This window comes from Vigna umbellata, chromosome 4, assembly GCF_029865625.1.
Source record: "Vigna umbellata cultivar VRB3 chromosome 4, Vumbellata_1.0, whole genome shotgun sequence".
NCBI classification, from domain to species: Eukaryota; Viridiplantae; Streptophyta; class Magnoliopsida; order Fabales; family Fabaceae; genus Vigna; species Vigna umbellata.
The window spans coordinates 48,802,983-48,947,161 of NC_142168.1; the positions used below are offsets into that span (position 1 = coordinate 48,802,983).

The 144,179-nt window shown below is 37.9% G+C and overlaps 7 protein-coding genes, 3 long non-coding RNA genes and 1 pseudogene across 11 annotated transcripts in view; 7 read left to right on the forward strand and 4 right to left on the reverse strand.

The window, feature by feature from the left end:
• LOC124841637 (uncharacterized) overlaps positions 1 to 762 on the reverse strand; it is a 9,935-nt gene extending 9,173 nt beyond the window's left edge. Inside the window, exons 1-2 of the mRNA XM_047317943.2 lie at positions 495 to 762; positions 311 to 392 (exon numbers count right to left, since the gene is read on the reverse strand). Of these exons, the coding sequence (XP_047173899.1) occupies positions 311 to 392; positions 495 to 694 (282 nt within the window). The 5' untranslated portion in view covers positions 695 to 762. The remainder of the gene's footprint in view (positions 1 to 310; positions 393 to 494) is intronic.
• A 20,959-nt stretch (positions 763 to 21,721) lies between these two features.
• Positions 21,722 to 45,975, forward strand: LOC148200454 (uncharacterized; annotated as a pseudogene). The gene is made up of 5 exons (XR_015785922.1): positions 21,722 to 22,166; positions 25,575 to 26,109; positions 37,551 to 37,989; positions 39,690 to 45,266; positions 45,479 to 45,975. The product of XR_015785922.1 is annotated as an uncharacterized LOC148200454 (transcript).
• A 10,130-nt stretch (positions 45,976 to 56,105) lies between these two features.
• Positions 56,106 to 57,715, forward strand: LOC148200455 (aquaporin SIP1-1-like). Its single transcript, XM_088111256.1, has 2 exons — positions 56,106 to 56,564; positions 57,412 to 57,715. The coding sequence occupies exons 1-2, from the start codon at positions 56,250 to 56,252 to the stop codon at positions 57,700 to 57,702; spliced, it is 606 nt and encodes a 201-aa protein (XP_087967382.1). The 5' UTR covers positions 56,106 to 56,249; the 3' UTR covers positions 57,703 to 57,715.
• A 71-nt stretch (positions 57,716 to 57,786) lies between these two features.
• Positions 57,787 to 59,167, reverse strand: SYP111 (syntaxin of plants 111). The gene is made up of 2 exons (XM_047319325.2): positions 58,490 to 59,167; positions 57,787 to 58,406 (listed from the first exon to the last, which is right to left on the reverse strand). Exons 1-2 carry the CDS (start codon positions 59,014 to 59,016, stop codon positions 57,980 to 57,982), a joined length of 954 nt encoding a protein of 317 aa, XP_047175281.1. The 5' UTR covers positions 59,017 to 59,167; the 3' UTR covers positions 57,787 to 57,979.
• A 956-nt stretch (positions 59,168 to 60,123) lies between these two features.
• Positions 60,124 to 61,884, forward strand: LOC148200456 (uncharacterized). The gene is made up of 3 exons (XR_015785591.1): positions 60,124 to 60,385; positions 61,340 to 61,374; positions 61,465 to 61,884. It is a non-coding gene; the product is annotated as an uncharacterized LOC148200456 (long non-coding RNA).
• A 1,668-nt stretch (positions 61,885 to 63,552) lies between these two features.
• Positions 63,553 to 65,617, reverse strand: LOC148200457 (uncharacterized). Its single transcript, XR_015785754.1, has 2 exons — positions 65,200 to 65,617; positions 63,553 to 63,912 (listed from the first exon to the last, which is right to left on the reverse strand). It is a non-coding gene; the product is annotated as an uncharacterized LOC148200457 (long non-coding RNA).
• A 154-nt stretch (positions 65,618 to 65,771) lies between these two features.
• Positions 65,772 to 68,080, forward strand: LOC124833108 (uncharacterized). The gene is made up of 4 exons (XM_088113996.1): positions 65,772 to 65,882; positions 66,111 to 67,324; positions 67,419 to 67,537; positions 67,670 to 68,080. Exons 1-4 carry the CDS (start codon positions 65,827 to 65,829, stop codon positions 67,898 to 67,900), a joined length of 1,620 nt encoding a protein of 539 aa, XP_087970122.1. The 5' UTR covers positions 65,772 to 65,826; the 3' UTR covers positions 67,901 to 68,080.
• A 1,992-nt stretch (positions 68,081 to 70,072) lies between these two features.
• LOC124833109 (protein PELOTA 1-like) lies at positions 70,073 to 75,381 on the forward strand. The gene is made up of 16 exons (XM_088113920.1): positions 70,073 to 70,220; positions 70,301 to 70,383; positions 70,481 to 70,559; positions 70,631 to 70,705; positions 70,790 to 70,846; positions 71,096 to 71,141; positions 71,517 to 71,592; positions 71,839 to 71,914; positions 72,003 to 72,035; positions 72,586 to 72,654; positions 72,810 to 72,916; positions 73,223 to 73,295; positions 73,413 to 73,451; positions 74,053 to 74,147; positions 74,531 to 74,637; positions 74,911 to 75,381. The coding sequence occupies exons 1-16, from the start codon at positions 70,170 to 70,172 to the stop codon at positions 74,982 to 74,984; spliced, it is 1,140 nt and encodes a 379-aa protein (XP_087970046.1). The 5' UTR covers positions 70,073 to 70,169; the 3' UTR covers positions 74,985 to 75,381.
• Positions 75,382 to 83,190: 7,809 nt separating this feature from the next.
• Positions 83,191 to 85,232, reverse strand: LOC148200458 (uncharacterized). Its single transcript, XR_015785763.1, has 2 exons — positions 84,838 to 85,232; positions 83,191 to 83,550 (listed from the first exon to the last, which is right to left on the reverse strand). It is a non-coding gene; the product is annotated as an uncharacterized LOC148200458 (long non-coding RNA).
• A 15,241-nt stretch (positions 85,233 to 100,473) lies between these two features.
• LOC124824692 (aquaporin SIP1-1-like) lies at positions 100,474 to 105,231 on the forward strand. Its single transcript, XM_047297169.2, has 3 exons — positions 100,474 to 101,065; positions 101,913 to 102,185; positions 104,837 to 105,231. Exons 1-3 carry the CDS (start codon positions 100,751 to 100,753, stop codon positions 104,990 to 104,992), a joined length of 744 nt encoding a protein of 247 aa, XP_047153125.2. The 5' UTR covers positions 100,474 to 100,750; the 3' UTR covers positions 104,993 to 105,231.
• A 13,861-nt stretch (positions 105,232 to 119,092) lies between these two features.
• On the forward strand, positions 119,093 to 134,042 carry LOC124824691 (apyrase 2-like). Its single transcript, XM_047297168.2, has 9 exons — positions 119,093 to 119,854; positions 130,363 to 130,491; positions 130,571 to 130,627; positions 130,733 to 130,825; positions 132,429 to 132,634; positions 132,796 to 132,887; positions 132,966 to 133,183; positions 133,279 to 133,468; positions 133,613 to 134,042. Exons 1-9 carry the CDS (start codon positions 119,540 to 119,542, stop codon positions 133,723 to 133,725), a joined length of 1,413 nt encoding a protein of 470 aa, XP_047153124.1. The 5' UTR covers positions 119,093 to 119,539; the 3' UTR covers positions 133,726 to 134,042.
• The last annotated feature ends 10,137 nt before the right edge of the window (positions 134,043 to 144,179 follow it).

Below are 144,179 nucleotides of genomic sequence, written 5' to 3' on the forward strand. Positions count from 1 at the left end.
CTTGTCCTCAAGGTTAAAGTCTAGGAATCGCTGAAGTGATTACCCATGCTGTTGAATACTCCTCTCTAAAACAAATTAGAAGTGATAATCAGCAATAGTATAGTAGGAAAGTGATGCTTACCGTTTTTCTAAAAGTAGAATATAAATATTTTTCCTATAAACTATTATTATAATGATATATTTATAACCTGGTTGAACATGAGCTCCCACATAAGTTCAATTCCTCCTGATAGAAAAAACTAATAAAAAAGGGAGAGAGATTCTGTTTCAGTTTCCATGCACCCCTTTTGTCATAGAACCATACAATTACCTCTCCAATTGCAGCAGATGGTGTAGAACCAAAATACTCTCTCAACGTTTTGAACCAACTGGGACTCCGTTCGTTCACATACCTGTAACCGCATAACATTAGACCTAAAACCCATAAACAGAATCCTAATTGAACTAGCCCAGAAACAGAAACAAAAACAAAAACAGAAGCAATTGGACTTCACCATGGATGGAGTCCAAAGCAAGGTATGACGCAAGGGAATGTTTCGGCCATGTGCTTCACAGAGTGCCAATCCTGTTCACAGACCCCATTAACGACAAAGTACACAACGCCTGTGTCTTGTGTGGTTTTTATGATCTGCTGTGCCTTGCTGAAAATTCTGGGGTCCTGCAGGTGACAGTGGGCATCGAGCAATCTCATCATCTATTTCGCAATCTGAAAACCCTGTGTGAGTTAGGTTCACGGATCAGAATAAGGACAGACGAGTCATGTGCTTGCAACGGTAACGTGAAACTTTATATATATTATTAATGTACTTTTTTATTTATAATTTTTTATCTTTTGAAATAAAATTTAAATACGATTTTAGTATAATATAAATGATCAATACCATTTTAGTCTCCAATTTTCGTTTATTTTGTTTGTTATGAAATTTTTTTTTAATGTTTAATATGCTTTAACTTTTATAATTTATATTTAATTTGATTTTTTATGACGTCATTTAAATTATTAATTACATATGAATCATGTAAGACACATGTTTATTTATGGTTTTTTAAAATTTAAGATTTATTTAAAAAAAATTATTACTTTATTTTAGATTTATTTTAATTTTAAAGAAGTTGTTTATATATCAAGTTAATATTATAGCAGGTACTAATGTTAGTGTCATTTGTCACGTCAGTATCAATATCACTGTTAATATCAATTTTACCCACGGGCACGGGTATCCGCGGGTAAAATCCGCGGCGGGTAATAACTATCGGCGAATATTTACTACCCGCGGGTAACGGGTAGCGGGTATTTTAGTATCGCTTCTAAACAGGTCGGATACGGGTAGTATACTATCCGCCCCGCGGGTACCCATTACCCGCAAAAATTAAAAAATAAATAATTTATATATTTTTTAATTAAATTTAATTAAAAATAAAATAAACTTATATTTTATTAGTTTAAATTTTATTAAAATTAAATTTTAATTTACATTTAATTTAATTTATATTATATATATATATATATATATATATATATATATATTTTTATTTTTATTTAAATTTTATTTTTAAAATGTATTAAATATTTTTTTTGCGGGTATCCGCAGATACCCACGGGTTTTAAAATATCCGCGAGTATTTTTTAAACGAGTAACCTACGGGTAGCGGGTCGGGTAACAGGTACGATTTTATCCGGCGGGTCGGGTTGCGGGTAGGCACCACCCGTACCCGACCTGACCCGTTGTCATCCCTACTAGTCAGTGTCATGTATTCAATTCAGTCCCAATTTTTATTATTTTAGTCCAAATTAGTCCTAAATTTTGTTAATTTTGTTCACGTTCATTCTTAATTGTCATTTTTCACAAAATTGTTGTGATAATCAATTATCACTTATGATAATCGATTATCTTAGTAAAATTTACCCAAAAATATCACACAGAAAGGGATAATTGATTATCATCTCATATAACTTATTATTCTTACAACCATACTCACATCGACGCACAGATAATTGATTATAACTAATGATAATCAATTATTGTCGAATCGAAACACATCATGAACATGACTCAAGCATTCAAATACACACACATCACGTGGAAACATACTTAACACATCATAATATACTCAAACATCACTTATAATATACTCATGTAAATATACTCAAACACATATAATACATCACTTGAATCATCCAAATTCAATCATTGACATGTTATACCCCCAATAAACCTAATTGTACTGCATATGATTATTACCACAACCCTAAAACAAATATTTGCATGAAAACCTCCAAGCATAATAACTTTATTCTCTCTTCTGGGATAACCCAACAAAACATACATAATACATTCATAGGAAAAACTCATCACAAATATTACTAAAAACATATTCTCATGCACACACAAATCATTGCCCAACTATAACAACAGATAATCATAAACATAATATAAACATATATCGCGCCTAGATTTCCTTGCGTATTCGCACCACTCTTAATACTAGACTACTGCACCTAGATTTCCTTGAGTATTCGCACCACTCCTGGTACTAGACTATCGTGCCTAGATTTCCTTGAGTATTCGCACCACTCTTGGTATCCCTAGGCATTCTGGTTCCACGATACTGCCTAGTTGAGTTTCACCCACTCCTAGTTGTGTAGTATTATTCATAACTCATGGTATCCCTGATCAACGAATAACCTTCAGTTACCCTAGATTAGTTGAGTATTTGAACCACTCCTAGTATTAGGCAATCTTTCCTAGATTTCCTCAGCGTAGAAAGAGTTCAGAGTTAAATGTTTTTATTCTCTCTAGAATTGCAATCAACGATTGCTTACAAGTTGTTCTGACTATAACTCTCACAAAACGGATATGATTACAATACAAAACAATCTAAACATTCGCAAGTGTTTCTCTCATCACTCATTTTCTCTCATCTTACACATGTAAGCAAATGATACAGTAAAGCATTAGAGCGATGTTTTTCTTTATCTTTTTCTCTCTTCTCTCTAAATATAAGTAGATATTGCAATGAGGCTTGAGAGATCTTTTCCTTTGTTTAACTCTTTCACTCTCTCTTCTATCTTTAAGTGGATGTTCTCATGAAGCTTGAGAGTATCTTTCTTTTCTTGAGTTCTTATCTTTATTTGAGGGATTTTGATTTAATAGCTCAAAACGATTTCCTTGCTGAGATATCTTTATATCTTCATATTTTATCTCTTCATCATTATCATCTTTTATTTATACACCTTGATGATATAACCATTATGACAACGTTTGCCTTAAGTTTTGATAATATGAATGTTTGACGAAGCTTGTCTTGATATCTGGTCTTTTCTGATTATTAGTGTAGATGTCTATCATAGGATGAAGTCTTTTGTCAAAGTAGACGTGCTTTTCAGAGCTCTTATCCACAACAGATTTAAGTATCTTTTGGCATGACTTTTGATAGTTTAATCACTCCTTCTTTTGTCTTTTTCTTTCAACGTTCCTTTTAACACATATAAGACAAGATAAATGAACGTTTGTAGCAATTATCTTACACAAGATAGAAACATATATAACAAGTATGTCCTACTTTATTTTCTTTAATGTTTTAAATGTTTTCATCATTAGTTTTGGTTTATGTGTTTTCTAATGTTTTTGTGTTTATGAGATTAATTAGTATGGTTTGGTTTGTAAGAGACTTCTTGGTTGGTGTTTTACTTATTGATTTCATGGTTTGTTTTTGACTTTAAGTATTAGGTCATTGTCTTATTGAAGAAGGTCATTTTGTGAATGTCTTTCATGATACCTATTATTGATTGGATTGGATTTTGATGTACAATCAGTTCATCAGATAACATATTTGTTGTCTTTGAGCATTGAGCATTTAATGACATTAAATGTTTGTTCAAAACAGTAAAGTATTTTTTGATTTTCTATCGTTAGGTAGTTTTTAACTATTAAGCTCTTTTATAAAGGTAACAAGGGTTGTATAAAGACTTTATCATTGGACAGAGTATTGTTTGAGCTCCTAGTATCGTTTAGCCAAGTAAACGCTTATTTCGTATTTGTCTCTTCTAAAGAGATAGTGTTTAGCTTGTTTAAAGCTTTCTTTTATATTTTAATCTTTTAATCTTTTAGTTTGTTTTGTCAGAGACATCATCTTGACTTTGTTTTGATTTCGAGAGCTAAGCGGAATACCTTTTTTAGGTATGGTGAGCATCAACCGTTTAACTTCAACTCTCTTAGATGCTTTATGCATGATAGCGTTTAGCCCTACATTTGGGTGTTTTGACCTAGTTGTTTTCCTATTTTTTAAGAGCCTAATTGTTTTCCTAAGCTTTTCTATGTTTAGGATTCAGGTTCTAAGTTTTGTGTAGGTTTTCTATGTTGGGGATTCAGGTTCTAAGTCTTGTGTTTTCACCCTAACTTGTTTAGTCTAGTTTTAGCGTTGACTTTTCTTAGACAGTTATCTTCGTCTTTTCTTCTTGGTGAGTTTGGAAATGTTTCTTCCAACTTAGGGTTTTGCTTTAGTATTTTAATATGTTTATTTTTATTATTTTTTGTGAGGTTGTGATTTTCATTAGACCTTCTTGGCTTATGGTTTTCTTAGCCTAGTGTTTTTCTATTCTAAAATGGGGTTTTCTGACCTGGTATTTTTCTTTGGTGTTTTACTAGTTCAAGGTTGATTTTCTACCATAATGCTCTACCTTAGTGTTTAATGTTTATTTGCTATCTTAAGGTTTGTCTTTTAACTTTAGAGTTTTCTATCCTAGTGTTTGATGTTCATTCTCTTACTTTTCTATCTTAGCAGTTATGCTTGGTGTTTTTCTAGTTTAGAGTTAGTTCTCTACTGATAGGTTGTCGTTGAAGCTATCAAATTAATACTACTTTTCAAGGCAACTTCAGTATTGCCAAGCAGTATTCAATAAAGTAGATAGGGTTAAAGTAACCCTGAGTCATCTCCCAACGAACACGGAATTGCTTTTGAATATCTGACTCTTATGCTATGCAATGCTTATGAATAAAAATGATGTTTGGAGAATGTTTAAAGAACAAATAATAAACTTAAAAACAGTTATGATTAAATAGGCTAATTCCACTGCTTTTCCAAGATAGATTCGTCATCGATTATTCACGGATAATTGTTCAATTGATTATTGTTTAAGTTTCAAATTAATTAAAGTACATTCTCAATTAATTTGAGGGCGATCATGCATTTAACCAAAGTAAATTCTCAATCAAATGCAAAACCTTTCTAGATTATTCACAATAAATTCAACCAAAGTACATTCTCAATCAAATTTTATTGTGTTTAATCATGTCTACTCTTAAATCTCTTAACCAAATTAAAAGCTAATCAATCAAAGTAAATTCTCAATTGATTATAGTTGAACTTATTACTACCAACCAAAGTACATTCTCAATTGATAATAAAAATCATTTAATCATATGAAAGTTCCTAAATTTAATCAAAGTAAATTTTCAATTAAACCTAGAAACCCTAGAACTCATATAATCAATATGCATGTAGATTCAAACACATTATGATGAAAAAATCTTTACTTTTAACAAGATAGAGAGATGAAAGACATAGAGAGAACAACTTAAATCAATAATCAAAGTAAACAATTGCATTAACTGAACATAACCTCATAATTCGTCTTGGATTTACAGCAGAATAGCCCTAGATGCTTAGCTCTCCATGAATGGAGTTGAATACAAGATGAAAGAAAAGTGAGAGGAGTATGAGAGAATGAATGAATTGAAGTGCAGTCCCTGGGTCTCTTTATATAAGGCTTGATTGGGCTTGGACTCTGAGTATTCAGTTGATAGAATCTTTTATCTTATATCTTCCAAATAACTAAAAGATTTAGATAATTATAACATTATTTGGAAGATATTTTCGGTTGATATTCCCAAATTAAATTAATTCAACAACTGAATTTTATCTTTTAGCTTTTCTGAATTTCCAAAATTGCACAAATGCCCTGAAATTGTCCCTATCTGCACTTTAGCCCCTTCTGAATTTCTGAAATTGCAAGAAAGCCCCTCAATTGACCAGACTTTGACTAGAGAAGGCATATTGACCAACTTTGACCAGAGGAGGACGCGTCCAATGGGAGCTCGACACGTGTCAGGCTCCTTCCTACCCAAAATTAGGGTTCAGAATTGGGGAAAGGGCTTCCCCCTCCGCCTCTGCCTGCGCCGCGATTTGGAGATGGCGCACAGATTAACTCGCGCAACGGCCTTCCCGGTGGTGATGATACTTCTGTCTTTGGTTTTTTTTTAATGCAAGTCTGGCTCTGATGCAGGTTCCCATGATGTTACGGTGATGGTGGATAGAGGTTGGCGTTGATGGAGACGCGATTGGGTTCCGAGAATGGAGAAGATGAAGATGGTTCATGATGGTGACGGCAAGAAGCATGGTCTGATGATGGTGATGTGCGTTGAAGGTTGCGATCTGTGGCGCGGCTTGGAGATGGAGGTTTCAAAAGCGGCGACCCTTTCGCGAATGGAGGAGGAGCTCGCTGGTTTAATGGCGGCAGCCTTGGTGGTTGCGCAGTTCCTGTGGCTATTGGCCGTGGAAGAAGGTGGTTGATGGTGGTGGAGAAGAGGACGGCGGTGAGATGTTGGTGATGCGAAGACGAACTAGTGGATGGCGGTCGTGGTGGCTTCGAACCCTTGCGCGAAGGAGAAGGAAGGTGGCGGCGGTCTTGGTTGAGGCACCATGGTGGTCCGTTGATGCGCCGACAAGAAAGGAAGGAAATGATGTTATGGCCGTGGCGGCGACTTGCGGCATTGGCGGGAGCGGCGGAAGCGAAACGGCAGTGGCGGCTAGGGTTAGGGTTTTAGTGGGTGGAAGATGATGCTCATGTGTTAGGCTAACATGGCATGTTCTTAGTGGTTCACTAGTGAGTGCAAGGATCAGTGATGTGGCATCATCTGAGTGGTTCAATATGTTAGTGGTGGACTGCCACGTGGCATGATCTGGTGAAGTTTGGCTTAGAAGGGGTATGGGTAGGAAATTTTAGGAGGTGTATTCAGAATAAGGTTACTGTTGGGCTTAGTATTTGGGCCTGGTTAAGAGAAGAGGGGTGTATGGAGGGATTTTAGGGGGTGCAAGGGTAAAGTCTGCCTGTTTGGCCCATCTGTACATTATTTTCCAAATAAAACCTGATTTTGGGCCTTGAATTGCCATTTGAACCAATAGAACTTATAATTTCATCTGCACAAATAAACGTAAGAATTTCCAAGAATATTTTATGCGCTAAAACTCACATTTTACGTCTCTTTAATTCTCAAACCCAACAATTCCAATCATCACAAATTCACTTAAAATTAATCATTTAAGCACAATTATTCTATCAAAAATTTAAATTTTAAAGCATAAATGTGGGCATAAATATGCACTCATCATCTATACACAAAGACTTCTTCATTTCATATTATTTAGGTAAACTTCAAAACCAAGGTCCCTATTGACGAGCTTGTGTTGTAACAATCTTATCGTATCCTAACATTCCTCCCACTTATTCTCCCTTCTCAATCTCTCTTCAACCTCTTCTGTGTCGGGCTGTGATGTCCTTTCTCTGCTTCCCTTTTGATGTTTATCAAATGAGGGGGAGAAAGAGAGATTAAACATGTTAACATCTAGGAGCATGTATTCAGGAGAATACACCAGTAAATAAGATAGTCTAGGATAGCATAGAATCAGGGGGAGTCTCCAGATTCCTAGAAGTTCATGGTAGAAGTCCATTTTTAAATTTATGTAATATGTTTGTGTTTAAATATCAATCGTTTATCATTATTGTTTTAGTCATTTCTATATTTTATCCTCTAATGTTTTACCATGCTTTAGTTAATTGTTCCTATATACAACCAAGAATTATAAACTCAAAAATCTAAAACACTACGTTAAACTAAGAAAGATCATATTGTTTAGATGTGTATTTGTTAAACATAAAAAAATGGCAGATTGTTAAGACAAAATTCGTCTAGATGTCTAAATGCTCTCATGTTTTGAAGTTTTGAAAACACCTAAACTTGTAGAATAGGATAGGTAGAAACACAAATGCTAGAAACAAGATTCCCAAATCAACCATCAACATAGAAAGGCCTCAGGAAAACACTTAGGAAAACAACTAGGTTAAAAGCTCACAGACGCAACACTAAATGACTTACAAGTCAAAGCGTTGAAAGAGAGTTGTACTAAACTCATAATATTCAATTGAACTCTCAAGAAGCAAAAAGGTGTCGAGACAATGTCTTTCTTCAAACCCTCTAAAAGCCTTAAACAAATATTGAAAACATATAAAGAAGAAACATGTTAAACGCTTAAGTTCTAAATGGAAATATTCCAAAAAGCATTTACATTAGCCTAGACAATACCATGAGCTAAAACCCTTAATTTCTCCAATGATGAAGATCCAACTCAACGCTTGGTATCTTAGAAGAAAAAAAGCTTAATTGATAAACACTACCTTAACAGTAGAAATTGTAAAAAACACTTTGTTGTTCTAAACAAGCATTAAATGTCATTAAATGTTTAACATTTAAAAACAACAAAAGTGATAAGAGATAAGACATATTGGTTGCATGCAATCTACTCTATTATATGCAAATAACCTACTATACACATACACTGCTTTCTTTGAAATATATCAGAAGTGGAGGTTGGAGACAAAGACATTCATAGAATGTTCTCCTCTTAAGAAATGGTGTCTGAAAGAAAGTACAACCTCTTTCGCTATTTAATATTTAAACTCCTCGTGTAGCCTTAGATATAACTTTTGATTTTTACTCTAATTTGGATTGGCGCTTAGATGCTTCTAATCTTTAAACTTTTTTCTCTTTGAGTCCTTTTTCTAGTTGAGCGGGCATATACATGGTTCATTTGATGAATGCTTAGATGATTCTATGTTGTTTGTTTTCTAGTGTTCAAACTCTCTCTCTTATGACCCCTTCTAGAATGAGATTTTATTCTTTTATTCTTTGCGTGATATATCTATGTTCTTTCCTTTTTCTTAGACATTCGATTGGTCAAGATTATTTCATTTAATGTTGTTTATTAAACTTCAAGACCAAAGATGCTCTAGACGATCCAGTTTCTTTCTAGATAATCTTGTCTCAACAAGTGCAAGTCTGAGTTTTTTAAAGTAGATACAATTGATACGATATATATAAATCATTTACGACTTTTTTCTCTAGACGCGCTTTTGACAAATGTTTAATGTTTTACACGTGACATGTGATCGTATGTCTTGCAAACGTTTAATAAAATGTTTTGATGTGCACACTATTCCAACGATATACTTCTTTAAACGATATTTCGTTAATTGTTATTTGTTAAACTTCCAAATTCGAGCTGTTAAACAATCTATTCTCTTTAAATAAAGTAAATTCTCAATCAAATTAATTAAAGTAAATTTTCAATCAAATGCAAAACCTTTCTAGATTATTCACAAAAAATTCAACCAAAGTACATTCTCAATCAAATTCTGTTGTGTTTAATCATGTCTATTTGTAAATCTCCTAACCAAATTAAAAGTTAATCAATCAAAGTAAATTCTCAATTGATTATAGTTGAAATTATTACTAATCAATCAAAGTACATTCTCAATTGATAGTAAAAACCATTTAATCATATGAAAGTTCCTAAATTAAATCAAAGTAGATTTTCAATTAAACCTAGAAACCCTAGAACTCATATAATCAATATGCATGTAGATTCAAACACATTATGATGCAAAAATCTTTGCTTTTAATTTGATAGAGAGATGAACGACATAGAGATAGAACAACTTAAATCAATAATCAAAATAAATAATTGCATTAACTCAATCTAACCTCAAAATCCATAATGGAATTACAATAGCCCTAGATGCTTAGCTCTCCATGAATGAAGTTGAAAGAAAAGTGAGAGGAGTATGAGAGAATGAATGAAGTGAAGTCCCCTTTTTCTGCCTCCCTTGGGTCTCTTTATATAGGCTTGATTGGGCTTGGACTCTGAATAGTTTGTTGATAAGATATTTTCTGTTGATATATTATATCTTTCAAATATTCATTAGATTAAATCAATTTTAAAGAATATTTGATAGATATTAACTCAATTATCTTATATCCTATATCTTCCAAATAACTAAAAGATTTAGATAATGATAAAATTATTTGGAAGATATTTTTTGCTGATATTCCCAAATTAAATTCAACAATTGAATTTTATCTTTTAGATTTTTTGACTTTCCAAAATTGCACAAGTACCCTGAATTTTCCTCTATTTACACTTTAGCCCCTTCTGAATTTTCCAAATAAAATTTGATTTTGGGCCTTGAATTGCCATTTGGACCAATAAAACTTATATTCTTAGCTGCACAAATAAACATTAGAACATCCAAGAATAATTTATGCGCTAAAACTCACTTTTTACGTCTCTTTATTTCCCAAACCCAACAATTCCAATCATCACAAATTCACTTAAAATAAACCATTTAAGCACAATTATCCCATCAAAAATTTGAATTTTAAAGCATAAATGTGGGCATAAATATGCACTCATCAGCAGCATAATTATCAATCACAAATAGTTCTCACAATAGTTCTTAATAGCTGTCTCCACTCATGACCGTCGTAGGGGGTGAAAGCCACGTCCTTGTAGCCTTATAGAAAGATTCCCGCAGTGGTGGTTTTTGGCTGGTTAATGAAAACGAGGTCGTAGGTTTTGAATATTTCTCCGGCCACATCAGCAGATGAAACGATGAGGGTGGGGACCTACCCCAACTGTAGCAAGATGAGAGGGCCATGCTTGTGAGAGAGGGCTTGCAAGGAACTGTGCGACAACAGGCCAAGCTGATGAAGATTTCTGATGGGTATTTAATTTCCCCAATTTAAAAACACGTAATGTATTCTTTTGGCTGTCACGTCAACTAATGTAGTCTAACAACCACGATGACATCTCTTGCACACTTCACATCCACAATTAGTTCAACATTTTCAATTTTAACATCGTTAAAGGAATATGACTGAAGTCATACAATTTTCATAACATAGAGACCCAATGTCTTTAATTTTAAAATTGAGTACTAAACATAAATTCCCCTCTTAACATGAGACCAAGTAAGGGTTTAAACCATAATCTTATTTTAACAATATATATATATATATATATATATATATATATATATATATATATATATATATATATAAAGTAATATTAAGTATTAATTGAATACTCCTTTTAAAATACTATATTTATAACTTGCTAAATCATGTTTAAACATATATATTTAAACATATTATGAATCAAGTATTATATCTTACAATGTTAAATAATTAATTAATATATAATAATATCTTATATTAAACATCAAATTATTATATCATAATATCTTTAAAATATAATAAAATATAATAATAAATTATTTTATCATAAAACTTTAAATATCTAACAACGAATGTTTAAATCATATCAACATTTTTTTTTTTCAAAAAGAATTAACTTTTGCTTAAGTATATCATCGATCACAAATCAATTTATTTATGGTCTTGACCAAGTCAAGTTGTTTTTGTTTTTCTAATCCAGTTTCCTATTCAATTCATTGAAAGCAAAAATCTTATTTCTCTGTCTAAATAGAATAGATATTTTCTATACTTTGCTAACAGTACAACAATATTTCACTAACAAGAAAATTAATATAGTTAGTAAACTAAAACTCTTTAATTCAATAAATAATACATTCTCTTTTAGTAAATATTAGAATATCTATTAATATATTTATTAAGTTCAAACTAATAAATTAATATGCTGACGAGTGTCTAACAAAACTCTTTAACATTCTGCATAACTTTTAAAAGAATTGCATAATATTTGATTTCATCACTATAACTTCAAATTAACTTTAGTATTTAGCATAATTGTCAAATTTTATTGAATGATGAAAAATCAAGAAATCTTTTTTTTTTTATTCTTTACTCTTTCTAAATTAATTAAGCCTAATGAAATTATTATTACATGTTTTTTACCTGGCTTTTTTCTATTGATAACTTTTAAGGTTACTTAACCATTGATACTTTCGCCATTTAGTTAATTCGTCATTTATATATCTAATTATTTAATAAATTATATTTGTTAATCTTTATCAAATAAATACCATAATCACTATAATTCAAATTAATGATGTCATCAATAATCCTATAAATATTATCGATCTAAATAGAATTATGAAAAACATATTTTTCATTATTTTCTGAACAAGTCTCAAATTTTACAATTAGGATATTATACTAATTATTTATTAGAATAAAATAAAAGACTTTTAATGTTGTGGAAGCACTTCATTTTCTTATCTTTGTTGTTCATTTCAAAAAGTTTAGAAATGTGTTAAGATTTGGACACACTGTTAAGAGTTTAATACGAGTTTGGACACACTACTGTTAAGATTTGGACCACTCTTTTGAAGATTTTTCACATACATGTTTCTTGAATTCTGTTAATAAACCACTGTATTGGTTATGTACAAATTCTCTGAAATAAGACCCCATATACACACACAAATATATATATATATATATATATATATATATATATATATATATATATATATATATATATATATATATATATATATATGCTCTTTTGTAAATTTTGTTTTCCTTAGTACTCTATGTATGATTCATCTTGTATTTTTGGCAGAAGTTAAGGTTACTATTTATACAATTTAATAGTAAACTGCATCTTTAATTATTCAAAATTCTTTAAAGAATGTTGGATAGAATGTTGGATAATTAAAGATGCAGTTTACTATTAAATTGTATAAATAGTAACGTTCGGCGAGGAGAATAGGACGCTCGTCAGCGAGATGCTCAGCGGACGTTCGGCGAGGAGAATAGGACGCTCGTCCAATTTAGAAGCGTTTTCTCTCAATTGGAGCTCTTGGAGGCGAGCTAGGAGCTGTGGGAACAGTCCTTCTTCATCCTTGGGTCTTCTTCCTTCTTCCATTTCCACCATTGTTGTAAGCTTGAGCTCTCTATTCATGGAGAGTTAGTTTCATTATTGTTGGGGGATTGATGTAGCCATTGAAATCTTATGTAAACTACTATGTTTTGAATGAATTTATGCCTCTTTCATTGATTGTTAGTGTTTAATTCCTTTTCTTAATGCTTGTTGTGAAGTTGCTACCCATTACATGATTTTAGGGTTTGCTTGATATTGGGAAATGTTGTGTAAATCTGGACTTGGATTAAACACCTAAAGGAAATAGTATCTAGGGATAGAATTATGACCTTTGGTTGTCTTAGATCTCAATTCTTAATGCGGAAATAATTGTTAGGTCTTCCAAGGGATTGGAGCCTAATAAGGAAGTCTAGGCTCTCTCTACCAAGGGATTGGGTTTGAGTAATTTAGTAGATTGACATTGGCATATTAATGAAGAGGAAGTGATTTTCTATACATAAGAATGAAGTAGGTGAAATCATACCCCAACAATACCATTCCATATTGTCAACACCCAATTTCGTCCGGATTGACTAATAAATTTCTTTTCATCAAGAATAAAATATAAATAAAAATAAAAAACAAATAAAAAAAAATAAAAAAAAAATAATAAATAATAAATAAATAATAATAATAATAAAAATAAAAATAAAAAAGAAAAGAGCAAAAAGAGCGTTCGGCCTCTTGCTGTAGCTTTACGACCGTTCGTCCTCTCCTGTGCGTCGTTCGTCCTCCACCATGCTCTTCTCATCTCCATATCTCGTGACGTTCGGCATTTCTTTAGCTTCAGGCGTTCCTGCGTTTTGCCGCTCGTTCTCAACCGTTCGACCGTTCGTTTTCGTTGACGTTCGTCAATTCTCAACTCCAACAACATCCATCATCTTTATCCTGACCACAGCCTAACCTCAAACTGCCATTCTTCATCACCTAATCTTTCAATCTTCATCCATTCCCAACAACCTAAATACACCCACGGCTACTGGAAGATCATCATTGTTTCGACTGGATCCGAGCGGACCTTGTTAAAACATAAACTTTCTTGTCGAAGATCCGTAGACCGGGCGGACAATGCTGAAGACGGGCGGATGAGCGATAGCGAACGCAAGAGACGGGCGGACGAATCGATCACGAAAGCTGGAGACGGGCGGACACTCTCTCTCCAGGTGATGCAAACCGGGCGGACGGTACCGTGAGGGACGAACGCTGCGGACGGTACCGTGAGGGACGAACGCTGTTCCTCACTTCCACAGATCGGGCGGACGCCCTCCTACGCTGCTCCCTGCTTCCAAGCCGGGCGGACGTCCTCCCTCTTCCGGCGCTGTCCCACACTTCGAGTTGGGCGGACGGCCTCCTACACCGAGTGCTCCTCCACACTCCCAGTTGGGGAGGGGCCGGGTACCTGCTAAAGGCACTCCGACGCTCAAGTCAGCAATATGACAGAGCGTTATATAATGCATGCATGTGTTGCGTTCTAAGCAATCTGTCTAGAAATCATACCTGAGACTTTTATTTATACTGATTGTAAATGGGCTTTTACCTTTTGGGGGCCTGGAAACGGCCCAATAATACCTTAATCTTCATTAAGGACTTTAATGTGTCATTAGCATTTAACTGTGTAGTCAACGAAGTGAGGGATCATTTGGGAAGGCGTCCAGTCTAGGGATGATTGGACGCTCGGTCCTAATTGGCGGGCGGACGTTCAATCTTGGGTGGACGTCCGGCTCCCGAATGGGTGGGCGCTCGTTAGACGCCTTGGGCGGACGTCCTTGGACGGATGCCCGGTTCCTGAGGACGCTCGGTCCCGATTGTTTGGCGGACGTCCGGACTATTGGGCGGACACACCAACCTTTGGCGGACGTCCACTTCTTTCATGGTTGGCCGCTCGTTCGGTCCAGATTCCTGGACGAACATGCAACCTTTTGGCGGTTGTCCGGTTTTGAGCGGGCGGCATTATATCAAACGTTCGCTCGGTCTATGCTGGGAGGGCCTATCAGTACAATCATCATTCACACACCCAACATGATCATCATCATCTAGAATACACTTGCAGCACCTTATACTCGGCCACTACCAACACCTCACGGCCACCACCTATCCTCACCCAGTCATCATCTTCATCCATATTCACCCACTGCCACAACCATGTTAATAATGAACACAACACAACCAAACACCAGTTCTACCATCCTCATCCTCCTCTTCGAACCTCCATAGCAACCACATACTTCATTCATTACCAACACCTGATACCACGGCCAACATCCAACATCAATCATCATTCATTCTCCTCCACCCCTCGGTTTCATCACCGTCCACAGACAAAATTGATACCTTTTCATTCTCAGAACATTCATTCCTTACTCATCATCGATTCATCCTTCATAGGATCAGAGGGAGAAGAGGAAAAGAGCGAGAAAGGAGACCTGACGCCAAGACCGGGGACGACCCCGGCGGAGAGCGGCATCACTGGCGCGACCTTCGTTCGCGGTTTGCGGAGGTTGGCCCTACCGAGAAGCAGCGTCGGCGTGGCACAGAGACAGGAGAGCGAAGGGGAGAAGCCAGGGCTCGATTCCGACGGTGGAGGCAACTCGCGGCGGACTGCGCGGAGGAGGTGGCGACGCGTGTGCAGGGCCAACCCCTCCCTGGGTTACCATTTTCAAAGGAGAACGAGCGCGAGAGAAAAGGAGACTCTACGGTGTCCGGCGGTGCTTCCACCATAAGTGACGTCGCCGGCGACTTTCTCGGTCAGCTACGGGGATGTGCGGCGGGATGGTCTCGTCGGGGGGGCAGATGGCTGCCGCAGATGATGAAGAAGGGGCCCCAAGTTTCCTCTGCTGCTGGATGGGAAGGAGACCCTAGTGGTTTCTGATGTGGAAACGAAAAGAGGCTTTGGGCCTAGCGTGGGATGCCTCCTTGGCGCAACTCATATTCACACCCCCTTTCCATTTGGGGCTTAACCCCACTGTGCAAACAATTAAATAAAAAACACAAGAAAGAAAAAAGGAATTGGACCTAACACATCTCGGGATGCACCTCCAAATTTCATCATTACACCCCTGACAGGTACAAAGACAAAAAAGAGAGGTTTTAAGCCCAAACCAAAGAGCTTCAATTCTTTCCACACCTCTGGTTTTTTATCTCTACACTTTTATGCTTATTGGTTGTTTTTTTTATGCTCTTTAATACTTTTTTCTGGATTTTATTTTCAGTGGCTATGTATGATAACTCTCGTATATTGTATCTTATGTTTTGTCAGATTTGTTCATAAAAAAATAAAAAGAAACAAAAATAAAATAAAAGACAAAAAGAAAAATACAAAATTAAAAGTTAAATTAAAAAATTACAAAAAATATGTTTTAAAGGTTTAGGCACATGTGTGATCGCACGCATCGTCCTTGTGCTAAAAACCTTTTCTCTTTCTTAAATAAAATTACTAAAAAATATGTTTAGGCACATGTGTGATCGCACGCATCGTCCTTGTGCTAAAAACCTTTTATGCTTGTTTTATAAAAATACCAAAAAATATAAAATCTTCAAAAACCAAAAACATCATATTTTCAAACAGTCTTGCTAGCCAGAACTACGTGATCCTTGATTCTCCATCAAAAGTGGAGATACGTAGGAGCAAGGCCAGTCCTTGTCAGGTTCACTTTCCCAAAAATCCAAATTTATCCATAATCATTTTCCAAACAAATTTTAAAGCAGTTTTCTAAAAGAACTACGGAACCCTGATTTCTCATTCTTAATGAGAATACGTAGGAGCAAGGTCAATCCTTGTCGGACCCAAAAAACTAAAAAATACATTTTGTTTTCTTTGGAGTTTTATTTTAGGGGATAGTTAAACATTTTGAAAACCACATCATATTCGCATATTTAGTTAAAGGTACTGCCCCAGGGCAGGCGTTGTAGGGTGCTAATACCTTCCCTACACGTAACCGACTCCCGAATTTAGAATCTCATTTTCGCAGACCATGCCTTATCATTTTATGGTTTTTCCGTAGTTTTCCAGAATAAACTATGGTGGCGACTCCAAATCTCTTTTTTCAAAACCGTTTTCTTTTTCGGATCGTCGTCCCGTCGCGATCCCGGTTGCGACAGATGGCGACTCCACTGGGGACGTCAGAGAGTCAGACCATTTAATTAGATAAGCGAATTCGATGTGGTTTTTACTTTATGTTTTTATTCTCTTTTTCCTTATCTAGGTATGATATTTGGAATAATTGCATGTGAGTTTCTTTTACTTTTTCTTTATGTTTGAAATAATTGTTCCTTATCTATGTTTGATATGTCTACTTATCTGTGTTTATTTTTGCAATTGTTGTTTTACATTATAATTTCCCTCTACACATTATGCATATCATGAGTGGGGCCCTATACCCGGGTCTGAGCGCAACTTAGAATTAGAGGGGTTGTGTAGCGGTGTCACTCTGGGATGTACTTCCTGTTTGGCTATCGTGAGAACCCCAGCTAGAGTCTGTTCTCTTCATTTGTGTCTCCGCATCTAGTTGATTACTCTGACTGTTGTGGAGAAACAATGAAAAGAGCCATAGCTCTGGTGGCCTTGATTTAAGCATTAGGGAACCATCCTTGTGAGTGCATATCTTTGGCCTTAGAACTTTAAGTTATTCAACCTCTGATACGGCACAAAAGGGAGACTATTTTGTTTCAGTTTGTCTGTCATTTCCTATTTTACAAAAAATTTGTCATGTTTCTTTTAAAAAAAAAAAGAGAAAAATATGAAAATAAAAGATAAAATTAATGTTCTCGGAATCATTCAAAAAAAAAAGAAAAAATTAGAATTTCTTAAAATACTTTTAGGGCATGAAAAATCTTAAAAAAAAAAAATTAATTAATAAAGTGTACATATTTTGGGGCAATATACGTTTCGAATTTCTGCACATCATTTTTCATACAAATAAAATGTGAAATATTGTTATCTTTCAAAAAAAATTTTGCTTTGAACGTGCAATATTTTCCTCTTCGAAGTAGTTAATTTTTCGCACAGGTATATATATTTACTTTTCTTAATTTAAAAAAAAATTTAAAAATTTAACTCATTAAAAATAAAAATTCTTTAAAAAAAAAAGAACTGAAAACATTTTGGTTTAATCCTTTACTACATCCCTATTTATGTACGAATGTCTCAATTGGGTCCTCGTTTTTTAAAGTGTATCAAAATGGTCCTTAATTTTGAAAATTGATATCAATTGAGTCCTTTCCGTTAAGTTGGCTGGACGGCGTTAAAAAAATTGATGAATGGGATGCTGAGATGACGAACGAACGTTCGTCCACCAGTGAACGAACGCTCGTCCACCAGCGAACGAATGCTCGGCGACCACTGAACGAACGGTCGTCCAGTGTGGAACGAACGGTCGTCCAGCGGTAAGAGGTCGACGAGCGTTCGTTCAGTGGTGGACGAGTGTTCGTTCACTGGTGGACGAGCGTTCGTTCGTCATCTTAGCATCTCACTCATCAATTTTTTTAACGCCGTCCAGCCAACTTAACGGAAAGGACTCAATTGATATGAATTTTCAAAATTAAGGACCATTTTGATACACTTTAAAAAACGAGGACCCAATTGAGACATTCGTACATAAATAGGGATGTAGTAAAGGATTAAACCAAACATTTTATTTAGCTTTGAGAACAGTTCTTGGGCTCGTTAGACCCAATTGACGTTTATGTTTTTCTTGAGTCTGATTTCACTAAAAAAAACGAAAAATTATATTTTTGGGGCATGAAAAATCATAAAAGGATTTTTTAAATTGTACATATTTTGGGGATCATTGTTGCGAATATTGTGAGACCCTAAATAATTAAACTCTGAAATACATGTCAAATCAGAATTTAATTCCTTTTTATCCACTCTGTCGTGCCTTGAAAGACACGCCCATCATTTTCCCAGGGCATTAAAAACGCACCAATCACCACATGCACACACGCCACCTGTCGCGGGAGAAGTTTCTAGTTCAGAGTTTGGTGTACAGGTGTCAGTTTGGGAGACGTTCGTTCAAATGAACGTGAGTTTAAACAAAACTGGATTTTGGAAAACTCTCTCTCCTGCATCACTCACCTTCTTCCTCACGAAACTCAACCTTTCATCTCCTCCAACTTCTCTCTAAAAACCCTTAACTTCTCTCTACTGTAAATCTCACACCTCTTCTCCGATCACGTTTGCAGCACCATAGGAGTGTTCGTCCAGCTGTGATCTTCCTTTTGAACCGAACAGTATTGGAATACAAGCTGGTAAGTTTCCTTCGCTAGTAGTTGTCCATTAGGGTTTCATGCGAAACCATACTCTCGGTTCATGCATGGACTATATCTGAGCCATCTCTGATTTTGATGTTTAGATCAAGTGAAAGTGTTAGTGAAACTGAGGGTAGAACACTGTAAGAGACAAACCCAACTTTTGCATTAGGGCGTACACTGCTATCCAGGTAAGGGAAGCTTATATGTTTAATTTATACCTGCCTGTTGTATGATCTGAGTTGCATGTATGAAAAGTATGATGTTTGAGCTGTTATGAACGTTCACTGATATCGGATATGACTTCTGGTTTGTTTTGCATGTTAGTTTGATACGTATAAATGATGGATGAATATTGTAATGTATGAGTTATTAATGTGATGATTGTTGAATGTGAATTAATTTGGAAGTGAAAGTTATAAAGTTCATAAATTTGAGAATCATATGAAGTATAAAGTATAAGTTAAAATGTTGAAATCTGGAAATTTGTTAAGGTTGAGAAATCTGAAACTTAAATCATTCCCTTTGATAAATGACGCTCGTCACCGTACGGTCTTAGACCGTTCGGTTTTCCTTAAAATAACTTAGAATGGAATTCTTTCATTTGGAAAGAACTCTGCTCGAGAACGAGCGTCCCCATTTGAATGTCTGAGCGTTCGGTTCAGCTCAGCGGTATATAATACTTTAAACTTTAAAAATACGTAACGTTCGGTCTTATACCGAAACGTTCATTCTAAATGGCGCTCGGTCTCATACCGAAGCGTTCGTCCTAAATAGCGCTCGGTCTCATACCGAAGCGTTCGTCCTAAGGAGCGCTCGGTCTTGTATCGAACGTTCGTCACGATTTACTTTCGGTCATCTACTTAGCGTTCGCTTTAATGTAGTGTTCGGTCTTAAACCGAACGCTCGTCCTTATCTTTGAATCCTTAACGAACGTAAATAGCGTTCGTCCAAATAATTAGTAAATGTATATTGGCGCGTTCGGTCATTTACTGGCAGTCGATCCCTTTTAAATAAAAGGTTCCCAATGTAGCTAAGTATTCATATTGATGTCTCTTAGCCAAGTTGAGTCAACCTGACCTCTTGGTACTTAAAAATATTCTGAAAATGATTTCATTATTTTGGAGTCTTCCTGATTGTTAAATGGATTCTTCTAAATCTGGCTCTTAACGTTCGTCCTCTTCCTTCAGAAAGTTGAACGTTCGTCTTTTTAAGAGAGTGGAACATAGAATGAAAATGTTACAAATATGAAATGGTAAGACGTTTGAACACTATATTAAATGGTTATACGATTATGGAATTTGAACGAGCGTTCCAAGGAGGAACGTCTCAGATGTGTTAAATATTAAATTTGGTAAAGTATGAACATGGATAAGTTAAGACTCGCTGTCCATCCTGATATTCCGTGATACTCATCTTCACATAGAAGGGGGTAGTCATGTGTGGGAATGGCAGGAGGTCCTTAGTCCATAAGTTAACATGGGCGACGTAAGAACGGACTAACCTCGAGTGGCAGCTGATTAGGTATATCCCGGCTACTACACCACTCGTGTGCAAGGACGCTTGTAACTACATGGTTCATACAGTCCGGACGGTCTGTCATATATATATATATATATATATATATATATATATATATATATATATACATTTTTCTGTTATTCTATGTTAAGTTACCGGTTGTATGTGTGAATTGAAACGTTAAATGTATGTGTTAATTGTATGAATTAAATAATATAAGCTTACCCTTGCATTTCCATTGTGTTGTCTCCTGTCTATGTACGTTCGTCTTGTCTTGCAATGATCATCCGTGTGGATGTGAGCAGATGGTGGTGCATCTCTTGAAGAAATGCTGGAAGAAGAAAATCTGGAAGATGCAAATCTGATTGAAGTGGAAGTAAAGGCCGAGCCTTAGAGCGCTCGTTAGATTAGGAATGTGAATGTTAGATTAGTTTGGACGTTCGGTTAAATATTTTGTAAAGCCGTTCGTCCTAATTATCCCTGATTCTGTTTTGACGCGTACGTTATTTTATATCTAAGAACGTTCGTTCTAGGCTTCCTTTGTATGCGTTTTATGCGCGTTTCTTTTGTACTGAAGCCGTTCGGCTCTGGAACTTCTTTTCAGTATATAAAGACTGCTTGGTTTTACTGTTAATTGTAATTAATTCTGTAATATAGTAATTACTGTATTTTGGGATGTTACATTAGTGGTATCAGAGCAGTTTTGTTCTTTTAAGGACACTGTAGGTTATGAGTGCACTATGTTTTTGCTGAGTGCTTATTGCGTGTTTAACGAGTTATTGTTTTTTTTAACTCTTGAACATTATTAACGATCGTTTTTCTCTGATCCAGAGAACTAATGGCGCCTAGACTTCCTCCTCCTCCTCAACCGAACGAGTCTGATACGTCTAGCAACACTAGGTTGTTGGAAACCGTGGTTGAAAGGCTGCATCAACAAAACACAACGTTACTGGAGCAGAACGCCACACTGATGCAGCAAAACCAGGCCGCTATGCAGAGTTTGGAGGCCTCTCGGGCCAACTCTGAAACAACCCAAAGGCAGCTAATGGAAATCCTAGCGGCAACAAGAGGTGCGCCTGGAGCATCCTCTTCCAACGCTGCCCAACCTACTGGTGATTGGAGTTTGGAGAGCTTCTTACAACACCATCCAGCCAAGTTCAGTGGGAAATGTCTCCCTGACGAGGCAGATCAATGGTTACGGGATATGGAGAGGATCTTCAATGCTAAGAGGTGTCCGAACGAGAACCGCTTGGCATATACTGAATACTTGCTGACTGGAGAAGCGAGCCACTGGTGGGCGAGCGCGAGGGCCATTCTGACAGACGTTGAACAACCAATCACTTGGGAATTGTTCAGAAACAAATTTTATGAAGAGTACTTTCCTGACAGCGTTCGTTTTGCAAAGGAGGTTGAGTTTTTGCAGCTGGTTCAGGGGGGTATGTCTGTTTCCGAATACACCAACAAATTCAAACACCTTGTCAGATTCAATACAATGGCCACCAGTGAAGAGTGGCAATGTCGGAAGTTTGAGAACGGCCTAAGGAGTGATTTGAAAGTTCTGATTTCAAGCTTGTGCATACGAACGTTTCCTGCCATGGTTGAGAGGGCCAAGGTGTTGGAGAAGAACATGGCGGAAGCTGAACGACACAAGAAGCAACAAACAGTAAGGGGACCGATCGTCTCAAGGAGTAATGTCAATCAGAGGGGGTCTCCTTACGTTCGTCCGTCAACCAACGCGAGTGGGTCTCAAGCCTTGGTCCCTGCCGGACAGTCTGGGCAGCAAGGTAGCGTTACATGTTTTAAGTGTGGAGGGCCGCATTATCGTTCGTTCTGCCCTCAACTAGTGGGAGGAAAGCACTGTAACCGGTGTGGACGAAATGGACACTTGGAGAACGAGTGCAACATGGGTGGACGAGCAGTGATGAGGCCACCAAATGCTGGAAGAAACCAACCAAGGGGTGGTCGAGCCCAAGCGGTGGGACGTGTATATGCAATAACGAGCGCTGAGGCAGTGAGCTCAGGTACACTCATCACCAGTACCTGCTTAGTTTATGGAACGCCTTGCTGTGTGTTGTTTGACTCTGGGGCGACGCACTCCTTCATCTCGAAGGCGTGTGTTGAAAAACTGGGAATAGTGGAGAGAGAGATGCAGTTCGACTTGGTGGTATCAACCCCAGCGGCTGGAGAGCTTAGGACATCTACCGTATGCATTAGATGTCCTATTGTGGTTGAAGGGCATAATTATAAGGTGAACTTGATTTGTTTACCTTTGAAGGACTTGGAAGTAATTCTAGGAATGGATTGGTTGGCCACCAACCATATTATTATAGATTGTGGCAAGAAAGAGTTAGTATTTCCTGAAGAAGATGAAGAATGCTTGGGTGTGACGCTCGGTCAATTGAAAGAAGACATTATGGAGGGCGCGGCTTGTTTCTTGATCATGACGCATGAAGACAGAGAAGTTGCGGATAAGAATTTTGGACGTTCGTCCAATAAGTACACTGAAGGACGAACGGTCGTGGACGAATTCTCGGACGTCTTTCCGGATGAAGTGCCTGGACTGCCTCCTGTTCGTGAAATTGAATTTACTATAGATTTGGTAACTACGGCAGCACCTATCTCGGTTCAACCATATCGGATGGCGCCTGCAGAGTTGGTTGAACTCAAAAAGCAGATTGAAGAGTTGATGGAGAAGCAATTTATAAGGCCGAGCGTATCACCATGGGGAGCGCCTGTGCTCTTGGTGAAAAAGAAGGATGACAGCTCTCAGTTATGTATAGACTACAGGCAATTGAACAAGCTGACCATCAAGAACAAATACCCGTTGCCTAGGATTGATGACTTGTTGGATCAACTGCATGGGGCAACGGTGTTCTCTAAGATTGATTTGCGTTCGGGATATCACCAAATCAGGGTGAAGGAGGACGACATCCAGAAGACAGCGTTCAGGTCTCGTTATGGACACTACGAGTACGTGGTGATGCCATTTGGAGTGACGAACGCTCCTGCAGTGTTCATGGATTATATGAACCGCATCTTCCGGCCGTACCTGGACAAGTTCGTGGTCGTTTTTATAGATGATATTCTCATCTACTCTAAGACCAAGGACGAACATGAAGAACACTTGAGGGCAGTACTAACCGTGTTGAGGGAAAAAGAGTTATATGCAAAACTGTCCAAGTGTGAATTCTGGATGAAAGAGGTGCAATTCTTGGGACATATTGTGTCCGCTGGAGGGATCTCGGTAGATCCAGCGAAGGTACGCGCGGTCATGGAATGGGAACGTCCGCGTTCGGTCACTGAAGTAAGGAGTTTCGTTGGTCTCGCGGGCTACTATAGGCGTTTCATTGAAGGGTTTTCTAAAATAGTAGCACCGCTGACGCATCTTACCAGGAAAGACCAACCGTTCGCGTGGACTGATTTGTGTGAGGAGCGCTTCCAAGAGTTGAAGAATAAGTTGACGAGCGCTCCAGTATTGATCATCCCGGACACGTCCAAGCCCTTTGAAGTGTACTGCGACGCGTCTCATCAAGGGTTGGGCTGTGTGCTCATGCAAGAGAAGCGAGCGGTAGCCTATGCGTCTCGACAATTGAAAATACATGAAAAGAATTATCCAACACACGACCTGGAGTTGGCAGCGGTCGTTTTTGCGCTGAAGATTTGGAGGCATTTCTTGTACGGATCCACGTTCCAAGTCTTCAGTGATCACAAGAGCCTCAAATATTTATTTGATCAGAAGGAGTTGAACATGAGGCAGAGGCGTTGGTTGGAGTTCTTAAAAGATTATGACTTTGAATTACTTTATCATCCGGGAAAGGCTAACGTAGTGGCGGACGCCCTAAGTAGAAAGGCAGTTCACGTCTCGGTGATGATGGTTAAAGAGCTAAGTTTGGTGGAGAGTTTCCGAGACCTAAGATTACAGTTCGACCTAGGAGCGAACGTTATTAGATGTTGTAATCTTAGAATTTCCAGTGACGTCTTTGACCGTATCAAGATAAAGCAACGAGAGGATGAAGAATTAGTGAAGATATTAGACGCGCTCGGTACTGATCAGGCCAAACATTTCAACACTGGAACGGACGGCTTATTGCGTTACATGGGTCGGACGTGCGTCCCTAATGATGGCGAGCTGAAGAGAATTATTCTGGAGGAAGGTCATCATAGTCGTCTTAGCATACATCCAGGTATGACTAAGATGTACCAAGACCTTCGGTGTTCGTTCTGGTGGCCTGGAATGAAGAGCGATGTCGCTCGTTTTGTAGCGTCATGTCTAACCTGTCAACGAGCGAAGGCGGAACACCAAAGACCTGGCGGCCTATTGCAGCAATTGGAGATTCCAGAATGGAAGTGGGATAGCATATCCATGGATTTCGTGACCCATCTACCACGTACGGTCAGAAATCACGACTCGATTTGGGTGATTGTGGACAGACTAACGAAGAGTGCCCACTTCCTGGCCGTGAACTTGAAGATGTCGATGACCAATCTGGCCAAATTATATATCAAAGAGATCGTTCGCTTACACGGAGTCCCTTCGAGTATAATTTCTGACCGAGACACGAGATTCACATCTCGGTTTTGGCAATCTTTACAAGGCGAATTGGGAAGCAAGCTGCAGATGAGTTCAACCTATCATCCTCAGACGGACGGCCAATCTGAGCGGACCATCCAGACGTTGGAAGATTTGCTAAGGACGTGCGTCCTAGATCACTTGGGTGCCTGGGATGAAGTACTGCCGCTAGTGGAATTCACGTACAACAACAGTTTTCAAACTAGCATTGGAATGGCGCCGTTTGAAGCTCTCTATGGTAGGAAGTGCCGAACGCCACTTTGCTGGTTCCAAGATGGAGAGAACGTGCTGACTGGACCTGAGCTCATCCAGCAAACGACCGAGAAAGTCAAGCAAATTCAGGAGAGGTTGAAGACGTCTTTGAGCAGGCAGAAATCTTATGCTGATAAGAGGAGAAGACCGTTGGAGTTCGCTGCTGGAGATCATGTGTTTCTTCGACTCAACCCAATCACTGGTGTAGGCCGAGCCGTTCGTCCAAAGAAGCTGTCTCCCAAATTCATTGGACCATACCAGATTCTGAGGAAGATCGGACCAGTAGCGTACGAGCTTGCATTACCGCCTCAACTATCAAACCTTCACCCAGTTTTCCACGTTTCTCAACTTCGGAAGTATATAGCGAATCCATCACATGTACTGGAGTTGGAGAACGTTCAGCTTCGTCCAGACCGAACGCTGGAGTTACAACCAGTACGTGCAGAAGACAGCCGCACCAAGCTACACAAAGGGAAGAACGTTCGTTTAGTGAAGGTGGTGTGGGACGCTAAAACTGGAGATTCAACGTGGGAAGTGGAGGATGCTATGAGGGACTTGTATCCTCACTTATTTACGGGTAAGTTCTAAATTTTCGAGGACGAAAATTTTTGTAGTTAGGGACATTGTGAGACCCTAAATAATTAAACTCTGAAATACATGTCAAATCAGAATTTAATTCCTTTTTATCCACTCTGCCGTGCCTTGAAAGACACGCCCATCATTTTCCCAGGGCATTAAAAACGCACCAATCACCACATGCACACACGCCACCTGTCGCGGGAGAAGTTTCTAGTTCAGAGTTTGGTGTACAGGTGTCAGTTTGGGAGACGTTCGTTCAAATGAACGTGAGTTTAAACAAAACTGGATTTTGGAAAACTCTCTCTCCTGCATCACTCACCTTCTTCCTCACGAAACTCAACCTTTCATCTCCTCCAACTTCTCTCTAAAAACCCTTAACTTCTCTCTACTGTAAATCTCACACCTCTTCTCCGATCACGTTTGCAGCACCATAGGAGTGTTCGTCCAGCTGTGATCTTCCTTTTGAACCGAACAGTATTGGAATACAAGCTGGTAAGTTTCCTTCGCTAGTAGTTGTCCATTAGGGTTTCATGCGAAACCATACTCTCGGTTCATGCATGGACTATATCTGAGCCATCTCTGATTTTGATGTTTAGATCAAGTGAAAGTGTTAGTGAAATTGAGGGTAGAACACTGTAAGAGACAAACCCAACTTTTGCATTAGGGCGTACACTGCTATCCAGGTAAGGGAAGCTTATATGTTTAATTTATACCTGCCTGTTGTATGATCTGAGTTGCATGTATGAAAAGTATGATGTTTGAGCTGTTATGAACGTTCACTGATATCGGATATGACTTCTGGTTTGTTTTGCATGTTAGTTTGATACGTATAAATGATGGATGAATATTGTAATGTATGAGTTATTAATGTGATGATTGTTGAATGTGAATTAATTTGGAAGTGAAAGTTATAAAGTTCATAAATTTGAGAATCATATGAAGTATAAAGTATAAGTTAAGATGTTGAAATCTGGAAATTTGTTAAGGTTGAGAAATCTGAAACTTAAATCATTCCCTTTGATAAATGACGCTCGTCACCGTACGGTCTTAGACCGTTCGGTTTTCCTTAAAATAACTTAGAATGGAATTCTTTCATTTGGAAAGAACTCTGCTCGAGAACGAGCGTCCCCATTTGAATGTCTGAGCGTTCGGTTCAGCTCAGCGGTATATAATACTTTAAACTTTAAAAATACGTAACGTTCGGTCTTATACCGAAACGTTCATTCTAAATGGCGCTCGGTCTCATACCGAAGCGTTCGTCCTAAATAGCGCTCGGTCTCATACCGAAGCGTTCGTCCTAAGGAGCGCTCGGTCTTGTATCGAACGTTCGTCACGATTTACTTTCGGTCATCTACTTAGCGTTCGCTTTAATGTAGTGTTCGGTCTTAAACCGAACGCTCGTCCTTATCTTTGAATCCTTAACGAACGTAAATAGCGTTCGTCCAAATAATTAGTAAATGTATATTGGCGCGTTCGGTCATTTACTGGCAGTCGATCCCTTTTAAATAAAAGGTTCCCAATGTAGCTAAGTATTCATATTGATGTCTCTTAGCCAAGTTGAGTCAACCTGACCTCTTGGTACTTAAAAATATTCTGAAAATGATTTCATTATTTTGGAGTCTTCCTGATTGTTAAATGGATTCTTCTAAATCTGGCTCTTAACGTTCGTCCTCTTCCTTCAGAAAGTTGAACGTTCGTCTTTTTAAGAGAGTGGAACATAGAATGAAAATGTTACAAATATGAAATGGTAAGACGTTTGAACACTATATTAAATGGTTATACGATTATGGAATTTGAACGAGCGTTCCAAGGAGGAACGTCTCAGATATGTTAAATATTAAATTTGGTAAAGTATGAACATGGATAAGTTAAGACTCGCTGTCCATCCTGATATTCCGTGATACTCATCTTCACATAGAAGGGGGTAGTCATGTGTGGGAATGGCAGGAGGTCCTTAGTTCATAAGTTAACATGGGCGACGTAAGAACGGACTAACCTCGAGTGGCAGTTGATTAGGTATATCCCGGCTACTACACCACTCGTGTGCAAGGACGCTTGTAACTACATGGTTCATACAGTCCGGACGGTCTGTCATATATATATATATATATATATATATATATATACATTTTTCTGTTATTCTATGTTAAGTTACCGGTTGTATGTGTGAATTGAAACGTTAAATGTATGTGTTAATTGTATGAATTAAATAATATAAGCTTACCCTTGCATTTCCATTGTGTTGTCTCCTGTCTATGTACGTTCGTCTTGTCTTGCAATGATCATCCGTGTGGATGTGAGCAGATGGTGGTGCATCTCTTGAAGAAATGCTGGAAGAAGAAAATCTGGAAGATGCAAATCTGATTGAAGTGGAAGTAAAGGCCGAGCCTTAGAGCGCTCGTTAGATTAGGAATGTGAATGTTAGATTAGTTTGGACGTTCGGTTAAATATTTTGTAAAGCCGTTCGTCCTAATTATCCCTGATTCTGTTTTGACGCGTACGTTATTTTATATCTAAGAACGTTCGTTCTAGGCTTCCTTTGTATGCGTTTTATGCGCGTTTCTTTTGTACTGAAGCCGTTCGGCTCTGGAACTTCTTTTCAGTATATAAAGACTGCTTGGTTTTACTGTTAATTGTAATTAATTCTGTAATATAGTAATTACTGTATTTTGGGATGTTACAAATATCATATTTGAATTCATACAAATAAAATTGTTATCTTCCAAAAAAAAATCTAAGAATGAAAGATGAACAGTTTTTGAGCCCATTAGGCCCCGTTGTCATATGTGGTTTCTCTTGAACCAGTGCATCTGAATTTCTAAAAAAATAAAAAATACATGTTTATTTTGTGTTTTCAATTCATAATTTCCCTTTCCATTTGTGTGAACAAGTATTTGTGCAAAAAATAAAAATAGAGAAATTCAGACCCTTGTCTGAAGATTTTGTCATGGTTGTAAAAAGAATAGTGTTGGGCCCATTGAGTCTAGTAGTGTTGCAAAATTTTCTTTAGTTCAATCTTGTGAAATCCTTTCATAACAAAAAATGAAAAAAATGAATTTCTTTTAGCTTGTTCCATATACTATGAAAAATGAAAAAAATGTTTTCTTTGTCATCTTCTTGTGTCAAGTTCACACGGCTCAGGACATCTGATCCATTGGGTCAATGTGCCTGGTAAGTCCAACTTCCTTCTATGTTACTTCTCCTCAGGTCCGATCCGATCTGGATTTTCCCGTGTCGGAAAGTAAAAAACAAAAAAAAAACAAAAAAAGAAAAGATCGGTTCGGAGCCCATTGAGTCCAATTGTCCTTCTCTGTCAAAAAAAAAATACAAAAAGATTTCTTTCCGTAAATTGCATAATTTTCCTTCAGTAATATATTTGTCAAATAAAAAAGCAGCATAATTGTGGAAGATACAAATTGTTAACAATGTGTTTTCAGTACAGTCTTCCAAATTATCATGCATGATTTGCTTGGAATTTGTTGTCAAAAAAATTAAGAATTAAAGATGAACAGTTTGCGAGCCCCCAACAACGAACGCTCATCAACAACGAACGCTCGTCCCCAACGAACGCTCGTCAACAACGAACGCTCATCCCCAACGAGCGCTCGTCATTCAGCCCCGTTCCCCGCATCCGCTCGTCATTCGGCCCTTTCCCAACGAACGTTCGTCTCCAACGAACGCTCGTCCCCAATGAGCGCTCGTCATTCACCCCTTTCCCAACGAACGCTCGTCCCCAATGAGCGCTCGTCATTCAACCCCTTTTCCAGCACCCGTTCGTCATCGCCCAATGAACGATCGTCCCCAACGAACGCTCGTCATTAAGCCTCCTTTCCCAGCATCCGTTCGACATCTCCACCAACGAACGCTCGTCATCCACCCTCCTTTTCTCAACGAACGTTCGTCAAATCTCCCCAACGAGCGCTCGTGATTCTGAATGCTTTCCCGACGTACGTTCGGCCTCTACCAAGGGCTGCACGGTCGCCTGCGACGGGACGTTCGGCACCCCTTTTCTCGGACCCCTCATCGCTTTGTTTTTATTTACTTATTTGTTTTCTCTTTTTTTTATTTTGTTTATCCTATTTTATTTTATTTTTATTTTTATTTTTATTTTTTTTATTTTATTTAGTTTTATTGTCTTATTTTATTTTATTGGCTTAATTACCTACTTAGTCCCCATGTTCGGAGGTAATTTGCTGTTTAGTACCCGGTTTTAAAAATGTAGGCATTTGATACCTATGTTTTGAAATTTGTATCAATTGAATCCTACCCACTTAACGCCGTTATAAATCTAACGTTTTTTCTGACTGTGTATGTGATTTGTGGACGAGCGGTTATGGACGAGCGTTCGCTTCGTTGGACGAGCGTCCTCTTCTGCCTGACTGGGCGTTCGCTTCGCTGGACGAGCGTCCTCTTCTGCCTGACTGGGCGTTCGCTTCGCTGGACGAGCGTCCTCTTCTGCCTCGCTGGACGAGCGTCCTCTTCGCTGGACGATCGTCCTCGTCACTCGTCCACAAACGCTCGTCCACAAATCACATACACAGTCAGAAAAACGTTAGATTTATAACGGCGTTAAGTGGGTAGGATTCAATTGATACAAATTTCAAAACATAGGTATCAAATGCCTACATTTTTAAAACCGGGTACTAAACAGCAAATTACCTCCGAACATGGGGACTAAGTAGGTAATTAAGCCTATTTTATTTTGTTCTATCTACAGGTTTTAGATATTTACTTATCCTAAAACATGTATTTAATAATGCAATATTTACAATTTAAATAAAGGAATTTACAAAAAATATGTTTTAAAGGTTTAGGCACATGTGTGATCGCACGCATCGTCCTTGTGCTAAAAACCTGTTCTCCTCTTTTAAATAAAATTAGAAAAATATGTTTTGAAGGTTTAGGCACATGTGTGATCGCACGCATCGTCCTTGTGCTAAAAACCTTTTCTTTTCCTTAAGTAAAATTAACAAAAAAATATGTTTTAAAGGTTTATGCACATGTGTGATCGCACGCATCGTCCTTGTGCTAACAACCTTTTCTCTTTCTTAAACAAAATACAAAAAAGGTATAAAATCTTCAAAAATACCAAAAACATCAACAATTTTAAACAACAAACAATTTTTCTATCCCAGAACTACGTGATCCTTGATTCTCCATCAAGAGTGGAGATACGTAGGAGCAAGGCTTGCCCTTGTCAGGTTCACTTCCCAAAAATCCAAAATCATTTCCAAACAAAATTCTTAAACAATTCTTTAAACAAACTTTTCAAACAATTTCAAAAAGAACTACGTAACCCTGATTTCTCATTTTGAATGAGAATACGTAGGAGCAAGGTCAATCCTTGTCGGGCCCAAAAAACTAAAAAAATATGTTTTGTTTATTTAGAATTCTATTTTAGGGGTTAGTTAAACATTTTGAAAACCACATCATATTCGTGCATTTAGTTAAAGGTACTGCCTTAGGGCAGGCGTTGTGGGGTGCTAACACCTTCCCCACGCGTAACCGACTCCCGAACCCAATCTTTGGTTTTCGTGGACCGTGCTTTATCGTTTTTATGGTTTTTCCGTAGTTTTCCATAATAAACTATGGTGGCGACTCCAAAATCTCTTTTCTAAACTCTGTTTCTTTTTGGATCGTCGTCCCGTCGCGATTCCGGTTGCGACACATCCATTGTAAAAAAAAGAAAATGAACGTCTAAATCTTCATAAAATTGATGATTTCAAAGAAAACAAATTGACTCAGTAAAAAAAAAGAGTGTCATAGTTTCATAATCTTCCATCACAGATCAAAAGTCAACATCATGTACATATTTTCATGAATGTTTATCAAATCTTCTCATCAACATGCGTCAAAGTTTTCTTCTCCAATTTCAAAACTACATATTTTCATCAAATCTTTTTCTTTCCAAAAGACAAAAAAAAAAAATCAACATGCATCAAAGCTTTCTCCTGCAATTTCCAAATTTACATCAACCATGCTTCTCATTTCAAAAAAAAATAAAAATGGACACTCATTTCTATCTCGAGAAAAATCAAAAAATTTCAACATCTCAAAATTTCAACAAAATCCAAATTTCAAATTCAAAACAATCAAACAATTTTACTTTCTGTCATTGGTATCTCGGCCCTCTGCAAGGCAATGGTCGAGCCCAATAATCAAAATTATCATTCATTCATCCATAGGGTTACGACACCCTCCATGAGGTTATGACACCTCATTCACTTCCATAGGGTTACGACACCCTCCACGAGGTTATGACACCTCATTCACTTCATCCATAGGGTTGCGACACCCTCCACGAGGTTATGACACCTCATTCACTTCCATAGGGTTACGACACCCTCCACGAGGTTATGACACCTCATTCACTTCCATAGGGTTACGACACCCTCCACGAGGTTATGACACCTCATTCACTTCATCCATAGGGTTGCGACACCCTCCACGAGGTTATGACACCTCATTCACTTCCATAGGGTTACGACACCCTCCACGAGGTTGGTACACCTCATTCACTTCATCTATAGGGTTGCGACACCCTCCACGAGGTTATGACACCTCATTCACTTCATCCATAGGGTTGCGACACCCTCCACGAGGTTATGACACCTCATTCACTTCCATAGGGTTGCGACACCCTCCACGAGGTTGGTACACCTCATTCACTTCATCCATAGGGTTGCGACACCCTCCACGAGGTTATGACACCTCATTCGCTTCATCCATAGGGTCGCGACACCCTCCACGAGGTTATGACACCTCATTCACTTCATCCATAGGGTTGCGACACCCTCCACGAGGTTATGACACCTCATTCACTTCCATAGGGCTACGACACCCTCCACGAGGTTGGTACACCTCATTCACTTCATCCATAGGGTTGCGACACCCTCCACGAGGTTATGACACCTCATTCGCTTCATCCATAGGGTCGCGACACCCTCCACGAGGTTATGACACCTCATTCACTTCATCCATAGGGTTGCGACACCCTCCACGAGGTTATGACACCTCATTCACTTCCATAGGGCTACGACACCCTCCACGAGGTTTGTACACCTCATTCACATCCATAGGGTTACGACACCCTCCACGAGGTTTGTACACCTCATTCATTCATCCATAGGGTTGTGACACCCTCCACGAGGTTTGCACACTTCATTCATTCATCCATAGGGTTACGACACCCTCCACGAGGTTTGGACACCTCATTCACTTCATCCATAGGGTTGCGACACCCTCCACGAGGTTTGTACACCTCATTCATTCACTTATCCATAAGGTTGGTACACCTCAATTCTCTTAGCCTTGTTCATATTTGTTTTAAATTCTCTGTTTGTTCCTTGTTTATTTTGAAAAACGGACGAAATTAGTGTTTCTTTCTTTACTTAGCTTTTACTCCGATGATACATAAATCTCAAATTTTCATATTATCTAATAAAATCTAAGTAAAGAGGGGCAGTTGTCAACACCCAATTTCGTCCGGATTGACTAATAAATTTCTTTTCATCAAGAATTAAATAAAAATAAAAATAAAAAAACAAATAAAAATAAAAATAAAAAAAAATAATAAATAAAAAAAAAATAATAATAATAAAAAAAAAAAAAAAGAGCAAAAAGAGCGTTCGGCCTCTTGCTGTAGCTTTACGACCGTTCGTCCTCTCCGGTGCGTCGTTCGTCCTCCACCATGCTCTTCTCATCTCCATATCTCGTGACGTTCGGCATTTCTTTAGCTACAGGCGTTCCTGCGTTTTGCCGCTCGTTCTCAACCGTTCGACCGTTCGTTTTCGTTTACGTTCGTCAATTCTCAACTTCAACCGCTCGGTCATCCACTAGCAACCGAGCCATACGACTACTCCCAGTGCAAACGTTCGTCTAGCCTGCCGGACCGTCCGTCCTCTACACTGAGAAACCGTTCGTCCTTAACCATGCGTGTATCTCTCCATATCTCAAAGACGTTCGGCAACCCTCAGCATTGACCGTTCGGTCATGTTGTGATAGTGAACGTTCGGTCATGTTATGTGTTAGTGAACGTTCGGTTTATATTGTTTAATGAGCGTTCGGTCTTCCCTCGAACGCTCAGTCCTTCATTTGAACGCTCGGTCTCAATGACGGTTGTCTTTAGCGTTCGTACTCTTGCTTAATTTCGTCCAGTGTTCGGTTTTAAGCGTTCGGCCAGGAAACAAATAGCGTTCGGCAAAGAGTGTGGTGAGGCGTTCGTCCTAATCATTCCCCTTACCGCTCGTCCATCACTTTCCTTCCTACAGCTCGTCCATCACTTCCCCTTTCTACCGTTCGCCCAGCTAATTCCAGTCTTCTACCGCTCGTCCTGACCCTCCCTTCCATTCTTCTGCCGCTCGTCCTAATCATTCCTGTCTTATGCCGCTCGTTCAACTCTTACCCTTTCTGCCGCTCGTCCTAATCACTTCGCCTCTTTTACCGCTCGTCCATCTCACTCCCCCCCACCGCACGTCCATGATTTCCCCTCATCTACCGCTCGTCCATCATTCCCACTTTCTACCGCTCGTCTTGATCACCCGTCGTTCCTGGGCCCCTGTAATGATTCGCACAATCTTCCAACGGTCCACTTCTACCTTCCCCCACTTCACCAACCCTCTAATTATTCCCCACCAATTATTGCCAGAATCTGTCACCAACCCAATAATTTCTGCAGCCCTTCAATCACAGCTACCGACACTCCTCATCCTCCAATCAAAGCTATCGACAGTTTCATCCAATGAGGCTTGCCAACAATTTTGAGTCTTCTGCCAATTTAAGGAGTGCACTGGCCTCCATCAAAGGGGGAAGACACCTGAGATGAGGATACCGTGGCCGAACTCCAAACTCTGGAGGAGCCTTCATCTCCAACAGCCCCTCACCCGTAACCATACTAACTACACTTCCCTTTCACTCCCAATTCCTCACCTCCAACAACATCCATCATCTTTATCCTGACCACAGCCTAACCTCAAACTGCCATTCTTCATCACCTAATCTTTCAATCTTCATCCATTCCCAACAACCTAAATACACCCACGGCTACTGGAAGATCATCATTGTTTCGACTGGATCCGAGCGGACCTTGTTAAAACATAAACTTTCTTGTCGAAGATCCGTAGACCGGGCGGACAATGCTGAAGACGGGCGGATGAGCGATAGCGAACGCAGGAGACGGGCGGACGAATCGATCACGAACGCTGGAGACGGGCGGACACTCTCTCTCCAGGTGATGCAAACCGGGCGGACGGTACCGTGAGGGACGAACGCTGCGGACGGTACCGTGAGGGACGAACGCTGTTCCTCACTTCCACAGATCGGGCGGACGCCCTCCTACGCTGCTCCCTGCTTCCAAGCCGGGCGGACGTCCTCCCTCTTCCGGCGCTGTCCCACACTTCGAGTTGGGCGGACGGCCTCCTACACCGAGTGCTCCTCCACACTCCCAGTTGGGGAGGGGCCGGGTACCTGCTAAAGGCACTCCGACGCTCAAGTCAGCAATATGACAGAGCGTTATATAATGCATGCATGTGTTGCGTTCTAAGCAATCTGTCTAGAAATCATACCTGAGACTTTTATTTATACTGATTGTAAATGGGCTTTTACCTTTTGGGGGCCTGGAAACGGCCCAATAATACCTTCATCTTCATTAAGGACTTTAATGTGTCATTAGCATTTAACTGTGTAGTCAACGAAGTCAGGGATCATTTTGTTACTAATAAGGAGTATTGGTAAATCTTGAAGAAATTTGTTTTGATGATGCTACAAGAAGTTTTAGTTGAAGAAGATATTAGAATTAGTTAAAAGCAAGTTGTAGAAATTAAATGTAGTAGGAAATTCTTGTAAACCTTGTAAAACTTGCATTTTTAACCTGCAATAATCGATTATGATTAAGCAATAATCGATTATCACAAGTCATACTTGAATAATCGATTATCACTTCATATAATCGATTATCACATCTTTGAAAACCTGTAACGGACTTGAATAATCGATTATCACTTACAATAATCGATTATTCATGGCAGTTGGGAGCTGTCCTTTGGCATTCAGTGTACTTGGCTATATATTTTGATTTGGAGAAATCAGAAGGTAACGTTGTTGAACAGAAGCTCTTGCAGAATACTGTTTGTCAGAGGAAGTTCTCAGAAGCTATAGTTCAAGTTCCCTTGCTTGGTCTCGTGAACAGGAGAGGCTCGCGTGTCGTGTGTCAATAGTCGGAGCAAGCTCTCTTCGAGTTAGCAAGGTGCTCTGCCTGGTCTCGTGAATAGGAGAAGCTCGTGTTTCGTTTGTCGATAGTCGGAGCGGTTCTCTTCGAGTTGGCAGAGTGTTCTTCTTCCGGTTCGTTCGTCGAAGGAAGGTTTATTTATCTGCTTTATTCACTATTTCTTGTAATCTGTTAAATAACTTTTTAGTGAAAAAGGTTAATCACTATTTATAGTGATTAACGACTGGACGTAGATTCTTTTGAATCGAACCAGGATAAAAATTGCTTGTGTGATTTTCTATTCCCTACACTCTTTATCTTTTACGCATATCAACTGTTTGATAAATTTTCTCTAAGAAAATTGTTTTTCTAAAACGGACCATTAAACTTGATTTGTGACCGTAACACGCTTTCCGAATATTTTATTCCGCTGTGCGACTCTATAACGGTACCGATTGTTCCAACACATTTGGGAAGGCGTCCAGTCTAGGGATGATTGGACGCTCGGTCCTAATTGGCGGGCGGACGTTCATTCTTGGGTGGACGTCCGGCTCCCGAATGGGTGGGCGCTCGTTAGACGCCTTGGGCGGACGTCCTTGGACGGATGCCCGGTTCCTGAGGACGCTCGGTCCCGATTGTTTGGCGGACGTCCGGACTATTGGGCGGACACACCAACCTTTGGCGGACGTCCACTTCTTTCATGGTTGGCCGCTCGTTCGGTCCAGATTCCTGGGCGGACATGCAACCTTTTGGCGGTTGTCCGGTTTTGAGCGGGCGGCATTATATCAAACGTTCGCTCGGTCTATGCTGGGAGGGCCTATCAGTACAATCATCATTCACACAGCCAACATGATCATCATCATCTAGAATACACTTGCAGCACCTTATACTCGGCCACTACCAACACCTCACGGCCACCACCTATCCTCACCCAGTCATCATCTTCATCCATATTCACCCACTGCCACAACCATCTTAATAATGAACACAACACAACCAAACACCAGTTCTACCATCCTCATCCTCCTCTTCGAACCTCCATAGCAACCACATACTTCATTCATTACCAACACCTGATACCACGGCCAACATCCAACATCAATCATCATTCATTCTCCTCCACCCCTCGGTTTCATCACCGTCCACAGACAAAATTGATACCTTTTCATTCTCAGAACATTCATTCCTTACTCATCATCGATTCATCCTTCATAGGATCAGAGGGAGAAGAGGAAAAGAGCGAGAAAGGAGACCTGACGCCAAGACCGGGGACGACCCCGGCGGAGAGCGGCATCACTGGCGCGACCTTCGTTCGCGGTTTGCGGAGGTTGGCCCTACCGAGAAGCAGCGTCGGCGTGGCACAGAGACAGGAGAGCGAAGGGGAGAAGCCAGGGCTCGATTCCGACGGTGGAGGCAACTCGCGGCGGACTGCGCGGAGGAGGTGGCGACGCGTGTGCAGGGCCAACCCCTCCCTGGGTTACCATTTTCAAAGGAGAACGAGCGCGAGAGAAAAGGAGACTCTACGGTGTCCGGCGGTGCTTCCACCATAAGTGACGTCGCCGGCGACTTTCTCGGTCAGCTACGGGGATGTGCGGCGGGATGGTCTCGTCGGGGGGGCAGATGGCTGCCGCAGATGATGAAGAAGGGGCCCCAAGTTTCCTCTGCTGCTGGATGGGAAGGAGACCCTAGTGGTTTCTGATGTGGAAACGAAAAGAGGCTTTGGGCCTAGCGTGGGATGCCTCCTTGGCGCAACTCATATTCACACCCCCTTTCCATTTGGGGCTTAAGCCCACTGTGCAAACAATTAAATAAAAAACACAAGAAAGAAAAAAGGAATTGGACCTAACACATCTCGGGATGCACCTCCAAATTTCATCATTACACCCCTGACAGGTACAAAGACAAAAAAGAGAGGTTTTAAGCCCAAACCAAAGAGCTTCAATTCTTTCCACACCTCTGGTTTTTTATCTCTATACTTTTATGCTTATTGGTTGTTTTTTTTTTATGCTCTTTAATACTTTTTTCTGGATTGTTTTATTTTCAGTGGCTATGTATGATAACTCTCGTATATTGTATCTTATGTTTTTGTCAGATTTGTTCATAAAAAAATAAAAAGAAAGAAAAATAAAATAAAAGACAAAAAGAAAAATACAAAATTAAAAGTTAAATTAAAAAATTACAAAAAATATGTTTTAAAGGTTTAGGCACATGTGTGATCGCACGCATCGTCCTTGTGCTAAAAACCTTTCCTCTTTCTTAAATAAAATTACAAAAAAATATGTTTAGGCACATGTGTGATCGCACGCATCATCCTTGTGCTAAAAACCTTTTATGCTTGTTTTATAAAAATACCAAAAAATATAAAATCTTCAAAAACCAAAAACATCATATTTTCAAACAACAAACAGTCTTGCTAGCCAGAACTACGTGATCCTTGATTCTCCATCAAAAGTGGAGATACGTAGGAGCAAGGCCAGTCCTTGTCAGGTTCACTTTCCCAAAAATCCAAATTTATCCATAATAATTTTCCAAACAAATTTCTCAAACAAATTTTAAAGCAGTTTTCTAAAAGAACTACGGAACCCTGATTTCTCATTCTTAATGAGAATACGTAGGAGCAATGTCAATCGTTGTCGGGCCCAAAAAACTAAAAAATACATTTTGTTTTCTTTGGAGTTTTATTTTAGGGGATAGTTAAACATTTTGAAAACCACATCATATTCGCATATTTAGTTAAAGGTACTGCCCCAGGGCAGGCGTTGTAGGGTGCTAATACCTTCCCTACACATAACCGACTCCCGAATTTAGAATCTCATTTTCATAGACCATGCCTTATCATTTTATGGTTTTTCCGTAGTTTTCCAGAATAAACTATGGTGGCGACTCCAAATCTCTTTTTTCAAAACCGTTTTCTTTTTCGGATCGTCGTCCCGTCGCGATCCCGGTTGCGACACATATCATTGCTAATCTTTCCATTTCCAAGTTTTTGAGTATCTAAGATCACTTTTATCAATTATGTTTCATGTTTACTTTGATTGCACAAAAACACAAATTATGAAGCATTCTTTAGTCTAAGTTAGTTGGAAATTATACGATTGTTTGGTGACACGAGTCTCTTGGGAAACGATATCCGGTCTTACCGGTTTTATTACTTAGAACGATTTGGTACACTTGCCAAAGTCTCAACAAGTTTTTGGCGCCGTTGCCGGGGACTCGTGGTTAACACTATACTTTTGTGTGATTCTTAACCAATTTAGGCTTTATTCTTATATTCTTTTTACTGTGAATAATTTTTGTTTTCTTTTATTGTTGGATAACTTGGTGCTCTAGTATTGTTGTCTCTAGTGTGTGCAGGGCACAATCCATACTAGGAGCACACCATCCTCTAAACCTCTCCTTTTTGACCCTGAAGTTGAGAAAACTGCCCGTAGAAACAACAGTAGAAGGAGAAGGAAGGAGAAGATATGGCCGCCAATCCAAATGGTCATGGTGTTGGCCAAGCTAGACGCACCTTGGAGGACTATTCTACATTCTCAGGGCCTCTTCACTTCAACAGCATTGTTAGGCCAAGGGTTAATGCCGCCAACATGGAGATGAAGCCTGCTCTCATCCATTTGGTGCAGAACAATCAGTTACATGGCCTTTCTCATGAGAATCCGTACAATCATTTGGCCACCTTCCTTGAGATATGTAATACTGTGAAGATTCATGATGTTCCTGATGAAGCTATAAGGCTGAGTCTGTTTCCATTCTCGTTGGGAGGAAACGCCAAGGTGTGGTTGAATTCTTTTCCAAAGAATAGCTTTACGGCATGGGAGGATGTGGTTGCCAAATTCCTTAACAAATACTTCCCACAGTCAAAAGTAAATAAAGGAAAGCAGGAAATCTCTTCTTTTCAGCAAGATGATAGTGAAACTTTGAGTCAAGCATGGGATAGGTTCAAGGGCTTACTACGAAAGACGCCCACTCATGGGTTTGATGAGCCTACCGTCCTAAATATGTTTTTGGGAGGCCTTAAATCCCAAACCAAATTAATGTTGGATGCCTCAGCTGGAGGAAACATCCGATGGAAGACACCTGAAGAAGCACATGAGCTGATAGAGAATATGGCTTCTAATGACAATGAGGTGCAGAATGAAAGGGCTCAACTCCAACAAAAAGGTGTTTTTCAACTACAATCTCAGGATGCTTTGTTAGCTCAAAACAAAATAATGACCCAACAACTCGAAGCTCTCATGAATAAGCTCTCTCAACTTCCTAAAGAGCTCCAGAATGTTTCTCAAGCTCAACATCAAGGATGTGAGCTATGTGGTGGAGATCATGTAAAGGGTCAGTGTGCCATGCAAGCCAATTTCCAAGAGGTGAATTATATGGGTAATCAAGACCGCCAAGGTAACTACAACCAAGGATGGAGACCTCACCCAAGCATGGACCAAGGACAAGCTGGGCCATCAAATAGACCACCTCAACAACAATATCAAACACATCCCTCCTTATCTGACAGGACCTCAAAGTTAGAGGACACTCTTCAGCAGTTTATGCAAGTGTCCATCTCCAACCATAAAAGCACGGAAACTTCCATCAAGAATTTGGAGATACAAGTTGGCCAACTAGCCAAGAAGTTGGAGGAAAAGTCTTATAAGAATTTTGTGGCCAACACTGAAGTTAACCCTAAGGAGGAATGTAATGTCATTACAACAAGAAGTGGAAAAGAGGTTGGGGTTGATTACAAGAAACAACTGCCAAATAAAGAAAAGAGAAGCAATGAAGATGAGATTCAAGCACAAAAGGAAATTGAAGAAGAGATTGTTGGAGGAGGAGAAGAGAATAAAAAAATTGAAAAAGAGAAAAACCAAAAAGAGAAAGAAATAGTGAAACAACTCCCTTACGCAATAATCCCATCGACTAAAGGGAAGGAGAAACAGTTGGGTCGGTTCAAGCAAATATTTGATCAACTTGAGATCACCATGCCATTGATCGAAGCACTGCAACAAATTCCTGCTTATGCTAAGTACATGAAGCAAATCCTCAGCAAGAAGAAATATTTAGATGAGGAAACAATTGAAGTACAGGGAAATTGCAGTGCCATCATGCAGAAGACTCTTCCTCCAAAATTTAAAGATCCGGGGAGTTTCACCATTCCATGCACTATTGGAAATCAGGAGATAGGTAGAGCTCTCGTTGACTTGGGGGCTAGTATCAATCTGATACCCCTATCTTTGCTTAAGAAGATTGGTGGTCTTGAAGTCAAGCCTACAAGAATGATGCTGCAGCTGGCGGATAGATCCATAAGTATCCGTATGGTATCGTGGAAGATGTGGTGGTCAAAATAGATAAACTCCAATTCCCGGTGGATTTTGTAGTTATGGACATGGAAGAAGATGCAGAGATACCACTCATACTTGGAAGACCTTTCATGAAGACAGCAAAGGTTGTCATTCATGTGGAAGAAGGAATATTGAAATTAAAGGACCAAGATAGAGAGGTAACGTTCAACGTCTTTGGAGTTGAGCAGCAAAATCATGAAAAAGAGACTAGTATTGAAGCCACTGATGAAATTTTATCAATTACTAGTCTAACAGAGCAAGCTGCCAAGTTGGTCAAGAGGAGCCTCAGCTGTTTATCCCCAAGAGTAAAGGGAGAGGAAGAAGAAAAGGAAGAAGAACTAGTTCACCAAAATTCTGTGAAAGCAAGCAATGAGCCCAAACATGGCAAACCAGTGAAATTCAAGAATAGGTTATGGGTCATCAAGAACATCAAGATAAATGGAGTACTTGAGATTGAGGCTCCATATTCTAGGAGAGTCAAGTTGGTGACTAGGAAATTACTGAGAGGATGTTGGTGTCATGACAAGAAGAGGCACTCAAACATCAAGAATCAAACTTGAGCTTAATGGTGTCAAGCTAATGACGTTAAACAAGCGCTTACTGGGAGGCAACCCAGCTTTCTAACCTTCCTTCAACGTTATTTTGTTATTTGAGTGTGATTTTGATTGTTTGAATGTGTTTTAGAACTTGTTAAAATTTCGCTGTGTGGAAGCATGTTAGTGTGTTGTGTAGCCTGAGATGTTAATAGTGTGATGTTGTTGTGTCTTGATTTGTAATTGCTTGTTTTGGAGAATGCTGAAAACTTTTGAAATTGAGCACCTAAATTTTGATTTTTGAATTGAAGTTCAAGTGTTTGAGATTTGAGCAAGTTTGTTTAGTAAAAACAAGGTGTTCTGGGTTGTTTTGAGAGCTAGAGAATGCAAAAATCAGAAAATTGTACTGTGAGTTGAGCAATCCTGCAGTCTGCTGAAATCTGCAGAATTCACGCCCAGGCCCCCCTGACCAGGCGCGCCCAGGCGCGAGTTGGCACAACCTACGTGCTGGTCGCGCCCGGCGCCCTCCACACGAGGGGCGCCCGAGCGCGACTTGTGCAGGCTTATCTTTTTGAGTTTTAAGTGCACAGTGTGGTCCGTTTCCAATTTCTAACCGTAATCCACACCTCAGTTCAATTCTCTCTCGCTCTCTCTCGTAACCCATCCTCCCAAAACCTCCAAAACCACCATACACCTCCATCTCAGCCACACTCACTGTCACCACACAACCACCATCACACTCACCATTGTGAACTCTCTCACTCACGAACCCTTTCAACTCCACTCAACCCAGCCACTAAACCCTACCACTTAAACATCATACTCACTCATTCTCTTCACAAAATCAAGTCTATCTGGGTACTCTTCACTCACAGACAAGCTCTCAACTCATCAAAGAACCCCAATTTCAAAATCAATTTCACTTCTCCAAAACAAGCAGGTTTCAATTTCTCTGTTTTTAACTTTGTATTTCTGTTCGTGGTTTGAAATAGGGAAGATGTTTGTAATTGAACTGATTGTTGAATGTTGGAGAGGTTGTGGCTCAAGAAAACTAGCCAAACTTCTGCAGAATTTTTCTGCATAACTCGCGCCGGGCGCCTCTTGCAGGGTCGCGCCCGGGCGCGACTCGTTCTGCCAGCACTTGGCCTGTGTTGAGTTTTTCAACTGTTTTCCAATTTTTGCCTTTTGATTTTCTGGTGATTGTTTGTGATGGTTTGTCCTAATTGTTTGTGTATGAATTTAAGCCTTGAATGAACATTCTTTTGCACAAACATTGCATTTCACTTTGATAATGTGTTGCTTCTCTCACCGAGGTTTCATGACTCCAGAGGAGTATGCTGCCAGAGTAGCTTGGCCTGGAGACCAGACCAATTTTGTAGGGGGCAGCAGCTGATGATGATACTGATGAAGAGGAGCAAGAAGAAGAGGATGATGATTCTGAAGAGAGTGATGACAGCACTTCATGAGATTGAGCGGGAAGCTTCTCTACTTTTAACAAGACTTTTTATATTTATTACTCTTGTTTTACTTTCTAGTCTCACTTTTAAAATGTGTTGAAATTTAGTTCTTAGTTTAGGATTGAGTGAACATTTTGCCTTTTTTAGTTTGTTTGAAGATGTTTAAGTTATCTGGCTTGATAGACTGTGCTGAACCATGATGCTTATGCTTGAATATGAAATGATTTTTTGAGATGGTTCAAGTTAGTTCAAATTGTGGTTGCTTTCTTCATGAAAATTATGAGAACGTTCTATGTTTAATTGCGATCAATATTTATGGCAGTTGCTTCATGATGTTGTGGAACCTTGAGTTAACCTTGTGAGATGTTGTGCCTTATATTTTTCTTGTAAATGCTATCATGTTAGATCATAATTGACTTTGCCTGAGTTTCTCTGAATTGAATCAATTGCTTGCTTGTTAGACATGATCAAGGCCATCTTACTCTTCTACTTTTTGACATGTTCTGAGCCAAATAAACCAATACTAACCCCTTCAACCTTAATGAAAGATGTCTTCCCTCTTTGAACCTCAAGTCTATTGAAAATTCCTTGATTTCCCTACCTTGAGTTTAATAGAGCAATCCTTTTTACTATAGGAGAATGGTTTAAGTTTGGGGGGAGTTTGTTTAGTATGGGTGTATTGAGAAAAATAGAAAGATAGAAAAGTAAGGAAAAAGAAGAAAGAAGAAGAAGAGGAAGAAAAATGAACTCATTGAAAAAGAATTGGGAAATAAGTTGAGAAGTGGTTTATCCAATTGTGAAGCAAAGAGAGAGACTAATGTTATATCATGAAGTAAATTGTTTTATCTCTTAAGCTCAAGGTGCTTTGTTATCCAGAAAAACCATGTTTCTTTCTTAGCCTAACCTCAATACAAGCCAATCAAAGTACTTGTGATGCTAACTTGCTTGTGAATGTGTTTAATTCGGTTGAAACGAAGGGCAAAGTTGATGTGTGTGACATTGTGATAGTAGAGTGATAGATACACATCCTTATACACCAGAGCATTAGAGTGAAACACTATCTTGGGTGAGGATTGGTTCTACATAATTCAGTGACACATTCTGCCATGATTGTTGATCTCTTATAAACTGTGACATTTGATTGATTCAATGTATTGTGAGCACCACAGTGGAAACCTAATTTGTTACACATTTCCAGTTGTTTCAAGTTAAGCAAGTATTGTGAATTCAGTTGTGCTTTTGAAAATTGTGTTGTATTAAAGACAGATACCTTTTGCTTGAGGACAAGCAAGGTTCTAAGTTTGGGGGTATTTGATAATGCTAATTTTTACTATTATCTAAGCATCATTTTAGTAGCAAAATCAACTCCTTTATAACTTATAACTTGTTTAATCCTCTTCTTTTGTCTTTGTTTTCTGAATAATTGTGTTTCAGGCTACTTTGATATACTTTCTTCAATAATCCCTTATTTTGTAGCTAATAATGAGCTTGGAAGAGTCTCCAACAATGTATAGGGCTAAACCAACCACAAGGAACAAGTACAAATGCAGAAACGCTCGCCCAGTGTGGACGCCCGAGGACGCTCGCTCAGAGAAAAATGGACGCTCGTCCAATGTGCAGCATGAGAGGACGCTCGCTCAGGAGAAGAGGACGCTCGTCCAGAAGTTCATGGAGGACGTTCGTCCAGAAAACAGAGAGGACGCTCGTCCTAGAAACACAGAGGAAGCTCGTCCAGAAGGAAGTTGAGGACGCTCGTCCAGAGATGAAGTGGACGTTCGGTCAGGTATAACAGAGGACGCTCGTCCATCAGTAGACGCTCGTCCAAGATTCAGGACGCTCGTCCAACAAAGAGAGAAGAGGACGCTCGTTCGTCCAAAGCGCAGTGGACGCTCGTCAGCGAGATGCTCAGCGGACGTTCGGCGAGGAGAATAGGACGCTCGTCCAATTTAGAAGCGCTCAGGACGCTCGTCCACTTTCAGTGGACGCAGTTTTTGCGAGAAGATCGCGCCTGGGCGCGAAACAGAGAGGGCGCCGGGCGCGATTTTTACTGATGTGGCAGACAGTCTATTTAACCCTAAAACGCGAAGGGGAAAGGATCTTTGGCTGCCCAAACACGTTTTCTCTCAATTGGAGCTCTTGGAGGCGAGCTAGGAGCTGTGGGAACAGTCCTTCTTCATCCTTGGGTCTTCTTCCTTCTTCCATTTCCACCATTGTGGTAAGCTTGAGCTCTCCATTCATGGAGAGTTAGTTTCATTATTGTTGGGGGATTGATGTAGCCACTGAAATCTTATGTATACTACTATGTTTTGAATGAATTTATGCCTCTTTCATTGATTGTTAGTGTTTAATTCCTTTTCTTAATGCTTGTTGCGAAGTTGCTACCCATTACATGATTTTAGGGTTTGCTTGATATTGGGAAATGTTGGGTAAATCTGGACTTGGATTAAACACCTAAAGAAAATAGTATCTAGGGATAGAATTATGACCTTTGGTTGTCTTAGATCTCAATTCTTAATGCGGAAATAATTGTTAGGTCTTCCAAGGGATTGGAGCCTAATAAGGAAGTCTAGGCTCTCTCTACCAAGGGATTGGGTTTGAGTAATTTAGTAGATTGACATTGGCATATTAATGAAGAGGAAGTGATTTTCTATACATAAGAATGAAGTAGGTGAAATCATACCCCCAACAATACCATTCCATATCATTGCTAATCTTTCCATTTCCAAGTGTTTGAGTATCTAAGATCACTTTTATCAATTATGTTTCATGTTTACTTTGATTGCACAAAAACACAAATTATGAAGCATTCTTTAGTCTAAGTTAGTTGGAAATTATACGATTGTTTGGTGACACGAGTCTCTTGGGAAACGATATCCGGTCTTACCGGTTTTATTACTTAGAACGATTTGGTACACTTGCCAAAGTCTCAACAGTATGAAATTCAGCATTTTGTCTTTCCCATACTCCACCATCTTAGCCTTCTCACTATCATCACTACCTTCATGCTTACATTTGAAACTACTAGCTTATAAGCTATTTCAGTTTCACTAAAGACAATGTCTCCCCTTATGATAAACTTCTTGAAACTTAGCTTAAGACACCATAGACGATATCCCTTCACATCTTCTAGATAACCTTGAATTATGCACTTCATAACTCGTGCATCCAATTTTCCTTACTTCATGTGAGCATAGGCAATAAAGTCAAAGATTCTCATGCAATAATGGTCAAAGCATTATTTTGACTATATTTTCTTAGGAGTCATTATCAACAAAGCTGTCAAGGGACATTTGTTGATTAAGTAGGAAGAAGTAAAAGCATCTTCAACCTAAAACACATTTGGAACTCCAACATTTCGCAACATGCATCTCACTCTTTTTTTATAATAGTCCTATTGAATCTTTCTATTAAGCCATTCTATTATGGAGTTCTTGCTCTTGTCTAATGCCTATGGCATTCTCCTTGCATAAGGTGTGAAATAATTTTGAAAATAATTTAAGATCATTATAAATTCTAAATAGTTTGACTATCTTATTGGTTTAGTTTTCTACTAAACGCTTCCAACTTTTGAAATTCGTAGGGGCTTCATTCTTGGTATTTTGAGGATAGATCCATATTTTCCTCTAGTAATCATCTACTATGACAAGATGAATGTAAATATGGACTCCTAAGATGAACTTCTAAGAATCTAGAGATTTCCCCTGAATCTAGAGACCACTAACATAAAAAAGACTTTTTATGACTTTTGTAGGTAAAGTTGTTAACTTGATCCATGATCCATGCACTAGCACTAGTCCATCCTTAAAACCTTTTTTTTGAGAAGGTCCCCTCAAGTGGGGGCCAAAATAAAAGCCCCAACCCCCTAAAGCCCTCTCTCGAGTGAGTTAAAGTCAAGATTAAGATGTTTAGTCCTCTTACATACTTTAATTAACTCTTAGAAACATTATCATTTATGTACACATATAAAATTATATATTTTATTAGATAATCTAATATGTTTTAATTTTATTATATTTTTATATCATACTTATTATTATGTAATTAAATAAAATATATAATATATAGTTAATACAGTATAATCTATTTATTAATTTTATCAATTTCTTAGAGAAGAAAATTTATAGCATTTAATAAAGTAATATGTAATAGATTGTGATAAAGTCTTAAACACAGTTGAGAAACATGAGGTCTAGTTAAAATGTGAAAAATAAATAATTGGTAGAATTTAAGTATAAATTTAAGCCATTCATTAAAGAAAAGAAAAAAGAAATAAACAACATATAATAAAACAATCCATAAACTTATTATTCATAAATTCATTATTTTAAACTTTCCAATTAAGATATCTTATTTAGTTTTGATGGAGATGAATTTTTCGCACAACAAAATTAAATGACTATCTTATATACTTTAAAAATATGTTTACGAAGGAAAATTAAATATATTTAACCAATCAAAGATTTCAAACGTATGTTGTTGTGTAATTTTCCTATATAAATGTAACATCCCAAAATATAGTAATACCATAATTCCGAATTAATTACAATTAACAGTGAACAGTAATCAGTCTTAATATTAACAGTAAACCAAGGTTCAAAGCCTAACGGCTGATGTACAATTAACTAGCGTATTCAAGTGCAGAGAATTTAAAACAGAACACTTAAGGTTTCAGAGTTACAAATTTCAGCTCAAAAATAACGAGCACTAATAACGAACGGTTTTACAAAAATGATAACCGAACGTTCCAAAATGAACTAATATATATACAGTACTAAACTAACGAGCGCTCTAAGGCTCGGCTTTAACTTCCACTTCCACCAGATTTGCATCCTCCAAATTTTCTTCTTCCAGCATGACTTCAAGGGATGCATCACCATCTGCTCACATCCACAACGGATGATCATTGCATTTTGACAAGACGGAAGCACATGAACAGTAGACAACACAAATGGAAAACGCAAGGGTAAGCTTATACTGTTTAATTAATACAACACACATACAGTTCGTAATTCAATTCACACGCACATCAAGTAACTTATTCATGTAATTTAACATAGAAAGATATATAAGACAGACCGTCCGGACTGTATGAACCATGTAGTTACAGGCGTCCTTGCACCCAAGTGGTGTAGTAGCCGGGATATACCTAATCAGCTTCCACTTGAGGTTAATCCTTCGCCCCTGCTAAGTGAGGGATACGAAGACCTCCTGCCATTCCCACACATGACTACTCCCTTCTACGTGAAGATGAGCATCACGGAATATCAGGATGGACCAAGCCAGCATTAACTAACCACAGTCATACTTTACAAATTCAATCTTTCAATATATATATATATATGAGACGTTCCTCCCTGGAACGCTTGTCCAAAATCCAACATCATAAATTCAGTTCTCATAGTGTTCACACTTTAACTTATCATATTCCATCATCGTTTACATCATTAGGTTCAGGAGTCAAAAATAACGAACGCTCAATCCATTGAAGAAGTAGGACGAACGTCCAAATAAAGTTACTGGATACTCAGGGAAATATACAACAAACAGAATTTTCTATTTGGCCAGTTAGATGAACTGACTCGACTTGAAGTGTACTGGTGCTTAGAAAATATTTGTGATAAAAATATGGACCAGATTTAATACACAATGGATTGTCAAAAATACTTAGAATCATATTTGAAGATGGTTGCATAATGAAAACTAAGGCCAGAGATTTAACGGACGTACGGAGAATGAATGTCTAATACTTTAGAACGAACGCTATTTTATCAAATAATTATTCAATTAGTACGAACGCGAGGTATGAGACCAAGCGAGATTTAGAATGGACGCTCGTGACAAGACCGAACGCATTATTAAGAACGGACGTTCGACATAAGGCCGAACGCTATGAATGACGAATCGCTCGACATAAGGCCAAACAATATAAAGGACGAACGCTCGACATAAGGCCAAACAATATAAAGGACGAACGCTCGACATAAGGACGAACGCTATCAAAGACGAACGTTCAACAGAAGGCCGAACGCTATTTAGGACGAACACTTCGGTATAAGACCGAGCGTTACTTATTCATAAAGTTTTAAATATTTAAATACTGCTGAGCTAGACGAACGCTCAGACATTCAATTTGGGACGCTCGTTCATGAGCAGAATTCCTTCCAAATGAAAGAATCCCAATCTAAGTTACTTTACTGAAAACCAAACGGTCTAAGACCGTACAGTGACGAGCGTCATTTATCAGAAGGGATGATTTGAAATTTCAGCTTTTTCAATCTTAACAGAATTTTCCAGATTTCCAATTTTATAAACTTCATAACTTTCATTCCAGATTTAATTCACTGTAAACATCATCATCATACAGATTTCAACATTTTAATCATTCCAACTATACAATAACCATACTCCATTCACACATAATCAGATCAATCATGCAATTAAATCAAAATCAACATCATATAATACATACGAGTAGTGTTTGTTCATAACAGATCAACCAAAAACCAGAAATCATATCAGATATCAGAAAACTTTCATAACAGCTAAAACTTCAGATTTTTCATACATGCAAATCAGAACATATAACATACAGTATCCATTAAACATATAAGCTTCCCTTACCTGATCTAGCAGTGCACTTCCAAAGGCTTAGAGTTTTCTCTCGGGCTCTCACGGCTTTCTATCAGAATTCACTCAACCACTTCAACTTAATCTAACACACCAAAACCGTAAACAGATCAGACTTCTAACTCATGCATGCAACCAGAATTTTGGTTTGCAGGAACTAAATGGACGAAGGTGCAAAGACGAGAACTTACCAGTTCAGTTCTCAATTCTGTTCGAATCAGAATGATGTTCACAGTGCAGAGAAGGTTTCTATGGTTTCTGAAATAAGATCAGAGGTTTGATAGTGAGTTATCTTAGAGAAAAGATGAAAACGGTTTAGAGAGAGGGTAGAGAATTTGGAAGCAGGAATTCTGAGAAGAAGATGAAGCATGCAGGAGGAAGAGGGAGAGTTTTTCAGAATTATTTTTCTCTTCTCAATGCAGAATAAACTCCCCAACCTCCACACGCCACTTGTCTCCCACTAACCATTCTCAGAATGCTCCAACCGTGACACATGGCAGGCGCATGCAGTGGAAGTGTGAGTGCATTTTGACGTGGCACGGTGCATTAATGGTGTGATCAGAGAATGGATTAGTGTGTATTAATTTATCAGGTTCTCACAATAAACAAGTAACAAAGTTTATTAAAACCTTTTACAAAGTCTATGTTAATCTGACTAAAATTTTTGTATATAATTTTTTGACAAATTAAAAACAGTTAGATTTACGACAAATTAGGAGTTAATTGCACTTTTCTTGTATTCAAAATGAATATTTCTTTTTTTCAAAAAAGCCCATTGGCTAGCCTTAGCCTACATAACTTTTGTGGACATTTTGGCTTCATGGACTTTTTCAATGACGGACATTTTGGTCATGCAAGCGACAACCTATGTGGATCATGGCCAAACCATGTAAGGGGGAAAATTGATAAGTCTAGTTGTAAATCATACGTAGTTGCGGAAGACATAAGTTTAAATATGTTGTCACAACATACATAAATTTTTTATGTTTTTTTTTCTCAAATCTACATGAAATTTCTTCTTTTTCTTCTTTTCCTTCTCTGTTTTCTTCTTCTTCTCTTTCTTTCCCTCTTCAGCCTCCTTCTTCTTCTTTTTCTCCTTCTCCTCGCTCTCATTCTTTTTCTTCATCTAATAGGCCAACAAGTGAAAATCATGCTTCATCACACAAGCACATATGCCAACAATAGAAAGATAGAAAATCTGAAAAATGAAGTAATAACAATAGAAAGGTAGAAAATCTGAAAAATGAAGCAGTGTTCATGCTTCATCACACATAGACCAAGATAAATAAAGAAGGTTAATAAAACAAACTTCAATGTCGAAAATTATATGAGAAAGTAAGTTTCTTAGTGCATCACACACCAAAAAGGAAGAAAATGCAAGCTTCAAACATCAATGAAAGTCTTATAGTTGTCTAAAATCAAGTTGTCGTCGAGAATATTGTTTGCGTTTCCGTTTGCACATAATGAATGAGAAAATGAAAATAAAAGAGACGCTAGTGTTTTTTTAAGCCATTTACGTTTGATCCTCCCATTATAAATTTAGACAAATTATTTATAAAAATGTCACATATATTTCACGTCTAATATCTATTGATTCCACGTAAATTAGCTAAACTTATTTTGTGTTAGTAAACATTAAATAAAGTTTTATAATTGTGAGAACCTGATAAATTAATACACACTAATCCATAATCTGATCACTATTTTACTGCACCGTGCCAATTCAAATTTCACTTACACTTCACTGCATGCATCTGCCAAGTGTAATGTTTGAATGTTTGGAATTTAGATAGTGGAAAACATTTGGCAGTGGACGAATGGATGTTCATTCTGCGTAAGAGGGAAATCAATTTCACTCTCTTAAATTTTGCATACACTGAATGACATCTGTTATGTTGGAAGCTTCTAAAAGCTGTAGTGGAAGCCAGGTGGCATTGCATGAGTGCTTCACCGTTTGAAGAGGAAGAGAAAAACAATTTCTCTGAAAACATCTCTCTCCTTCCCATGCAATCTTCTTCTTTCTCTCGAATTCTGATTTCTCATCTTCTCTGTATTTCCCTGCACTCTTTCATCTTCTCTCTAAGATAACTCACTATCAATTCCTCCAATCCTATTTCAGACACCGTAGAAACCTCCTCAGCACTGTGAGCATCATTTTGATCCGAACAGAACTGAGAACTGATCTGGTAAGTTCTCGTCCCTGCACTTGGTCTGTTTTAGTTCATGCGAACCAAATCCTGGTTGCATGCATGGGTTATAGGTTTGAATCTGATGTCCTTTTTGGTATCAGATTTAGTGGAATTGGTTGAGTGAATTCCTGGATAGAAAGCCGTGAGTGCAAGAGTGAAATTCTAAGCAATTGGAAGTACACTGCAGTAACAGGTAAGGGAAGCTTTAGGGATTTAATTTAATACTGTTTGATTGTATGAAAGCAATGTAATGTACTGGAATGTCTGAACTGCATGACAGAAATTATGTTTGAGTGTGCATAAATGAGTATGGTAGTACAGGATGTTGGAATTGTATGAAATATATTAATTTTTGGAGTCTGCATGCGAGATTCTATTGTACTGGTTGTATATGATTGATAAAATTTGAAACTGTATGTGGATGATGCTATTGTTTGAACTGTATGCAGAAAATGATATGTATGAGTAGAACTTTGATTGAATTCTGTATAAATTGGAAAGATGATTTTACTGTATATTGATGATGATATGTTGAACTGGAAAATTCTGTATTTAGGAGATGATAATACGAATTCTGTAATGTATGAAATTATGTTGAAGATAAATTCTAAGTCTATGAATTGTATGAAAACTGTGAGGTTATCGTGAATGAAAAATCTGGAAATCTGATCTTCTCTGATTGATCATGAACGCTCGTCATCGAACGGTCTTATACCGTTCGGTTTCCCTGGAAAATTTCTTAGAATGAGGATCCTTTCATTTGGAAAGGACTCTGGTTGTGAACGAGCGTTATTTGTGTGAAGGATTAAGTTTGAGCGTTCGGTTCAGCTTAACGTGCCCAACAATTCAAAATAAATTGAAAAGTACTTAGAGCGTTCGGTTTTGTTTATTAGCATTCGTCATAAGCAGCGCTTAGTATTATACTGAGCGTTCGTCCAAATGAACTCTCGATCTTAGATTGAGCGTTCGTCCTAGTTAGCGTTCGGTCTGTTACCGAACGATCGTTATGATGCACGTTTGTTCAAGTGTACGTTCGTTCAATTACGCGTTCGTTCTATTTGGCGCTCGGTCATTGGTCTGGTGTTCGTCCGAGCAGCGTTCGGTTTTGTAATTGAACGCTCGTCTTTCATGGCTTCGTGAGCGAACGTATCTGGCGTTCGTTCAAATTATTAATTTACGTTCGGTCTTTGACTGGCAGTGTTGCTTTCTGAATTCAATCATATTTGGTTGTTTATCTAAATATTTCTTACTGGCTTTATTCTTTGGATTCTGCCTGGAGTCTTTATACTTAAAATTTTTCTAAGTATTATCCATAATTTCTAAGATCAAGCTATTCAAAGTATTAAGTGTCATCAAGTATCAAGTGGATAAATGGCTCGTTTCTCTTGTTCAGAAACGTGGATGTATGAGTACTGCAACATGTTCTTTCTTATCTAATGAATGATGGATGTTCCTTAAAAGTAAGAGAGTGAATACAGAATGAAAATTTGATTAAGAGAAATTGTGAAAATGTGCGAATGATGATTTGAATGGATTTATGGGATTGGATTGTGAAAGAGCGTTCCAAGGAGGAACTTCTCTATGATGTGAATATGAGAAGTAGTGTAGTATGACCATGGATAAGCTACTGATGGCTGTTCATCCTGATATTCCGTGATTGCTTATCCTCATGTAGAGGAGAGTAGTTCATGCGTGGGAATGGCAGGAGGCACTAGTCCTACATAGTACTTTGGGCTGATAAGGGTTAACCTCGGGTGGCAGCTGTTGAGGGTATCCCAGTTACTACATCACCCGGGTGCAAGAACGCCTGTAGATACATGGATCATACAGTCCGGACAGTCTTTAATTATGAGAATTTGGATGAGTTACTGTATGCGTGGATATGTGTTTAATATTGTATGAATTGTATGACTGATTTTATATGTTAAATTATGTTGATTGTATTGAATTAAATTACCTAAGCTTACCCTTGCAAATTTCCTTGTGTTGTCTACTGTTCTGTATGTCCGTCTTGTCAATGCAATGATCATCCGTTATGGATGTGAGCAGATGGTGAGGCACCCCTTGAAACCATGCTGGAAGAAGAAAATTTGGAGGATGCCAACCTTGTGGAAGTTGAAGTTAAAGCTGAGCAGTAGAGGCGCGTTTCTGTAGTAGCTTTAGTTAGTTTTTCTGTACTGTATTTTGACATTTCTGTATATAGTTATGCAGAATAGTAAATCAGAACTGGTTTCTGTATTTATTTTGAATTCTGAATACTGTAAAGTGCTGCATATTCAGTTTTATATATGTGTGAGCAGTTGATGTAAATTGCTGTACGTGCTGTTTTCTTTTTGAGCAGCTACTGTAAATATTAAGACTGTACTGTATTTTCTGTAAATGTGATTAGTTCTGATTAATGGTGATTACTATTTATTGGGATGTTACAATAATACAACTTCATCTTATGTGTAAGAATGCAACATAGAAAAATGAACATGAAGAAAAAATAAATAAGAATTTAATGAGAGTAGGAAAGAGATGTAACTGGAAATTTATAAAATAGAAATTTTGATCTAGATAGTTATAACTTTGTCCAATAATAACAATTTTTCTTTATGTTGAATTTTTATTTAATAATTTTGTAAAAAATATTTTTATTAATTATAACGCTAAATTATAATTTATCACTGTAATCATTCATCTTACGTTCTATTAAAAGTGAATAATAGTAATAAAATGATCAAATAGTTTATATTTTAATATATTTCAAAGAATATATATTATATTGATTTTAGTTTATATAAGAGATATATAAAATAATTCCAAATTATTATAATTATGAGATAAGCATACATACATACATATATATATATATATATATATATATATATATATATATATATATATATATATATATATATTCATATTCTGAATCATTGACAACTCAAGTTGAATTACAACGGCTCTTGTTTTCTGGGCTTTGTTACCAAAGTAGGCAAAAATGTGGTATTTATTACCAAAGTAGGCAAAAATTGACTAAAAGTGAAGTCGTGGGGGATCCAAACAACTTCAAATGAAGAAGTCGTGACCCCCCTGCACGACTTCACACTGTTCATAGCAACAGTGTTGAAGTCGTGCACCCCAAAAACGACTTCTGGGTCCTGTAATCGATTACCATTTTTTGGTAATCGATTACACAATGTTGAAATCCTGACCCATGCAAGACTGAAAATGGACGAGCGTTCACTGAAAATGGACGAGCGTCCACTTCTTCTGCCGAGCGTCCACTGAGCGCATCTCGACGACGCTCGTCCAGACAGGTAGAGAGAACGCTCGTCCAGAAAGCTAAGAGGACGTTCGTCCATCTAGCTAAGTGGACGCTCGGCAGGAGAAGTGGACGCTCGTCCATTTTCAGTCTTGCAGGGGTCAGGATTTCAACATTGTGTAATCGATTACCAAAGAATGGTAATCGATTACAGGACCCAGAAGTCGTTTTTGGGGTGCACGACTTCAACACTGTTGCTATGAACAGTGTGAAGTCGTGCAGGAGGGGCACGACTTCTTCATTTGAAGTCGTTTGGGCCCCTCACGACTTCCCCATTTTCGTAAATTTGGTTGAATTTGCCCATTTTGGTAATATTATAGGCAAATATGCCTAGTTTGGTGCAAAAACCTCAAAAGCAAGTAAAAGGAAGAGCCCAAAACAGCGACGAAAAGAAACTTTGTTGCAACACTGTTGTGCGATCCAAAAAGTGAAAAGATATCAGGGATCCAGAGGAGAAGAAAATAGCCAGAAAAGATGGTTAGTGCAATAAAAGCAGCCACTGGAGATTTGGTGTTGACTTTCTTGTGGGTCTTCTTTTCCTCCATGTTGGGGTTGGCCACCGATGTCATAACAAAAGCGCTTGAAATTCATCATGCGTCCTACAATGGTTTTCATTACGCTGACGCTGTTGTCATCACTTCGCTCATCTTTATCCTCGTTACCATCTTCACCTTCATTGCCAATGCCTTGGGCGGTGCCAGCTTCAACCCCACCGGTAATGCTTCTCTCTACGCCGCTGGTGTTGGCGATGACACCCTTTTCTCAATGGCTCTCCGGTTCCCTGCTCAGGTTCGTTAGTCACGTTCAAGATTTTAAATTAGAGTAAATCACGATAGGCATTGCCTGGAATTTTCTTAAATTATACTCTTTCTGTATGGGGTGTTTAAAACTTAAAATTGTGCTGTGTACTGTAAAAATGCTGACAATATAATAGTGTTTTTAAAGCAAAGGAATTGTTTATATTAGGTTTTGAAAAAGCTTAGAGTGCATGTGTAATTGGAGAAAAAAATGTCAATGTAATTTGCTTTTTAAATTATGGTCATTTTTGTCTGCTTTTATCATTGGAGGTTCTAAGAAGGAGCAAAACTTATATACAGTACACATAGGTACTAGTTTTAATTTGGCAAATGTTGCCATAATGGTGCATGCGTTGTGGTTTTGGAGAGCTGCAACGTTAAGGTTTGCTAGTTATGTTGAAGGTTTGAAATTGTAGTAGTTGTCACATTTCTGGAGTTAATGTGACGTTTCTAATCAATATAAAATATTGGTGAGATACTGCAGATCAGACCAGATTTTAAATTGCAGTTACAGTCCATATTGAGGTTCTATTATTGTCATCTTCTTTAGTATTGTAGGAAATTTTGGACAAATCTGGTGGATGCAGTTACAATAGGGACTGGCCTCAAAAACTTTAATGGCCCTGTTGCAGACTTTTCTTAAAAACTTGTTGCTGACAAACTATGACTGATGCGATAAAAATTGCAGTTACAAGGTCACAATTGTGGTTGTAGACCCAAATCTTAGAACCTGTGCTATGATATGCTTCTTGTTGTGCTAAAATAAATTTATGAAAGCATTTTTAAATTGAGTTAATTTAGTAAGTGTTTATGGTGGTGGTGGTGGTGGTGTTTCACAGGTACTGGGTTCAGTGGGTGGTGTTCTGGCTGTTATGGAGTATATGCCAGAGAAATATAGGCACTTCATTGCAGGGCCTTCTTTGAAGGTTAGCTTGCATACTGGAGCTCTAGCAGAAGGGGTGCTGACATTTGTGATCACATTTCTTGTTCTCCTCATCATGATCAGGGGTCCTCGCAGTGGCACCGCAAAGACTTTGTTGCTGGCAATCTCAACTGTGGTTTTGATCACTGTTGGTGCTAGTTACACTGGACCAGCTATGAACCCTGCCTTTGTAAGTGATTACCACTAAGTACCTCAATGGATTACAAATATGTATTTAATAATGCTTCATCTCTATGTTTTCCTCTATACCTAAACTGAACATGCTAATATGCTATTATTAAAGATGCAGTTTACTATTAAATTGTATAAATAGTAACCTTAACTTCTGCCAAAAATACAAGATGAATCATACATAGAGTACTAAGGAAAACAAAATTTACAAAAGAGCATAAATATGGGACTGATGAATCAAGAAGAATCATTCAAACCCGAATCCCTCCATAAAATGCCATAACCAAAAACACTCAAGAACCGCTTAAACTGGTGGCAACAGGAATAACAATAACCAGAATAAGAATGAGCAGCAATATGATCCCAATACACATCCACTTCCTGCTATTCTTCTGGTAATGCTTTGCAGTGTGGAGATTCTTGGTCCCATCCTTAACATAGTGCGAAGCGTGCAACACATGATGCTCAATGTCATCCATTTTCTCACCCTGTGCCTCAACCATCACAGCCATGTCCAGAAACACCTGATGCAGCTCCAGCAAACTCTTCTCCACTTCCTTAGCAGCATCATGTCTATCCTGAATCTCCACCACAGTTTCCAGAACCTTCCCTCTCCCATGCTCCTGAATCGCCTTCCCTAAAATCTCTTCCTCATTACCATTTGCAATGATCTTCTCAATCACCTCCTCATCTGGGTACTCCCCAGTCACTGTGAAGTACCTAATAGATAAAGCATTCAAGAACATGAGGGTAAAAAACAAACATGAATGAATATAGATATAGAAAGTGTGTAGATTATTTACCTTCTCCCCACAGTATCCTTGTATTCACTCATCATCCTCTGCCTCAACCCCTGGAACTCCATCATCAGCTCCTTCAGCTTCTTCCTCAGTCCATTGGTGACAGCGATCCGGGTTCGGTAGATGGCCGGCGTGCCGTCCTTGAGACCGGAGAGCCTCCGGTTGGCGGCGTTGGCCCGGTCCATCTCCTCGAGCTGGGTCCGAATCGCCCTGGCCTTCTTTAGGACTGCAACAATGTTGGCGTTGATCCTGCTCCTTAGTGCTTTGAGCTCCTCAGCCTTATGCAGAGACTTGCTCTCCTCGTTGGCCTGCTGCAAGCTGCCGAGGATGTCTCTGAGGGACCCCATTTCAGTCTTCACCTTCTCAGCTTCTTCCAAGAAGATTCCCATGTCAGTGTCCAAGAGGGTTATGGAAGAGGTGAGTTCCACATCGGAAGGAACAGCCATACCCGCTTCCAAATCAACGTCTTTCATCGCAGCTTTCTTTAGATCCACGTAGCTGGTGAAGGACTTGGTCATTAGATCGTTCATTTTGGGATCAGAAATTGATTTTGATATGTGCAAGCAAAACGAGAGTAAAAGAGAATGAGTGAAGACGATAATAGAAAGGATGTTGATGAACCGTAGGAGGAAAGTTCGTGGAGTTTTATGAGTTGTGAAAGGGTAACGGATAGTTTTTTTTTTCTTTTCGGAAAGTAGCCGTTGGAAGTTTTCACTACCACAAGCCTCAACGGCTATTTTTCGAATTTTCGATTATTCAGCGAGTTAATAATATTAAATTACTTTTTGAATTGAATTGTATTTTGTTTAGGTTAGACAAGCACGGGTTAAATGAGCTTTAACAGTCAACTACATAAAGATTGAATCTCCTAAGAGAAAAAGTTGAGCTGAAAAGAATGATATAATAGGAGGACTAGTAATATAGTAGATTGATAAAAAATAAAAATAAAAAGAGGATAGATTCTAATTCTATTTCGGGGGAGTTTTTTGGTAAGTGAATAATTTAATCTTTGAAAAAAAAAATTCTAATTTATTTTCTAAATTAAATATGTAAAAAATTAAATAATTTATTCTTTGAAAAAATAAAATATCTAATTTAGTTTCTAAATAAAATATATAACAAAATTGGTCATTAAAAATATACTTTTATGATAAAATAATTTTAAAAAATTAGAAAACAAATATAATTGAAGAACTTTTTTATCTACTAACTAAAATAAATATTTCGCTTCTTAGTGACAAAAGTGAGAACGTGTAGTATTTTTAAAAAACGAAATGAGTTATTTGCCGTTTTTATTCATTAGAATTTATCTAGTTCATATTAGTAAATAAAGATTAATTTCTGTTTTATTAGTAATTAAATGTCAGTTTCAGTTTTTAATTTTGTACTTAAATATTATGGTCAAATATTGACCTATTATTTAGGGATATAGTGCAGAGTCTGTTTAGAAAACTGTCCACGAGACGTGCAGAGTTGGTTTTCTTTTGTTAGAGAGTTTGTTTTCTTTGCTGCTGTAAGGCTATAAAGCCTATCATCTCTTATTTGAATTAAGAGTAGTAATACGGTGACACGCCTACGTGTCACTTACACTCATTTGACACGGTCCACGTGAGCATTTTTAAAAAAAAACTGCAAAGTGATGGAGGGTAAAAGTGGAAAAACACCTAGGGTTTGTGTTTTGAGATTCGAAATCCCCATTTGAGTTTTGTTAAGAAACTGGAAATCCCCATTTGAGTTTTCAGATTCGAAATCCCCATCTTTCAGACACCTTAGTCGTTTGATTTTACGGTCCAGGTTTGGTCTTCGGATTTGTGTCGCGCGTTTCGTCTTCGGATTTGTGTCGCGCGTTTCCATCAAGAAACTGGATTTGTGTCGCGCGTTTGGTGTTCGGATTTTACGGTACAGGTTTTTGATTTTTTATTTTCTATTTACGGTACAGATTTGTGTAGTTTTTGTCGCAATGTAATTTTTTTGTACATCGGTTTATTGATGTGGGGTTGTGGGGGACCAATCTCTGATTTTTGGGTTGATGGGAGGTGGGGTTGGTTTGTTGGTGATGTGTTCTATGTTGGAGGTGGGGTTGGGGTTGCTTTGGTGGTAACGTGTTTTATGTAGGAGCTTTATGTGTGGTGCGACAGGAAGCAGAGTAGTAAAAAGGTTGAGTCTTTTGAGTTTCATTTTGACCCTAGGGTGTAGGCGTGATACGGGGTCGGTTTAAAATTGGGGAGGTGGTTTTTTAGACTTTTGAGTTTGTTTTTGTCGCTATGTCGTTGACTGAGGTTGGTTTTTAAGACCCTTTATGCATGCATGAGTTGAGTAACGAGCTGCAGGAAGTGGTTATGTTGTTAATCGTATGTGGTTATTTGTAAATCTGGTTTTGTACTGCCGTAGAAGTTTTTTATATTCAATGAGACAATGAGAGCCTTAGAAACAACGAGACCCTTCACAACCTGCTAAGCCAGTGAGCTTGCAGGGCAACCTTTTCTTCCACTCCCAAACGAAATGAGATTGCAATATTCTCCCTGCATTACCTGGTTATCTTGTTAGTCGGATGTGGTTATTTGTAAATCGGTTTTTGTACATCTGTAGCAGTTTTTATATACAATATCAATGTCCACATTTTAAAGTGCAATAAGTGGTGTTATGGTTAGTTATGCATGCATTAGTTAGATACATTGTATTTTTTGGTACAGTAAGTGGTCAATGTTCAAATTTTAATATCACGATTCCACTTTATGCATGCATTAGTTTGATACACTGTATTTAACCAATTTATTAATTTGAACATGTGACTGTCAAGTGAGATACATAGTATTATACAATCAATTTTATTTTGTTTTGTTAAATTTGCAGGATATAGTGATATGGACAAAGAAGTCAGTGAAATGGTAAGTATGGTGTATTTTTATTAATTTACCATTAAATATGCACAATGTTGTATTGAATTAAGTAACATATGGTTTGATTTATACTTGCAGGCCTCACTTAGAGTTAGGCATCGAGTCCAGACACAGCATATAGTTCAAGTGAACGGTTGCCTATCATCCTTTCAAAAGGAACGTTTAAAGTCAAATGCTATAGAAGTACAGTAATGAAGAACTGTGGAATGCAGGAGCAGTTACAACTTATTCGACAACAAACGGTGTGTGATTGGGTATTACATGAAGGAAATATGCATAGAAGTACAGTAATGAAGAACTGTGGAATGCTATAGCAAATGAAGAAGTCATGAAGTAGGATATAACTTGTAATGATGTTGCTGGAATATGATAGAATATGAAACAATTTTTGTTCTATGGTTTTTTAAGTTGTTTACTATGTATAATGAAGGATTAGTTATGCACTAGTATCACCAATGTCCATTTTGTGTACATAAGCTATTAACTAAATTAGCAGAACTTGCAGTGAACAAAAGTTATTGAGCAAATAACCATATAAAACTTAACAGATAACCACTAACTGTACCAAAAAAATTTGACATTGAAATTGAAGTTGAACACTTGTATTGTTGTACATAACATATTCACTAAAGGAAAATGTTATCTGGACAACAAAAGTTTGACACAGTTTTGACAACGGCCACGTGGCGTCTGTGCATTGGCTCAGTGAATTGAAAACAAACCAGAAAAAGTGAACCGGGGCGAGGGGTATTTTGGGTTTTCTAGATTATATTTTTAACATTTGGGTTTGGCGGTTTAGGGTGCAAAAGACGTTCGTTCAAGCCTTGCTAATCTGCTAATCTGCACCTGTCTGAGGCTTGTGCAGGTGTTCCAGTGGTGGGAGAGGGTGGATGGTGATGTGATGTGAGGCCAAGGAGGGTGGGGAGACCCCTCATGAGTTGGAGGAGCAAGCTGTGCAAGGAATGAGTGAGACTGCTGAAAAAAGGGGCTGGTAATCGTTTACAGGACCCCTGTAAACGATTACCCGAGAGAAATTGGGAATTTGTACAGAAAGTCCAACACAGGTACTCAGTAAGGTGAACACAGGTCACCATTGGACAAAAAACTGACTTTTATGCTAATCTGCACCTGTCTGAGGTTCCAGTGGTGGGAGAGGGTGGATGGTGATGTGAGGCCAAGGAGGGTGGGGAGACCCCTCATGAGTTGGAGGAGCAAGCTGTGCAAGGAATGAGTGAGACTGCTGAAAAAAGGGGCTGGTAATCGTTTACAGGACCCCTGTAAACGATTACCCGAGAGAAATTGCCAATTTGTACAGAAAGTCCAACACAGGTACTCAGTCAGTTGAACAAGGTCACCATTGGACAAAAAACTGACTTTTAGGCACCATTTTGTATGACATAATTAAATTCATTATAACACACCATTAATAGAGATTCAGTTACACAACATAACCGAATAAAGTTGTCCATATATCCAGTTACTGCATCAAAAAATTAAAACTTTGATATTGAATTTAACCAGTAATATTGTTGTACAAAATAAAATTCAGAAATAACCACAAAGGTCTAACAACATAACCAGTTATTGTAACCAAATCAGCGCCTATGCATTTAGTGAACGAGCGCTCTCTACACGTGACCTAGCGTTCGTTCTGTACAGCTGACCGAGCGTCCAGCGTTTCAGCACATCACCCTGTCGCCCAGGACGCTCGTCACAAAGCAAGCTGACGCTCGTCGCCCCCTGCACGAACAAGAGGACGGTCGTCCACAGAATATGAAGTGGACGCTCGATCTGGTAGTGGACGCTCGTCCTTAGGTCCGACACTGCCACATGGACGCTCGTGTAGCGCTCGTGCAGACGCTGGACCAGATGGACGGTCGTCCAGACGCTCATCGAGAACGACGGTCGTCCAGATGTGGACGCTCGTCCATACGCTCATCCAGAAGGACCCTCGTTCAGTCGGTCGTCCAGAAGTGGACGGTCGTCCAGAAAATTGGACGCTCGTCCAGAAAATTGGACGCTCCTCCAGAAAATTGGACGCTCGTCATGGTGTACAAAACCAAATTGCATAAATAACCACTTGTATTGTTGTAGAAAACCAATTCAATAAATAACCGAATAAAGTTGTCCATAAAGTTAAACACTTTTAATTTTCACGAAATGAACTTCATATAAAACTTATAACATAACGAACATTACATAAGCACTTAATGCAACAACAAATTGATCAACATAAGTTAAGTAGTTCACAAATTTTTCTAAATAACACATCCATGTGTCCACGCACAATATTCGACAACAAACAACAACGATAAATCTGAAATACAGGCAAGGAAATTATGAAAGTTTTAAACTTGTTGCATTTATATTGTTCTTCTTTCATCCAGTGCCTTCAGGTTTGTGAAGAGGTGGAATCAATTTCGATAGAATGTCATCAACGGAGCGTGTTGGAGGCTTGTTGGTATCAATTGGTATTGATAGACGTACTAGGTCATCAGTTGGGCCCCCAATATCACTTCCAAAAACCTGCACAATCCGAGAGTATCATTTAAAGTCATACAAAAGTTTACAACATATATAATAGTACAATAGAAAATTGTTCACCAAAATCTTTACCTTGACAATATTCCTCAGAGTTATGTTAAGATAGTATGTTTCACGTATTGGTGAAAAAATTGAAACCTGTATAAATATTATTGGTGGAATCCATATTTTTATGTGGGAATATAAGGTCAAAGAAGGACACTAGAAACAATTAATTTCGTACGAGCTGATTCCACAAGGACACTAGAAACAGAAAAAATGGACAAAGAAACTTTTGGTGTTAATCAAGCACTTAGCTCTATGAAAGAATACTCTATATTTAAATTCATAAATTAGATGAAACCATTCTCTACATAAAATCCAAGGAGTTATAAATAACAGTGGCCAAACACCATATACAAACCACAAACAACATAATCACGCAATATATCTAGGGGCAAACAGGGCACAATGCAAAATGCTAATACAACTGACCAAGAAAGGGCAACCTAGTAGTGATAGAAATAAAATATATGTGATGGATTCCAAAGCAAATTTATCACTCAGTAAAAAACAGTGGATGCAGGTACATAACATATACAATACATAAATTAAAAATAAAATGGTGCCAGAAGCAAATGTATGAAAAATTCAGGACACCTTAAACTGATGTTCAACTCTAATGACAATATTTCCCTTTTTCTAACGCAAAAAAAATATCATCAAACACAAAATAATTAAGGAACATAGAGGGAGCGAATGCAGCATGGACAGGGAGTTTTCGGACTATAACAAAAAGGGGAATCATTTCAATCAGTTCATGGGAAGTAGCTCCAGCATTGGCGCCAAGACAGTTAGAAACGTTTGCGTTGCATTTCGTGCTGCTGCTGAGCAGAATAACCGTGCTGGGTGGGTGCCATTTTGCAAACTATTCCAATCACTATTCCCTCTGATTTCGTGCAACTTTTTCACTCTCTAGCTCTCCATCGCCACTACCCTTTTTCCATTTCTTCTAATCATCTCACACTTCATCCATTTATTGCAATATTCCCTTTTGCAAATAAGCAAAGCAAGCCCAAAAACACTAAGGACAGTAAATAATCCTACAGGTTTGCCCAATCGACAATTTTATCTCTCACGACATTTCCCCCTTTAGTCTAGGGTTTCCGATAATATACCAAAAATAAAAACAAAGATAGACAAATTATGAGAAAAGAACAAAGGAACAACAGTATCATACTTTATATTATTCAAACGGTACAAAGGGGAGAAATAACAAAGGGGACAAACCTTCCGCGCTCCACATCGAGCACGTCCGGTACGAACTTTGCCTTCGGCTACACCTTCGCTGGTACAAACTTTTCCTATGACGTCCAGCCTCCGGTGGCAGCAATGGAGTAGGGTTTGTGTTTTCTCCCTCGATCTCTCTCGTTCTCTCGTTATCTCTCGTTCTCTCTCAATCCTAACCCTAGCTCGAACATTTGAAATTTGAAATCCCACACATCCTACTAAGCCAGCAAGTTAACTCGAGCGTCTTCGAAATTTGAAATCCCACACACAGATCCTAAGCCAGCAAGTGAAACGCAACGTTTCATTTACTTTTTTACAAGCCAACTCAGCACCAGCAAATGACCAAACTATCCTTCATGATGTTGACAGTTTTCGGGGCCCACCGCGTGTCAAATGAATGTAATTTGCTTTAACCGTGTCAAAGAATCATTTTTGTTCTATTTAATATTGAATGTTACATGCAAAATAAAACCGAGGTAGCACTCTACTTAGCCTACATTTGTCAACTGAACCCTCTCTTTATAGCACGTGTCATCAACAACTATATTGTAATAATGAATCACACACACTTCTCATTTTGCCCAACATGCTGCTGAGAATCAGAACGAGGATGAAAAACACAGTAGCATGTTAGCTTTTAGAGGTTGGGGATTTCAAGCTTGTTTATCTTACAATCTGTTCAGGTACAACTCTGATCCACATTCTTCTATTATCTTCCCTCTCCTCCTGGACTGCATCGTTCTCTTACCGTTTTCACTCTATTCACTTGCGTTTTCACTCTATTCACTTGCTAATTAGTAATGTTGATGTAAGGCGTATAGACATGCATAGAGAAAACCTCTTTAATCTCTAGACATATCACAAGTTTTTTTTTCAACTTTCAATAGCATTTGTTGGTGTATATATTATAGGATGGAATTTGAAGAAGCGGAAGATGAAGAGTGGGATACTAGAAAATACTCGTCCAAAAGTAATGCTGCAAATGGTTGCATGATGAGGTGGCTGCTCAAAATGGGAGTCTGTGTTGGAAAGAAGATCTTAGTGGCTGGTTTCATAGCTTCAGCTGCTCCTGTGCTTGTTCCACCTCTTGCGGTGGCTTCTGTTATTGTCATTGCTCTTTCTATGCCTTATGCAGTTTTCTTGGCTAGCTATGTATGCACTCAGAATTTAATGAGTAAATTGCTCCCCAGGCCTACTCTCCAGAATCCCCCATTGCTTAAAAGGATATGTTTTAAGCAGGGTGGTTGTGATGATATGCAGATATATAGAGAGGAACAAGCCCTTGTAGATGAAGCAAAGAGAGACATTGAAATCGATGGTTTTGGTATGAAGAATGGAGAAAATGTGACAGTGGGGAGTGAGTGTGGTCCACGAGAAGAATATGCCACTGATGGAATTGAAGAAAACTCACCAGGAGAAAATAATGGAGTGCAAGTGCAGCCATTTAGTGAGGACTATGAAGAATTTAAGACTCCCTTTGAGGTTAAAACTTTGTTTTTACATGAATCCCAGGATCAGCCCATGGAGGGTGATACAGAGGAAGCAGAGTTACAAAGAGAAACAAAGGGACTGTTAGAAAAAATTAGAGATGAGGGTAGAACTGATAAGACTAGGGAGAGAGGAGAATATGCAGAAGGAATATGTAGAGGGGCAGATGAAAGGGGTAAAAGAATTGGTTCTGTTGAAGATATGGAAGAATCATTGGCAGAAGAACATAGTACCATTGGGGAAACTGGAGAAGACTTGAGAAAGGAAGAAGATCCAAATCTACGGGAGGAGATGCTTCATTCAAGAAATGATGAAAATATGGATATCATGTTAGAAGGAAAAGAATTTGACACCACAAATGATTCAAGGAAGTCATTGGCCGAACCTTCTGAACTACTGATTCCAGCTGAACCAATTGAAGCTTCACCAATAGAATCAATGGTTTATAACATTCAAATGGATGAGAACTCTTCTCAGGACTCAGAAAATCAAGAATCTCATATGCATAAGTTAAATGAAAGGATGTACTTGGAAGATGCAGAAGCTAGAGAAATTGCTAATGAAAGTGCACATGATTTGTTTGATGGAAAACAGATAGACCCTGATGAGAAGACATACACAATTGATTTGCATGAAGGTATGGACCATAGAATATGTCTGCCATTTTACAGTGTCTAGAGGACTAACTTTTGTTTTGAGCCCTGATATCTGAATTAATTTGTATGTTGCAGAATCTTCAATTATTGGCAGACGCACAGATTCTATGGAGGTTCTTGTTTCCTCTGTAGAACAAGAGTCTTGGCCATCTGAATGCTCCTCTGAAGAAAACATTATCTCTTCTTCTGAAGAGGTCAATGCCTAATTAATTGCATTCTATGTGGAAATAATTCACTTAGTGTATGATTAAACTTATATACATAAACTAAAAGTTTTATTGCAACATATTTGATTATTATGGGAGTGTTTACTGAAGCTTTTGCAGGTAGTATTGGGTGATGAGAAGATGTGGAAAGAGATTAATGTGATAAGGAAGATAGTAGGATATGAAGGTAGAAAGGAAGCATCATGTGCAGATGAATTGAAGGCTCTTTACATCTTCACTGGAGTTGAGCCTCCAACATCTCTCAATGAGAACTCCATCCACCCCTTAGAAATCAAGGAGAAACTCCAATTTCTTATGTCCATCCTTGGAATTAAGCCCAACATGACTTAGAATGTAACACATTTGTGTTTTGTTTTCTGCATATTTCAGTCAATTTAAACAAGTTCCTTAAAATGAAGGATATTTTGTAGGATTCCCTAGGTAAACTTATTATACAATGTCTTAATCTTAATTGTTGCCATGTTTAGGGTCCTACATAATTTTTAATATCATTTTATAGATTTTTTATTATGAAGTAAGAGTCACAATTTCTAATAGCAATTTATAATTTTTTATTTAGCTCCTTAATTATAAGTTCTTTTTTAAATTAAAAAAATTATAAGTTTTTTTAAATTAAAATATTATAATTTTTTTAATTCAAATATAAATAAATTTTATTTTAAAATGATGTTAAAGACAATTTAAAGTAAAAAAAAATATATGATATAATTCAAGCGAAATCCAAAAATAAGTACAAAAGACAAACAAATAAAATTTTTAATATTTAATTTTTATTAGTTGTATAATATTAGAGTCTTGAATAGATAAATTTATAATATTTTTCTCTTTTGAAACATTTTTCTATCTCATCTACAATATAATAAAAAAACGGTTAACTAATAATATTGAAATACAAAATAATAAATAATTAAATTAAATTAGGTGGGTTGGTGAGTTAATCTGGTTCACCACAAATTCAATCCGACTTATCACAGGTTTAATTTGAGTGAACCGAGAAAATTAACCCGCATAAAATAATTACATTTTTTTTAAACCCAACCCAGCTCAAATCCGTGATAGAACGAGTTGGCTTGCGGGTTACAACCTATTTTGACAACACTATAAATGAGCTACTGAGTCAACCCATTTAACCCACCAACCCGTGGTGGGTCGGACTCAATTCAAATTTGTTTAGCTTGCTAATAAGTGAGCCGGGTTGGGTTGGCTTACTAAGTAACCAACCCGTAGTGAGCCGTGTAGGCCGGACTGGGTCGAGCCAGATTACCCGTTTTGACAGCTCTATGTTTAATAGAAAAAGTTAGAGTTTGATGCTCCCTACACCACCCCATCTTCTCTCTACACCTTCTCATTTTTTTTTTTAAATTCCAAATTTACACTTTTTACTTTTACCAATTTTACTTTTTATGTTTTTAAATCCAAATCCCAATCTCTTCTCACCTTCACTTTCTCTTTCTCTTAATTTCCACTTCCATTAACACAACATTTTTCATTTTCTTTCAAATTTTGCAAGATGGAGACAGCAATTAACGGAAGTGAAAATTAAGAGAAAGAGAAAAAATGACAGTTGGAGATAGAGACTTGTTGCCAAGAATGAAAGGGAAAGTAAAAGTAAGAAGAGATTGAAATTGAGGTTTTAAAAAATAAAAAATAAAATTGATAAAAATAAAAAATAAAATGGATGAATTTAGAATTTTAAAAAAATTAGAAATTTCTAAAGAGAAGATGAGGTGGTGGATGGAGCGTCACATCACAAAATCTATGGTAAAGATACCAAAAAGCTCTATTGAATCACCTTTTCAATTAAGGGCAATCACCTTTTCAATGAATCAAAGTTTAAAATATTGGGAAAAAAATTGTAATTAACCTTTTCTATTCATTTAAATATTTTAATAATAAATATAGTTTGTGATGAAGTATAACTTTTATATGAGTTTAATACTGTGTTTTCATATTTTTTTTTTATTTTAACTAGTAAAAATACATGCATAAACATTCATTTTCTTTTATGATAATAAAAACTAATAAAATTGTTATCATAATTAAAAATATTTTTAAATAATTGCAATGTTTTCTTTTTTAGATAACTTTTTTATTATAAATAGTTCTTTTAGCTTGGAAAAATAGTTAAATTTAAAAAAAATGGTAATTTTTTTATAAAAAAAGTCACTTAAAAGGAAAAATTCGTAAATAATTATTTTGATAAAAGAATGCTTAAAGGATAGTGAATAATCTTTATATAATAATAATATAAAAGTATAAATAACTTTTAAGCAATCTTTGATGCACTTTAATATGTCAGTAAGTTGAGATGTGAAAAGTTATAATGATAACTCACATAAGTTTATTTTGAAGTCAAGAGTTCAATGAAATTTTGTTTTATAGTTTTTATATTTTTATTAATGTGTTTTATAGTTTTTATATTTTTATATTGATACAAAGATTTATATTTTAATTAATGTTTTATTCAACTATTAAAAATATATTTTTTAAATGAATAGAATATTTATTTATTCTTAAAACCTAAAGTTTCAACCGTCGTTTCAAGGAGAGAGAGAAAAGGAAGAAAGTGTGGTGTTTAGCGCCGGTGGTATCCACAGCCATGAGGATCGTTCGCAGAGACATCGTTCCTAATGGACCTGGTAGCGTTAAGGTTCAATTCCTATTCTCCACACTTCAGTTTCCTTAGTTCCATGAAATTTCTTCTTCACGTTTATTCTGTGCACTATGCAGATGGTGGCGGTGGATTCCGATGATCTGTGGTTTGCGTATAACTTGATTGCTCCCGGAGACTCTGTCATGGCCGTTACTGTTAGGTGCTATTTTCTCTCAATTCTTGCTTTCTTTGATCGCATAATCTGTTTTTCAATTTTCATATTTCTTTCGTTTTCTTGCTTGTCCTAACTTTAATAGGAAGGTTGTTAGAGAGGCCGCTCATGGCGGTCGAGATGCAGAGCGCGTTAAGCTCAAACTGGAAATTAAAGTCGAAGAGGTATTTGTGCTATCAGTAGGATTTCTGTTCGGTTTTTCAGGTTGTGTTATCTTGATTTTGTTTTATACTAGGTTGCTGATTATGACAAAGAAGGTTCTATTCTGCGTGTTCGTGGAAAGAACATTTTAGAGAATGAACATGTCAAGGTAGTGAACTGCGACTGTCATCCAGATTTCTTCTCCAAATTGTTACTGCCGAACTTAAGTTTTCATCTTTGTAACTCGTTGCAGATAGGAGCTTTCCATACTCTAGAACTTGAACTGCAGCGACGGTTTGTGGTCAGAAAGGTATTTTCTCTTGAATCATTGTGCTTCTTGTTACAAATCATTTCGCAATGTTAAACTCGTGCTTCATATGCATATAAGCCAGGCCTTTTGCTTGTATTTATCACTGTGCCATTATGGTTAGAATAGAAAATGTAACCTAAGAAATGAGTGGTGAGGAATCTTTATGAAAATCACATTGTGATATAGTTCGCAGCCCACTGGTACCTTTTTGAATCACAATTACTGAATATTATATTCTGCCTCTTGTAGGATGTTTGGGATTCTTTGGCTTTGGAGGTGCTACAGCAGGCCTCTGGTACGTATCAAATTATATGAATGTCTCAATTCTTTTATAGATATTTATAATTATGGAAATTTTAGTGGCGTAGTCTGTTTGCGTGGAAATTACAAAATATTCTAATTTGAAGAATGAAGATATTACTTTACCTATTTTCACTTGATAAAATTGTTGAATTTCTACTTTATCAGATGTCTTAAATCTCCTGCACACCTTTAAATAGTTGTTTTAGAAAAATGGTGGAAAGAATGAAATAAATTATCATATAGAACCAGTCATGTTTTTCAAGCAAACAAAGGGTTAACAATCCTCGTGTGGTCATTTGTTGTCTGACTGTTGGTGTAAATCTTAGTAATCAAAACTGTGAATGAAAATCCCATGCATATTTTGCAGATCCTGGTGCAAGTGCTGATCTAGCAGTGGTGTTGATGCAGGAAGGATTAGCTCATATCCTCCTTGTTGGTAGAAGGTTGGCTATAAATTTACTAGGTTTCATTTATATGTATTACTTATAATAGCATTTTATCCATAAGATAATTTGCTCAGCACTCATATTAAACTTGGTCACTGTTATTTTTATTTTGATTTCTGTGGGTAACCACAAACACTGGAAATTAAATACACGTTCTGCTTCTTGTTGATACTCTAGTTTATGTTTTCCATGTAATTGTGTCATTACAATGAAATGATTCATCGTATTAATCCAATAAAACAGTATGACTGTTACTCGATCGCGGATAGAAACATCTATTCCTCGCAAGCATGGGCCTGCAATTGCTGGTTATGAGAAAGTAAGATCTGTCACCCTATTGTAAGACGTCAGTGAATGAATTATATAACTTGAGTGATACAATTCTAAAGCATCCCTCCATTTTGTAGGCTTTGGATAAGTTCTTCGAGAATGTTATGCAGGTAAATAAGGAATTAAATTTCTTATCTTTAGCATTTATTCTCATTAGTGATACATATTCCACATTAAAAAATTGAAATGGATTTACTATGATTTATAATTTTTTTTTCAATTAAGGTGTTTCTGAAATTAAAGCTAATGCTATAATGCAAATTCAAACACCCCTCAAAGCTATATCACCTGATTCTTATTATGTTATATATGTGTAGCTAGTTTTGAATTGGTGTTCTTCATTAGTTGACTTATAGCCACTTCCTTTCCCCGAGCAATGAGATACTCACGGTAATAATATCATACCCATGCACCAAATATGGGCATCTTGTTGGATAATATTAGATGCCTGGATGAGAATGAGAATGCCAGTTATCAAATATCTCCTTATTGTATGAATGAATGTATTTTATATGTTTCTTTACTCTTGGTTAAGAGGATATTATCATGATCTTTTGCCCTAGTATTTCTTTCTTATATTTAATCATATATATTTTACATTCAACAAAAAGTGTAAAAGGCGCATTGACAAATATACTGGAATTCTACGAATCTGTTTAGGCTTTCTTGAAACATATCGATTTCAACGTGGTTCGTTGTGCTGTAATTGCAAGTCCAGGATTTACAAAGGTGAGCAATTATTTCCTGTTTGCTTTATTCGTGGTGAATATTTACAAATTTGATTGTGTGTTTGCATGTATTATTATTAATAGTATAAAATCATCTTTAGTGGTTTTTGCTTCCTTAAGTGAAGACAGGATTTTGAAATTCTGTTTCTGTTTCAGGATCAGTTTCATCGTCACTTATTTTTGGAGGCAGAACGAAGACAGTTGCGAGCTATTATTGAAAACAAATCACGCATCATTCTTGTGCATACAACTTCAGGATACAAGTATGGTTGCTTTCTTTATTTGCATATTTTCCTACTTTTTTAGTATGCTACAAAAGCCTCGTAAGGTAATTAGAATTAACATGAACATGTGAAGATTGTTGTGCTTGCTGATCAATTAACTGTGGCTTGACTTGCTTAATCTTTCTTCTGTGTAATATTCTTATGTGTATTGACTTAAAAAATATGGCTGCAAACATAGAGTAACTGACTCTTATTTTAAGGATTAACTTTTAAGTTCAATTGCTTGTGGGCACTGCTGTATTTTCTTTATCTTATCTCTTTAGCCTAATTATTTATTATCTGTAGGCATAGTTTAAGGGAGGTTTTGGATGCTCCAAATGTCATGAATTTGATAAAAGATACTAAAGCAGCACAAGAGGTACCATCAAAGCCCGTATCTTTTACTTTTCTCTTTAGCACTGCTGAAAAAATTCCGTATTATGTTTACTTATTTTATATTGAGTGTGGGTTAAGCTTTTATTTCCTTGTTTTTCAGGTTCGAGTTATGAAGGATTTCTTCAAAATGCTTTCAAATGTCAGGTTTTCTTTTCAGATGCATTTGTTAACCTTGCCTATTTTTATGATTAGAATGCCATGTAGTTAGATGTTTACTTTATTGAATTGCATGAGAAGCATATCTTCCATCAAATTTGCTTTCTGTTTTTCATTCTAAGATTTTTATTAGGTGTTTAAAATTCAAATAACATCATACTTTTATCGAAAGTAAAAGTTATCTCAATTATATTGTGCTAATACTTTCTCCTTATTATACTTCTTACGTAATGATGTTTAGTATTTGTTGAACCCAATCTGAGAGTTACCAATGTAACTGGGTGGATGCTGGGTAAGCTAAAAAAAGTCATGTTCCAGAGGATTTATCATGGGAAACCATTATTTTTCTGTCTGTTCTACAAAAGTACATTTTTTTTTCTTATTCTTGTGCACAAAAAGTATTAAAAATCTGGTTTAGAGTGAGAATAAAAAATCTAAAGGAAGTATCACCTTAGCATAAAAGGAGTACTCATGTTTCTCCCTTGGATTATTGTCTCTTCAAAGCTGTAGAAACAGCTTACCTAAATATTGCATTTTCAGAAATATAGGAAATCCTGATTGAATATGTATTTGATGTGGAACAGGATCCATCACGCGCATGTTATGGAATGAAACATGTTGAGGTTGCCAATGAACGCCTAGCTGTACAAACTCTTCTCATCACAGATGATCTTTTCAGGTTTGCATGATATAATCGCAAAATATTCTTAAATGAAAGACAAAATGCCGGATTGATCTATCAGATTCATACTTTGGCTTCCTGCGTCTTTTTTCTTTTTGTTTGTTTTATTTTAACCGTGTATCTTATGTATCTCTTTGTTCATCTTTGAAACTGGTTTAGATCAAACTTCTTTGCAAACTACCTTTTACTTCAGGTTTTGTTTTAAAGAAAGATATTTTGGTTTTTACTTTTGAGCCCGTATATAGCATTATCACTTAACTTCATCTTTGCATTTGCTTTCGCATCCTATTTGTTAACTTGGGATTTGGAATTTAATCCTGAAAATTCTCTGTTTGATGTTGCCATGGAGTTGTGTCTTCACTATTTGCTTTTGGTTATAGGAATTCAGATATATCAACAAGACAAAAGTTTGTTAACTTGGTCAACTCTGTTAAGGATTCAGGAGGATCTGTTCATGTATTTTCATCCATGCATGTCTCTGGAGAGCGTAAGTTTTACTAATTTCATTATTCTTTAACTTTTTGGGATATTATTGATCCTAGAAATTCATTGACTGAGAATGGTGAACAATTATTGAAAAAGGTAAAATAAAAGTAATAAGATCACAATATATAAACTAAAACGTTATGCCTTTTTTTCTTCCCCCTTTTGTTATTTAGAGCTGCTTCACGGAAATAAATGAAATTTCTGAACAAACATTTTATGTTCTAATTTCCTGTCTGTTTGAAATTGAATATGTCAACTTTATATTACTGGACAGAACTAGCCCAGATAAGTGGCATTGCTGCAATTCTTCGGTTTCCTCTCCCAGATCTTGAAGACATTGAGATGTGATGGATAATGTTGGTCAAGCATGTTAGTGTTGGCCATGGCTCCTCTCTGTTTTATTATACTGGACTAGTGTTCCATCATTCCCTGGTGTTTTTTTATACTGGACTGCGGATTTCTGGATAATTGAACGAGGAATTTGTACTATAAACCACAATGCCAATTAATAGTTGCAAGTCATTTATCACCCAGTGTTCCATATTTTTGGGTGAATTCCTTTGCTCATTGGTCTTTGTATTGAAAATTGATACTTTTCGATTTCCCATCATGTATATGAATCTGTTGAGTAATTATGATTGTAAACAGTCCTGTAATCCCTAGCTAAAGGGGATAATTGTTGATGTTCAAATGCTAAAAGCTATGGAGTGAGCAAATTGGTTTAGGAGAACCGAGTTTTTCTGGAGATTGTGGCAAGCGTGCAACTGTCTAAAATAATAGACTAGTAGTTGGCTAATATATTGTTATTGGAAATGAATGTTTATAATTTTGTTTTTTAAAATCCTGTTTGTGTATTTTTGAAAATTAATATTTAAAAGTACATTCATTCAGTCACAGCAAACATGTATAAGTTGGTCGTTAGTTTGTTATTCGAGGCAATCTTATTTCATTTATAAAATTATTTGTAATTTAAGTCGACCATCAATAGCTGTAAAGTAGACCATCAATAGCTGTAAAGTAGAAAATCTTACTGGCTTAATTTTTTATATATAGTGTTCTTATAAGGACCATATCTAATCTAGGATTTAAGGCAAAAATTGTATTAAGCTTATTCTATTAAGGCAAAAAAACTTATTTCTTATTTATTTTCTTCTCTTTCATTAATTCAAATAATTTTATAAATTTTTACTTCCCCTTTTTATTTAATTTTCCAAAACTCAATCCAAAAATAAAAATAAATGAAATATATAGAAGATTGAGCCATAAATACGACTAAGATAAAATAAATAAACGGTCAAACTTTTTATAAAAAGAAAAGAAAATGTTATGACATTAGTTTGGAAAATAGTTTTATATTATTATCTAAATATAAATTATTATATAATAAATTTGTTTAATTTTCAATAACTTTTTAAAAATTATATATAAAATCATTTATAATTGTTTCGACATGGTAATTGAGATTAAGGTCTAATATCTATGTGATAGTTATGGTCTCCTAATTCATAGTAGTCATTTGTTTTACAGTGTCACGAGGTGTTTTCATGTTAAAAACAATTTAATTATTAAATAAGTATTAAATACAATTACCTATTTTTTTTACCTTATATATATTTATAGATTTATATTTAGAGATTTGATTAATAATAACAGAACACAGTAATTACATTTTATTTTAAATTATTTATCATTAGAATTAATCTCCTTGAAAACCCGTTCTGTGTGTGACTGGACAACTATACAAAATAATTATATAAAACTTGTTTTACACTATTGGCATGGTTAAACTCAAACTATCTAATAGCATAATCAAATTGAAAGCACGTGAAAAATAGTTCAATATTATTGTGAACACCCAATTTCGTCCGGATTGACTTTTAGGTTTGTTGTATTTATTTTCATCATGATTGTAAAATAAAAAAAATAAAATAAAAAAAAGAAAATAAATAATAATGAATAATAAAATAAAAAAAATATATACAAATTAAAAATAAACAAAAAAAATATATATATATATATATATAAATAAAAATAAAAAAATAATAAAAAATAAAAATAAAAAGCATTCGCCCTCCACCGTTCGTCCTCTGCCCTGCACGACCGTTTGTCCTTTGCTTTATTCGACCGTTCGTCCATTAAACCTCTCGGACGTTCGGCAATTCTCAGCTTCAACCGTTCGGTCACTCGTCCTCAATCGTTCAGCCATTTGGTGTCATTGACGTTCGGCAATTTTCAGCGTCACGCATTCCAACTGTTCCGACGCTCGTCCTCAGACGTTCGGCCAGTTTATTCTCATTGACGTTCGGTAATCCTCACTCTAAGCGTTCCGTCGTTCGACCATTCAGCCTCTGAGGTAGCGAGCGTTCGGTCTTGGCCTAATGGTTTTGAGTTTAACATGGCGTTCGGTTTTGAACGTTCGGCCTAGTGGTGCATGATCTTCTGCCGTTCGCTGAAATACAATTCAATCAGAAAATAGCGTTCGGTCACTTATTTATGTTTTCAACGTTCGGTCTTGTTGTCTTTATTCTGAGCTGAACGTTCGGCCTTGATGTGTTTGTTACTGAACGTTCGGTCTTGATGTTTTGAACGTTCGGCCTTGATTTGCCTATTCAGAGTTGGACGTTCGGCCTTGTGTTGTTCAAACGTTCCGTCATATTATGTGTTAGTGAACGTTCGGTTACGTTTATTCTTAGTGAACGTTCGGTCTTGATGTTGAACGTTCGGTCTTGATGTTGAACGTTCGGTCATGAATTGTATATTATTAACTGAACGTTCGGTTTTGAACGCTCGTCCTATGCCCTGTGCGCTCGTTCTCCCTCTTCTGCCGCTCGTTCCCCCTCTTCTTGCGCTCGCCCAGGTAGCTCAGCCTTTTCGGCCATTCGGCCTCAAACCATTCGACCTCAAATACTTTCGGTCGTTCGTCGTTACCTGTTCATATTGATAGCGTTCGGTCATTTTTCTTTGGTAGTTGAACGTTCAGTCTTGATATGTTTTTCTGTGTCCATAGTGAACGGCCGTTCTATACTCGTGCGTTTGATGGGGCGTTCGTCTTTTCTCTTATTGCCGTTTTAATAAAAAATATAATAATAAAATAACAAAAAATAACAAATAAAAATAATAAAAGAAATAAAAACAAAAATCCCAAATCTGGATCGTGTATCACCTCCTAGGAAGTAAAAAAAAAAAACAAAACAAGGAAAGTCCCATGTCACAGAATGTGTCTGAGCTCCTGGGAAGTGAACAAGAAGAAAAGGGAAACGAAGTTTCGGATTACGGAATTAGTTGAACAATGTTTTTTCTTTTGTCTCACCAAAGAAAAAGACGAGGTAAGATCCCGGATCAGGGAATAGGTGATGAAGATGCAAAGTGTTTTTAAATGGTTTTGGGAGAGAGCAGAGGGGGCGGTTAATTTCCGGAGACGAAAAAAAAGCAATAACGGAGGGAGGCTTCTTCATCTTGAAGCATTGTCCACTGCTGAGGAGGATCCATCCTCCATATTCACACACAGTTACTGGGGGGATCTTCTTCATTTTACTCTTCAATCATCATTCACCCAGTGCCACAACCAAGGCCTTTGCCTTTCACGACCATCCCCAATACACACACGGCTACTGGGAACACCCATGGCTATCAACCTCAAACTCCTTGACTCCCTTCACCCGTAACCACCTCTGCCCACTGTAACCATAAAAAACCTCAACCTTTGACTACTCTCCATCCCTCGTAATTCCTCATCAAACCAGACTCAACCACCAACGTCCATCTTCTTTATCATTTTCGTCACCAACACCCTAGATCTCCAACACTCGTTCAAGACTTACCACGGCCCAACCTCACCTCTAGCACCCATCAAACACAGCCAAACACTCATCCCCATATTCACACGCCCACGGATATACCCGTAACCACCCAACTTCAACTTCATCTTTCAACCGTCAAAGAAACCAAAGCCATTTTCATTTTTTTTCACACAGACAGTAAAACACCACTACCGACACCCCACGGCCAACATCCATCATCTATCAGACACTTCTCAGACCATTCTCCAACCCCTCTGCTCCTCTCACCCGTAATCATCCCAACCATTTCTTCTTCACAACTCACTCACTACCTCCAATACATTTCCCGTCACCATATCACCCATTCTTACCATTTTTCAATTACCCAAGCCAAGAGGGAAACTCACTCACTCACCGAATAGCCTCCACCCAATCCCTCTCCATTCTCTCTTAACTCCGAAAACCCCTATTCATCAATCATCTCCAAAACCTCTCACACCATCACCCATAAACTAACCACAACACAACCAAATAACCCAACCCATTCCCAAATCACCATCAATAGCGGGGAGGGGGCAAGATCTGACGCTGCGGCCAGTGGCGGCCTTGGAAACGCCTGGGAACTGCCGGCGACATTACAGATCAGGCGGAGGACTCTTCGCGGCAGCCGGCTTGGCAGAGACGGCCTCACGCACGCGAGGGGAAGGAAAAAAAGGGAGCGAGGACTCCAGCGGTGAGCGGCGGTGGTCAGCGTACCGGCGATGGCTCGGACTGCAGCTGGCGGAAGTCGGTTTTGGCGGAGGCAGTGGCGTCGCGTGCGGTGGCCGTTTGAACACCTTTGCTTCTTTTGGTAAGAATGGGAGGAATCCCTAAGGGTCTCATGAACCGAAAAATGGAAAGGCCTTGGGCCTGCAGCTCTCACTAATAAGCCAAAAACAAAAATAAAATAAATAAAATAAAATAAAATAAAAACATTGTTTCCTTCACGCACCCCCGGTTTTCACCCGTACACCTCCTTTCATTTGGGCTTAAGCCCATCCATTTCTGCAAGCAAAAATAAAAAAAAAGAATTGGGCCGGACAAGCAGATACTCAATGCACCTCCAGTTTCATCTTGACACCCCTGGCGGACACAAAGTCAAAAAGAGGGGATTTTGGCCCAAACTAAGGGAGCTCCAATTTTACTCCGCATGCAACACTGGTTTTTATCTCTGCACCCCCTATTCTTGTTGGTTTGTTTCTCTCGCTTTGTTCTTAAATTTTTATTTCTTTATTATTTGTTTTTTTTTTCCTGTATGTAGCCCTTTGTGTGATAACTCCACTCTTGTATATTGCATCTTATATTTTGTTGGATTTGTTCATAAAAAATATAAATAAAAATATAAAATAAAACAAACAAAGCCGTGTGAGTGCTCGTGCGATCGTACGCATCAGCGTAGTGCTCATTACGCAAATAATAAGAAAAAAAGTCGTGTGAGTACTCGTGCGATCATACGCATCAGCCTAGTGCTCATTACGCAAAATTAAAAGATAAATTAAAAATCAAAAAAATATGCTTTAAAGGTCAAGCACATGTGTGATCGTTCGCATCGTCCTTGTGCTAGACATCTTTCCATTTTATAAAAATATTAAGCACATGTGTGATCGCACGCATCGTCCTTGTGCTGAAAACATTTTCTGTCTTTTATAAAAATACCAAAAATATATAAAATCTTCAAAAACTAAAAACATTCACATCTTCAATCAACAAACAATCTTTCTAGCCAGAACTACGTGATCCTTGATTCTCCATCAAAAGTGGAGATACGTAGGAGCAAGGCCAGTCCTTATCAGGTTCACTTTCCCAAAAATCCAAAATCATTTTACAAACAAAATTCTCAATCAATTTTCAAACAAATTTTCAAACAGTCTAAAAGAACTACGGAACCCTGATTTCTCATTCTTAATGAGAATACGTAGGAGCAAGGTCATGTCGGGCCCAAAAAACTAAAAAATACATGTTGTTTCTTTAGAATCTTATTTTAGGGGATAGTTAAACATTTTGAAAACCACATCATATTCGCATATTTAGTTAAAGGTACTGCCTTAGGGCAGGCGTTGTAGGGTGCTAATACCTTCCCTACACGTAACCGACTCCCGAACCAAGAATCAAGTTATACGCAAACCACAGATCATCGGAATCCACCGCCACCATCTGCATAGTGCACAGAATAAACGTGAAGAAGAAATTTCATGGAACTAAGGAAACTGAAGTGTGGAGAATAGGAATTGAACCTTAACGCTACCAGGTCCATTAGGAACGATGTCTCTGCGAACGATCCTCATGGCTGTGGATACCACCGGCGCTAAACACCACACTTTCTTCCTTTTCTCTCTCTCCTTGAAACGACGGTTGAAAGCGCACGTCCCCACTCACTGTCACCAAACAATGGCTCGGGCTGTTACTTCTAGCCCCGCTGTAATTACTGCCTTCACCTCCCTATTCCATTAAAATCCTTAGCTTTGATACGAAATTTTTCAATTTTTTTGAAACAAAAATTAAATATTGTATATTTGAATTGCTTTTATTTTAAATTATTTATTCTTTGAAATATTTCATTTGGATAGAACAATTCAAATTTATTAAATTTTAATTTTCTTAAATAAAATGTTTCAAATATTACCAAATATAAAAATACAAAATACAAAATACAAAAATTATTATTATAACCTTGCAAACAAAATTGGAGACTTCGCAAAAACAAATATGGTTGACCTTTACGTAAAACTTATTTTACTAGCATTGATAAAATTTGACGAACATTAACTTAAAAAACACTAAATAAGTTAGTATTTTGTTAATATTCATTATAATAAAAAAACTTATTTCTTATTTATTTTCTTCTCTTTCATTAATTCAAATAATTTTATAAATTTTTACTTCCCCTTTTTATTTAATTTTCCAAAACTCAATCCAAAAATAAAAATAAATGAAATATATAGAAGATTGAGCCATAAATACGACTAAGATAAAATAAATAAACGGTCAAACTTTTTATAAAAAGAAAAGAAAACGTTATGACATTAGTTTGGAAAATAGTTTTATATTATTATCTAAATATAAATTATTATATAATAAATTTGTTTAATTTTCAATAACTTTTTAAAAATTATATATAAAATCATTTATAATTCTTTCGACATGGTAATTGAGATTAAGGTCTAATATCTATGTGATAGTTATGGTCTCCTAATTCATAGTAGTCATTTGTTTTACAGTGTCGGGAGGTGGCGTCTGTGCATTGGCTCAGTGAATTGAAAACAAACCAGAAAAAGTGAACCGGGGCGAGGGGTATTTTGGGTTTTCTAGATTATATTTTTAACATTTGGGTTTGGCGGTTTAGGGTGCAAAAGACGTTCGTTCAAGCCTTGCTAATCTGCTAATCTGCTAATCTGCACCTGTCTGAGGCTTGTGCAGGTGTTCCAGTGGTGGGAGAGGGTGGATGGTGATGTGATGTGAGGCCAAGGAGGGTGGGGAGACCCCTCATGAGTTGGAGGAGCAAGCTGTGCAAGGAATGAGTGAGACTGCTGAAAAAAGGGGCTGGTAATCGTTTACAGGACCCCTGTAAACGATTACCCGAGAGAAATTGGGAATTTGTACAGAAAGTCCAACACAGGTACTCAGTAAGGTGAACACAGGTCACCATTGGACAAAAAACTGACTTTTATGCTAATCTGCACCTGTCTGAGGCTTGTGCAGGTGTTCCAGTGGTGGGAGAGGGTGGATGGTGATGTGATGTGAGGCCAAGGAGGGTGGGGAGACCCCTCATGAGTTGGAGGAGCAAGCTGTGCAAGGAATGAGTGAGACTGCTGAAAAAAGGGGCTGGTAATCGTTTACAGGACCCCTGTAAACGATTACCCGAGAGAAATTGCCAATTTGTACAGAAAGTCCAACACAGGTACTCAGTCAGTTGAACACAGGTCACCATTGGACAAAAAATTGACTTTTAGGCACCATTTTGTATGACATAATTAAATTCATTATAACACACCATTAATAGAGATTCAGTTACACAACATAACCGAATAAAGTTGTCCATATATCCAGTTACTGCATCAAAAAATTAAAACTTTGATATTGAATTTAACCAGTAATATTGTTGTACAAAATAAAATTCAGAAATAACCACAAAGGTCTAACAACATAATCAGTTATTGTAACCAAATCAGCGCCTATGCATTTAGTGAACGAGCGCTCTCTACACGTGACCTAGCGTTCGTTCTGTACAGCTGACCGAGCGTCCAGCGTTTCAGCACATCACCCTGTCGCCCAGGACGCTCGTCACAAAGCAAGCTGACGCTCGTCGCCCCCTGCACGAACAAGAGGACGGTCGTCCACAGAATATGAAGTGGACGCTCGATCTGGTAGTGGACGCTCGTCCTTAGGTCCGACACTGCCACATGGACGCTCGTGTAGCGCTCGTGCAGACGCTGGACCAGATGGACGGTCGTCCAGACGCTCATCGAGAACGACGGTCGTCCAGATGTGGACGCTCGTCCATACGCTCATCCAGAAGGACCCTCGTTCAGTCGGTCGTCCAGAAGTGGACGGTCGTCCAGAAAATTGGACGCTCGTCCAGAAAATTGGACGCTCCTCCAGAAAATTGGACGCTCGTCATGGTGTACAAAACCAAATTGCATAAATAACCACTTGTATTGTTGTAGAAAACCAATTCAATAAATAACCGAATAAAGTTGTCCATAAAGTTAAACACTTTTAATTTTCACGAAATGAACTTCATATAAAACTTATAACATAACGAACATTACATAAGCACTTAATGCAACAACAAATTGATCAACATAAGTTAAGTAGTTCACAAATTTTTCTAAATAACACATCCATGTGTCCACGCACAATATTCGACAACAAACAACAACGATAAATCTGAAATACAGGCAAGGAAATTATGAAAGTTTTAAACTTGTTGCATTTATATTGTTCTTCTTTCATCCAGTGCCTTCAGGTTTGTGAAGAGGTGGAATCAATTTCGATAGAATGTCATCAACGGAGCGTGTTGGAGGCTTGTTGGTATCAATTGGTATTGATAGACGTACTAGGTCATCAGTTGGGCCCCCAATATCACTTCCAAAAACCTGCACAATCCGAGAGTATCATTTAAAGTCATACAAAAGTTTACAACATATATAATAGTACAATAGAAAATTGTTCACCAAAATCTTTACCTTGACAATATTCCTCAGAGTTATGTTAAGATAGTATGTTTCACGTATTGGTGAAAAAATTGAAACCTGTATAAATATTATTGGTGGAATCCATATTTTTATGTGGGAATATAAGGTCAAAGAAGGACACTAGAAACAATTAATTTCGTAAGAGCTGATTCCACAAGGACACTAGAAACAGAAAAAATGGACAAAGAAACTTTTGGTGTTAATCAAGCACTTAGCTCTATGAAAGAATACTCTATATTTAAATTCATAAATTAGATGAAACCATTCTCTACATAAAATCCAAGGAGTTATAAATAACAGTGGCCAAACACCATATACAAACCACAAACAACATAATCACGCAATATATCTAGGGGCAAACAGGGCACAATGCAAAATGCTAATACAACTGACCAAGAAAGGGCAACCTAGTAGTGATAGAAATAAAATATATGTGATGGATTCCAAAGCAAATTTATCACTCAGTAAAAAACAGTGGATGCAGGTACATAACATATACAATACATAAATTAAAAATAAAATGGTGCCAGAAGCAAATGTATGAAAAATTCAGGACACCTTAAACTGATGTTCAACTCTAATGACAATATTTCCCTTTTTCTAACGCAAAAAAAATATCATCAAACACAAAATAATTAAGGAACATAGAGGGAGCGAATGCAGCATGGACAGGGAGTTTTCGGACTATAACAAAAAGGGGAATCATTTCAATCAGTTCATGGGAAGTAGCTCCAGCATTGGCGCCAAGACAGTTAGAAACGTTTGCGTTGCATTTCGTGCTGCTGCTGAGCAGAATAACCGTGCTGGGTGGGTGCCATTTTGCAAACTATTCCAATCACTATTCCCTCTGATTTCGTGCAACTTTTTCACTCTCTAGCTCTCCATCGCCACTACCCTTTTTCCATTTCTTCTAATCATCTCACACTTCATCCATTTATTGCAATATTCCCTTTTGCAAATAAGCAAAGCAAGCCCAAAAACACTAAGGACAGTAAATAATCCTACAGGTTTGCCCAATCGACAATTTTATCTCTCACGACATTTCCCCCTTTAGTCTAGGGTTTCCGATAATATACCAAAAATAAAAACAAAGATAGACAAATTATGAGAAAAGAACAAAGGAACAACAGTATCATACTTTATATTATTCAAACGGTACAAAGGGGAGAAATAACAAAGGGGACAAACCTTCCGCGCTCCACATCGAGCACGTCCGGTACGAACTTTGCCTTCGGCTACACCTTCGCTGGTACAAACTTTTCCTATGACGTCCAGCCTCCGGTGGCAGCAATGGAGTAGGGTTTGTGTTTTCTCCCTCGATCTCTCTCGTTCTCTCGTTATCTCTCGTTCTCTCTCAATCCTAACCCTAGCTCGAACATTTGAAATTTGAAATCCCACACATCCTAAGCCAGCAAGTTAACTCGAGCGTCTTCGAAATTTGAAATCCCACACACAGATCCTAAGCCAGCAAGTGAAACGCAACGTTTCATTTACTTTTTTACAAGCCAACTCAGCACCAGCAAATGACCAAACTATCCTTCATGATGTTGACAGTTTTCGGGGCCCACCGCGTGTCAAATGAATGTAATTTGCTTTAACCGTGTCAAAGAATCATTTTTGTTGAATTAATAAGAGAGTGTTTTTCACCCAAAAGCAGAGAGTACTTATGTGTTTACAATTGTTCTGGGTGTTCTAGGGCGAACAACTACCAGAGGGAAATGACTCAATTGATATCAATTTTCAAAATTAGGGACCATTTTGATACACTTTAAATAACGAGGACTGAGAAATTCGTACATAAATAGGGATGTAGTAAAGGATTAAACCTTTGAATTAATAAGAGAGTGTTTTTCACCCAAAAGCAGAGAGTACTTACGTGTTTACAGTTCATTCAATATTTGTCTTTAGCAAGTAAGATTCGTCATTGCTCTTCAAGTAAAAGATTTCGTCTCCATGTGTATACTTTTTATTTGCATAATACAATCAACTTTGTTCTTTATCTTAATAAAAAAGCCTCTTCTGAAATATTCTTTATTTACTTTTTTTTCCTCGTTATAAAAAGATAAAAGATTAAATTTTATTATAATTATTAAAAAATATTATTAGATTTAAAAAAATATTATTAGATATTAAAAAATACTCATTCAAAAGGGAAAGAGCACCCACAATTTTATTTTCACAATAAAAGCTAGTGGAATGACTCTTTCCTCATGCCAGCGGGAAAAAAAAAGAGGCCCACGAGAGGAGAGAGTGATTCAACTTCTAACAAACAACAGGTTTTTTAAAAGAATATTTACAAAACTTAAAATATAAAATAATAAAATTTATAATTTTTATTAAAAATGGTTAATTGGGTTTAAAAAGTATTTCAAAAACTTAAAAGATAAAATAATAACATAAATATATTAATAAAAGATAAAATTAGTAAAACATTATGCATATTAAAGTCACACGCTAATAAAAAAGATGATGTAATTTAAGCTAATAAATAGGCTTCAATTTGAAAAATAAACTAAGTCTTTTAAAACATGGTAATATTTTTTAAATTATTTGCACAACTATAAATTTTTATTATCTTATACCTAAAACTTGTGTAATTTTACGATTTTTTTCATTATAGTCTTCATTGAGATTATTTTTTTCTTCATTATCATTTATCTTCATTTTCATTTCTCATTATCTTTTCTTTTTGTTCTTGTTTTTCTCTTCCTTCTCCTAACATTGTTTTTCTTCTTATTTTTGTGTTGTCATTGCATTTTGCTGTTTATTGTCATCTTGCCTTAGTACGAACAAAGAATATAGATATTGTTTGGATAATGTGACTTCATCTCCTCATTCATGGTGTCTAACCATTGAAACCTCTCTTTACTTGTAGAAGATACACTACATTGTTCATTGTTTAACACCTCAATAGCAACCACTAAAGAGTATGCATTAAGCTCTCAATTTCCATACCTTTCCACAACTCTTATCTTTCTTCTCAATCTTTATTTGGAAAACATGTAATCATTAGACCATTTTTCTTCATCAAAAGCTTCTTATCTCTTATCTATCGAATCATCTAATGCATCATCTGGTATGTGATAATGCTAATTTTTACTATTATCTAAGCATCATTTTAGTAACAAAATCAACTCCTTTATAACTTATAACTTGTTTAATCCTCTTCTTTTGTCTTTGTTTTCTGAATAATTGTGTTTCAGGCTACTTTGATATACTTTCTTCAATAATCCCTTATTTTGTAGCTAATAATGAGCTTGGAAGAGTCTCCAACAATGTATAGGGCTAAACCAACCACAAGGAACAAGTACAAATGCAGAAACGCTCGCCCAGTGTGGACGCCCGAGGACGCTCGCTCAGAGAAAAATGGACGCTCGTCCAATGTGCAGGCATGAGAGGACGCTCGATAAGGAGAAGAGGACGCTCGTCCAGAAGTTCATGGAGGACGTTCGTCCAGAAAAGAGAGAGGCCGCTCGTCCTAGAAACAAAGAGGACGCTCGTCCAGAAGGCCGTTGAGGACGCTCGTCCAGAGAGTAAGTGGACGTTCGGTCAGGTATAAAAGAGGACGATCGTTCAAACGCTCGTCCAAGATTCAGGACGCTCGTCCAGCAAAGAGAGAAGAGGACGCTCGTTCGTCCAAAGCGCAGTGGACGCTCGTCAGCGAGATGGTCAGCGGACGTTCGGCAAGGAGAATAGGACGCTCGTCCAATTTAGAAGCGTTTTCTCTCAATTGGAGCTCTTGGAGGCGAGCTAGGAGCTGTGGGAACAGTCCTTCTTCATCCTTGGGTCTTCTTCCTTCTTCCATTTCCACCATTGTTGTAAGCTTGAGCTCTCTATTCATGGAGAGTTAGTTTCATTATTGTTGGGGGATTGATGTAGCCATTGAAATCTTATGTAAACTACTATGTTTTGAATGAATTTATGCCTCTTTCATTGATTGTTAGTGTTTAATTCCTTTTCTTAATGCTTGTTGTGAAGTTGCTACCCATTACATGATTTTAGGGTTTGCTTGATATTGGGAAATGTTGTGTAAATCTGGACTTGGATTAAACACCTAAAGGAAATAGTATCTAGGGATAGAATTATGACCTTTGGTTGTCTTAGATCTCAATTCTTAATGCGGAAATAATTGTTAGGTCTTCCAAGGGATTGGAGCCTAATAAGGAAGTCTAGGCTCTCTCTACCAAGGGATTGGGTTTGAGTAATTTAGTAGATTGACATTGGCATATTAATGAAGAGGAAGTGATTTTCTATACATAAGAATGAAGTAGGTGAAATCATACCCCAACAATACCATTCCATATTGTCAACACCCAATTTCGTCCGGATTGACTAAAAAATTTCTTTTCATCAAGAATAAAATATAAATAAAAATAAAAAACAAATAAAATAAAAAGTAATAATAAATAATAAATAAAAAATAATAATAATAAAAATAAAAATAAAAAAGAAAAGAGCAAAAAGAGCGTTCGGCCTCTTGCTGTAACTTTACGACCGTTCGTCCTCTCCTGTGCGTCGTTCGTCCTCCACCATGCTCTTCTCATCTCCATATCTCGTGACGTTCGGCATTTCTTTAGCTTCAGGCGTTCTCAACCGTTCGACCGTTCGTTTTCGTTGACGTTCGTCAATTCTCAACTTCAACCGCTCGGTCATCCACTAGCAACCGAGCCATACGACTACTCCCAGTGCAAACGTTCGTCTAGCCTGCCGGACCGTCCGTCCTCTACACTGAGAAACCGTTCGTCCTTAACCGTGCGTGTATCTCTCCATATCACAAAGACGTTCGGCAACCCTCAGCCTCGACCGTTCGGTCATGTTGTGTTATTGAACGTTCGGTCATGTAATGTGTTATTGAGCGTTCGGTTTATATTGTTTAATGAGCGTTCGGTCTTCACTCGAACGCTCAGTCTTTCATTTTAACGCTCGGTCTCAATGACGGTTGTCTTTAGCGTTCGTACTCTTGCTTAATTTCGTCCAGTGTTCGGTTTTAAGCGTTCGGCCAGGAAAAAAATAGCGTTCGGCAAAGAGTGTGGTGAGGCGTTCGTCCTAATCATTCCCCCTACCGCTCGTCCATCACTTTCCTTCCTACCGCTCGTCCATCACTTCCCCTTTCTACCGTTCGCCCAGCTAATTCCAGTCTTCTACCGCTCGTCCTGACCCTCCCTTCCATTCTTCTGCCGCTCGTCCTAATCATTCCTGTCTTATGCCGCTCGTTCAACTCTTACCCTTTCTGCCGCTCGTCCTAATCACTTCGCCCCTGTAATGATTCGCACAATCTTCCAACGGTCCACTTCTACCTTCCCCCACTTCACCAACCCTCTAATTATTCCCCACCAATTATTGCCAGAATCTGTCACCAACCCAATAATTTTTGCAGCCCTCCAATCACAGCTACCGACACTCCTCATCCTCCAATCAAAGCTACCGACAGTTTCATCCAATGAGGCTTGCCAACAATTTTGAGTCTTCTGCCAATTTAAGGAGTGCACTGGCCTCCATCAAAGGGGGAAGACACCTGAGATGAGGATACCGTGGCCGAACTCCAAACTCTGGAGGAGCCTTCATCTCCAACAGCCCCTCACCCGTAACCATACTAACTACACTTCCCTTTCACTCCCAATTCCTCACCTCCAACAACATCCATCATCTTTATCCTGACCACAGCCTAACCTCAAACTGCCATTCTTCATCACCTAATCTTTCAATCTTCATCCATTCCCAACAACCTAAATACACCCACGGCTACTGGAAGATCATCATTGTTTCGACTGGATCCGAGCGGACCTTGTTAAAACATAAACTTTCTTGTCGAAGATCCGTAGACCGGGCGGACAATGCTGAAGACGGGCGGATGAGCGATAGCGAACGCAGGAGACGGGCGGACGAATCGATCACGAACGCTGGAGACGGGCGGACACTCTCTCTCCAGGTGATGCAAACCGGGCGGACGGTACCGTGAGGGACGAACGCTGCGGACGGTACCGTGAGGGACGAACGCTGTTCCTCACTTCCACAGATCGGGCGGACGCCCTCCTACGCTGCTCCCTGCTTCCAAGCCGGGCGGACGTCCTCCCTCTTCCGGCGCCCCACACTTCGAGTTGGGCGGACGGCCTCCTACACCGAGTGCTCCTCCACACTCCCAGTTGGGGAGGGGCCGGGTACCTGCTAAAGGCACTCCGACGCTCAAGTCAGCAATATGACAGAGCGTTATATAATGCATGCATGTGTTGCGTTCTAAGCAATCTGTCTAGAAATCATACCTGAGACTTTTATTTATACTGATTGTAAATGGGCTTTTACCTTTTGGGGGCCTGGAAACGGCCCAATAATACCTTAATCTTCATTAAGGACTTTAATGTGTCATTAGCATTTAATTGTGTAGTCAACGAAGTGAGGGATCATTTGGGAAGGCGTCCAGTCTAGGGATGATTGGACGCTCGGTCCTAATTGGCGGGCGGACGTTCAATCTTGGGTGGACGTCCGGCTCGCGAATGGGTGGGCGCTCGTTAGACGCCTTGGGCGGACGTCCTTGGACGGGTGCCCGGTTCCTGAGGACGCTCGGTCCCGATTGTTTGGCGGACGTCCGGACTATTGGGCGGACACACCAACCTTTGGCGGACGTCCACTTCTTTCATGGTTGGCCGCTCGTTCGGTCCAGATTCCTGGGCGGACATGCAACCTTTTGGCGGTTGTCCGGTTTTGAGCGGGCGGCATTATATCAAACGTTCGCTCGGTCTATGCTGGGAGGGCCTATCAGTACAATCATCATTCACACAGCCAACATGATCATCATCATCTAGAATACACTTGCAGCACCTTATACTCGGCCACTACCAACACCTCACGGCCACCACCTATCCTCACCCAGTCATCATCTTCATCCATATTCACCCACTGCCACAACCATCTTAATAATGAACACAACACAACCAAACACCAGTTCTACCATCCTCATCCTCCTCTTCGAACCTCCATAGCAACCACATACTTCATTCATTACCAACACCTGATACCACGGCCAACATCCAACATCAATCATCATTCATTCTCCTCCACCCCTCGGTTTCATCACCGTCCACAGACAAAATTGATACCTTTTCATTCTCAGAACATTCATTCCTTACTCATCATCGATTCATCCTTCATAGGATCAGAGGGAGAAGAGGAAAAGAGCGAGAAAGGAGACCTGACGCCAAGACCGGGGACGACCCCGGCGGAGAGCGGCATCACTGGCGCGACCTTCGTTCGCGGTTTGCGGAGGTTGGCCCTACCGAGAAGCAGCGTCGGCGTGGCACAGAGACAGGAGAGCGAAGGGGAGAAGCCAGGGCTCGATTCCGACGGTGGAGGCAACTCGCGGCGGACTGCGCGGAGGAGGTGGCGACGCGTGTGCAGGGCCAACCCCTCCCTGGGTTACCATTTTCAAAGGAGAACGAGCGCGAGAGAAAAGGAGACTCTACGGTGTCCGGCGGTGCTTCCACCATAAGTGACGTCGCCGGCGACTTTCTCGGTCAGCTACGGGGATGTGCGGCGGGATGGTCTCGTCGGGGGGGCAGATGGCTGCCGCAGATGATGAAGAAGGGGCCCCAAGTTTCCTCTGCTGCTGGATGGGAAGGAGACCCTAGTGGTTTCTGATGTGGAAACGAAAAGAGGCTTTGGGCCTAGCGTGGGATGCCTCCTTGGCGCAACTCATATTCACATCCCCTTTCCATTTGGGGCTTAAGCCCACTGTGCAAACAATTAAATAAAAAACACAAGAAAGAAAAAAGGAATTGGACCTAACACATCTCGGGATGCACCTCCAAATTTCATCATTACACCCCTGACAGGTACAAAGACAAAAAAGAGAGGTTTTAAGCCCAAACCAAAGAGCTTCAATTCTTTCCACACCTCTGGTTTTTTATCTCTACACTTTTATGCTTATTGGTTGTTTTTTTTATGCTCTTTAATACTTTTTTCTGGATTTTATTTTCAGTGGCTATGTATGATAACTCTCGTATATTGTATCTTATGTTTTGTCAGATTTGTTCATAAAAAAATAAAAAGAAACAAAAATAAAATAAAAGACAAAAAGAAAAATACAAAATTAAAAGTTAAATTAAAAAATTACAAAAAATATGTTTTAAAGGTTTAGGCACATGTGTGATCGCACGCATCGTCCTTGTGCTAAAAACCTTTTCTCTTTCTTAAATAAAATTACTAAAAAATATGTTTAGGCACATGTGTGATCGCACGCATCGTCCTTGTGCTAAAAACCTTTTATGCTTGTTTTATAAAAATACCAAAAAATATAAAATCTTCAAAAACCAAAAACATCATATTTTCAAACAACAAACAGTCTTGCTAGCCAGAACTACGTGATCCTTGATTCTCCATCAAAAGTGGAGATACGTAGGAGCAAGGCCAGTCCTTGTCAGGTTCACTTTCCCAAAAATCCAAATTTATCCATAATCATTTTCCAAACAAATTTCTCAAACAAATTTTAAAGCAGTTTTCTAAAAGAACTACGGAACCCTGATTTCTCATTCTTAATGAGAATACGTAGGAGCAAGGTCAATCCTTGTCGGGCCCAAAAAACTAAAAAATACATTTTGTTTTCTTTGGAGTTTTATTTTAGGGGATAGTTAAACATTTTGAAAACCACATCATATTCGCATATTTAGTTAAAGGTACTGCCCCAGGGCAGGCGTTGTAGGGTGCTAATACCTTCCCTACACGTAACCGACTCCCGAATTTAGAATCTCATTTTCGCAGACCATGCCTTATCATTTTATGGTTTTTCCGTAGTTTTCCAGAATAAACTATGGTGGCGACTCCAAATCTCTTTTTTCAAAACCGTTTTCTTTTTCGGATCGTCGTCCCGTCGTGATCCCGGTTGCGACACATATCATTGCTAATCTTTCCATTTCCAAGTGTTTGAGTATCTAAGATCACTTTTATCAATTATGTTTCATGTTTACTTTGATTGCACAAAAACACAAATTATGAAGCATTCTTTAGTCTAAGTTAGTTGGAAATTATACGATTGTTTGGTGACACGAGTCTCTTGGGAAACGATATCCGGTCTTACCGGTTTTATTACTTAGAACGATTTGGTACACTTGCCAAAGTCTCAACAGTATGAAATTCAGCATTTTGTCTTTCCCATACTCCACCATCTTAGCCTTCTCACTATCATCACTACCTTCATGCTTACATTTGAAACTACTAGCTTATAAGCTATTTCAGTTTCACTAAAGACAATGTCTCCCCTTATGATAAACTTCTTGAAACTTAGCTTAAGACACCATAGACGATATCCCTTCACATCTTCTAGATAACCTTGAATTATGCACTTCATAACTCGTGCATCCAATTTTCCTTACTTCATGTGAGCATAGGCAATAAAGTCAAAGATTCTCATGCAATAATGGTCAAAGCATTATTTTGACTATATTTTCTTAGGAGTCATTATCAACAAAGCTGTCAAGGGACATTTGTTGATTAAGTAGGAAGAAGTAAAAGCATCTTCAACCTAAAACACATTTGGAACTCCAACATTTCGCAACATGCATCATCTCACTCTTTTTTTATAATAGTCCTATTGAATCTTTCTATTAAGCCATTCTATTATGGAGTTCTTGCTCTTGTCTAATGCCTATGGCATTCTCCTTGCATAAGGTGTGAAATAATTTTGAAAATAATTTAAGATCATTATAAATTCTAAATAGTTTGACTATCTTATTGGTTTAGTTTTCTACTAAACGCTTCCAACTTTTGAAATTCGTAGGGGCTTCATTCTTGGTATTTTGAGGATAGATCCATATTTTCCTCTAGTAATCATCTACTATGACAAGATGAATGTAAATATGGACTCCTAAGATGAACTTCTAAGAATCTAGAGATTTCCCCTGAATCTAGAGACCACTAACATAAAAAAGACTTTTTATGACTTTTGTAGGTAAAGTTGTTAACTTGATCCATGATCCATGCACTAGCACTAGTCCATCCTTAAAACCTTTTTTTTGAGAAGGTTCCCTCAAGTGGGGGCCAAAATAAAAGCCCCAACCCCCTAAAGCCCTCTCTCGAGTGAGTTAAAGTCAAGATTAAGATGTTTAGTCCTCTTACATACTTTAATTAACTCTTAGAAACATTATCATTTATGTACACATATAAAATTATATATTTTATTAGATAATCTAATATGTTTTAATTTTATTATATTTTTATATCATACTTATTATTATGTAATTAAATAAAATATATAATATATAGTTAATACAGTATAATCTATTTATTAATTTTATCAATTTCTTAGAGAAGAAAATTTATAGCATTTAATAAAGTAATATGTAATAGATTGTGATAAAGTCTTAAACACAGTTGAGAAACATGAGGTCTAGTTAAAATGTGAAAAATAAATAATTGGTAGAATTTAAGTATAAATTTAAGCCATTCATTAAAGAAAAGAAAAAAGAAATAAACAACATATAATAAAACAATCCATAAACTTATTATTCATAAATTCATTATTTTAAACTTTCCAATTAAGATATCTTATTTAGTTTTGATGGAGATGAATTTTTCGCACAACAAAATTAAATGACTATCTTATATACTTTAAAAATATGTTTACGAAGGAAAATTAAATATATTTAACCAATCAAAGATTTCAAACGTATGTTGTTGTGTAATTTTCCTATATAAACAAGTAACAAAGTTTATTAAAACCTTTTACAAAGTCTATGTTAATCTGACTAAAATTTTTGTATATAATTTTTTGACAAATTAAAAACAGTTAGATTTACGACAAATTAGGAGTTAATTGCACTTTTCTTGTATTCAAAATGAATATTTCTTTTTTTCAAAAAAGCCCATTGGCTAGCCTTAGCCTACATAACTTTTGTGGACATTTTGGCTTCATGGACTTTTTCAATGACGGACATTTTGGTCATGCAAGCGACAACCTATGTGGATCATGGCCAAACCATGTAAGGGGGAAAATTGATAAGTCTAGTTGTAAGTAGTTGCGGAAGACATAAGTTTAAATATGTTGTCACAACATACATAAATTTTTTATGTTTTTTTTTCTCAAATCTACATGAAATTTCTTCTTTTTCTTCTTTTCCTTCTCTGTTTTCTTCTTCTTCTCTTTCTTTCCCTCTTCAGCCTCCTTCTTCTTCTTTTTCTCCTTCTCCTCGCTCTCATTCTTTTTCTTCATCTAATAGGCCAACAAGTGAAAATCATGCTTCATCACACAAGCACATATGCCAACAATAGAAAGATAGAAAATCTGAAAAATGAAGTAATAACAATAGAAAGGTAGAAAATCTGAAAAATGAAGCAGTGTTCATGCTTCATCACACATAGACCAAGATAAATAAAGAAGGTTAATAAAACAAACTTCAATGTCGAAAATTATATGAGAAAGTAAGTTTCTTAGTGCATCACACACCAAAAAGGAAGAAAATGCAAGCTTCAAACATCAATGAAAGTCTTATAGTTGTCTAAAATCAAGTTGTCGTCGAGAATATTGTTTGCGTTTCCGTTTGCACATAATGAATGAGAAAATGAAAATAAAAGAGACGCTAGTGTTTTTTTAAGCCATTTACGTTTGATCCTCCCATTATAAATTTAGACAAATTATTTATAAAAATGTCACATATATTTCACGTCTAATATCTATTGATTCCACGTAAATTAGCTAAACTTATTTTGTGTTAGTAAACATTAAATAAAGTTTTATAATACAACTTCATCTTATGTGTAAGAATGCAACATAGAAAAATGAACATGAAGAAAAAATAAATAAGAATTTAATGAGAGTAGGAAAGAGATGTAACTGGAAATTTATAAAATAGAAATTTTGATAGTTATAACTTTGTCCAATAATAACAATTTTTCTTTATGTTGAATTTTTATTTAATAATTTTGTAAAAAATATTTTTATTAATTATAACGCTAAATTATAATTTATCACTGTAATCATTCATCTTACGTTTTATTAAAAGTGAATAATAGTAATAAAATGATCAAATAGTTTATATTTTAATATATTTCAAAGAATATATATTATATTGATTTTAGTTTATATAAGAGATATATAAAATAATTCCAAATTATTATAATTATGAGATAAGCATACATACATATATATATATATATATATATATATATATATATATATATATATATATATATATATATATATATATATATATATGGATCGCGATATTCTAACAACGCAATTTTGACAAAAAATTGACAACGTTACGTGTCAAAAGGCTATTGGATCATTTAAAATATTTTTTTTTTCGTTAAAGTTGACAATGAATTTTGGCTTCCGAAAATGTCCCTCTCATTTTTGTTTTCATTCTCCTCCACTGTTGCATTTTGGTTTTTATTTTGTATGTGTTTTCTCTCCTTTCTCTCTTTCTCTCTCACGAAGGAAGCTTCATCTTCTCCGACGAGACTCCGGTGAAGCAATGGAAAGCTCCGGTAACAAGGTATTTTCTTTTACCTTTCCATTTTCCGTTTCCCATTTTCCATTTCCCATTTTCCCTTTCCCCTTTTTTCCTTTTCCCTTACTCCATTTTCATCCTCTCTCTAACCTCTTTCATCGTTCCCTCTCCTTTCTCTCTCCAAGCTCTCTCCTTTCTCTCTTAAAGCTCACTCCTTTCTCTCTTCAAGCCTTCTCCTTTCTCTCTTCAAGCTCTCTCCTTTCTCCCTTCAAGCTTTCTTTTTTCTCTTTCGTTTCTCTTTATTTTAGCTTCATCTTCTTCGGCGAAGCAACCCAGCGAGAAACATGTTCTCCTTTATATTGATTTTGTTGTGGGAAATGGAAAACTCCGGTGACTTCGGTGATGAGAGCAAGATATCTCCATTATTCCTTTTCCCCTTTCGCGTTTTCCCTTTCCCCTTTTCCACTTCCTCTTTCCCATTTTCCATTTAGCCTTTCCCCTTTCCTCTTTGCCAATTTGTGTTTCTTGTTTTGCTAATTATTTTTTGGATTGTTCTAACATGAATTTTTTTTATGCAGTTGTGTGTGCAACATTCTTTCAAAACCAAGTTTGTTGATGTTTTGAATGGAAGATTGACTCATGAGGAGAGGAATGTCTACTTGATAAAATTATGGAATGTCCACTTTCCAATCATACTGACGTTAATATTTTAAAAAATTATTGTAATGGATTGTATTGAACATTTCCAATTCACAACATGTTTTTTCAATGTTAATATTCATGGATTGAACCAAAATATGTTCTCATCATGGAATGTTAATGGATTTGATACACATGACCATTAAACTCACTCAACCATCTCAAAAATTGGAAAAAGTCACCAAAAACACAGGCAAAACCATCATGGGGAGTCCAGTTGAACTACCTTGGTTTAAACACCTATAAAAGCCCCTGGCAATCAATTACAGGGACAGAAATAGAAAAAAATCACCCATAGGGACAGAAAAATGACCCTGGGGAGTGTTGTTCATCCAGGTAGGGAGTATAGTTGAAGTTTTTGTACAAATGACAATTTTTTCTCTGGTAATCGATTACAGGGGTCTTGTAATCGATTACCAGAGAAAAAATTGTCATTTGTACAGAAACTTCAACTGTACTCCCCAGCTAGATGAGCAATGCTCCCCATTCTCTATTTTTGTTGAATTTTTCCTTTTTTGAGATGGGTGAGTGAGTTCAATGTTATTGGGTGTGCTCCCTACACCAATAATGAGGTTAGGTCATTGATTTCTTCAAAATAAAAATGTCCATTTAGGTGGTTTTCTCCAATTGAGGTGAGGTGCATAACCCATGTTGTCAACTTTGACCTTTGCTGACTATTTTAATCATAACTTTTTTCACAGACCTCCAAATGATGTGATTCTTTTTTTATTGGAAAGTAGACTCAAAAATCTTTCCAATGACTACTAATTTATAATTTTTGGACATCTGAGTAGGTGCAGTTAATTCCCTAAAGTTAACGTTTTATATATTTCTACCACCTCTCATCTTTGCTGGTTGTTTTGCTCATAACTTTCTCCACCGAACTCCAAATGAGAGTTGATTCTTGTTTTGTTGGAAATCTCTTTGAGTCTAGATTCCAACAAAACAAGAATCAAGTGATTTGGAGTTTGGTAGAGAAAGTTAACAACAAAACAAGTAGCAAAGGTCAGAAAAACAGAGTTGGGGAGCAGTGTTCATCTAGTTGGGGAGTACAGTCGGAGTTTCTGTACAAATTACCCTTTTTCCTCTGGTAATCGATTACAAGACCCCTGTAATCAATTACCAGAGGAAAAAGGGTAATTTGTACAGAAACTTCAACTGTACTCCCCAGCTAGATGAACACTGCTCCCAAAAAAATGTTTCAATATATATGGTCGAACAACACTGGGGGAAAACGTATGGTACTTTATCAAAATTGAAATTTTATTTATATAATATATTATCAGTACATATTACCCAACATTTATAATCATAATCTTTTGTTTACAAAAAACATGTAAAAGGCTCATACAATGTAAATATCTAGGCAACTAATCAACATATAATTGAAAACCTATAATACCTAATGTTCTCAATCACCATTGACACAGGAATGATGCACTTGTAATCGATTACAGGGACCCTGTAATCGATTACCAGTGGAAAAATCCCCTTTTGTACCAAAAGTTAAGGAGTGCTACCCAGACATGGTTGAAGCACTCCCCAGCAGCCCTGACGACTGTGTTTTCAAGTTTTTATGGATTGATCCCCCTGTTGGCTATGATTTAAGGTGTCCATAACAAGCAATTTCAAGTTTGGTGAGTCCTATGTGGATGGAAGACCCACGAAGGCTGTTTATAGGTTGAGAAGTGACGTTTTGCACCATTGACATAGGAATGATGCACTTGTAATCGATTACATGGACCCTGAAATCAATTACTAGTCGAAAAATACCTTTTTGTACCAAAAGTTGAGGAGTGCTACGCAGACATTGCTGAAGCACACCCCAACAGTCCTGACGATTGTGTTTTGAAGGTTTTGTGGATTGATCACCCCTGTTGGTGATGGTTGAAGGTGTCCACAACAAGAAATTTGAAGTTTGGTCAATCCTATGTGGATGGAAGACCAAGTAAAGGTGTTTCTAGGTCGAGAGGTGAGGTCATGCACCCTTCAAACAGGAATGATGCACTTGTAATCGATTAGAGGGACCTTGTAATCGATTACCAGTGGAAAAATCCCCTTTTGTACCAAAAGTTTAGCAGTGCTACCCAGACATGGCTGAAGCACTCCCCAAGGGTATTTTGGATTCGTTATGACTGTCAATTGAAGTTTTTTTGGATGGATCATTATTGAAATACTTCAAGTTGGAATACTTAAATATTAAACAAACAAAAAAGGAATAATGAAAAGTATTGAGTAATGAAAAATTATAACAATATTAAAAAGCACATACATTAATAGAAAAACGTAATAAGAGTTCACCAAACAACAAGTTGTGAAATTAAAAGGTACATAACAATTTACAATGAAATGTAATCTAAGAAGGTGGTTGTCGATCAAATTGATTGCGGAAGTTAACAAGTTCTTGCTCTACGACTCCAACACGATTTTCAATTCTGTTAAATCGATCGCCCACGAACGTGCGGAGATCTTGTATTTATTTGATGACTTCACTAACATACCATCTCTTTCAACAATTTTAAATTGACCTCTAAAGGATCTACAATGTCTAAACAACACTTAAATGGAGTTTTTCCAATGCGCGTCTTATGTTTGACTCGTAGTAAGGAATTCATATTGGCAATGTAGGTGGTGTACATCCAAGCTCGAAGGCGCCACTATAAAACAGTCCAAATTCATAACATTCAAATCAGTGCTCCAAAACAACTAACACAACAGAAATGTTCAAACTCTACTTACATTGCTATTAGATGATTCCATTTCGGTTTGAACTGAACTAATGACTTCAATCAAATAATAACCTACAATAACAAATGAACAAGGGCAAAAGAAACATTTCAATACATTCCAATATACAAATTCAACTATTCAAGTATTCGTGATATCAACCTCGACGGCTTGTGCGGAAACCCAAAACCTTTGGAGAAAAACCGCTTTCTAAACCACGGTCAAACCACAAAAATATGGGGAAATTGGTAAACATATCCAATGCGCGATACACAGTGCTTCCAAATGAAAAAAGCACGGTCAAACCAAGAAACCACAGGAGTGTGCAAATACATTAACGAAACACAATAGTCTACGAAAAAACAATACCTTTGGAGAAATGACGCCAACAAAACCACTTGCTAACCAAAGAGGAAGGAACAATGCACCTAAACAACGAAGGAACAACGGTGCCAGCGAAAAAACGAGAGCTTTGGAGAAATGGCGCACATAAAGCACTTCAATGGCGTAGAGAGAGAGAGAGACGACTTCCTCCAAAGACACGGGTGGACCCAAGCGACGGACGAACAACGGTGGATGAAGACATCACTTCAATGACGGAGAGAGTTTCAAAGGAAGGAACTTCAATAACGGAGAGAGAGTTTTGAAGGATCTTTCAGTGAAGGGGAAGAGAAAGTTTCGAAAAGGGGGAGAGAGAGTTTCGAAAAGGGGGAAAGAGAGTTTCGCAGAGTCAGGTTTCAGAAATTGAAAAGTGCCAAGAGGTTTCTGAAGATTATTCCAAAAATGTCCTCCAAAACAAAATGAATCTTTAAACAAAATTTAATAAAAACAACCCATGACAGTGTGACACGTGTTGTTGTCAAATTGTTGTCAAAAATCTGTTGTTGAAGAAACGTTTTCCTATATGGATATATATATATATATATATATATTCTGAATCATTGACAACTCAAGTTGAATTACAACGGCTCTTGTTTTCTGTTTTATATTTTGTTGTTTTTCGGTTGATGGGACTGATAAACATAATATTTGAGCGTATCGAGACATTTTTATCGCTCACATTATCTAGATCCGCAACACAATCATAGCTTCGTTGCTCTCTTCGTTTTGTCATCAAAAGCAAGTAAAAGGAAGAGCCCAAAACAGCGACGAAAAGAAACTTTGTTGCAACACTGTTGTGCGATCCAAAAAGTGAAAAGATATCAGGGATCCAGAGGAGAAGAAAATAGCCAGAAAAGATGGTTAGTGCAATAAAAGCAGCCACTGGAGATTTGGTGTTGACTTTCTTGTGGGTCTTCTTTTCCTCCATGTTGGGGTTGGCCACCGATGTCATAACAAAAGCGCTTGAAATTCATCATGCGTCCTACAATGGTTTTCATTACGCTGACGCTGTTGTCATCACTTCGCTCATCTTTATCCTCGTTACCATCTTCACCTTCATTGCCAATGCCTTGGGCGGTGCCAGCTTCAACCCCACCGGTAATGCTTCTCTCTACGCCGCTGGTGTTGGCGATGACACCCTTTTCTCAATGGCTCTCCGGTTCCCTGCTCAGGTTCGTTAGTCACGTTCAAGATTTTAAATTAGAGTAAATCACGATAGGCATTGCCTGGAATTTTCTTAAATTATACTCTTTCTGTATGGGGTGTTTAAAACTTAAAATTGTGCTGTGTACTGTAAAAATGCTGACAATATAATAGTGTTTTTAAAGCAAAGGAATTGTTTATATTAGGTTTTGAAAAAGCTTAGAGTGCATGTGTAATTGGAGAAAAAAATGTCAATGTAATTTGCTTTTTAAATTATGGTCATTTTTGTCTGCTTTTATCATTGGAGGTTCTAAGAAGGAGCAAAACTTATATACAGTACACATAGGTACTAGTTTTAATTTGGCAAATGTTGCCATAATGGTGCATGCGTTGTGGTTTTGGAGAGCTGCAACGTTAAGGTTTGCTAGTTATGTTGAAGGTTTGAAATTGTAGTAGTTGTCACATTTCTGGAGTTAATGTGACGTTTCTAATCAATATAAAATATTGGTGAGATACTGCAGATCAGACCAGATTTTAAATTGCAGTTACAGTCCATATTGAGGTTCTATTATTGTCATCTTCTTTAGTATTGTAGGAAATTTTGGACAAATCTGGTGGATGCAGTTACAATAGGGACTGGCCTCAAAAACTTTAATGGCCCTGTTGCAGACTTTTCTTAAAAACTTGTTGCTGACAAAGTATGACTGATGCGATAAAAATTGCAGTTACAAGGTCACAATTGTGGTTGTAGACCCAAATCTTAGAACCTGTGCTATGATATGCTTCTTGTTGTGCTAAAATAAATTTATGAAAGCATTTTTAAATTGAGTTAATTTAGTAAGTGTTTATGGTGGTGGTGGTGGTGGTGTTTCACAGGTACTGGGTTCAGTGGGTGGTGTTCTGGCTGTTATGGAGTATATGCCAGAGAAATATAGGCACTTCATTGCAGGGCCTTCTTTGAAGGTTAGCTTGCATACTGGAGCTCTAGCAGAAGGGGTGCTGACATTTGTGATCACATTTCTTGTTCTCCTCATCATGATCAGGGGTCCTCGCAGTGGCACCGCAAAGACTTTGTTGCTGGCAATCTCAACTGTGGTTTTGATCACTGTTGGTGCTAGTTACACTGGACCAGCTATGAACCCTGCCTTTGTAAGTGATTACCACTAAGTACCTCAATGGATTACAAATATGTATTTAATAATGCTTCATCTCTATGTTTTCCTCTATACCTAAACTGAACACGCTAATATGCTATTATTGAAGTATACATGTAAATCCTGACCTATCCTGACACTATTCCATGGCCAAACTCCGTTAAACTCAGTTCTAGTTTAATTGTTTGATTTTCCCCTCAAATTAATTGTCTTGCTTTCTTTCAACCTTATTACATCTTCTGGTGCTTTTAGCTCCCTTCCATTGTATAATACCTTAATGTGAGTTTGCCTTCTTCCTGCCTTTTTCTTCATTTTGATCACCTCTTTCTCTATCTTACTACCAATCATCATGTTTCAGACAATTTCTCAGCTACTGTTTTACACTCCTCCTTTCATTAATCTTTACTTGTGTTACTTTGTTTGTAACAAGCCTATAGTTTAGTAAGTTTTATCACTACTCCAGATTTTATGAACAAGTCAACACGTGTAGTGAAAGATTTCTTGAAGCAAGAAATCCAGCACTCACGCAAAAACACTCTCTCACACACACACAGCAACACTGAAAACAATCTGTATATTATTCTTGAAGACAAAGAATACAGGGTATACAGACCAAACACTTCCAAGGAAACACTTCCCCTTCACACAGGATGCAATGGTCCTGTCTAAGATACTACAAAGCAAAAACATCCCTGTCCCAAGACACCCCTGCCCCCTTATAAAGCTAACCCTTCTTGACAACCAACTTCTAACCACCCAACAGTCCCAACAGACCTACTAAACCTCAGCCTATCAGCCTATAACATCTTATTTCATTTAATTTCTCTTCCTCCTGTCATACACTCTTAAAGTCCTATCATGTAGTGTATCTCAATTAATATCTATGAGTGTTTCATGTCATCTCTCTTCCTACTTACACCTAAAATCATATAATATCAACAATTACTTTATTGCCTCCGCCATTTATTATCACTGATTTTCTTGTCTTAATTATAGGTGTGGTGTGCACAAGTTTTAGTATACTCTCTCATCTAAACCTGGAAGGATTCCAGATTTCTCTTATTTCTTTAATGCCTTTTTCATTACTTTCTGATTGCACCTCAAGTTTGAATGTTCCGTAGTTATATTTTTCAGAAAAATTGGGAATTGTAGAACTTAATGTTATGGTATACTGATATATATTATGTAGTATGGTGTGTGCACTCATGCTGGAAGATTGTGTACATAGTTTATAGTTCCCTTCTCTTTTTGTTCCTGTACTTAAATATTAGTAGCATCTGATAGGGATTTTTCCACTGAGATTTTTATACACATCAGATTTTCATATCTTTGTACTGCATTTTTCATGTTAACTGTTGTTGGACATCTTAACAATTATCAGTTTTTACTGAAGTTGTCTTTGATTCTTGAACGATAGGTGATAACTTATATAAAATGTTCCTGTGTGTTTTCAAGTAGAGTTCTAGATCTTAAATAAAAGATGGAGAGTGAAACTCTTGAAAAAAGAAAACAGAATTTAATATCAACTCTACCATCCGATTAGTAGCCCTTATGTATGATAAATGAGGTGATTTGAGTTAGCTTTTATGTTATCCATTGACATTGATATAAGTTATTTAGTTGAGATGCAGTAGTCAAGTTATTAAAACATACTACACTTTACACCCTTTTGCCACTTATTACACGCTATAATACAAGGTGGAGTCAAATAATTCCCTGCAGTGAAAACACGAGATGCTTTCATGAGATTTGAACTTATTTGGAGTTACTGTGTAATGATTAGTTCATAGTTTAGTGACTTTAGTTCCATTTTTTTCATTTTGTCTGACCTTAATACACCAGTTCTTTTGTCTCTAAGGGAACTCCTCCGTTCTAGTTTGGCTCTGATGTACTTTTTCGGTCATTGGAGTTTGGTACCTATGACAATTTCTCATTCACTTTGTCCTCTTTCATTGACAAAGATCGATATGGTACTCCTGGGTTCGTAATATATGAGCCATTCCGGCACCTAAGTAATCATAAATTGATGTACTGTCAATGCTAACATATGAAGTATAAAGTGTCAACCTTCTTTTCTTTTTTTTTTCCTTCCTGGGACACTTGGATATCAGCATTCTCAATCCCCTTCATTTTCATTTGGTTGTGATTAGTTGCTCAGTAAGCATCTAATTGCTTGCAACTCCAAAACTTCCAATCGTTTGACTCACTGTAATCGATATGGTCACTGTCGAAAATGTAGCTGGAATAGTTAGGCTGCCAAAGTTTGCTTAGATTTCTTTTTGACCTTCCTGTAATAGAAGTGATCAATCCCCTATCGATGTTCAGAGACCAAGTTTCATGGTAGGCTGCTTTTTTAAGTGAATGCTTTGTTCAAACAAACATCACTGTTGTTTCACTCTCTTGAATAAGGTGTGTTTGTTGGTATCTTTATTAAATAAAACACTAGTAACTAAACACACAAACACACACACACGCATATATATGAAAGATTGAGGTGAATTTTGAAACAAAAGAAAGCAGCTAATTTTAGTAGCATGTTTTTGCTTTTGCATCCTTTAAAGTTGATTTTGTAAAACCCCGAAGCTGTGACCATTTTTTCTTTAGTAACTCGTGATGATAAAGAACTCTGATTGGTGTTATTTTCAGGCATTTGGTTGGGCATACTTTGAGAAATGGCACGACAAATGGGACCACTTCTATGTATACTGGATCTGCCCATTCGTTGGATCAATACTAGCCGCATGGCTGTTCCGTATTGTCTTTCCCCCACCACCACCAGTAGAAAAACAGAAGAAAGCCTGAAGAGCTGTACATTAAGCTCCATTTCTAGCATTGAAAACTCCCTTTCTGTTTTTTATCTTTATTTACTTTTTGGCATAGGCCCTTTTATATTCATCTTGTTTCGTAATTTCTTATTCATTCTCGTTTATTTTGAAAATGTTTGGAACTCTAGCTTTCAGCCGTTAGTAGAACATTTGTTTCATGAATAATATGAATTGTAAACATGTTTCGCATCATAATTTGTAAAAATAATCTGTCCAGCTAAAGTATGTGGTGAACAAAACTATTCATCATTGAAGTAATTCACATTGTGTTTTTTATTACTATTTATTGGGTTATACAAAACTAAAGGGTGTCTAAAATTTGGAGGTAATGGATAAAGTTTACTTAAAGTCTGCTGACTTAAATAAAAACAGAGATATCCATTGTCAGGAGAAAAACAATGTACCGTCAAAGTTTCAAATTATTGTTAGATCTAACATCATCCAATCATGAGTATAAATAACTGTTTTTACTGGTATTTGACGAGGAGTCTGACAAAGTTGAAACTCTTGAGGGTCAAGTTGTTGCTAGTGGGCAAGCTTCAAGTGTGCTATGGGAGAATATTCAAGCGAAAAGACTTTCAGATACTTAAGTCATCAAGTAAGGATCTATTATAGTGATAATAAGCATCAAATGTATGAAATTGAATTAGTACTTTTTGGATACTATATGGTATATATATAGGATTGTTAAGCCCGTGAATATCAACTCAACTGATATAAAGGATAATGATATATATGAAACTTGGGAGACTATCCTAAGTTACAAATGACTATCCTAATGGAATGACATAGCTAACCGAAATGAAAGTCGAATTAATAGAATGATAATTACGAATCAACCTATTAATACCGATTAAGGTACGATTACATGATTAAAAAAGTAAAAAATCATAACAACCATTACAAATAAAGCTTTAAGGTATGACTTTTGACAAGTGCATTAGACATGTAACACATACATTAGACATCATGATGACATAACCCCTAGTCATGGCCAACTACTTTCAAGGAGAGTTGAAGTCATAGATAAAAGATGAGTCTAGACTCTCTCTCTTGGGCCATCTTGGACCATCATGGAGCTTCTAGAGTAGGAATAATTTTTGGGTCTTGTATTTTGGGTCAAGTAGTTTATGATTTATTTGGGTTTTATATTATGGGCCTAGTAGTGTATGCTTTATTTTGGGCCTTGTATTTTTGGCCAAGTAGTGTAGGGGAGTGTTACTCCCTCCACCACCCCGTCTTCTCCCTCCACCTCTCCAACTTTTTCTAAATTCTAATTTTACCCTTTTTACTTTTACCTTTACTTATTTTACTTTTTAAAACCCTAATCCCCTTTCACTTTCACCCTTTCTCTTAGAGGCAAGCCCCCACCCCACTTTCCCTTTCTCTCTTTCTTTTCAATTTCCACATCCGTTAACACAATTCTCCATTTTCACCTTTTGTTCATTCTTTATTCTTGAAAGCTTAGTTACGTTATATATTGTATATGGTTTGATCATTTTTGTCATATTTTTTAAAAAGTAATAAAAAGAAGTTGACAGTTTGAACAACAAATTTCATGTGGTAGCTCATCAACATATGTGGATGTGAGGATTTTTCAATGTGGTGTAGGTTTAATAAACTAGTTCTGATAGGTGTGATATATGCAGTGACGTAGAGAAGGTTAAGGAGACTCGTGACACTGTTGGCGAAGAAGATGGTAGGAATTAATTATATTAAGTGTTAACGAATGTGAAAATTGAAAAGAAAGAGAGAAAGTGAAAGTGGGGGTGAGTGGTGGGGGCTTGCCTTTGAGAGAAAGAGTGAAAGTGAAAGGGGATTAGGGTTTTCAAAAATAAAAAGTAAAATAGGCAAAGGTAAAAGTAAAAAGGGTAAGATTGAAATTTAGAAAAAATTAGGGAGGTGGAGGGAGAAGATGGGGTGGAGGAGGAAGTAACACTCAGTGTAGGGTTTTTATACCACTTAGGTCAACAAAGGCCAATGCCCAATGTTGACCAAGTGGGATGTTCAAGAGCAAGGAGTAAGCTGTCCAAACCTTTGTGAGAGTGACCATGTGTCATGCTTACATTGGAGAGGATTTTCTATAGGTAGTGGCCACATGTCCTCCTCCTAATGGAGAGGATTTTTCACCTTGTTCTCCAAGCTAGCCAAGTTTGGGGTTTTAGGTCTAGCCTCTACAATTTGGAGACACTAGCTTATAAATAGAAGTGTCTCTCATTCTTGTACTCACCTTTGAATTTAAGTAATGTTATGCTGTCATTTTGTGTTATACTACTTATTTTAGGTCACCAAAGGTTAGAGCATCGTATGTGGTCTCCTCTAGCCACCTTCCTCTAGAGTTGGCTTAACCTCTCTATGAGAACCATCAAACACCACCTCATCACCATTTAAAACACTAAAGGTCGTGAGCCTTCACATCCTAACCTACCAAATTTTGCACCCTTTGTTCCATTTTTCACCATCACCATAACTTCTCTTCTAGGTTTGTCCCAACCTTGCTAAGGAGGTTGTTGTTAGATTATCTACTGACTTTAGCATCAAAATAACTTCTACAAATAACATTGGAGTAGTTTGGACGCACACGAGAGTCTTACCAGTCAAAACTTGGACTTTGGATGACACACTAGAAACCGAGCAGTTGACCTTGATGTTACACCCGAAACACCTCTAAAAATGATTCTAGAGTTTTGTTCTTTTTTTAATATGTGCCTTGAGGGGATGATCGACTGTGTGGTTGCCTTAATTTGTAAAGTCGAGGATAAAGTATATATGAAGTCCTTAACAAATAGGGAGGATTGCACCTTTGTGTATGAGTACTTTGTAAAGATTTGGATATTACCTTTCCTCTCTTTGATTTTGAGTATGAGATGTTGTGTGCTTTAAACATTGTGTTGATCCAACTTCATGCAAATAGTTTGGCCTTTTTGAAGACTTTCCAAATTCGATGTCATCATTTAAAGATAACCCTTACGACTAAAAAAAATGTATTTATATCAACTTAAGTATAGGGCTAAAGTCAGTTTGGTATCCTTCAATGTTACTTAGTGCGGTTCCATGTTTATCATTCAAAAACTTTAAGATGGTTTTTCAAACTAAAGGGTTCTTCTAAAGATTCCAAAAGATGAGTATTGTTCCATCTTGACTATACTCCTCGTTTCCCTTATAGCAAAGGCCAAGTTCAAATCTATAGGAGATAATTTGTGGAATGTCAATGAGAAGGCTAATGTGACAATTCTAAGTAGAGACTTCCACGATATCTGAGTAGTAAATAACTCCTTTGTGTTCCCTATGCCGACGACTCTAAGACACGATTTTTGGGTAAGTTTTTTTTTCCGATAGACTTTATTGTGTAGATTGTGATTGTAACTAATTGTTCTGTTTATCTTATTCTTATACAGAGTGGTTATGTAGTATGAATTCACTGAAACAAATTTAGAGTTTAATCCTATGATGTTGGTTCATTTTAGTATGTGGGACTATTAAAGGATTTTTTAAGGTGATGATAAACATTAAGTATAAGTGACAAGTGCCCAAATTAAGTGAATTTTAATACAATTTGAACATTTATCTTGTTTTCATTTAGTTTAGATGCTACTTAAATTACCCTTATTTAGTCTGTTTTATAGCTTTAAGCATCAAAAGAGAGTTAAAGTGGAAAATAGAGAAATTAGATTAAAATGATTCAATTTTGGGCCAACTATGACTAGTGTGGTAGGATTGAGGTTGAGCCACAATGAGCAAACCCCGTGAGGAAACCTCAAACACCCACATTTGGAAGGATCTATAATGTAACTTTAATAGCTTGAGCCTTAAATGTGTGACTTAAGCCCTAAGAAGGCGTGGTTTGGAAAGATCAAGAATGAAATCTTTATGGCTGAAGCGCTAAAGTTGGAGCTAAGTAGTCAAGTAGGAATGAGTTTGTGAGGCAAGAGAGAGATGCTTTCATTATAATTCTTATGTCTATATCCTGCTTAAATTGAATTGCATTATTTTAAGTAGTTGAACTCTCTCATGTGTTGGTTGTTACCATAATCGTGAAGCATAAAAGTTTTGATGATGTCCAAATCAAGATACAAGTGCTCATTTTGCAAAAAGACCTTCATGAAGACTTGTTTTATGTATTAAAACTTTTGTAATGAGTAGTTTTATGTATAGGGCTTTATATGTTGTTTTATTCCATGTAAGTTATGCTTTAAAATTCATTTTGGAGTCAAAAAGCTCTACAATAATTTATTAGCTACTTAAGATAATCGATTATCACAAAGAGATTTTTAAAGTTTACTAAAACTCATTTTCGCTTTGGAATAATTGATTACTAGAGTATGATAATCAATTTATCCATAATCGATTATGGCGTACCATAATCGATTATCACAACTAGTCGTAGGAGATATTGAGCATATTTTTTGTTGTTGTGCATTCATTAAATGCATAATCGATTACCATAAGTGGATAATCGATTATCACGCGAGAAAAAGATTACAATAGATTTTTGGAGATGTCTTTTAGTGAGGTCTTTATAAAGATGCTTTAGACTCTCATTGTAAGACACATATGTTTTCTTAAACTGAGAAAAGTGTGATCTAGGGTTTATGTAACTCTTGTGCTTTGCCTTTAAGAATTTGGTGATGACAAGAGTGAGAAATTTCACTAGGAGTGTGATTGAGTGCTATATTGTTGCTAAGTTAAGTTTGTCATCCTTTGTGAAGATTTAAAGGAAGTGTTCATCGTTTGTGAAGATTTAAAGGAAGTGTTAATCCTTCGTGAAGCATTCGAAGGAGGTGTTCATCCCTTGTGACCTTTAGAAGAAGTGAGTTTCATCTCTTATGGTAACAAGAGAGGTGTTTTTACACCCTTAAACTTATCTTTCTTTCTGATTATAATAATTTATTGGTTTTATGATAGTGGATGGTTAATCTTTGTTTGGGATTGGCAATTAGACATAAGATCCTTGTGATTTGAACCAATATAAAGTCATTTATGAAATTTTCTCCTTTCACATACTCTTTAAAATTGTTTTATTTATTCGCTAAGTAAGTGTTATTTAAGAGAAAATTATAAAAGGCACACATTTGCTAGAGGAAACCAATTCACACCCCCTTTGGCTTATTTGTTCACGCTAAACATTTCGCTGCACCGCTCTCATACTTAGTATCAGAGCTTGCTTTGATAGTAATTCAAATGGCGGGACAACATCAAACTTTTGCTAAGGGGGCCTCTATTAACAGACCTCCTTTGTTTACGGGTGAAAATTATGCTTTTTGGAAAGTTAGAATGCAAATTTTTATGGAATTTGTTGATAGTGAAATTTGGAAAACTGTCATAAATGGTCCTTTTGTTCCTACTGCACTTATTAACAATTTACAGGCACTAAAACCCCGTGACCAATGGAATGCTGATGACAAAAGAAGAACTCAACATGATATAACGACTCATAATATTATACCATCTACCTTAACTGTTGATGAGTTTTACAGGATCTCTATCTACAAGAATGCTCAAGAGATGTGAGAGATGCTAAGGGTCACTAACGAAGGAACATATTATGTAAGAAGAGCAAGAAGGAATACCTTCACTAGTGCAGAAAAGGCCATAGACGTCCGTTCTTTCGCCCTTTTGACGTCTGATCTTCCCCCGACGTCTATGCGGGTGACGTTACTCAGACGTCGGGGGCTCCAAACCGGACGTCTATATAGATGTCCGTTGTGTCAGGCCGGACGTCTATATAGACGTCCAGTGTACACCCTCGGACGTCCGTATAGACGTCCCGTGTGCCAGTACGGACGTCTATATAGACGTCCGCCCTGAAACACCGGACGTCTATGTAGACGTCCGCCCTAAAACACCGGACGTCTATATAGACATCCGTTCCCTCCCCCTGGACGTCCAGTTGCTTGAATTGTCTGTGGTAGGGGCTGGGGGTGGACGTCCGTGTGTGCATTGCCAGACGTCCGGAGACGTCGGTTGGTGCACTGCCAAACGTCCGACAGTGCACCAACCGACGTCTACTGGGCGTTTTTTGTTTAAAAAATTATTTTATTTTTGCATTAAAACCACACCTGAAAAGCAAAAAATTGTCCCAGAACAATTTTGCAATAATATAAATATACGTTTCATATGAACAAAGTTCTACTTAATGTGGAGTTGAATCCACTAACAAAACTATCAACATAAAACTTAAACTAAAACTAAGCAATGTTCAACAAGAAATAATAAAACTTAAAATAAAACTATTCCTAACTCCATCTTTGCAGAAGATATGCGGTCCACTCCTGCCTTATCTGTTTAATTGTGTCCTCTGAAATAGGCGATGTACTCTTGAAGCGCTGCAAAATTTAAGAAAGATTCATTATGGTTTCATATATGTTGAAGATGAATTTGATTTGTAATGTATTGAAGGTATACATCATTACCTCATTTTAGTCATCTGTAATGACAGCTCGAATGATGGTCTTAATCCAACACATCACATAGAAGCCACATTCCCATGAATCTAGCTGCTGGTTACACTAAAATCACAAACTAAAAAGTTAAGAATTTTGATCATTCAATAACATATAGAAAATGAATTAGAAACTATAAATGATTTACAACCTTTGGATACAAAATTTAAACCAATTGACCACGAGATTTACCAATAACTCTGTACATATTGAAAACACAAAGTATAATTAATATGACTATATTTATCATAAAAGTTAAAGTTAAACATCAAATTCAAAGTCATTTTTGGAGAAACACTTACCCTTGAAGCATAGTTCTCAAGTCATTTTTCATCTTCCTGTGCAACGAACAAAACCATATAATTTTACATTGTTTGGGAATGATGACCTATCAGCTGCCAGTGCGACCTATCAAGTTCACACCAATATGGAAGATTAAAAAATATCGATCGTTTCTTCCAAATGTTCTTTGCAGAGGTACTTTTATGATGTTTTCCAAACACAATGTCAATGTTTTTGACTTCGTTGTACACCTCTTCACCATTTCGGGATCTGCACACAACCTCATCCTCAGCACTTCCATTAAATGCCTTTTTCAATCTACGATAAGGATGATTACGAGGAAGAAATTTTCGATGTCTTGTATATACCGTCTTCTGACCATGCTTCAACTGAAGGTAACTAGTGTTTTCTTCACATATGGGACATGCAAAATGACCTTTAACACTATAACCGCTCAAGTTTCCATACGCTGGGAAATCATTTATAGTGCAAAACAACATTGCACACAAACGGAACTGTTCCTGAACATGTGAATCAAACACGTCGACCCCTTCTTCCCACAACAATTTCAAATCATCAATTAAAGGTGCTAAGTAAACATCAATGTCATTTCCAGGTTGTCTAGGACCCGATATCATCATGGACAACATCACATATTTTCTCTTCATGCACAACAAAGGAGAAAGATTGTAAATCATCAACATAACTGGCCACGAACTGTGTTTGTTACTTAAGTTTCCATAAGGATTCATACCATCAGTTGCAAGTGCAAGCCTTAAGTTTCTTGGATCTGCACCAAATTCAGGGAATTTGTCATCAATCTTTTTCCATTGTGGAGAATCAGCAGGGTGTCGAAGAAGATTATCGCATTTTCTTTCGTCAGAGTGTCATTTAAGGTTTTTTGCATCTTCTTTAACAGAGAACATACGTTTGAACCTAGGTATTATAGGCAAATACCACATCACCTTAGCAGGTGCACCATCATTACCTTCATTACCAGTGATTCTGTCAGATTTCTTTTTAAAACGGGATAAACAACATGTTGGACAATACTTTAACGAAGCAAACTCCTTTGTGTACAAAACACAATCATTAGGACAAACATGTATCTTTCGATATTCAAGACCCATTGGACATAAAAAAAATTTGGCCTCGTAATTACGAATAGGTAGAGTATTATTTTCTGGAAGCATCTCCTTCAACAACTCCAACAACTCGGTGAAACTTTTATCGGTCCATCCATTCCTTGCTTTTAAACTAAACAACTTTAAAGTTGAAGACAGACGTGTAAAGTTCGAGCATCCTAGGAACAATGGTTGCACTGAATCATTAATAAGAGAATCATACAAATTAGCCCTTCCAAAATTATCTTCACCAACATCACGTATCATGTCCTCTAAATGGTCACTCATTCATTCTTCCACATAATTCGTTCCTCGTGACGTGGTAGACTGGTCCAGTACTTCTCCATGCCAAGTCCAAACGGTATAAGTCCTCATTATGCCATACATGAATAGATGGTCACGCAAATTACCTAAGTCTTGCCGTATTTGATTAAGACAACGGACACAAGGACAAAAATATGTCCCGTTGACAGACTTAGCATTTTGTTCAACGTATTGCAAGAACTTTGAAACACCCTTATCATATTCTTCACTGATGCGACGTTCGTTCATCCAGCTTCGATCTATACTATGTTCGTAAAATCATCAGTTCAAGTTTTTTAACTCTCACAAGGTTAGGCCCTACCCATTCAAAAAAATTAATTTTCATAATTTGCTCAGACACGTGCATTGAAGTCTACATCATAAAATTGATAAGATTTCGGTAGCATTTCACATTGGTCTCCGAAATACACGAAATGAGAGTAGTCAACGATGACCACAATCAATTATGCATTCGGAGAACAACACAAATACTGAACCGAAATTTTATCAATCTTATCCATAAACTCCGATTCACATGTCATTGCAAATTATGAAAATTAATTTTCTCAAATTGTCCAATCGGACAATTCAAAATTTAACACAAACGATTAAAAGATTAATCGTTTGTGTTAAATTTCAAACGAGAACTAAGGGTCACTCAATGATTTGATACTTCTAATAACACAACTAGTACATGCATATTCAAAAGCCAATAACACATGCACACTTTAGAGTAAAAAACATGCATACACAAAACCCAATTACATGCATACAAAAATTTATCAACCAAGAAGCTAACCTGAAAAGTAGATTCGAAATGAAAGGGAGGGAAATCAAGGAGGGAACGGCCTAAAACGTAGCCCAAAAACAGTCAAAAGTATCCGTCCAAGAACACGCAAGACACTGCACAAAAACGGACCGAAAACGATTTTTAATCGGTTCAAATGAAAGACATTTCATCACAGGGCAATGTAATCGGATTAAAAGTAAATTTAAACGGTCCAAAACAGAGAAAACGAACCTCGAAAATCAATGGCGCAGCAGCAGCGTTCGCGGGGAAGACGATGAATAGTGAGCGTAACTGCTCGCGGGTTCGCGTTGGCCATTTTAATACTATTGGACGTCCGTGCCCCTCAGGACGGACGTTTAAGGGGCTGACATGGGAGTTGAAGCGTTCATTTGTTCAGCCTCGCAAACGTCCGTCCCTCTCGGACGGACGTCTATAATATTATAGACGTCCGTCCGCCCACACAACGGACGTCTACAGTTTCACTTATTTACGAGTATGCCACCGGTCAATTTTTTACATTGGGGCGAATACGGACGGACGTCTATGGGGGACGTTAAAAGCCAATTCTGCACTAGTGCTTCCAAGAATATGAGATGTTCCGAATGAAGCAATGAGAGACAATCATTGACATCCAAAAACGCTTCACTCACATTGTGAATCATCTCATTGGGTTAGGAAAGTCCCTTAATAATGATGAGTTAAATATAAAAATTCTTAAATCGACAGGACTTGGCAACCCAAGGTGACTGTGATAAGTTAGTCACAAAATCTCAACTTTATGTCTACGAATGCATTATTTGGTAAGTTAAGAGAACACAAACTTGATCTTGGAAAATTGAATGAAGATGAGGAAAAAAGTAAGAAAATGACTCTAGCTTTTAAATTCGAGGTGGAGAAATGAAAGAATGTCAAACAAGATGAGGACTCGGATAAAGATGAAGAAAACATGAGTCTTATCATAAAAAAGCTAACAAGTTCATGAAGTCTAAAGGTAAGAGAAGATTCAAAAGCGGGATGAAGGAAAATCAAGAATCTTCCCCTAATTACCATTGTTATGGTTGCAGAGAGAAAAGGACCAGTAAAAGCTGACTGCCCAAATCAAAAGAAGGGTGAATAAAGAAATACAAAGAAAAACTTCAAGAAAAAGAAAACCTACTTTGCTTCGGATGATGATAATGAATCAACATTAAGCTCAAGCGATTTTAATGAGCAAGAAAACATTTGTTTAATGGCAGACGACAATCTATCTATAAGCCAAGTAAGTTCTTCTAGCGATTCCGAAAATTTTGATTATAAGGATAATGAATTGCTTGATACTTATAAGAAATTATGGATTGATTCTAAAAAATTAGATATTGCTCATAAGAAATTGAAAAAGGATTTTAAAGAATTAAATTCAAAATTTGAAAATATTCTTAAAGAAAATAAAAATTTGGAAAATAAAATTTTATATTATGAAAAGGGTAAATATGCTAGTAATGATGAATGTATTTCCTGTATAAATAAAAAGAAACTATTAGACAAAACAACACATGTTGAATGTAGTAAAAATGCTTTAGAAAAAAAAATTGTTGAAAATAAGTATGTTCCTCAATATAAAAATAAAAATAAAAGAACCAGTAGAATTTGGGTAGAAGAAGGAACTAGTTATTGGAACCCAATTGTTATTACTTGTTTCTATTGCATGAAAATGGGTCATACCTCTAATAAATGTAAAATTAAACATTATGGTGTTTGATGAATGCATATATATGCCCTAATTTAGCCTTCAATATTGGATTCTTAATTGGTTCTTGTACTGTTAGAATATTTATCCTATTTATCATCATTATATTGTGTCTACTATATATATAGTAGTACCTAGGTCTGCAGCTAGGCTTACCCTATTTATCATGTACTTTTGTATCAGAACTTTCTTATATATAGAACAAGAGTGAGAGGGATCTTTTAAGCCCTCGAGTGTTATTTTATAGTTTCAATCTCAAGTTGGGATCAAAGCGGGTCGATCTCGCTCTTGTTTCTGTCTAGTCTCTAATCCCTAGTTGTTGTCCGCAATTGTCTGGCATTATTTGTCGTTGTCCGACATCATTTGACATTGTTTTTCCACTGTGAGGAGCTATCCACAAAAGTTTGTCACCATCAACCTCTGTTCCCTGCCATTCCCACATCGTCCACCACTATCCGTTGTCGGCCACCGTCACAATTTCGTTCGGTGACCAGATATGCTCCGCCTCTCTACGCGACAACCAACCTCACCGGTGTCGGAGCTCCGTTCTACTCCACGTGTTGCCACGCGCAAAATCTTTGTATGCCGCGAAGAAGCGTGCACGCACCGCTGTTTGCTTGCTAGAACGCCATCGTGCCACCTTCATAGCGGTCACCAACCTCTCCTCTCTTTTTTTTTGGCCCTTTTGAACCGTGTTTCGTTAACGTCCAAACGGAACCCTTTCAATAGTCACCTAGGGTTTCTAGTTTCTCCTTCAGATTCTTTATCCCTTGATTCAAAATGGCTTTTGGAGATGCTATCTCTTTTTCTGGAAGTTACTCCATCACGTCTAAAAAGTTAAATGAAAAAAATTACTTATCTTGGTCGGTTGTTGATGAATCATTATATTTTCATATTCACTTAGCTCTACGCACCAAATTTAATTAGTGAATTGTGCTTAATTATCCAATATTTTCTCAGTTTTGCTATTTGGGCTTAATTTGACCAATAATTCTTATTTTAATTAATTTGAATTATCTGAGCTCAATTATTTTCAAAGAATTTTAGGATTATATTTTGGGACTCCAAGAGGGCTGTCACGTCAACAACCATTTTCCACCATAGCGTTTTATGTTTATTTAGTTTATAATTTCGTTTTTATTTCCTTTTTTGTAGTTTTGGGCAGACTTTTGAAGATTAAGCCCAATTTTAGTAAATTAGAAGAGGCCCAAAAGAGGGGCTGACTTAGCCTTGGCCTCTAGGGTTATGTGCTCATGCAGCAGCCACCCTTAAAACTCTCATTTTTCTACTCTAAATTCGTTTTTGTGCCTGGAACGTGAAGAAGAGCTTCCTTTAGGTTTCACTTTCGTTTATCTTCTTCCTTTTTATGTATTGAATCTCGTTTTCAATTGAATTCCATTTGAAACTTGTTTCTATTTTATTATTCTTGCTCATTTTCATTTTTTCTCTTTTGCTATTCTCTGTGCTGTTGACATTTCATTTCTGTTTTATTTTCTGTTTCCATTCTAGTTTGATGATTTCGTTCAGCTATTGGGTTTCCTAATTTCGTTTTATTTCCATATTCAAATTTGGTTTTCTAAAGCGTTTTACTAGCATACAACAAAATATTCATCTTGAGAATCACTCAAAAGAAAAGAAAAGAGAGAGCTTAAGAAAAATAATACATCTATACAAAAAAAGAGAAGAAGAAGAAAGAGAAGATAAATACTCTCGAACTTCATTATCATATTGCTTACTGGTTGTAAGAAAGAGAGAAAGATAAAAGAGAGAAACACCTACAAGTGTTTAGACTGCATTATATTGTAATTACATCCTCTCTATGAGAGTAATATTCTAAACGACTTGTAAGAAATCTTTGATTGCAATTCTGAAGAGAATTAAACACTTGTTCAACTCGGTTGAGTTAAAAGGAAATCTAGACAAGGTTGCTTAGTATTAGGAGTGGTGCGAATACTCCTCCAAGTCTAGGGTAATAGGTGGTTATTCATTGAATGTGGAGACTAGGAGTGGTGAAAAATACTCATCAAAGTCTAGGGAAACAGGAGGATACTTGCTGATTGTGGAAACGAGAAGTGGTGAGAATACTCATCCAAGTTTATGGTAACAGGAGGTTACTCGCTGATTGTGGAAACCAAGAGTGGTGTGAATACTCAGTGTAATCTTGTGAAGATTATGGTGGAATCCTCTACGGAGGAGATTGGACGTAACTCAGTTGGAGTGAACTAGTATAAAAATATATTTGCAATTACTTCCTCTTTTGCCTAAACGCTTCTCTTACAAAAACTGTAGTTGAGTTCTTATTTCTAAACGCAAGAACCATCCAAGCTAAAAGATTACAATTAAACATTGGAAGTTCTTATAAACTCTACAGTGTACATTCTGAATAACACGACAAAAAATACTTCTTGAAATAATCTTTTATTAGGTATAACATCTAAGTATTTAAAAGAAAATCATAAAGCTTTACAATGTGCTATATCGGAAGGGTTGCAAAAAGAATTTTTCCATTAACACTATTTAACCCCCCTTTTGGTGTTTTTTAAGTACTTAAAAGCCAACTACTCTCAACTATGAGTCTGTATTGACTTGACTCGACCTTCGGTCAAAGCCGAAAGTTGATTAGTCTTCGATTGTTGGTTGAGAGGAAAGTCCACTTGACTCAATCAAGCTAAAAGTTAAGTCATGTTAGTTTGTGTCGATTTGACATAAGTTGAAGGTCAAGTCAAATTCAACATAAACAAACTCAAGCCGATTTAGCATAAACTAAGGTCGAGCCGAGTTTGCTTAGACAAAATTAAGTCGAGTTGGCTAAGGAAAAGGCGAGCTGAGTTAGAGTTGAAGGTCGAGCTAAGCCGACTCCTACAAAAAGTTGACTAAGTCGACCTTAGCCGAAGGTTGAGCAAGCGAGCCCCACTAAAGGTCAAGACAAGCCAGCCTCGTCCGCATTAAAGGTCGAGACGAGGTGTCTTTGCCCCATCGAAGGTAAAGTTGGAGTTGCTTAGGCGGAAGGTAAAGTTAAGTTGGTTAGGCCAAAGATGGAGTTGAGTCGGTCAGGCCGATGATCGAACCGAGCTAGCCTTGACTGAAGGTCGACCTGAATCTAGCCGACCAAATGGAGAGTTTTCGAACCCTGACCGAAGGTAGAGTTAAGTTGACCACAATTAAAGATCAAACCGAACCGACTCAAATCAAATATCGAATCGATTCATGCTAAAGTAAATTTAAAACAAGTTATCCTGAATTTGAAAATCAAACTAACTCAACTCACACTCACTTAGGTTTTATTTAAACTAGAATTTAAATATCTAATAGAAAAACTATTTAAAAATAAAGGGAATTTAATTGGAAATAATTTTTTTGTTATAATTGTTAATCTCACCTTTAAACAAAAGGTTAAGCTTTTTACATGATTCCATTGGTGAGAGTTGGACTCGGATGCATTTGTATACTTCCATTTCCCTTTCGCACACAAAATACCGTTACAACGAAAACACATTCTCGCGTAAACACCGCTCCCAGACAAAACACGCGCACTTACACACTCTCCGCCACTCTCTCTAAAATCGAGCACACAGTCACTTTCTTTCATCTCTTCACTTCCCATCTCTCGTTCCCATACCATTAATCATTTCCCTCTTCACCCCACTCACACCGACACACCCCCGCATTCCCATTCCCCAAACGCCGTCGGTTCCATAGTCTCTCATCCTTCAAATTCGTTTCACACTCAGCGTTGGAGTCGCACCACGTGCTGTTGAAGCCGCCCTCGCCCTCCGCCACCGCCTCTCAGATCCGCCTCAACTCCTCATTCTCAGCCGAACTTCTCGCCGCCGAGCTGGAGCTCGAAACAACCAAAATGATCAAGCGCTCCGGGCGGCAGCCGCCGCCGGAGTCGCTTGCAGACAAGATCTACAACCTCCGGGGAGCGTTTCTCATGGTAGCGGTTCCGCTCCTCCTCGTCGCCCTCGTGCTCTACGCCATGCCTTCCGCCTCCTCCAACGAGTCCATCGAAGACTACGCCCTAACGCACCGCAAGGCTGCCCCCGATCGGAAAACTGCCTTCGCCGTCATCTTCGATGCCGGTAGCTCCGGTAGCCGTGTCCACGTCTTCCGTTTCGACCAGAACTTGGATCTCGTTCCCATCGGGAATGACCTCGAGCTTTTCGTTCAGGTGAGTGAAAATCGTGGATCTGCGTTTTCCTTCGAAATAGTTTATTCTAATCTAGTAAGACTGAGTCAATAATTTAATTAATAAATCTCGCAAGTAGTTATTAATGAAAAAGAAATTATATAATTAGTAATGAACCTCTCTATACATTTATCCCTACATTAATATATTTTATAAGCAGACCAAGTTTTATACTAGTTAATACGATTTTTTATGCTTTAAGGTTTACTTATATAATTTATTTATTTTGGACACTACATATGAGAGATAATAGTACTTTTGTGGATGAAATTGATGATTTATTCAATGTAATAATCTCTTGAATTTATGCGTGAGGTTAATAAAGAAGGAAATATGACATAAACTGGTCAGTAAGTTGCACAGATAAATATTAAAAAGAATATTAAAACTTGTTATATAAGCTAAAATTCACTTATCCCCTTTAATTTTCAATTTTTAGGAAAGTTAAATGTAAAAGCTTTTTTACATTTGTGGTAGATTTGGAGGGATAGAAGAGGAGAGAAGAAGGAAGTCAATAATTTTTAACTCATGATTTTTAGAATCTTATCTGAAAGGTTTTGTTAGCATTGGGTTGAGATCTAGGGGAAGAAATTAAACTTTTTACAAATCTCAAAAACGTTTTGCAAATGAATAAATATCCGTCTTTGATTCAGTCAGTTGTTGATAAAACCTCATTTTAAACCATTGGTAATGCTACATTCAATATTCTTTAAAATTCGAAAGCATATAATAGCAAATCAATGCAATTAAGAGTTATATGAGATAAGACTAAGAGAAAAACACGAGAAATTATAATGGTTCACCCCTTTCAAGATATCTATATCCTATTGCTAAATCACTCAAATAAGCCAATCTACTAAATTTTCAAGGTTTAGAAGAACTTCTGAAGAAAACAGGAAAATATACAACATAATATCTTGAATTGTACAACATCTACAACACCACTTGTGAAACTATCACAATCATATTCTCTTGACCACCCTAATTAAGAACAATACAACACAAAAAATGGAAAAGAATATGAAACAAGATCACCTGGAAAAATTTCAACTCAAACCAAGAAAAAAAAAAGAATAGTGATCTTCAAAGTAAGGTGATTAATCGATGTTCATGATTCTATGATTCTTGATGAGTAGATCCAACAAAGTGTTTTCCAAAATGCAAAACTCTTACTCGGTATTTTCAAAATTTCAAGTATTCTAATTGATTAGAATTTGAGTTATTTCGTATGTAAGAAGAGTTGGAATTATAACTTTGTAGATCTGACAGTTCTAACCAACTAAACCTCTTTTAGTAAGCTAAAGCAAAGCAAGATCAAGTTGGATGACTTTTTTCGGGCTAAAACGAGATTTAATTCAAAATGACTTAGTGATTTTAATTCATTAAAAGTTTGATTTAATAGACTAAAACATAGTCAACTTATTAAATTGCTAAAGTTATTTTAGTTGATTAACTTGAGAGTTTAGTTGACCAAGGTGTTCTAACTTGCAAACCTAGTAAGTTCAAGAACATTTTAGTTGACTAAAACTCTTTTCAATAAATTAAAATAAGTCTTTTATTAAAGGCTCTTAACACTTCTATAAACCAATTTAATCAATTTTAAGTGAGATCACGGATTGTAAACTTGATTACAACTCTAAACCCACAAAAATACAACTCAATAACAATTTCAATTCCAAGGTCAACACCTCATCACTTTAATCATCAAATGGTTTAGAGCATCAAATCAAATCACTTCATGTTTTTGCTTGGATCTATATTCTCAACAAGTTTCACTTCATATTAAAAAAAAAACTTATTTTAGTCCAAGTATACAAACATTGAATTGATTTAGATTTGTTTAGACAAATTTCTCCATAAATACTTTTAGGAGAGATAATGAGGAACACATTTAATAAATTTCTTTCTGAACTAAAATTAGTTTATGCATAAGTTAATTTGTAGAAATTCTTTCATAAAGTTTCTCTAAATCCTTATTTTTAACTTGGTAATTTTAACTTATGGAAAAACTTACTTAATTACTTTTATTTTGTATTTCTGACATGATAAACTTGTTCAAATAGACACATAAAATAAATTATAGATAAGGTTTAATTGCTCGGGTGGTCCTTACTTTCAGGATAGTGTGTCTACTTGGTCCCAACTCTTAAAAGAAGTGTCAATTTCATCCTCAAATGCATTAACGTGTATCAATCAAGTCCATTTTTGTTCATGTCGTTTAAATAGTTAATGTTAACTTATTGGGCTTGCTTATCAATCAAGTCCATTTTTGTTCATGTCGTTTAAATAGTTAATGTTAACTTATTGGGCTTGCTGTGGTGGGAATTTTGTGGTGTCGTGATATTTGTTTTCTGACGTGTATAACCCATAAGGCTTTCTAATGTGGAAATTTGGGATTAGGGTTCAGAAAAAAAATTAATCTTACGAATTGGAGATTCCAACAACGAAGAAAAGAAGTGATTTTATAGTATTCGCAGATCCTCTACTAGGAAATTTCAATTTTCTAGAGAGATTATTGTGAGCATGTTTGGTATCACCAAACGAATTCACTTTAGGAAAGAGAGGTTGAGATTTTCTTGGAAAATGAGATATGCCAATAGCAGTAGCAGTTCTTGAACGACGAAAGGGAAAAAGCCTACCTAACTGCTTCTGTTAGGGCCTGGCGAGTTTACGAGAGAAGAAGATATAGGAGGGATAGGGAAGGGAACCGTACGGTAGAGGACAGGGGCCGAACGGTTGAAAGAGAGGAGTACGATGGCCGAACGATAAGGGGAAGAGAAAGAGAGCTGAGCGAGCGGAGCGAGGACGAGCGTCCTGAGCAAGTGGAGACAACGAGGGGCGAGGACGAGCGTCCTGAGCGAGTGGAAGCTGAGCGAGCAGAGCAACGAGGGGCGAGGACGAGCGTCCTGAGCGAATGGAAACTGAGCGAGCGGAGCGAGGACGAGCGTCCTGAGCAAGTGGAGGCAACAAGGGGCGAGGACGAGCGTCCTGAGCGAGTGGGAGCAACAGGGCTGAACGAGCGGAGCGAGGACGAGCGTCCTGAACAAGCGGAAGCAACAACGAGCGTCTAACTGACAATCGTAGGACAAGCGGGAAATTCAAGGGACGCACTTCAGGATATTACAGTAGTAAATATAGTAAATAAGGATAAAAATATTCTTACCAGATAATTATAATAAATAGGCATAATTACTATTATTCCCTACCTTTTCGGGGAGGAGTAATTAGTATTAATAAAGGAGGAACCTAGGGCTTAGGGGATGTTTTTGATTAAGAAGTTTGTAAGAGAGGTTAGGCTCTCAAATAGCTGACGGAGACCCTGCTCCCAGTTATTGGTTGTTATTGTGATACCCATATTTGCAGTAATAAAGAGTTTTATTCAGTCAAATACCATTGTTAATTGCCTTTGGGGTTTTATAAGGGAAGGGAGTGGCAAGTTCTCATATCAGGTACGTAACAATTGGTCCGACCTGCCGGATCCTATTGAGAGGAGGAAAGCATTATGGAAGGAAGAGTAAATGCTGTCGAGGGAAGATTGGAGACCATACAAATCTCCATGGGAGGACTGGAAGCGGCAGTCCAGGAACTGGTGAAGGTGATGGGAGAGCGAGGTCGACGATATGAGGGAAACCCTGATGGTAGTCAGGGGTCTGTCAATGGGAGAAGGAATGAGGAGGACGAGAGAGATGGCGGCGGCCTAGAGGGTGGACACAGAGAGGAGCAACCGTATTGGAGGAGAAGGGTGGACTTACCCATATTCGAAGGCAGCGATCCTCTGAATTGGATCTATAGAGCGGACAAATTCTTCGAACTGCAAGGGGTGCCGGAGGAAGAAAAGTTGCGCCTAGCCTACATCAGCATGGAGGGAATCGCGGGACACTGGTTCAGGTTTTGGAGGGAGAAGGCCAGGAACCGTTCGTGGGCCGGATTAAAAGAAGCGTTGGTGATCCGGTTTGGAGGCAGAAACCGGGGAACGGTCTTCGAGAGACTGGCGGCCTGTAAACAATCAGGGACCATGGAGGAATACATCCAAGAATTCGAAGTGTTGGTCGGCCAAGCAGAAAAATTACCCGAGGCACAGCTGATGGGATACTTCATGGCAGGCTTGCAGGAGGGGATCCGTAATCAACTCAGGTTGCTTGACCCGAGGGAATTTATGGACGTAATGAGACTAGCAAAGGACGTGGAAGAATGCCAAGGGGGCATAAAGGCGGAAGGAGGGATCATGAGCAAGGGACAGACGTGGGGAAAACCGAGCGGTTCAGTAGTAAGGACGGACCCCAGCCGTCATAATCAGAACTGAACGGGAACCGCCGAGAGGGGCCGGACAGGAGGGAAGGAAGGGGTCCCAAGGAGAGAAGGAGAACGAACGTTCTCAAACAATCAAGGCAGGAATGTACGGGATTTACCGTACGCTGAATATGTCAAACGAAGGGAAGAAGGGAGGTGTTTCAGGTGTGGAGGACCGTTCGGTCCAGGCCATCGCTGTCCGGAAAGGAGTCTTCGGATGCTGATACTGGCAGAAGACGAGGAATCATGCGGGGAAGAAGAAGCTGAAGCCGAACTCGATCAAATGGAGCTATCTGCATTCTCGGCAGGACGGCTCACCCAGCCCAGAAAGATGAAGTTGCATGGACAGATAGGGACGAAACAAGTACTGATTTTGATTGACAGTGGCGCCAGCCACAACTTCATAAGCAGAGAATTAGTAGAAGAACTGGCATTACCCGTAGTAGATACACCACCCTATAGGGTGAGTTTGGGAGATGGGCAGAGAAAGGAGACGAAGGGGTGTTGTGAAAAAGTAATGATTCACATGGGAGAGGCTGTGATTACCGAACGATTCCACCTGTTCGAACTGGGCGGAGTGGATGTGATACTGGGGGTAGAATGGCTGGCTAAGCTGGGAGAAGTAACATTAAACTGGGGCAAGCTAACCATGGCGTTCGGTCAAGCAGGGCGCATCACGACCATTAAGGGAGATCCGACTTTAACTCGGAGATTGGTGGAACCCGAAGCATTGTTCAAAATGAAAGAAGTAGAGGCCTGGTTGCTGTTGTGGGAGCTTGGGGAGACAGAAAAGGGCGAGGAAAGAAAACCGTACGACCAGGAAGAAGTACCGTTCGGTCCGGAGTTGACAAAGAAGCAGACGTATGACATGAAGCGAATTTTGGAGCAGCACGTGAGCATATTTCACGAACCGAGCGGACTACCGCCAGATAGGGGCATGGTTCATCAAATTCCCTTAAAAGAAGGGACGGATCCCGTGAATGTAAGGCCGTACCGTTACCCCCATGTGATGAAGGGGGAGATTGAGAAGCAGGTGGCCGAAATGCTGAAAACGGGCGTCATAAGGTCGAGCAACAGTCCATATTCGAGCCCGGTAATTTTAGTGAAGAAGAAGAATGACAGCTGGAGATTTTGTGTGGATTACAGGGCCCTTAACCGAGCCACGGTATCCGATAAATTCCCTATTCCCCTGATAGAGGAACTGCTAGACGAACTGAGAGGGGCCAAATACTTTTCAAAGGTGGATTTGAAGTCAGGCTACCACCAGATACGAATGGGAGAAGGCGACATAGAGAAAACGGCTTTCCGGACGCACCAGGGTCACTACGAGTTCATGGTGATGCCGTTCGGCCTCACCAACGCACCAGCCACATTCCAGAGTGCAATGAACAGCCTGATGCAGCCTTACCTGCGGAAATTCGTACTGGTATTCTTTGATGATATATTGGTGTATAGCCGATCCTGGGAGGAGCACTTAGAGCATGTGGGGACGGTGCTAGGGGAACTCGTGACCAACAGGTGGGTAGCCAACAGAAAGAAATGTGAGTTCGGCAGAACACAAATAGGCTATCTGGGTCACCGGATATCCGCGAGGGGTGTAGAAATGGACGAAGACAAAGTAAGGGCCGTGATGGACTGGGAGAAACCGAAGACGGTGAAGGCTTTGAGGGGATTTTTGGGACGGACAGGATACTATAGGAGGTTTGTGAAGGATTATGGGAAGATTGCCAAGCCCTTGACCGACCTCCTTAAAAAAGGGCAGTTTGCATGGACGGAGCAAGCAGAGGAAGCTATGTCAAGGTTGAAGAAGGCAATCACTACTGCACCCGTGCTCGTTCTGCCTGATTTTGACCAGCCTTTCCACATTGAGTGTGACGCATCGGGAAGAGGGATAGGAGCGGTACTCATGCAAGGAAAGCAACCCATAGCTTTCTTTAGTAAAGCGTTATCCGAGGGGTCACTGAGAAAATCGATATATGAGAAGGAATTAATGGCGTTGGTTTTAGCCATACAACACTGGAGGCCCTACCTTTTGGGACAACGGTTTGTGGTTCACACCGATCAAAGGAGCCTGAAGTACCTTTTGGAGCAACACATCACCACTCAGAATCAGCAGAATTGGATTGCAAAGCTCCTGGGTTATGACTTTGAAATCGTGTACAAATCAGGTGTAACCAACAAAGTAGCAGACGCCCTATCACGGAGGGAAGAGGATGATCCGCAGGAAGAAAAGGAATTGAGAGTGATGGCCCGGCCGTACTGGCAAGACTTCGGGGAGATTTTGGAAGAAGTCGAGGCAGATGAAGAGTTAAGGAAGGTGATAGAAGATTTGAGAAAAGACCCCAACTCCCACCCCTCGTTCACTCTGGAACACGAGAGGTTACACTATAAGGGGAGGCTTGTGCTGTCTGCCCGCTCGGCCTGGGTACCCAAGTTGATAGTCGAGTTCCATACCACGCAGACAGGAGGACACTCAGGGGTATATCAAACTTATCGCAAGGTGGCGCAATCTCTTTATTGGGTAGGAATGAAGAAAGCAGTGACCGACTTCGTTGCAAGCTGCTTGGTATGTCAACAACATAAATACTTGACATCCTCAACGCAGGGGTTGCTGCAACCTTTACCCATTCCCAACGCCATTTGGGAGGAGATAAGCATGGATTTTATTGTGAAGTTACCTAAGTCTCGAGGGTATGATGCCGTGCTAGTAGTGGTAGACCGTCTCAGCAAATACGGACATTTCATACCACTGAAACATCCTTATTCCGCTCGAACCGTAGCTGAAGTGTTTGTAAAGGAGATCGTCCGATTGCATGGGGTACCAATATCTATAGTAAGTGACCGGGATCCACTGTTCCTGAGTAATTTTTGGAAGGAGTTGTTTAAATTACAAGGCACTCAACTAAGGATGAGCACCGCCTATCATCCTGAATCAGATGGACAGACCGAGGTCGTAAATAGGGTATTGGAGGGTTATCTGAGATGTTTCTGCTCAGAACAACCAAAGGGATGGAGCATAGTACTACCCTGGGCAGAATATTGGTACAACACCAGCTATCAAGAATCGGCCAAATGCACCCCATTTGAAACAGTATATGGGAGGTCTCCTCCCTCCCTGCACAGGTTCGTTCCGGGGGAAACCTTAGTGGAAGCCGTCAACCAGGAGTTACAGACAAGAGATGAGGCACTCAACCAGCTAAAGTTCCACCTAGCCAGGGCTCAGGAATTAATGGTGAGGCAGGCCGACAAGGCAAGAAGGCCGTCCCATGTAGAGGTGGGAGATTGGGTATATCTGAAGATCAGACCCCACCGACAGACGTCGATGCCGTCCACACTACATTCTAAGCTAGCCGCTCGGTATTTTGGACCTTTCCAGGTCATCCAGCAGATAGGTGAAGTGGCATTTAAGTTGCAACTACCCGAATCCGCACGGATACATCCAGTGTTCCACGTGTCGCAATTAAAGAAGGCCGTGGGGGAGAACAGGGTGGAGAAAGAGTTACCCATAGACTTGGAGATGGAGGGACCATCTCCACGGCCGGTCAGAGTTCTAGATAAAAGGCAGGTGCAACAAGGAGAGGACGAACGGCAGGAATTGTTGATCGAATGGCAAGAGGGAGGACCAGACGGGGCAACATGGGAAGATGCCATAACCATCCAAGATCAATATCCTGACTTCAACCTTGAGGGCAAGGTTGATCTTCAGGAGGTGGGTAATGTTAGGGCCTGGCGAGTTTACGAGAGAAGAAGATATAGGAGGGATAGGGAAGGGAACCGTACGGTAGAGGACAGGGGCCGAACGGTTGAAAGAGAGGAGTACGATGGCCGAACGATAAGGGGAAGAGAAAGAGAGCTGAGCGAGCAGAGCGAGGACGAGCGTCCTGAGCAAGTGGAGACAACGAGGGGCGAGGACGAGCGTCCTGAGCGAGTGGAAGCTGAGCGAGCGGAGCAACGAGGGGCGAGGACGAGCGTCCTGATCGAATGGAAACTGAGCGAGCGGAGCGAGGACGAGCGTCCTGAGCAAGTGGAGGCAACAAGGGGCGAGGACGAGTGTCCTGAGCGAGTGGGAGCAACAGGGCTGAACGAGCGGAGCGAGGACGAGCGTCCTGAACAAGCGGAAGCAACAACGAGCGTCTAACTGACAATCGTAGGACAAGCGGGAAATTCAAGGGACGCACTTCAGGATATTACAGTAGTAAATATAGTAAATAAGGATAAAAATATTCTTACCAGATAATTATAATAAATAGGCATAATTACTATTATTCCCTACCTTTTCGGGGAGGAGTAATTAGTATTAATAAAGGAGGAATCTAGGGCTTAGGGGATGTTTTTGATTAAGAAGTTTGTAAGAGAGGTTAGGCTCTCAAATAGCTGACGGAGACCCTGCTCCCAGTTATTGGTTGTTATTGTGATACCCATATTTGCAGTAATAAAGAGTTTTATTCAGTCAAATACCATTGTTAATTGCCTTTGGGGTTTTATAAGGGAAGGGAGTGGCAAGTTCTCATATCAGGTACGTAACAGCTTCATTTCACTAATGTAAGTATACATGCTTGATTCACTGGTCCATTTTTTCCTTAGATCCTGCTTGGCTGGTGATGCAGCTCTTGAGTTTGATTGTCATCGTTCTCTTTCACCTTTTCTATTTTCCCATCTTTGCATTATCTGTCACAGTCTATTTCTCACTAAAAGAATATGATGTGCTTGGGGATCTAAAATTATTTGCAGTATTAGTGTCCTTTCCAATGGTTGTTTGGCTTGGTTTTTGGAATTTCCAAGGGGAAGAGTTGGGGCTAGGGAAATTGAAGTCTGTATAGGAGGTTGAGGTTCAAATCCATCATAATCCTTCGCTCTTCTAGGAATATGCTCCCAATTGAAAGGCACTATAACATGATCTGTTACTAGGACAAACTTCAAACTTCACTTGGGGTTTAAACTTCAGTTAGGGCAAGCTTCAAACTTCTCCATTAAAATGACACGTGAAGAACACCATTCCACAATACATTTACACATTTTTACTCATTGCAAATGTGTTTTGCCACATCATCACACTGTTTTGCCACATCACCATACAATTAATGTCGTTTCTGAAAAATTAATGGAATGGACTTGATTGATGTATATTAATGCATTTCAGGACGAAATTGACACTTTTTTAAGAGCGGGGACCAAGTAAACACTATCCTGAAAGTGGGAATCACCCGAGCAATTAAGCCCATAGATAAAAATGTGATCTTGGTATCTCTAAAATACTAAAAAATTCAGTATTAGTCTCTTTAAAATCTGATTTTGCTTTCTCTATACTTTTGACACGCCCCACTTTTAATTCTCAAAGCATTATCTTAAATCACTTTTAATCCTTTTATAAGTTGCTATTTGAACCACTGAGAGGACTAAAAATGATACATTTATGTTAGAATAGGTATTAAATATATGCATTAATTAGTTTTACTTGAAAGTAAGTGATGTACATATAAGTTGTACCTATCTCTATATCTATCTTTGCTCTTCCCCTTACTCAATTTGACAGAATTCTATCAATATAAATATGAGAACATAAGAGAGGTGAATTAAGTTTTCTAAAATATATTGTCTACTTTATTTATCTCAAGTTGGCATCAGAGCGGATCTAATAGTCTCAATCTTGTTCAGCAAAATATAAGCCACCTTCCACTACCGTTCACTACCACTCTTAGATTGTTCAAAACGTACAACACTTTTTGGTAAAAGGCTCAAAATATTTTGAAGTGATATTCAATGCCATTATGACTTGACCAATAGGCTTGCCTCTCAAACAAATAGATCGTGACATGATGTCTTTTTAACTTGTAACCAAGCATGCTTGTGGAAATGTGTTTGATTTTTATCTATTTGGCCCATGAGTAGTGATGAGAGGTATTATTGAAATATGTGGAATGTATGTTTGAAATTTCTCCATATTTTATTGTCATCAGTATTTAATTATGCTAAAATTTGAATGTGTCTATTTCAACAATGTCCTTGAATTTTTCAAAATTGAAACAAGATTTTAAATTCTAAAAGAAATATATTCTTAAATTCTTAAATTTCAAACAAATGAGGCCACAATTGTGGTTGTAGATACTCTAAAAACCTTGGTGTTGTGATAAAAACACAGTCACAACGTATTTTAAAAGCTAGACCCTTGGTGTGGTGGTAACATTTTTATGATTTTGCAGATTAAACCTGGTTTGAGTGCTTATGCACAGAATCCACAACAGGCAGCTGAATCTTTGATTACACTATTGGATAAAGCTGAGAGTGTTGTTCCTCAGGAGTTTCGGCCGAAGACACCTGTCAGAGTTGGGGTGTGTGTTGTCATATTTTTTTATTATCTTATATTCATATTCTTTTGGAGTATCTGAAAACTTTTAAATGATAATACAGGCAACTGCAGGGTTGAGGGCTTTGGAAGGGGATGCTTCTGACAGGATTTTGCAAGCGGTAAAAATTACTTGCTGCATCTTGCTCATGTTTAATGTTATTCGCATGTAGTAGCCATACTCAACCCTTTAAACTTGTGTTGCTTCCACTATTTGTGAATGTAAGGTTCGGGATTTGCTTAAGCAAAGAAGCACTCTAAAATCTGATTCTGATTCGGTAAGAGTGCTGGATGGAACACAAGAAGGTGCTTTTCAATGGGTATGCATATGAACTCGATATTTCTAACTTATGTAAGTTACATGCTTTAGTTCCAGTGGATAGTTACAATACATTTTCTCTAAAGAGCACTTCAATCTCTGAAAATATGTAGTAACAAGTCACTATAGAAACCATCTATAGTCAGTGACAGATATATAAAAGAGAAGTCTGTAGTCTGTACCATGAAAGGTGGGGGAAATTTCTAAATCAGCATAAATGCTGAACTCCTGACAATGTAACTCCATGGTTTTTAAGAATTTAAATTTCAATCTAGTTTGATAATGCTCCGTTGTTGTAATGACATTGCCCTTTAATTTATGGGGAGTTGGATTTAATCACTGATTTGGTCATTAGCGATGTGGCAGCTAGACATAGATTCAATACTAATAGTTTGAGTAATTATAATACTATTATTGTGGAAGAAAGTGTCAACTATAGAAAAATGTATTTCATTTTTTTTCCCTCCAGGAAAAACTTACGGAGAATCTTGTTCAAACATATTGTCCCTTATTTAGCATACTTGATTTAGGGGTTATTATAGTGTAGAAATGATTTTGGGTGTGAACTGTATAAGCAGTGGGCTAAATGTACTCTGACTATTATATCAGTAATGAAGTGATGATATGGTACAATAATTGTGACAAGTTTACAAGAAATGCTAAATTTCTTTTTCTTCCTTTTTCCTTCTTTTTCTATTTTGCTATTGTTGGTTTGATATATACTAATAATTGAGTCCATTTACTGAAGTCTGAGTCATGAGATATACTTGCACTTTACACAAGATACATATGACTCTGGTGGATTGTTGACAGTCGAAAGCATTGATACTTTTCTCAGTGGATTCTTTTCTTTTATACATGCACTTTTATATCATTTCTGGATCTTACTTTGCTTTGGTACCAAAGGATAAAACATAGTATCCAATTCCCTAGCCTTTTCTCCAACATATTCTTTTAAGCACTAAAAGTTAATTTTATGCCGCCATCTATTTCCACTAGTTTTCCTGTTAGTGCTAATTTTAATTTCTAAGCTCTTAAACTAGCTTCTTTGCCAATGCATGTTCACATAGATGTGCAGATCCTTGCTTAGTTTAAACTACACCGAGATGCCAATGAAGTGGCCTTGCAATGGACACTATATACCATACGTTATTCATGGATAATCACCTAACATATACATAATCACATAATCACATAATCTGTCTCTATCGTAAAGATTAGACAAAATTCAACATTGGCTGCCAACTGTGTAACACAATTTTTTATTGATAGCTTTTTTCTTTATTTGAAGAGTTATGGGAGGAATGCTTAGATGTATAAGACGTGTAGAAAATACAATATAAAATACTTGTCGAATGCTAATTTTGGTATCCTGGAAGGCTCGAGTTCTAACCTGTTATTTCAAGTTCTTTGTATATGATATCTGCTTAGATAGCATTTCCTGGCAGCTAAAATTATACACTGCTAGAAAACATTTGCATGGTTCCACAGTGACTAAAATTTTGAAGATCAAGAGTAAGCAGAACGGAAATTAAGTTAAGATGTTGTGTTCACTCTCCTCTACGGTATTTAGTTAGTTTTACCTGGCCTTCTGTTTTATATAGGTGACTATCAACTATCTACTGGGAAACCTAGGAAGAGATTATTCAGAGACAGTTGGGGTAGTTGATCTTGGAGGTGGATCTGTTCAGATGGCATATGCCATCTCAGAGACAGATGCTACCGGGGCTCCAACTGTATCAGTTGGAGAGGACCAATATGTCAAGGAGATGTTCCTTAGGGGAAGGAAATATTACCTCTATGTTCACAGGTTTTTCTTCTTGCTCTTGACATGCCATTTTGAGATGTTATGTTTTTATGGGATCTGCGAGTGCCCACCTCTGTAGTCTTTACCCTGATTTTCAGATAGATAGATATTCTGTAATACAATTCCATCTTCATGGTCAATAGGTTTTAGCATTTTGCTTTCAGTTACTTGGGCTATGGTTTACTAGCAGCTCGTGCGAAGATTTTAAAGGTTTCAGATGATTTTGGAAACCCTTGCATCTTAGATGGCTTTAACGGTGAATATTACTTTGGCTTTCTGCATGCTTGGTTCTATTTTTATGCCAATAAGAAGTTTTCTTTTAAAACATCCTCAGGAACTTACAAATATGGAGGAAAGTCGTTTAAGGCTTCATCCTATCTTTCTGGTGCAAGCTTGAATGAATGCAAAAGCATAGCTCTTAAGGCTCTCCAGGTTAACGAGTCAAAATGCACACATATGAAGTGCACTTTTGGTGGGATATGGAATGGTGGTGGCGGTGATGGACAGAAAAATCTTTTTGTTGCCTCATTTTTCTTTGACCGGGCAGCTGAGGTATTGCTTATTTTATTCACCCTTGGACGAAATATTGATATGAGTCCATTCATTTAATGCAACTTTTCCATGCTAATCATATTATTTATTCATAGGCTGGTTTTGCCGACCCAAACTCACCCGTTGTGAAGGTTCGTCCCGTGGATTTCGAGGCTGCATCTAAGCAAGCTTGTCGAACAAAGATTGAAGATGTCAAATCCTTTTATCCACTTGTTGAGGAAGGGAACCGTCCATATTTATGCATGGATCTCTTATACCAATATACATTGCTTGTTGATGGATTCGGTAGGTTTCGTAATCGTGTTGGAACAATTATTGATGACAATGATGCTTTCTGCTAAGTCTTTTTCTTTTTCTTAGGTCAATCTTTCTGCAAAATGTTGAGAATATTATTCTCTTCCTGCACTGACTGGATTCTTGTTTTGGCAGGCCTAGATCCATGGCAACAGATGACGTTAGTGAAGAAAGTTAAATACCACGATGCTCTTGTTGAGGCTGCATGGCCCTTAGGCAGCGCCATAGAAGCTGTATCATCTACATAATGACACGAGTATAATAATTATTTACTCACCCGAAATCTTGCGAGATGAGTTGTCACAAGTTCCTTGAGGTGAAATTGCTTATCGGGTCAAATTAAGAGTAGATAAGGAGCTGCATTTCAAGAATAACTAGAAGATAGCTTCATTATTTTTCATCTGTAATTATTTATTAAATATCTGATTTACAGATTTGGAAGACGAATTCAATTCATTTTTGTTCGTCTATTATTTGTAGTCTTTTAGAGATGAACAAAAGGTGATGGTGGTAGCATTGATTTTTTATTCATGACCTCGTGGAAAAGCGTATTTATTGGATCTTATTTAGGGTCTATAAAAGTTTAACTTGAAAAGTGGAGACACTAGAAGAAATAAAACAATAAACTATAGAGAATAAATATAGCCCAAGTGAGCATCTGTCAAACACATCACTAATATTAAATACAATAAAAAATTGGAATGGGTTTATGGATTTAAAGTATCCTCCTATGGGATCAAACCAAATCTATGTGTAAAAAATACAAGATTAACTTTCCAAGAAGAAAAATGAATAATAATTTGTATATTAATTGATTTATAATTTTGTTTTAATTAATTATATTGCATGAGAATGTTTGTTGAGAGTGGTGAAAATTATGATTTGTGGTCATAAATTTCGAATGATATTTGAATTATTACATAATAAGAATTGATATTTATTTTGTTAGATAAATTTCTTTCTTCACTAATCATTTAAATCACATGTATTAAGGATATTAGGTGTTTAAAAGACGAGGGAAGAGTTTTGATACATTATGATGTATATAAGTGTGCATTTCGAATTGAATTTTATCAAATGTCTCTTTTATTTAAATTTTATTAGATAATATGATATTTTAATATTTTTCTATTTTCAGATTAAAAGATAAAAATATTAATTTCGTTCAGTTTTCAAACATAAATAAAGAGAGAAAAATGAATAAGAAAATCACTAAACCTAAATAGATACAATAACCAATTCCATGAAGTGAGTCATGATAAAAAAGAGAGGATGAATTTGACCTTCCATAGAAGACCTTCTAAATAGAAATTAGTGATCATTTACATGGAGAAGGTCCTGATGACATGAATTTGAGAGATTCTAAAATTTTCTTTCTTTTAGTTTTGTATTCTTTTTAAAAAAATATGTTTGAAATTTACATATTTAACCATTTTCAAGTACAGAGTTTTTATCTAAAATATGGGGATTTAACAACCATTACCATGCAGAGGATAATTTTTTTTTTCCTATTTCTAAGCAGAAGACCTATATAAAAAAGGATTCAGTGACCATTACAAAGTAAAGGGTCACAGTCCGAAAGAAAAGGTTTGGCCAATCCCAAGGAGAGTGCCCAGATGTTAAGAAATCGATCATCATTCCCATGGAATAGGTCTGATGCAACAAAGTGAAGTCGTAGGGTCTCTACTCATAGTAAAAATTTGATAAAAATCATAGTAATTAAACTCATTTTGTCTTTAATCACGGAATATGCTTTTTTTTTTTTTTATAAAACAAAATCACTAAATAAGCAGTGGAGAAGTTATAGAAAGTGGAAATTGATATGTGTTTTGGCAGGATTTAGAACCCTAATCCAAAACATTCAAAGTTGTCTGCTCTGATGTTCAGTTGTGCTGGCTTCTCTCTTCTCCTTGTCCAAGTTGCGGGGGAGGGTGCCTGCAAAAGACACTCTGACGCTCAAGTCAGTGACCTCGCGTAGTAATCTTGTAATCAATATTACTTATCAGAGCTCTAAGTTCAGTTCCAAGTTACCTTTCTTCCTTGCTAGAAAAATATTTATAAATTATAATGAGTTTACCGTTAGGTCTGACTCATTAACCACCAATGAATGACAATATTAATTGTCAATAAATGACAATTATTTTCATGAACTCCCCGACAGTTATTACTATTAATTATCTTAACGGCTGATTTAACCGATCGATTCATTAACTTGAGAGGTATCATCAGTCGGGCTGATTTTACCGATCGGTTCATTGACCTGAGAGGTATCATCGGTCAGACGACTCTTCTGCACCTTTACCGTTCGGTCGACTATGAGCCCATAGTAACATAAGCCTCCCAAGCCCTAGCAAAATTTTTGATATTGTGTTGGGTTTATAAAGTTATATTGATCGACAGAGGATTTTACCTGAGTTTCAATTCATCCTAGCATGACTTTTTTATTGTCCGAGAGGGTTTTGCGCTAAGAGTTCCTTTGAAGTGTTCCCAGGCCAAGGCGATAGTTCATGAAAGAGCTTGCTTTACCGCTTGATTTAGGTCTTAAGAGTTCACTAGGAGCGTGCCCTAAGACCAAGGTAAGAGTTCACGAAAGAAATCTGCCTCACCGTTCAGTTTAGGTCTTATGAGTTCACTAGGAGCGTGCCCTAAGACCAAGGTGAGAGTTCACGAAAGAAATCTGCCTCACCTGCTCGGTTTAGGTCTTAGGAATTCACTAGAAGCGTGCCCTAAGACCAAGGTGAGAGTTCACGAAAGAAATCTACCTCACCTACTCGGTTTAGGTCTTAGGAGTTCACTAGGAGTGTGTGCCCTAAGACCAAGGTGAGAGTTCACAAAAGAAATCTGCCTCACCTGCTCGGTTTAGGTCTTAGGAGTTCACTAGGAGCGTGCCCTAAGACCAAGGTGAGAGTTCACGAAAGAAATCTGCCTCACCTTGGCTTAAGTCTTAGGAGTTCACTAGGAGCGTGCCCTAAGACCAAGGTGAGAGTTCACAAAAGAAATCTTCCTCACCTGCTCGATTTAGGTCTTAGAAGTTCACTAGGAGCGTGCCCTAAGACCAAGGTGAGAGAGTTCATAAAAGAAATCTGTCTCACCTGCTCGGTTTGGGTCTTAGGAGTTCACTAGGAGCATACCCTAAGAACAAGGTAAGGGTTCACAAAAGAAATCTGCCTCACCTGCTCGGTTTAGGTCTTAGGAGTTCACTAGGAGCATGCCCTAAGACCAAGGTGAGAGTTCACAAAAGAAATCTGTCTCACCTGCTCGGTTTAGGTCTTAGGAGTTCACTAGGAGCGTGCCCTAAGACCAAGGTAAGAGTTCACAAAAGAAATCTGCCTCACATAGTTGAAAAATGTTCCCTGCCAATCGGTTGTTCAAAGTTGGCCAAGTAGTTTGTATACAGAGTCCTGATATCTGCACCGAAGAAAAACAACACTAGAATTTTGAACGGTCAGAAAAATGTAGCTGAAATTTTAGTTTGAGTTGAGGCCAGACGACCGAGCGAGTGAGACCGTTCGGTCTTGATGTATCTGCTTTAGAGTCTTATGACCTGCAAGATAATACCAAGAATATAGATGTGACCGCTCGGTCGAAATGTTGAGGCCAGACGACCGAGCGAGTGAGACCGTTCGGTCTTGATGTTGATGTAACTACTTTAGAGTCTTATGACCTGCATAAAAGAACAATAGAAGATGTGGATGATGACCATATGAATTATCACTGCTCGGGGAGGTGCTAGCTAAATAAGAGTTGAGGTGCCTGTTTTGTTTCGGTATTCAACTATATTCTTACACTTGTTTTGATGCTTTGAAGTTTATCGGTAAGGACCAAATGTTGCCTGATTCATGGTCACTGTTGTAGTGCTCATGGACACTTTCAAAGATGCAATCATGCTCTATGATTGTTACTGGATCAAGCATTTGTTCAAGTGAAGGGCGCATGCGGCAAGGATCTCGGGCACCTCGTCGTCGTGTTCAGTGGCTATTGCGGCGCTCGTCCTAAGTGGTTACGAGGCCCGTTTTAGGGTCAAGCGGATGCCAGCTAGGCACTGGTCATGGGCGATAAGGTTGTGGGCTTCGTGATAGGACCTATCAATGCTTCCCATGAGGGCACAGACCACTGCGAAGGGGTCGTCGGTGGGTAAGATTAGATTGAAGGTTTTAATGAGCGTATTCTTAGTCGTGCAGGAAGACACGAACGAGCCATCGAATGCGAGGATGCTGATGAAGGGGCGATAGTTTCATTGATAGCGAGAGTCACCAATGATGAGAAAACCGGTCACGCGGTGGTCATCATCGAGGAGATAGATCCGCTCAGTTTTGGTAGCAGAAGGGGAGACCTTCCCGAAGAGGAGAATGATTGGGCGATCTGCTTGGCGGTCTCGCGTGGGAGTCCACCATGCAACCGACAAGTTTTCCGCGGACGAGTTTGCTCAAGCAACTGGTTAGCTAGACCTGCCCATGACTTCAGCGGCGACACCAATATGATGAGCCTTTCCGAATGTAGACTCAAGATAAATGACCAATACCTGAATATTCCTTCAAATCCAAGAAAATGGTGGGCGCGCCATTGAACTATGTTTGTCCCTGAATCCTAATTAGTATGGCCGACCGGCAGATGCCTCTGGAGGCCGAGTCCCTGAGGCTAGAATTTGTCGAGAAGTTGAAGCCTTTGGAGGCCGAATTGTTGGCTGAATATCTGCGAAACCTGAAAATTTGATGCCAAATTTGGCTAAGTGCCTGCAAGGTTAGATTATGGAATTACCTAAGACCAAGGTATGGCCGAGCAGCTAAATTCGAATGGCCAATCACAAAAGCTTGGGCCTAATGAACGAACGTACTAGGCCGAGCGTAGCATATTCTTAGTCGTGCAGGAAGACACGAAAGAGCCATCGAATGCGAGGATGCTGATGAAGGGGCGATAGTTTCATTGATAGTGAGCGTCACCAATGATGAGAAAACCGGTCACGCGGTGGTCATCATCGAGGAGATAGATCCACTCAGTTTTGGTAGCAGAAGGGGAGACCTTCCCGAAGAAGAGAATGATTGGGCGATCTGCTTGGCAGTCTCGCGTGGGAGTCCACCATGCAACCGACAAGTTTTACGCGGACGAGTTTGCTCAAGCAACTGGTTAGCTAGACTTGCCCATGACTTCAGTGACGACACCAATATGATGAGCCTTTCCGAATGTAGACTCAAGATAAATGGCCAATACCTGAATATTCCTTCAAATCCAAGAAAATGGTGGGCGCGCCATTGAACTATGTTTGTCCCCGAATCCTGATTAGTATGGCTGACCGGCAGATGCCTCTGGAGGCCGAGTCCCTGAGGCTAGAATTTGCCGAGAAGTGGAAGCCTTTGGAGGCCGAATTGTTGGCTGAATATCTGCGAAGCCTGAAAATTTGATGCCAAATTTGGCTAAGTGCCTGCAAGGCTAGATTATGGATCTACCTAAGACCAAAGTATGGCCGAGCCGCTAAATTCGAATGGCCAATCACAAAAGCTTGGGCCTAATGACCGAACGTACTAGGCCGAGCGATTGAATGATGAAGACTGAATGGCCGTGTGAGCGAGGCCAATCGGCAGAACGGTCGAGACCGATTTGTTGTGTTGACGAGACCAGGCGTTAAAGGTTGAACGATCGGTAGAGTACTTGTAAGGCCAGATTTGAGAGTACTTGAGGGCATCGTAAGGCCGATCTGCCGGTAGGTTGAGGCTAACCGGTTGAGAGGTCGAGGTCGAAGGGCCGAAAGCTGGATGCCATATTTGGCAAAGTAGCTAAGGCCTTATGGCCGAATGGTTGAGGTCTAAGACTTACCTTGAAGACCGACCGACCGAATAGTTGAGCACCAATTTTGCTAATAGCTTGAGGCCGAACAGTCGAATCCCGAATGGCAGATTGCCAAATGATATATCTCGTCAGGCCGAGAAGCTAGGATTGAGTCGAGGCCGAACGTTTAAGGCCATCGGAAGCCAAGGAGGCCGGACAGGTGAGGCTTTTAGAGGCCAAGATGAGGCCTAACGGCCAGACGAACAAGGCAGGGAATCGAATGGTTAAAGAAGTGAGGCCGTGAAGCCGAATCATCATGGCTGAACGGCTGAGCCCTTAAGGTGTCCAAGCCGAGGCCGAACAACTTAGGCCTTAGGAGGCCCTGTTGAGATCGAACGTCGGATGCCCGAAAGGTGGAGGCCGAACGCTGAGGCCTTAAGGTGTCCATGCCGAGGCCGAACGACTTAGGCCTTAGGAGGCCCTGTTGAAACTGAACGTCTGATGCTAGAAAGGTGGATGCAGAACGGCTGAGGCCTTAAGGTTTCCACGCCGAGGCCGAACGGCTTAGGCCTTAGGAGGCCCTGTTGAAATTGAACGTCTGATGCCCGAAAGCTGGATGTCAAACGGTTGAGGCCTTAAGGTGTTCAGCCGAGGCTGAACGACTGTGATTTCACGGTCGAATGGCCGAGAGCTGAGGCTGGATGCCAGGACCATGTAACGGTCGAATGGTTTAATCCAAAAAATCGATCACATCACCTGAGTGGCCTTTTGGCCGAACAAGCTTGACTCAATGGCCGAACGACTTAGCCAGCGAGGTTGGGTCAAGGGAGCCAAGCGGAAGGGGTTGATAGGTTGGCGTTCTTTTGAAGCATCACTCACGGGTTGTTGCGGCTAAGTGGGAATGATAGCTCGGCCCCACGGTAGACGCCAAAATGTTTCGGCAGGATTTAGAACCCTAATCCAAAACATTCAAAGTTGTCTGCTCCGATGTTCAGTTGTGTTGTTTTCTCTCTTCTCCTTATCCAAGCCGCAAGGGAGGGTGCCTGCAAAAGACACTCTGACGCTCAAGTCAGTGATCTCGCGTAGTAATCTTGTAATCAAGATTAGTTATCAGAGCTCTAAGTTCAGTTCCAAGTTACTTGTCGTCCTTGCTAGACAAATATTTATAAATTATAATGGGCTTACCGTTAGGTCTGACTCATTAACTACCAATGAATGACAATATTAATTGTCAATAAATGACAATTATTTTCATTAGTTCCCCGGCAGTTATTACTTTTAATTACCTTAACGGCTGATTTAACAGATCGGTTCATTGACTTGAGAGATATCATCGGTCGGGATGATTTTACCGATCGGTTCATTGACCTGAGAGGTATCATCGGGCGAGCGACTCTTCTGCATCTTTACCATTCGGTCGGCTATGAGCCCATAGTAACAATATGTATGTGCTGGTTTTGCAAGTAAATTGAATTAAATTAGAAAGGTGACATTGGGTCCTAAAGATGACGTTGTGCCTTTTAAGATGGTTTGTGAAAGATTCAAATACAAGGCCTGCATTGAGCCACACATGAAGAAACCTTCACTAGAAGGAAGCCTCAGGCCTAGAATTGATAGTTGAGCCTGAAAAGAAAACCTACTTGGGAAGGAAAACTCCATTACTGAAACACCAAGTTAGAAGCCTAAGCACAGAGAAAATCCACCTAGGGAGAAAACCTCATGGTTGATTAACATCATGGGAGCTAAAGCAACACACTTAAAGTCTATAAAACAAGAGCATGTCTGTATTGTTTACATGTCAGTTTTGTACACTATTTCAAAGAGAGCGAGTGACTTAGTACAGTTCTTAGGCACACATTGTAGTATCTTTAGAGAGAACTATGAGAACATAAAAGCTACTTCATGCTCTTGTATTGGAAATCATTGTGAGCCGTTAACTTCTGCGTAGTTAGGATTGCATGTAATTTCTCTAAACTTTTTGTATTGTACTTGATTTAGTATGTATTATGTTATTGCTTTACGTGTTGGTTATTTGATTTGCTTTCATTATTTTGATAACTTTATTGATCATCTTACTTCATCGACTTAAATGCAGTGGAAACCAGGGTAAGTTTAGATTCAAGTAAATTTCCTAATTCTTGATAGATGATAGGAATGAATCTACGATTTTAGTTAGTTTAATCAATCTTGTTGATTAATGCAAGAAGTCAGGTAAGAATCATACTAATATGATAATCTTAAGTTCTAAAACTTCATAATTAATTTAGAATTACATTAAAAAGTACTTATTTTTGCAATAAAATTTAAGATAAATTTCTTGTAAAGAATATAATTAATTCTTTAAATAATTATTAATTCTATAATCCTTTAAATATATATTAATTCTTTTATAAATATAGAATTATTAATTAGGATTCGTCATATACGTTAACAGTAACATTTATAAATTTAATAGATAAAAATGTTCATACTTTAGAAAAGTTATATTTAAAGAAATCAATATATTTTAATAATATTATTATTTGATATTGCATACTTTATTCTGAAAAATATAAATTGGATTTTAATAACATATAGTAGTGTACTATTATTTCCCAACTTTTACTTACTTATATCTAGTATCTATAGAAAATTCGTGCCTCGTGCAGAACAACGAATAAAGTTATACTTGAATAGTTTGAGGTTAGGTACAATGCATTATTCATCACAGCAATGGCATATTCTCAAAGAATTATCAAACTTTTTTTCTTACAACCAATTAAAATTTTTCAAAATTTTAAATCCAATTAAATATATGTATACTACGTAAGTATTACTCATTTACCTTATGTAAGAGTTACGTCAGACAATTTAATTTTTTTATTAGTTCCATTGTTAATACGTATCAAACTCCATAAGAAATTTTTTAATACAATCATAACTTGTTTTTACCTTAATTTTTTTATTAGATTTGATCATTTATTTTAGGGTGTTCTTAGTCCCTAAACTGTCAAGCAATTTTGGTTTTCGTTCTTCTTCGAAATGTTTGTTCATTTTAGTCCTCTTAGTTTTGAAACTCTTATGTTTAGTCCTTGAAACTGAACAAAGTTAAGTTTTCTTTGATGTGGCAAACAGTAAGCCCACGTATGATGCCACATTTCCTTGTATGTGTGTGTCACGTTACTTTTTTTTTTTTTTACTTTTTTTTTAAATGTCACCAACTCAGAAACGCTTACCTTCTCCAAACAGAAACCCTAATCCTCCTCTGCCGTCAGCCATGTCGCGCCACTACAAGGTCGTCACTGTCGAAAAGCTATCATCAACACCACGAATCCTTCAAGCTCACATCGGACCACCACCATTAGCAATCATTCGTCGTCGTCGCGAGCCTCTACAACCTTCATCATCAGATCGCACAAACAACCCCCTAGTCGCCGTGAGTTCAAAGCGCGAGCCATCCTTCATCGTCCTTCACCGTCAATGTCGCCGCAGTCGTCGTAGAGACCACCCAGAGCTCTTTCTTCGCGTCGCAAGCGACGTCGTTCAACCACCTTCCATAACCAAAGGGGCAAATCACCAACAACATCATCCTTTTCCCAAATCGCTAGCAACACGAGTTTCGAGGGGTAATCCGAGTATAGAATGTGCATCTCCATTTGGAGGGATTCACAATGAACTACTACATAAACATATGACATTTGGAAATACTTTTCTCTATAGTGTTTTCTTTTCAGATTTTTGTGGCAAGTTCCTTTTCTTTCTATCTTTCTTTTTCTTGATTAAAGGGGAGGTTGTGAGGTTTTCTTTTTCATGTGAGTAATTATTATCGGCCAAGTATGTGCGGGTCAGTTTGAGATACACAACACCAGAAGTTTCATGAACAAGTTTTACTATAGCAACCTACAGTGGGTGGATTTTATTTTCCTTATTTGAATGAGGAATTTTAAACTATGTAGAATTTTCAACCATTTATGTTTCTCAGAAGGAACATTATAATATTGGAAGTGTAATTTAGCCATATTATTTCCATGTGGTTGATTGGATTGAACCTAGGATTGGTTTTACTAGAGATTTCAGTTTGTACCTTCGATTATTATGGTGGCGTATGCATAGAAAATGGATGAAAATGGAGAATTAGGGGAGGGAACAGTGGTGGGTGTGATGAGCGAAAGTTTTGAGTGATTGGGGGAGAAGAAGGAAGGGTTTGGAAAAAACGTGACAAATACTTAATTTCATTTTAGAAGAAGAAAAGTAACGTGACACAGGAAGATGACATCACACGTGGGCTCGCCGTTTGCCATAACAAAGAAAACTTAACACCGTTCAATTTTAAGGACTAAACATAAGAGTTTCACAACTAAGAGGACTAAAATGAACAAAACCTTTCGAAGAGAGACGAAAATCAAAATCACTTGATAGTTTAGGGACTAAAAACATATTTAACCCTTTATTTTATGCTTGCAAATTGAATACATATTAAAAAATTTACAAAAAAACTCAACCTTAAAATAGTTGGATTTTCTTGATATTTAGAGATTTACCCTATAATAATGTACTTGCATCCAAAATATTATAACAAAATCATTAGTGTTTAAGAATTTTATCACATCATGAAACATAGGATAAATTGAAAAGCATGTTTAATAAGTATTTTGATCTTAATATTTGTAAGATTTATTCATTGTGATTCTTTAAATGTTTTTATTTTTGTTTCGATTCTTATTTTATTTAAAATAATTTTATGTGATTTTTTTGGTTAAATTGGTGTTAATACTTTATTTTATAGATATTGAGCATAAATTTGCGAACCAGTAACAATATCTTAAGGGTGACTTAAAAGTTTTAGTTAGTCAAAATTGAATCTCTTACGGTTTAAAAAGAGGAAATATATTGAAATAAATTTAAATTTTAGGTTTTATTAATAACTTTGTTTAAATATTATTTTATTAGTTTTTGGGTC

Coding starts and splice junctions, on each gene's coding strand:
- LOC124824691 (XM_047297168.2), top strand. CDS start 119,540: ATGATCAAGCGCTCCGGGCGGCAGCCGCCGCCGGAGTCGCTTGCAGAC. Junction 132,888..132,965: donor CATCTTAGATGGCTTTAACG/GTGAATATTACT, acceptor AAACATCCTCAG/GAACTTACAAATATGGAGGA. Junction 133,469..133,612: donor ATTGCTTGTTGATGGATTCG/GTAGGTTTCGTA, acceptor TTGTTTTGGCAG/GCCTAGATCCATGGCAACAG.
- LOC124824692 (XM_047297169.2), top strand. CDS start 100,751: ATGGTTAGTGCAATAAAAGCAGCCACTGGAGATTTGGTGTTGACTTTC. Junction 101,066..101,912: donor CTCTCCGGTTCCCTGCTCAG/GTTCGTTAGTCA, acceptor GGTGTTTCACAG/GTACTGGGTTCAGTGGGTGG. Junction 102,186..104,836: donor CAGCTATGAACCCTGCCTTT/GTAAGTGATTAC, acceptor TGTTATTTTCAG/GCATTTGGTTGGGCATACTT.
- LOC124833109 (XM_088113920.1), top strand. CDS start 70,170: ATGAGGATCGTTCGCAGAGACATCGTTCCTAATGGACCTGGTAGCGTT. Junction 71,915..72,002: donor CAATTGCTGGTTATGAGAAA/GTAAGATCTGTC, acceptor TCCATTTTGTAG/GCTTTGGATAAGTTCTTCGA. Junction 74,638..74,910: donor CATGCATGTCTCTGGAGAGC/GTAAGTTTTACT, acceptor ATTACTGGACAG/AACTAGCCCAGATAAGTGGC.
- SYP111 (XM_047319325.2), bottom strand. CDS start 59,016: ATGAACGATCTAATGACCAAGTCCTTCACCAGCTACGTGGATCTAAAG. Junction 58,407..58,489: donor AAGGATACTGTGGGGAGAAG/GTAAATAATCTA, acceptor TTTATCTATTAG/GTACTTCACAGTGACTGGGG.
- LOC148200455 (XM_088111256.1), top strand. CDS start 56,250: ATGGTTAGTGCAATAAAAGCAGCCACTGGAGATTTGGTGTTGACTTTC. Junction 56,565..57,411: donor CTCTCCGGTTCCCTGCTCAG/GTTCGTTAGTCA, acceptor GGTGTTTCACAG/GTACTGGGTTCAGTGGGTGG.
- LOC124833108 (XM_088113996.1), top strand. CDS start 65,827: ATGTTAGCTTTTAGAGGTTGGGGATTTCAAGCTTGTTTATCTTACAAT. Junction 65,883..66,110: donor TTATCTTACAATCTGTTCAG/GTACAACTCTGA, acceptor TATATATTATAG/GATGGAATTTGAAGAAGCGG. Junction 67,325..67,418: donor CACAATTGATTTGCATGAAG/GTATGGACCATA, acceptor TGTATGTTGCAG/AATCTTCAATTATTGGCAGA.